Source organism: Chiloscyllium plagiosum, unplaced genomic scaffold, assembly GCF_037043375.1.
Source record: "Chiloscyllium plagiosum isolate Xiang-an unplaced genomic scaffold, Cpla_swu_hap1 HiC_scaffold_51, whole genome shotgun sequence".
NCBI classification, from domain to species: domain Eukaryota; kingdom Metazoa; phylum Chordata; class Chondrichthyes; order Orectolobiformes; family Hemiscylliidae; genus Chiloscyllium; species Chiloscyllium plagiosum.
The window spans coordinates 23,613,838-23,758,016 of NW_028270189.1; the positions used below are offsets into that span (position 1 = coordinate 23,613,838).

Here is a 144,179-nt window from a genome sequence, read left to right on the forward strand (position 1 = left end):
TACTTGATTATATGAAGTATCGTCAGTAAGTTTGTAGATAATACTAAATTTGTTGGTGTCGTCGACAGTGAAGAATGATCTCTCAGACTATAATGGGTCTTTGCTTAGGTGAACCGAGGAGTGGCAGATGGAGTTTATTTTAGTTAAATGTGAGGTATAGCATTTTGGAAAGACAAATCAAGGCAAGACATGTAGGTAGGGTCCCGTCGAAAGCTGCAAATCAAGGAGAACTTCATAGAAAGTATCAAATCCCTACAGTGAGGAAACAGCCTATTCAGCCCATCGAGGCCACACCGAACCTCTAAACAGTATCCCACTGGACAAACCCCGACCCTATCACTCTGAGCCTGCATTTCCCCTGGCTAATCCACCTCGCATCTACATCCCTGGGTACTTTACACAATTTAGCATGTCCAATCTACCCTTACCTGTATATCTTTATACTGTCGGAGGAAAAAACATAGCATCTGGAGGAGACTCATGCAGACACGGGGAGAATGTGCAAACACCACACATGCAGTCATTCAAGATGGAATTAAACCCAGATCGCTGCACTCTGAAGCAGCGATGCTATTCACTGAGCTACTGTGTCACCTTGTGGTGCAGGTTCTCCGTTCCTTGAAAGTGCCGTCACAGGTAGACAGCGCAGTGAAGAAGGCACTTGATGATCTTCCCTTTATTGGTGCGTGCTTTGAGTCTAAACATTTTCTCCACATGTTGCATCTGTACAGGACATTGATTTGGCCACTTTTGTAATTCTGCCTTTAAGTCTGGTCTCCCTGCTGTCGGAAAGACTTTGTCAAACTTGAAAGAGTACAGAAGAGATTTAAAAGAATGTTGCAGATGTTGGAGGGTTAGAGTTACAGGAAGAGTTTGATTAGGCTGGGACTATTTTCAAGTGTTGAGGCTGAGGGGTGACCTTAAAGAGGCATATAAAATCATGAGGGGAATAGATAAGGTAAGCAGTCAACGTCATTTCCCAAGATAGGCGAGTTCAAAATTAGAAGACAAAGGTTTAAGGTCAGAGGGGAATGACTTAAATAGGGACATGAGGGACAACATTTTCACTCAGAGACTGCTGTGCTTATGGATTGAACAGCTAAAAGAAGTGGTGGAGGCACTACAATTACACCATTTAAGAGGCATTTGGATGGATATATGCATGGGAGGTATTTAGAGGGAGATGGGCCAAGTGCTGGCAATGGGGATATTTGGACGGCATGGACGACCGGATTGAAGAGTCTTTTACTGTGCTGTACGTCTCTGAGACTCTTTTGCCACTTGAGTGTATAACACAGGAACAGGAGGAGGCTATTCAGCTTCTGAATTCTGTCAGTCAGCTTGTTTGCTCAATTACTGAGAGTAAAATACAAAACTACATCATTCAGGTTTTGTTGGTGATCTACAGAAGCAGGAGAATGGCTTTTACTCAAGAGAAGCTGTAAGGAATGTGAAAAGGCCATTCTGTCCATCAATTCCATTCCCCAGTCGCAGCGGGTAAGCACAGAGCTATTGGAGCCTTTTACACAGGAACAGGGGGAGGACGTCTATTTTCACAAACTTGGGATTAGGAGGCAGTCATTCAACTTCTTGAGACTTGGACACTGGAACAGGAGGCAGTCACTCAACTGCTTGAGACTGGGACAAAGAAACAGGAGAAAGTCATTAAACTGGTCGAGGCTGGGTCACTGGAACAGGAAGCAGTCTTTCAACTGCTCGAGTCTGGGACACTGGAACAGGATTCAGTCACTCAACCATTCGAAACTGGGCCACAGGAAATCTGTAGGCTAGTGAGGCCCCAGGGTCCTATTACGCAAGAACAGGAGGAGGTGCCTCATTTCCCACCAGTAGGGGACACTGGGAGAGAAGGGGAGTTTGCTTGGAACAACATAAATACATGAATAACTTGCATTCGTGGTCCATTCAATCCTAAATTCACTAAAAACCCCACCATTCACTAAAACCACGGCTGATCTGATTGTGATTTCCTCATTCCATTTTACGGATACTCCCCTCTCAGCAGCCTCTGCTCCATTTGTTGATCGTGTTGCAGACTCAGATGCTGTAACAACAGTCACTATGACTCATCCAGAGGGATGGATCTAAGGATGAGTCAGGATTTGAAGGGTCCAATAACAAGAATGAAAACAGAAAATAAAGGCATTGCCAGATGTTTAGTTCTCTCACAATCCCAATCAAACTCACATAAACAGCCCATCAATAATACATTCATGATGGAGCACTGTGCAGATATGGCTATCATACTGCTGAATGCAATATCCAGAATGGTACTCTGTGCAGCCCACACCAATGCTTGATCTGTAATCCTGGGATAAATGTCCAGTGTGGGGAGCTGTGCAGACCGCACTGGTTCATTCATATATAAACCCAGGGCTGTTACATTTTTCGGTAACACTGCATTAGATCACTGCCCAGTGTGGGGAAACTTGCAGCCCATGCCGGAAGTGACAGGATGTGCAGGTCCCATCCAGTTAGAGCTCCATATCTCCAATGTACCTTGACAAGAGGTGCTGCAGATGTGAAAATCATTGCAAGGGAGAGATGTAAATGGAAACAGTTGAAATACCAATAGTTCTGATTAAGTCGAGTATCACACAAATATTTAAAGATGAAATAACTGAGATAACATCCTTTGAGGTTTTGTGAATGGTGCAAGGAGGTCAGGAGGAATGTGATGTTATAGTGGTGGCACTATATGCCTCCAAATCATCAATGGGAATTGGAGGAAGAAATATGCAGGGAAACTGGTGAGAGTAGCAGGAGCAATAGGGTTGTCATAATAAGTGATTTAAATTTTCCTAACATAGACTGGGACTTCCAGAGGGTTAAGAACTTCAATGGAACGTAATTTCTTAAGCTTGTTAAGGAAAGATTCCCCAAGCAGTATATAAAGGGTCCTACAAGGGAGGAACAAACTCGACCTACTGTTGGGAAATAGGGATGGATAAGTGACGGAGGTAAAGCGGGGGAGTATTTTGGGAAAAGTGACTGGCGTTGTATTAATTTTAAAATAGTTATGGGGGGAACAAAATTGGTCCACAGATACAAGTTATAAATATGGGCAAGGTATATTTTGTTGGAATTAGAAAAGGGATTGCAGAGGTTAATTGGAGTAGTTTGTTTTCATGTAAAAAGATGTCGGGTACGAGGGAGGGCTATGAAAGTGAGTTAGCTCTAGTTCAAGGTTTCCATGTTCCTGTGAGGGTGAAGCGAAAGTGAGGCTGGATGAGTAAACCCCGGATGACAAGAGATATTGAGGCTCTGACCAGCAAAAATGAGGCGTGGCTCAGGTACAGGCAGCTGGAATCAAGGGATTCCCTGGAGGTACACAGGGGAAACAGGAGATTACCGAGGAAGGAAATCAGGAAGGCGAAAAGGGGGTATGAGGTAGCCTTGGCCGAGAAGATTAGGGTGAATCCAAATTCACTACAGTAAAGAAAAAACATCTAGAAAGAGAATAGGGCGTCTTAAAAACCAAAATGGGCGCGCAACTGTAAAACGTAAATAGATGGTTGAGATTCTCAATTTCCCCTTATGAAGAAAGACATGAAGACCTGTGACATTTGGTAGGTCAGTTGTGATATCTTGGTACAGTCCATATCACAGTAGAGGGGCTGTTGGACATATTAGAATGCATAAAGTCAGATAAATCTCTTGGACCTGACTAGATATACCCAAGAGCACTGCAAGAGGCGAGAGAAGACAGGGGCCAAGGACCCGGAAGTCGGGGCGGTAACAAATGGAGTGCCCTTCTGCAAGGAGGGTTGCAAAGAAATGCCTGGGAAAAATAGACCAGTAAGCTTCACACCTGTTTTCGGTAAACCACTTGAGAAGTTTCTGAGATATAAGATATGCATGCATTTGGAAAGACAGAGTTTGACTTGGAGCAGTCAGCATAGCTTTGTGCGTGGCAGATCATGCCGTACAAATTTTGTTCGAGGTATTTTGAGGAAGTGACCAGGAACGTTGACGAGGGCAGGACGGCGGATATAGTCTATATGGATTTCCGTAAGACCTTTGGTAAGATTCCACATAAAAGCCCGCTCTAGAAGGTTAGATCGCATGGATTACAACGTAAACTGTCAATTTGGCGACACAATTGTTTTGTCATTATGAAGCAAATGGCTATGGTGGAGGTATGCTTGGTAGACTGGAGGCCTGTGACGAGTGGAGTGCCTGTGGGTTCGATACTGTCTCCATTGCTGTTTGTTATCTATATCAATGATTTGGACGAGAGTGCACAATGCAAGGTTAGTAAGTTTGCAGATGACACTAAAATAGGAGGCATCGTTTACAGTGAGGAACGTTATCAGAAATTGCCTCAGTACTTTGATCCGCTGGGTAAGTGGGCTGAGAAATAGCAAACGGAGTTTAATACAAATAAGTGTGACGTCTTTTGGAAAGTCAAATTGAGGTGGGAGTTTAATGGTGAATGAGAGGGCCTTAAGGAGTATAGTGGAACAAAAGGATGTTGGAAATCAGGTGCACGGTTGTCTGAATTTGAGTCGCAGATATACAGGAAAGTGAAGAAGACTGTTGGCACACTGGTCTACATCAGGGCATTTTATATAGAAGTTGGAACGTTATGTTGCAGTTGTACAGGATGTTGGTAAGGCTACAGTTGGAGTATTGTGCTATTTTTTTTTTCACCTTGCCGTAGAAAGGATATTATTGAACTAGAAAGAGTGTAGAAGAAATTTACAAAGATTTTTCCTGGGCTAAAGGGTATGAGTTATTGGGAAAAGTTGGACAGGTTAGAACTTATTTCTTTACAGCGTAGAAAACTGAGGGGGTTTATGTAGAAGTGTAGCTCTTATCAAAACATGACAGCCATGCATAGGGGTGAATATTTCATTTTTTTTGCAAGTTTGTGGAACCAAGGACGAGAGGACATCTGTTAATGTTTGGAGAGGACAAAAATGAAAAGGAATCTGAGGGTCACCTTTTTTACAGAGTGTGTTTTGCATATGGACTGACCTGCCAGTGGAAGTGGTTGGGGTGGGTACAATAAAACCATTGAAAAGGTATTTGGATAAATACATGGATAGGAAAGGAGCAAGGGCAGGGAAATGGGGTAAGTGTGGATGTGCATTTTGTTAGGCAATGACCAGCTGGGTCGAAGGGTCTGTTTCCATGCAGTAGAAACGTATGACTGTAAATACGTGTGTTTCGGGATAGAGACAGAGGGACAGACTGAGAAAAAATGTCATTGAATGATATGTTTGCAGGTTTCAGAATGCTGAAATGAAGACATTTCGATAGTATCATGCAACAAGGTTCAGTATTATGAAGAATTATGAGTGAATGGAATATTGCTGTGAGTTCAGGCGATGGAGAGAGTTGACTGAGCATTTATTCTGCACCTTTGTAACTGGGAGTGAGGACAAGAGCGTCTTCGGCTCATTGAGCTGTTTAAAACAGTAATTTGTCACAGTGTCATTTTTATTGAGTGTGACAGAGGGATTGTCTGCACGAGGCTGAGCTCGTTTCTTATCGAACTCACCTCATTAAATACCCCTCCCACCCCACCCCATTCTCATTGAATGCCAGCCCGATTCTCCCACCAATCATGATTGGAGGTAATCACAGTCGCCCGGATGCCCTGAGATATTCCGTGTTCCCTGGCACTGGTGCAATCTTTCAAAGGCCAACTGGTACACAGCTGAGCTTTCTCAGTTTGGAGCTGCCCTGTACATTTTACCCAGAGCATAGTAGATAAGGGGAAATTCTACCACAGTTTGTTGGCGGTGCATGGTGTGCGTCGTGGATGGGCTAGTATAGATGGGGACCATTCCCTTCCCAGAGGGGACCATACCACAAGACACACTGAGCATGGTCTGTGCTCACCACCTAGCTCAGTACAGTATCTGCGGCCTGAAGAAATGTCCAACAATACAGGACAAGCATCAACAACCTTCCCCGCTTGTCAGGGTCAGAGTCACCATATTCTCTCTGCTCCCTCACACTCACTGTATATCTGTTATAGCAGGTACAAGGCTCATGCTCCACCACTTTCACTGCCGCATGCAGCAGCTTCGCTCTCTCTCTTTCTATCTCTCTCTCTGTCTCTCTCTCTCTCCCCCCATACAGTTAGAGAATATTCCAGAGAATACCAATTATGGAATGTTTCAGATAGTGTTCCAAATAATGCCCAGTTTCAGGAAACTGGCAGTTCCCCAGTGTGTAACACATAAGAGGAAGGAATAGAGAGAATGTTTTCCAAATCACTCACATTTCAAACTATGTTGAGGCCATTCAGCCCGTCAAACGTGCTGATCTGATGTTTTCCTCGGCTGATCTGATGCTTTTCTCAGCTCCGTGTTACAGGAACCTTCAGTCATTCTACCCCCTGGGTTTCTGTCACTGTCCAGATGGCAATCAGGTATATTTACCCCAGTTTTCTTCAAGCTCCTGTTTTAGGCCATTTCCCATAGAACACACTCTCCACACAGTACACTCCATCAATTATATACTTGCATGCAAGGGTCAGCATGCTTTACTTCGACCAAACAAAAATCTACGCATATTTTATGGTTATAGATCACACTTAGTAATTCTGATTATTTCACTTGACTCAAATTAATGATATTAAACCAAAAATAGCTTCTAAACACGTCTTGTTATAAAATACAATTTCGAGCAGAGAACGTTTTACCCTCAGCCATTATCCTGAATTGTACCACTTTCCTTGTTATGAATTGTTCTCTTATCCTTTGTCTGTGACTGTTTCTGTGTGTAACAGTTATACTGTCTCCCACTCAGTTGGGTGGACGGCAGGTTTGTGATGTAGAGGGAGGCCAACAGCGCAGGGTCAGTTCCTCACACTGACAGAGGTTACCAAGAAGGGGCCGCTCTCTCAACCTCACCCCATCACCCGAGGTGTGGTGATCTTCAGGATAAACCACCATGAGTGGTCTCTCGAATGAGAGTTCTTGTGGCATTTATTCTACCAATGTTAGCATTTTAATATTTTTAAAAATATCTTTATTGAAAAAAGATTTTTAATATTATAATTACACAACTCAAATAACTGATAAAAATTACACCCATGTGTATATACATACAAAACACGTTAAAAACACTAAACGGACAGAAGAAAAACAAAAATAAACAATAAATAAAGAATAAATAATGCAGTTCATCGTAACAAAATGATAGCTCACGTTCTTCAAGGGCATTAATTGATATCCATTTTTATGTTCATTATTCTTCCTCTCTGGATATAAGATTCATTACATAATATCGTCAAGGCTGTATAAACCCCTTCTGAGAGTGGCAGATAAGCCTGTATCACGGTAATCCAAAAAGGTCTGCCATATCTTATATAAATCTCTGTATTTTAGTGCACCATACTGGTGAGAAAATCCGACTGGGTGTTCTCCATGAAGAGCTTACATCGAACCAACAGACCCGGGGTGGGTGTTTGGGGTGGGGGTGGGGGTGGTGGTTTCAAACATCCAACACGACAGAATGTTTTTCCTAGCACAGAAAGTAAGGGCATTTTTTCACATGTGCATCTGTGTAAAGTACCTTGGGCAGGCTCAGGAAAAGCGAACCCAAGTCCATCTCCAATTCAGTCCCCTCGACCTACTCTATCACACCTGACACAGTGCTCCAATATATATGAAGCCTGCAGCAGGACCACAAGCAATGAGTAAGAGTGCCTGTCGTCGTTCTGCATTTCGGACATGATTAAAATAATCCCACTTTGAATTTTGGGAGATAATCTGGGTTCAGATAGACCCTATGAAGAATTTTCAACTGCATGGAATGGGTCCTATTACAGATCAAAATCCTTCAAGCATTTTCACAAATGTCCTCCCATCTCTCCGAGGTGTTCTGAACTCTCAACACTCTCTCGCAGACATCACAAAGCTGCACAGTCTCGTCTGAGGGGACACACTCCAACTAATGATAAAGGGTACTGACAGAGAGTGTATTCTAAGCAATAAGCATCCACTTCTCTCTATCGGATCTGTAAGAATCTGTGTTTTTTTTTAATCAAAGCTTTGATCGAAAAAAAAACAGAAGATTTCCCTACTAGGTAGTCCATACTTATGAGTCATTTGATCAAATGATGTCTTTCTTTCTCCCTCAAATAACACATGTTGGCTCAGTAGATAGCACTGCGGCCTCACAGCACCAGGATCCAAAGATGTGCAGGTTAGATGAATTGGCTATTGATAAATCACCCGTAGTGTTCAGGGATGTGTAAGTTGGAGCATTAGTCAGGGTAAATATAGGATGGTAGGGGAATGGGTCTGGATGGGTTACTCTTCAAAGGGTCGAAGCGGACTTGCTGGGCCCATGTGCTTGCATCCACACTGTAGGGATTCTACTAATTCTAAATCACTCAAGCAAGGCACGCCCCTGGCTACCCACAGTTTAAATCTGGAATCCATTATCCCTGGTTGACAACCCGGGATACAAATTACAGGGGTAAGAAACATGGTTTTGGTTGAATTGCCTCTATCTGACGCATTGTCATTCATGCTTTAACAGTATTGATAATTATTGGGTTATGGCAATACTCCAAAAATGTTGTTATTTTGTCTAAGACCAGCAGACTAGTCAGGGTTCACTTTGTCTGAGACTGTTCGATATTTAACTGTCTTGACACCGAGTCCTCAGTGGCCCAGACACTAACATAGGATAATAAAGAGCTTAATTGATAGCTTTTAATCTGGGAGATCTAGTCCCCACAATCTGTCGCTTACGATGCCAAAAAAGAGCTCAACCAGCCATTAAGTTCCCTAACTATCTGTCTGGGAAACATCAAAGGAAACATTCACACGGGGTATAGCAAATAAGGAAGGAAATTCATTTTAAGGACAGCTATCCGACCTAACCAGGATGTTGGAAGTGCCTCCCATCTTTGAAGGTCTTGTTTAATTTTGTCAAAAAAATGGACATAGTTCACGTTAAATAAATGATTTAAGACTGATGTACTGAACATACTGAAAGAGGGAAACCACCCCCGTGACCATCTGAAAGAAAACCAGTATTTGCCTTCAACATCAGGTATTTCCCTGAGACCTCCCATAGGCATGGCCACAAACTTTGTAAAATTAATCTTATAGCCAGAAAAGCGATAAGACAATTAATGCATTGCATCACGTGAGCTGCTGAAACTGTGGGATTTGAAAAAAATCATAAGACCCTCATCTGCATAGAACATAATCTCATGTTGCTTCTATCTTACTTCTGGGTCAGGTATGTTGGGGTAATATTCCCAATTGTGTTGGATGCCACCGTGTCTAAAATTGTTGCAGGGATGGGGAAGAGATCAACCCTCGTGTGGCATTTGCGCGGGTTAAAGAAGAAAATAAAATCCCTACTTGTGAGGTAGATCTGCCTCCAGACATCCACCAGCTCTAGTTCTGCACACAAACCCATTAATTGCTTACATTATAACAAGGGTATTGGGGGACATTTGGACATTCTGTCCACCGTGTGTCCATCAGACAGTTGAAATCTCCTTCTACAATCATGTGCCACGATGCAAGATAACTTAATTTGGAAAATGCATCTGCCAGGATTTTAATAGGGTGCGCCAGGGGGCAATAAGCATTCAAAATACTGTATTATTTCCCACAGTTCAAGTCTTTGGGGGATGATGATCCTTCCGTGAGTGTCTAATACAATCTAGTAATTTAAATGGAAGATTCTTCTTCACTAGTATGGCTTCTCCCCACTCCTTGTATTAAAAGACAAGAAATAAACCCTATCAAACCCGCCCTGCTATAACGTCAAATGTTTCTTGTCATCAAGGTGCATCTCCTGCAATAGGACAACATCCACCCTCCCTTTTTGAAGACTAGAAAGTACATTTTTCCTCTTTACTGGCAGATGGTTCCCCTTAATGTTGCAGGTACAATGTTTAAGCACATCATTATCCATAACGCACTGTAGCAACATTTCAACTCTAGAGTTTCACATTGAATTACACATCGCTGATCATTAATGAAAAAAAAAGACTCATTGAGCCTATAAAACAGTACAAACTAAAACTACTACAACTAACAAGCTCTCAAAACTTTCCAAAGCTAAACACATAAAAAACCAAAGAATGAAATATTCAAAACGCCAAAGACACTCGATTGGGGAATTCCCCCCCCCCCCCCCCCCCCCCCCACCTCCTACTGGGGAAGCTTACATATCTCAAAACGTTATCTTGTGCTTGCTAACAATATGGAATCCAGGGCAATTAACAACAAAAGTCGGACTTGAACTGCCCTTCGGTCGGCACTTAGCCATTGCAACTACCTTTGCAACTCCCTCCAGATTGAGCTGCACCCCAGATAAGAGCGAAGAAAGAGGAAACGAGTAGTAATACCAATGAAGAAATTAAAAATGAGTACTCTACCCATTCCTGACTATAATTTAATGCTGGTTAATACCAGAAAAATCCAACAACATTTCTTTAGGAGAAACATGATTATCTAAATATCCAGCTTACTTTAAGATGTCCACAAAGTTTTCGCTTTCTCTGGAGAGTCAGACGAGTTCGTGGATCCATTGAAAGCAATACAGAGCACCGCTGGCTACCGTAAGGAATACTGAATCCAGAGTTCCCTTCCCCTTCTTTTGATCTCATCAAAAGATTTTCTTTCTTGAATCACCGCCGCTGAAAAGTCCTGAAAGAACATAATCCTGGAGCCCTCGTGAATTAAACCCATCGGATCTTTCCACTGGGTTCTGAAAGCTTCCATAAGTCTTTGTTTGTCCCCTGAACTATGTAATCGCGTAAGGACGGGATGAAGGCGTTGGTCTGAGTCTGACTTCCGCGCCGTAACTGTCTCCCTCTTCACCCGTCCCTCCTCAGTTTCGAAGTGAAGGAATCGCTGCAGCCAGTTCTTGAAAAAACTCACCAGCTGACCACCTTCTGTCCGCTCCAGCAAAGCGATGATGTGAATATTCTTCATCTTACCCCTGTTCTCGCGCTCGTCATCTTGTTCAGTTAAGGTGCAGAACTGTTTTTCAAGGGTGAGGATCCTCTCCCAAGAGGAATCGATCACAGTCGCTGTCGCTGCAGTTCGCCGCTTAGCATCGTCTGTTCTGTTTCCAAGGCTGTCAAGTTGCTGCTCATGTTTTGGAGCACGGCTGAGAGCGGCTAGAGCCACGGCTGAACCCTTCTTCAATCATGCCTTCATTCGTTTCACGTAACTTGATGAACTCAGTGACCAAGGCCTGGTGAGTAACTTGGTCCATCGAACGAGCAGAGTGGGTTGCAGCTATGGCCTCAGGTATGCTCGATGCTTGTTGGGACTTACTCGATCCTTTCCTCATGTTTTGTCACTTCACTTTGACAAATCGGGATTAGTAAAGATGCTATCGCTCTTTTAGTGTTGAATTTTACGTAAATGGCTGGGATGGGGTGGGTTAGAGAATCACTTTGCCCGTGTGTTGATGTAGAGCCCAGCAAAGCAGACCTTCTGGATCACCGCCGTCTAGTATTGTCGTTTGTATAGTCCAAATTTATTGTCATTGTCATAGAACCTCGACAGTGTGGAGGCAGGACGTTCCGTCCATTAAGTCCACACTGACTCACCAAACAGCATCCCACCTGGACGTGCCCCACCAATCTTATCCATGTAACCCGGCATTTCCCATAACTAACCCCCCTAATCTATGCACCCTGGGCACTATGGGCAATCCACTTTAAACTGCACATATTTGGACTGTGGCAGGAAACTGGAGCACTGGGAGGAAACCCACACAGGCACGGGGAGAATGTTCAAACTCCACATAGAGGGTCGCCCGAGGTTAGAAATGAACCCAGCTCCTTGGTGATGTGAGGCAGCAATGCTACCCACAGATCCAACATACACCTCCGTTAGTTCTGTTAGTAACCTGTGGCTGAGTAATGAACTAAGCCTGACTTGTTCTTATCACTGGACCTGACCCAGTCTGAGACCTTTATTACCGGCCGTATCACCAACCTGTTTACATTTAAAATTTGTTGTTAGCAGTGGAAGAGTGGGACGAGAAAAGGAAAGAGTGACACCCTCCATCCTCTGTCACAACTGTAGTGAGAAAAAAATCACAAAGTGGGAATTCATTCAAGTGGGAATTCTCTTTCCCAGAAGTTTGGGATGGCTGAATCTTTACATTATATCAAGGTTGGCTTCGTCTGATTTTCCATAGACAGGTGAATCAGGGATAATGGTGCATGGAGAGAAAAGTACAGCTGGAACCACAATGAGATGAGCCATGACCTTATTTACTGGTGGAGTAGTGTCAAAGGGCCGAATGGCCCACTCGTGTCCCTCAGCTCTGTGTTCTGATGTTCCGTTCAGCCCTTTGGATCTGCTACATAGGGGCCGATCAAGGCCACTCCGATGGTTAGGTGCAGTTTTGGAAATGTACTGGGAAAATCCAGGCTGGGTGAGGAAGTGACAGTCACCCCCAATCTATGTTTCCAGGCTTCCCCTCTCCGCAACCTCTGCTCCAGATGTGAGTGGTGTCACAGACTCAGATTTACTGTGAATACAGCCCCCATACCCTACCCAGCGTTAACTCAAACAAATCCTCATTCACCGAGTGTAGCATTACATAACACAACTTCCCGGAAAATAACCAGTTACTTTGCAAAAGCATAACATGTGAAATTAATAAATAGTAAGAAGAATAGGGTATTCGGCCCCTCAAGCTTGCACTGTCTTTTAATACCACATGGCTGATCTACTCCAGGGCTCGACTCCAATTTCTTCCCGAAACCTTGTATCCGTCCACACCTCTCTGGGTTAGGGAATTCCAGACATTCACTACTTTCTGAGAGAAGACATCACTTTGCATTTCAGATAAATACCGAATATAGAATATCGATTTCTATGTCCTCGAGTTCGAGACTCCACTCAGGAATGGTAACAACCTTTCAACATCTACCTTCTCAAGTCCCTTCTACGTCTTGTATTTTGCAGCAGTATCACTCCTCATTCATTTAAACCCCAATGAATAATCGCGTCTCCATTTTACAGATTCTCAATAACACAACCCTTTCATCCCTGGAAGCCGGCTAATGAACCAACCTACTTATTTGCTGCCCCAACATGCTGACTTTATGTTTCATACACAGGAACACTCCAATCCCTTTGTACTGTTCTTTTTCTGGAAGTTCTCTCTATTAAATAACAGCCTGCCTTTTGATTCTCAGTGTCATCCTCAAACTCGAATGTATATTGCACTCAGCTCCCTCCTTCAGACTATCAGTATAGAGTGTAAATAATTGATGCCATCGGACTGATATACCTTTATCATGACGATCCATTAATCCTGACTGTCCGATTTCTATATGTTAAGCAATCATTATCCCATGTAACACATTTTCCGTAATCCTACGAGCTTCTGTCTTGTGTAAGCACTTTTATTTTGTAATACCTTGTGGAAAAACTCTGGAAAGCCTGGTGTCTAAAAGATCCCCTTTATCAAATCCGCTTGTTACTTTCCCAGGCATCTCCAGAAGTACTTTGCATGATTTTACAGGGCAAAATATAATTTATCTTTCACACAACCTCACTCAATCTGCGTGAAGCTTTTCTGAATGTCCATGCTGGCCAGGTTTTCCAAATTAAGCTAGTCCCATCTGCTTTCATTTGGCCCATATGCATCTAAATGTTTCCCATCCATATGTTTGTCCAAATGAGTTTTAAATGTTTTAGCTGTACATGGATTTACCACTCTTCCTCTGGCAGCTCATTCCATACCCACGCCACCCAATGTGTAAAAACACTGCCCCTGCATCCCTCTTAAATTTTCCCTCTTTCACCTTAAACCTGTGCCTTCTATCGCTGAACTCCCCCATCATGTGGAAAAGACCTTGGCTATTCACCCTATCCATACCTCTCATGATTTTAGAAACTTCTCTAATGTTATCCCTCAACCTTCTACACTCCATCCAATACTAACTTCAAGAACATCTATTTAAAGATAAATAGTGCAAATTTGAAACTATAGTAAACATGACAGGTAAACAATACTGAGCCCAAACTTCATACTGTGATTTGTTTTTTTTCCCCATTACGATACTAAGGCAGCATGAAACGCTTACTAGTGCCAATAAGAAGTCAAGCACCTGATATCCTTTGTCTAAAGGAGGTGATGATCTCGACAGTGAAAACGCATTTATGGCCAGATCTTTATAATGCCACATAGTCAACATTCTCCCTCCTGGCCTCCCTATGACCTTGTGTGCTTGTGTCTTCTTTATCTTGCACTCAATAGGGAGAACCTCCTACTCCTTAATTTAAACCCATTTTATATCAGCTTCTCGTTCACTACTGCTAAAAGCCGGTTTATCTTTGCCACTCCCTCTTTTCCCTGTCACCTCTGGCAAACTATTAAAAAGCCAAGTTTCCAATGCTTTTCAGTTGTGAAGAAGTGTCACATTGGGCTTGAAATGCGAACGCTGTTTCTCTGTCTCTGCAGATACTGACAGACCTGCTGAGTTTCTCCAGAAATGAATAGGCACAGAACAAATTTTCACAACACAAATAACTATGGATACTGGCAATAAAAATGCCAAAATTGCTTGAGAAACTGGGAGCTTTGTCGAGGGTCACTGGACCTGAAAGTTTAACACTGCATTCATTCCAGAAGATGCTGCAACATCTTCAGCAATTTCTGTTTTTGGATAATTTTCAATGTAGGATGTCAAAGATGCTCAAACATCCTGTCCAACATGGAGTGACGAATATTGGGAACTGAACAATAACGCATGGTGCGCAAGTTCCTTGACTCTTAAACAACATAAGTCTGGCATCACTGACACTACGGAGCTCTTAATCATGGTCAAGGAGAAAAACAGAGGGAAACACATTCAATTCCAATACAGAAGGTGACATTGTGGAAGAGAAACGATTTAGATCATTACTTTAAATGGATTGAGTTAAAGTAACAAATTAGAGGCGTGACACCAGGGAGAGGCCCTCAGCAGAATGACAATGTGACAATGCAAGTGTTACCGCATCAGAAACCAGGTTAGGTAGAGAATACAGGGCTGATGGGTGAATGGGTCTCGGTGTGAACTGGGGGAAAGTCAGTAGAATTGAATTGTAGATATTGCAACTCAAACTGGGTTATTATTTGATGCTGTAGACCACAGCAGCAGCAGAAACAAAATTGTATTCAATGACAATATGTAATATTTTCCCGACGATAATTCATCAGTCTACCATTAGCATCAGCCGATCCATGGTTCAGTGATGAGTGTGGCTGAACATGCCAGGGTCTAAATCACGTGGACCTAAACCTGGTGACAACCCAATAAAGCTACCACACTTAACTGGTTATATTCCGACCAGCGGAACTAATGTCTGATGGAGAGGGGAAATGATCCTAAGACTAACAGATCAGATCTAAGCTCTGTCGTCCTGCCAAATCCAAACATAAATGTCGATGAATGATTAAACAATTTGCAGGAGGAGAGGACTCCACAAATATCCTCATCCTAAATATCTGAACAGCCCTGTACGTCATTGAAAAAAGTCAATGATGCGGTGTCTGCACTATCCTCAGCCAGACTTGTTGAGTTGATGGTCCAACTCACACTCATCATGATTCCTGTAGAATCACAGACGCCAGCCTTCAATCAATTCGATTCGCTGTACGTTCATGAGGAAACAGCTGAACACGACAGATACGACAAAGGCAATGGACCCTTACTCCATTACTGCAATAGGACTGAAGACTTGTGCTGCACAACAAGCCGTGCCCATGTGGAAGACGTTTCATTCCATCTCTAACTCTGACATCTCCCTGGCAATGAGGAAAATTACTCAACTATGTCCAGTCCCTGAATAGGAGAATAATTACAATCTGACCAATTACCACACCCTCAGTCCCATCTCGACTGTCAAATTGTTGGGAAAGTAGCACCAAAATGATCAGGTCAGTGTGGTTTCTGATCGGTCCCCATGTGGACATGGTGCTGTAGTGGACATAACATTGGATTACGAATCCAGACCAGGCCAATGCTCTGGCAGCTGGTGGAAGTTAAGAATAATTAATAAAATATCGAGACCTAAAATCTGGTGTCAGTAATAGTGTCCAATGTTGATTGTAAACATCGATCTCCTTCCCCAATGTACTTTCAGGAAGTTAATCTCCCGTGCTTTCCTGGTCTGGCCGAAAAGTGACTCCAGACACACAGACATGGTCTCTGAATCGGCCAAGTGAGACACGCAATAGTATCAAACTTCCCTGATGTCTTAAAGGATAAAACCTGACAGATCATCCGGCATCAACCTCGTTATCAGAAAAGTGAATGGGAAACACAGTCCTGTTGACCCTGCATGGACATCCTTCCTAACATCTGAGAGCTTGTGACAACATTTACAGAGCTTTCCCACAGACTGCACAGACACATCGGGAGAGGAGGAGGTCATTCAGCACATTGAGCTTTCCCCATGCTAATTCATGGCGGAACATTTCCTCAATGCAGTTTTCCCCACACAATGTTCATATCCTAAAATATGTTTAAACATGATGGGCCTTCGGCTTGTTTATTAAGTATGATTTGACTGCAATGCGATTCCTGAACCATTTTCTATAAAGTGAAATATCATCTCTGCTTCAAATCCGTCACACTCTGTCAGAGTTTTATATATCACAGAGATCTCCACCCATTTTCCTAAAGCCCGTTGTTTACAGTCCGAGTCACCCCAAACTCTGCTCCCACAACTAACCTGTCATCCCAGAGATCAGTCTGGTCATCCTTCACTGCACACCCTCAATGTCATATTTGCCCTTTATTAGGTAAGGACACCAAAACTGCACACAACACTGCACAATGTTCGAGATGGGGTCCCACCCTTTTACAGTTGCAGTAAATGAGCCTTACTCCAGTATTCTAAATCCCCCTGGAATGAAGGTGAATACACCATTTATCTGCCTACCTGCTTTCTGCTCCTGCAATATTGCTTTCAGTGACTGGGAAACAAGGAGATCCAGATTCTTTTCACTGTTACAGCTCCCCACTTTCTGGGTCTATGTTCACTCTATACAGCGTGCCATTGCCATTCCCAGTATTGACTTCTGTGTTCAGAACTCACTGCCCTACATGGACTCGGAAGGTTGGGCAGAAGAAAACTAAAATGCAGCATAAGTTCATTTATTGCTCAAAATTTTCAACCAATCACTTTTCAAATGATGGGCTGCCATTCAATTGATCCCATCAAAGTACATAACCTGTCATCTCTGCCATTGCTCTCCATCTGCCAGGTATTTGCCCAGTCACTCCACTTGTCTCAATCACCTTGGAACCATTTTTACATCCTCCTCATCCACTCACAAGCTGACATCATTTAGTGCTGTCAGTGGTCTTGGGAATATTGCAATTGAGCCCCTCAACCAAAAAATATGATGTGTATTAGGAGTAGCTAGATGCCAAATCTCGATCCTTGTTATATCCTCCAAGCCTTCCATTCAAAAAACATTGTTTTGTTCCTACTCACTGTTTCCTGTCAGCTCTCTCATTCTAAAACCATGATCATATATTAGCCCCAGTCCCACAGAATTCGAATTTGCACAAAATGCTTGGGGATTTATCAAAAAAATCTTTCTGATTTTCCAATCGTATTGCGTTGATACCTTCTCTATAATTTTGCTCAAATATGATTCCTATTTCATAAACCTCTGTTGACTTTGTCTATGCCTATTAATTTAAGTCCAATATTTTCTCTAAAACGTTTTAGTTGCTAATTTCATTCTATTCACTTTTTCTCACCAGATTAAAGTTCAGCAGTATTGCGAGGAATCTTTGCTTTTTTAAACAGTGGGTGGGAACCATCCCACATCTTGCTAAAGGTTCGGTTCAGTCTGATACATAGAGCCAAAGGTCAAGCAAACATCACACTTTCCATTCACTTCTACAAAGGGCTGACATCACATTTCTTCAGGATTTAAAGTATTTTATAAATTACTTATAAAATCATTTGTCACGTTAAAGAACTGGACAATAAATGTCATTGTATACAATAAGAGTGAAGCCTGTGACAGCAGAGTTAGCTTTGGAGGACAGTGTGTGCACTTTCTAAATTCTGGGAGCACTTTGGGAGACTGCTCCCAGATGGTGATAGTGAGCATATCTGGAATGCACTGTTTAGATTTGGGAATCCATGGGAAACAATCTGTGGTTTCACTAATACTTGGCTTGCGTTGTTGGTGTACAGTAAGCAATTCATAAGTAGCTTTATGTATTGGTGTTGACTACCTGAATGGTATTCAAATCTGCCAGGTTGCCTTCAATAGTGTGAATGCATCTATTGTAAATATTTGGAATATTACAGAACTGCCCAGTGCTTGGCAAATTCAGGGGGGACAGAAAATCACTGAGTAATTTGAAATTAAGAATCCAAGAGGACGTAACCACTGAAGTATTCAATTCAAATAGTTAAATGAAATGCTCACATCTAAAATTCCTGTAATCCATAGGAATGGATGGACTGACAGAATTGGGATCAAATTCCTGGCTGGAGAGTGTGAAATGTGCTTTGATAAAGTCACCTGCATTTACCAACAATAATTTGGCAAGCTCAGAAATTTAAAAAACAATACAAGCTTCATTGCTGCTCCAGTCGGGTCCCAAACTCTGAAAAAAAACAATGTTCCGGTTTATTGCATACACTCTGAAACATGTGTTTCTTCTACAGATCTTGCAAGTTTCCCCAATGAGCATAGTCCATCTGAATGATGTTGCTAACTTTGGCCAACTCATTTCTTTCCGAGCCTCTATAACCTGAAGAGTGACCAGAAGCAATTACTCCACATAGGTGGGAACATTACCGACGAGGATTTTTTCCTTCAGAATTGACTTCCATATATTCAGTGCCCAGAACAGACAAAAAGCTTGTTACCTTATATAGAGCAATGATTCAGTGGGAGTAAAATGCTAACCTTTTCTTGCTTAACAATCACGCTGCCTAAATTTTAAACATGAACACTTCTGAATAGTTCACCACATCCTAATGAAATATTTTGTGCGAAACAAATCACATGATCCATAGTTATTCAGATAATAAAACAAGTTTGTTCATTGAAGAAACCAGAGGAAAAGGTCATGAAACAATGTGAGTTTGACATACCTCAATCATCATTGCAAGTGCATTCTCTGCGTAAATTCTCCTTTTCCTCATCGAAGTATTTAACTTCTTGAATAATTGAGAGAATGAAGTCACAGTTGTACAACACAAAATCAGACCCTTCAGTCCAACTTGCCCATGCTGACCAGATATCCAAAATTAATCTAGTCCCATTTGCCAGCATTTGTTCCATATCCATCTTAAACCCTTTCTACTGATTATCAGTTTATTTTACATATCAGACTTGAAATACTGAACTTTTGTTTCTCCCAACATTGGTGAAAGAAATCATAAGTTCATTCATCCAAATTAATTTTGTAATCTTTCACAAAGAAACAAGTGAGAACAACATATAGCTGAGTGCAAAACAAAATACTGCAGCTGCGTGATATCGAGAAAAACTCTAAAGCTGAGGCACTGATATTGCACAGGTTTGTCAGCACGGTTTCAATTATTAACAATAATTTAGTAATGTCGTAGCCTTCACATAGTAAAGGTAAATGTGAGATATATGAATTTCATGAATTGATTCCTATTGCACTTTGAGAAGATTTAACCAAGAATAATTTTTGTTGATAAAAGGAGAAAGTGACGACCAAAGAAGCTGGACATCAGAGTCGAAAAGTGTCATGCTGGAAAAGCACAGCAAGTCAGGCAGCATCCGAGAAGCAGGAGAGTTGATGTTTCGGGCATAAGCCCTTCATCAGGAATCACAGGCTTCAGAAAAATAACTGGCATAACTTATGCCAATCCATATGCAGAAGGGTCAGAGCATGTTACTATCAGATTAGAGACTAATTTCAGATTTGGTACCATTCATGCAACATTTCAGTATGATATTTACATATGTACCTAAAAGAGAAGTTGTCTAAAATTACAAGCTCTAGAATGATTATACGATTAAACCTGGAAATAAAGCTGGTGAACAAGAATGGCAAAGTGAAGTCCCATCAGTATCGTCTTGGGCAGTGTCAAGTAAGAATTTGACAACAGAGTTATCACTTTGGTGTAACCTGCAGTCTGGCCAAATTGCAGCAAAAATCTGTTCAATTTTATCTGCAAACTATAGAATGCAAAATCCTCCTTGCATAATAATGAGGCAGCATTTTGGGATGTCATTTTTAAAATATATTATTTTCAAAGTTACTCACAATTAACAGTGATCACTTGGTGCTGTCTGCATAACACAGTACGAAAAGGAATTAACAAAAAAAACATTATAACCCAAATTCAGAGTCACTAATTCATTGATATTGCATGGGTCCAGCATTTATAAGTAATCAATTTTTAAAAATAAATACAGATACATTTACTAACTATATTGGAGTACAGTCAAGTTTCTTACTGAACAGTGACAGGATTGGACAGAGTCCGCATGGATTTAAGAGAGGGGAATGATACTTAGCAAATCTACTGAAAGAATCTACAGAGTCGAGTCTTAAAGAAAAAATTGCAGGACATTTGGAAAAGCTTATCATTAAACATGGTAGACTGGGTTTTGTGAAAGAGAAACTATATTTGACAAATTTACGACAGTTCATTGAGGAGATAACAAGCAGGGCTGACAAAGGGCAATCCAATGATGTTCCGTATTTGGATTTTAAAAATGTAAATGATAAGGTGCTACATAAAAGTTAATTGCACAATTTAGGAGCTCATGGTATCGGGGTAATGTATTAGCATGGACTGAGGATTGGTTAACCACACTGGCTGTTGCTGAGTCCTCACTTGGAGTACTGTATACAATGTTAGCTCCCATATTTAATAAAGGATAAAGTAACATCGGAGACCATTCAAAAAAGATTCACTTAGCTGCTTTGAGGACAAAAGGGTTGACCTATCAAGAATAGATGAGCAGGGGTGATCTTATGGAAACAAGATTCTGAGGAGCTTGACAGGGTAGATGTTGACTAGATCTTCGAGCACCAGTGAAGTCTCAAACCAGGGGATATTACGAAGGGAACATACATTTTAGAAAAAGTAAAGAATTTTTTCTCTCAGTGAATGGGTAGAATTTTCTCGCCCAAACAATTGTGAAAGTTAAATGTGGGAGGGGAATGGTTGGGTTACTCTTCGGTGGGTTATTCTGGCTTGTTGGGCTGAAGGGCCTGTTTGTTTCCACACAGTAGGGAATCTATGATTCAATCACAAATTATTTTAAAAGAGGGCAGATAGATTTTTGAAATATTGAGCAGTTGAGGGCTATGCGGATCAAGCACAAAAGAGGTGTTGAGGTCTGGGTTGGCCCAGCCATGATCTGATAGAATGGGGGAACAAGCTGAAGGGGATGAATGTCCTACTCCTGCTCCGATTCCTTGAGTCTCCGTTTCATGTTTTTTTTGTTTCCAAAGAAGAGCGTGATACAATGTGCTAAAGATCTCAGATGTGAAAAAGTGGTGTTTATGTACTGATTCAGGTGGCATTGATTCATCAATCACAGCTATACAGTCATGAGTAGGAAGGCAATTCCCTCCATGAATAAAGGAAATCTACTGCAGAGCTCACACAAAGGGAATTCTTCCCCTCAGCAAACTCTCCCATCACATTACCCAACATATCAGCTAAAGCAGGACACACTGCGCATGCTCTAGCCAACAAAGGGACCCGGGTGATTGATGTCAGCACCGGACCAATGAAAGGACGGTGGGCGGAGCTGGGGGACCGAGCGGGATGTTAGTCCTCCAACCAATCAACGTGAATGAAGGGCGGAGCTAAACTAAACCATGTGATCACCCTCGCGCGCGGCGCAGAGTCGCTGTAATGAATGCTCGGGAAGTTGTGGAGAGAAAGGATACGGTAAGGAAAGAAATAAACAGGGAAGCGGAGAAAAACTGTGTTGATATGAGCGGAGAGGTTTTACAAACAAATTGTGCGCATCGGAAAATACAAATTTGAACGTCCCAGTCCCGTGTTTGCAGTAAATGGGGAATTGCCTCAGCGCGGCTGCGGGCCTGAGTGAGCGCCGCCATCTTTATTCGGGACAACGATTCACTGGACACGTGCGGAGCCGCCATCTTTGTAGGGGGCAAGGTGCAGCCAGGCGCATGTGCAGCCTTTCTCTGGTATAGAGTCATTGTGATCATAGCAGCCCATACTGCTCTGATTCACCTCTGGGCTCCCTCATCACCACTTTGTCAATATCTAGCTTCCTCAGTCTCGAACCATGGGTGTATTTTTGGTCTGTTTACTACTGTATTATTACTTTTATAGACCTTTGCAAATGAGTTTTTCACTGTGGCCCAGCCCCTGACCATGCGCTGCTCTATTATCAGATTACTTTTTTCTTGAATATTTTTGACAGTCAAGAATTCTTTTCTCCAATAAGCAAATGTATTTTCCTTCCATTTCTGATTATCAAATTCTGCACCATTTTCATTCCCTGTAAATCCATTTTGCACTCCATGAAACATCAACTGTGTTTCTCCTTCCACAGATACCAGTGATTAATGCCAAAACCCTGTTGCCTGTGGAGAGGGTGATGTTTGACTTTCTTGTACAGCTGCAGTTTGTGTGGTGAAGGTGCTCCGACAATGTGGTTGGGTAAGAGACATTACAGAGTATTCATTACAGCAACAGTGATGATTTGAAAATAATGTCAAATCAACAACAGTTTGTATTTTTATTATCATGCTTATAATTTCACAAAAATACTATTGAGAACTTTAGACATAAGGCCAGAGATGGAGATATTAGGTCAGGTGACTAAAAGCAGGTTTTGAGGGATGTCTTAAAGGTGGAAAGCAGACCTGTGAGATTTTGGCTGCGAATTTCAGACCATGCTGCTTCAGTAACTGTAGAAACAGCCACACAGATGAAGTAATGAATTAACAAATGGTTGGGAGTCTCAAAGAAAATGGGTTGTCGAGGTCTCAAAGGGTGTGTGGTGCAGGAGGCTAGGGATTATCACAGCCAGGAATTAAATCAAGTGTGAGAAATTTAAATTGAGGGATATTGGCCACATGCTGGCAGGTGAGACTAGATTGGGTTGGGATATCTGGTTGGCATGGACGGGTTGGACCGAAGGGTCTGTTTCCATGCTGTACATCTCTATGACTCTATGTTGTTGCTTATGAATAGGAGACTTTTGATGAATCAACAAGCAGATATTTAGATGTTCTTGAGATTAAAGGGAGGTTGAATGTGGGAAGCTGGCCAGGGAGTGAGTTTGGATAATGAAGTCTAGAGATAACACAATGTGGATGAAAGTATATGAGCTGAGACAAGGGTGAAATCAGCTAGAAATAGTGATCTTGGAGTGGGACTGAGCTATCACCCTCACCTCACCTCTGGGATTCAGCTGGTTGTCAGGTTGTGAATCAGGCGGTGACACAATCGGGAGCTGAGTGGCCCTGGTGGAGCCTAAAGTGAGTGTCGCTCAGCTGGCTGTTGTTGAGCAGCTGCTGCTTGGTAGCCCTGTTGATGACTACTTCCATCACTTTACTGCTGATCGAGTGTGGACTGATAGATGGAAATTGCCTGGGTTGGATTGCCCTGTGTTTTTGTGTTGAACATCCCTGGGCAATGTTTCGCATTTTTGGTAGATGCCAGTGCTGGAGCGGTACGTGGCTCGGTTGGTGGCAAGTTCTGGAGCACAAGCCATCAGTATTATTGCCAGAATATTGGCAGGGCCTGTAACCTTTGCACGACTTAACCATTTCTTGATGTTATTCAAACTGAATCGAACTGGCTTAAAACTCACATCTGTGATGTTGGAAACCACTGGAGAAGGCTGAGATGGATCATCCCACTTTGCACTTCTGGATGCAGATTGCTGCAAATGCTGTCATCTTATCTGGTGAATGGATGTGTGAGGCCCCTCCATCAGTAAAGGTGGGGATATCTGTGATGCTTCCATCAGTGAGTTGTTTAATTGTCCATCATCGTTCACAACTGGGTGTGGCAGAACTGCAGAGCTCCGATCTGTTCCATTGGATGTTGGATCACTTAGCTCTGTTGCTTGCTGCTGATGCTGTTTGATATGCAGGTAATTCTGTTTGATAGCTTCACCAGATTAGCACTTCATTTTTCGGTCTGCCTGGTGCTGCTCATGGCATGCCCTCCTTTACTGTCCATTGTGATGGGTGAGAGCAGGATTTACAACCCCATGAGATTACAGATTGTGCTGGAGTACAGTTCTGCTGCTGTTGATGTCCCACAGTGCCTCATAGATACCCTGTTTGAGATCCTACATCTCTTTGAAGTCTGTCTCATTTAGAACTGTGATGGTGCCACTCAACACAGTGGAGGTTTTCTCAACTTTAAGGCAAGGCATTGTCTCCAAAAGGAACATGTGATGGTCGTTCTTACCGATACTGTATGGCCAGGCGTATCTGCAGCTGGTCAATTCATAACAATGAGATCAAGTATGTTTTTTTCCCTCTTGTTGGTTCCCTCACCACCCGCTGCAGACTCAGTTGAGCAGCTATGTCCTTTAGGACCTGGCCAGCTCAGTCAGTAATTCTGTTGCAGAGCTAGTCTCGATTGTGGACATTGAAATCCTGTACCCAGAGTACGTTTGACACCATTTTATTGCCTCAGTGCTTCCTCCAAATGTTGTTCAACACGAAGGAGAACTGATTCATCAGCCAAGGGAGGACAGTACGTGGTAATCAGCAGGAGCCATGAGACTCCCAGGGCGAATCCTCCCTGTCTGTACACCACTGTGCCACCACCTCTGTCTGGTCTGTCCTGCCGGTGGGACAGGACATATCCAGAGATTTTAGGAGAAATTGAAGACTGCAGATGCGGAGGTCAGAGTCAAGAGTCTGGTGCTGGAAAAGCGCAGCAGGTCAGGCTGATGAAGGGCTGAGGCTCAAAACGTCGATTCTCCTGCTCCTCTGATGCTGCCTGACCTGTTGTGCTTTTTCAGCACCACACTCTCGATATCTCGGGATGGTGATGGTGGTGTCTGGTCATTGTCTGTAAGGGATGATTCCGTGAATATGACTATGTCAGGCTGCTTCTTGACTAGTCTGAGGTACAGCTCTCCACGTTTTGGCACCAAAAACTAGATGTTAGTGAGGAGGACGTTGCAGCATTGAGAGGGCTGATTCTGTGATTGCAATTTCTGGTGCCTTGTTAGATGCCACATGGTCCATTCAGTTTCATTCCTGTGTTGAGACTTGGCAGTGATTAGTACAATGAATAGCTGGATGGGCTGCTGTCAGGTTGGCAGGATTTTTTTCACCATTGACAATGATTCCATGGAGATCAGGAGATTCCTAATTCCAGTTATTTCTCGTGAATTCAGATTCTACCATCTGCCAAGACGGGATTCGAACCAGGACTTCAGTCGTTTGTTTTAATATTCTGGATAAAAGCTAAATACATCAGGTTTGTTCACTCATTTTAAATATCACTAACCCTGGTTTTGTTTCTTGTAAAACACTGTCCATCATCCTGTCTCCTCCATCCTCCCCTCCAACAACGAGTGAGGGGCACATGGAGTTTCTCTGTCACTAAGACTGAGATAATCCGATCTGCTGCTTCCCTCCCTCCCACTAGCCCACTGAGCCAAACTGCCTCACGTGGTGTTCCTGGTTTTTGTCCTAAACCTACATCTTTCTCCAGTCTCTTGTTAAGCCTTATCAGAGCTCATCTTAACAATTTACCCAACGCTCGCTAAATCACAGACTTTCCAACACTCTGTCTCCTCCTCCTCCTCACCGATTCACAGATCTTGTTCTGTCGGTCTGTCTTTTCTGGTTATGCCCTTCTCTCCCCTTCTTTGAAAAACCTCCTTTTGACCTCACGGTTTTTGGAAAATCCTGCTCCATTTCCACTCTCTCTTTCCTTTCTGAATTCCTTGCATTTGGTGTCCCTCCAGTATCTATCCTTGCTCTCTCCTCTATCTCACCTACATACTGCCAGGAGTTGACATTGTGAAAAAGCACCATGTTAGGTTTCACATGTACACTGACACTGCCCAGCTCTCCCTCCCCATCATCCCTCTCCATTACTCCACTGTTACTCAGTTACCAAACTGCTTATCACATTCCCACTACTCGATTAGCTGCAGTTTCCTCCAGTGAAACATTGTCACGGTTAAACCCATTGCCTTCAGTTGTTATTCCAAATTCCTTTCTCTTACTGCTGAGCCTCTCCCTCTCCCTGGTAACTGTCTGAGGCAGAAATATGTTCTTCACAATATTGCTGTTATATTTGACCCCAAGGTGACCTTCTGATCAGACATCTACACAATCCCAAACACCAGGGAATTCCAATCTCTTAAACATTGTTTGTCTCCACCTCACCCCAGCTCCATTGCGACTGAAACCCCTTACCCGCCTCTGTGTCGCCTTAAACTTGACGAATCTGAAGCAGAACCCTTGATTCCGCGACTGACCCAGAATCTGTTTCCAGACTCCCTTTTCAGTATTAACACTCGGAAACATCCACTCAGTATTTATCCTGTCAAACCCCTTAAGAATCCCATCTGTCTCAATGAGATCACCTCTCTTTCTCCAAAATCCAGTGAGTAGAGTCCCAACCTGTTCAGCCTTTATTTAAAAGATAATCCATCCAAACCAGGGATCATCCCAGTGAATCTTCCCTGCTGAAAAATGTGTTGCTGGAAAAGCACAGCAGGTCAGGCAGCATCCAAGGAGCAGGAGAATCAATGTTTCGGGCATAAGCCCTTCTTCAGCTTATGCCCAAAACGTTGATTCTCCTTCTGCTTGGATGCTGCCTGACCTGCTGCGCTTTTCCTGCAACACATTTTTCAGCTCTGATCTCCAGCATCTGCAGTCCGGACTTTCTACTCGTGAATCTTTCCTGAAATGCCTCCAATAAAGTGACACATTTCCGTATCTAAAGGGACCAAAACTGCTCACTTTACTCCAGATATGGTGGTCTCACCACCACTTCCTCATGTTACTCTCAGGTATATACTCCAAACTCTCATACTGAAAACCCTCTAAACAAAACATTCCATTCCCCTTCTTGATGACCTGTTGTAACTATGTACAGTAATCCTGCGCCAGGAGGAGGGGATGGTGTGGGTTTCTAACTTGAACTGAGAGTGACAGATTTTATAAACTTGTATTACAGGATATTACAGGTGGACATTCAGATGGTAATCTCAGTAAATGTTCTGCCAAACTCTGAATTACTCAGTACATCAGGACCTGGATATTCGCATTGTGAGTATTGCATTCCAGATCAATCCCTTTTGCTGCTTAAAAATTCTCCTTTGAATCATCACATTCTCTCAAAAGGTCTCCCCAAACCATCATGTGTTATGTAATCTTTTTATAATGATGTAATGAGTGTAAGGTTTATTATTCGAATGTGTAATTTTTGTATAAGAATGTCTCAGAGAGGGAGAGAATATTCTTCAAGGGGAGAGTAACCATTTTGAGGGGAGGCTGTTGTTTATTGGTATCAATGACATAGGAATAGAAGAGTTCACATTGTTGGATCATTCGAATCTCTTGTGGGGTAGAATTGACCTCCATCAGAAGGATGGATTGTACCTGCACTGAAAGGGAAGAGTTGCTAGTGCTATTCAGGAGGCATTAAACCAGTGAAGGAATGGAGGTAAACTCAAAAGAGTGAGGAAAGAGCCAAGTCTGAGGCTGGTATAGTTCAGGCGTCAAACAGTCAAGGCAGGCAAGGGCAAGGCACAGAATGAGGTAGGACTGAGCAGTTACACTGCATTTATTTCAATGCAGGAGGCCTGATAGGTCAGGCAGAGGAGTTCAGGGTATGGTTTTGAAAATGGCACTGGGATATTACAGCAATTACAGAGGTATGACTTAAGCTACTGGTCCTAACAATTCCTAATGTTCCAAGGTATAGATGCTATAGCAAGGATAGAAAGGGGGCAACAGAGCAGGGGGGTGAGGTGGTTTTGATGAGGGATAACATTATGGCTGGGCTTCAGGAGGATATTCCTGGAAGTACATCCAGGCAAGTTGTACAGGTGGAACTGAGAAATAAATAGTCAGCCGGGAATTGAGAAGCAAATTACCAACAGATCACTTATCTGTAAGAATAGTATGATTGTATACAAGACTTGACCTTTTTTAATTCATTCACAGGATGAGGGTGTCACTGGCTGGGCCTCAAGGGCAGTTAAGATTCAACCACGTTGCTGTGGGTCTGGAGTCACATGCAGGCCAGACCAGGTAAGGATGGCAGATTCCTTCCATGAAGGATATTAGTGAATCTCATGGTTTTTTTTTTTGCAACAATCAACAATGGATTCATGGTCTTTAATAGATTCTTACTTCCAAATTTTTATTGAATTCACATTCCACTGTCTGCTGTGACGGGATCCAAATTCTAGGCCCCAGAACGTTATCTGGGTGTCTGGATTATCCATCTAGCGATAGTATCACTAGACCATTGGGCAGGGTGAGTGACTGAGGTATCAGTGGGGCAGCACATCAGCACCAAATATCCCATGGTCTCTGTGGAAGGGCTGGGGAGGGAAATATATCCCTGGTGGTGGGGTCTGACTGTAGGTAGCGGAAATTTCAGAGGTTAATGCGCTGTATCTGGAGATTCGTGGGGTGGCAGGTGAGGACCGGTGGATTATATTCTTATTGTGGTTGGAGGGGTGAGGGGAAGGTGGAGGTACAGGAAGTGGAGGATATGCATTAGAGGGCATTGTTGATCACGTGGGAGGGAAATGCAGTCCTTGAAATAGGAATCCTTTCTGGGATGTCCTGGAGTAGAATTGCTTCTCCTGGAAGCGGATATGGCAGAGGCGGAGGAATTGGGAGTACAGGTTCATGTTTTTACAGGAATATACTCAAGGGAAATCAGATGAGCAAAAAGGGAACATGAAATATCTCTAGGAAATGGTTTAAGTAGAATCCAAAGCGATTCTACAAATATATCAAGGATAAAAGAAAAAACAGACAAAGAATACAACTTCTTAAAGATCAAGAAGGCCATCTGTAGAACAACAGGAGGTGGGAGAGATACTATGCTACTCTTTTCTGGAGAGTTTGGAGAACTTGATAGTTAACAACAGTGATAACTTGAAAAGTGTCCATGTTACAGAGGAGGTGGTACTGGATGTCTTAAATGGCATCAAGGTGGATAAATCTCTGGGTCCTGATCAGGCGTATCCCAGAAATTTGTGGAAAGCTAGGAAAGCAGTGCCCCTCCCTGAGGTATTTATATCATCGTTTGTGACAGGTGAGGTGCTGGAAGACAAGTGTTGTTATTTTAAAAAGGTGGTAAGGAAAGGCCAGGGAACAAGAGAACAGGCAGCCTGAAGTCAGTGGTAGGCAAATTGTTGGAAGGGATTCTGAGGGATAGGATTTATATGTATTTGGAAAGACCAGGAAAGATTAAGGATAGTCAACATGACTTTGTGTGAGTAATTCTCTCTTTCTAACTTGATTGAGTTTTTTTGAAGATGTGACAAAGATGATTGATGAAGGCAGACTGTGGACGTTGTCTATATGGTCACTGAACGATGTTCCACAAAGCAGACTGGTTAGCAAGGTTAGATAACATGGAATGTTGGGAGAACGAGCCATTTGGATACAAAACTGGCTTGAAGGTAGGAGGCAGAGGGTGGTGATGGAGGGTTGCTTTGCGGACTGGAGGCGTGTGAGCAGCAGTGTGCTGCAGGAATGGATATTCGGTCCTCAAATAAATGACTTGGATGTAAATATGAGATATAGTCAGTGGGTTTACAGAAGACACCAAAATTGGAGGTGTCGTGGACAGCGAAGAATGTTAGTTCAGAATACAACAGGATCTTGATCAGATGGGCCATTGGAGCAAAGAATGGCAGACGGTGTTCAATTTAGACAAATGCGAGGTGCTGCATTTTGGAAAGGCAAATCAGGGCAGGATTTATACACTTAATGGTAAAGTCCTTCGCAGTGTTGCTGAACAAAGAGACCATGGAGTTCAGATTCATTGTTCGTTGAAAGTAGAGTCGCAGATAGTCAGACTAGTGAAGGTGGTGTTTGGTATACTTATATTTATTGGTCGATGCATTGAATACAGAAGCTGGGACATCATATTGTGGCTGGACAGGACATTGATTAAGTCATTTCAGGAATTCTGTTTTAAGTTCAAAATCCCCTGTTCTGGGAAGGATGTTCTGAATCTTGAAAGAGTTCAGACAAGATTGACAAAGACTTTGCCAGGGTTGGAGGATTTGGGCTACAGGGAGAGGCTGGGGGTAATTTCCCTGGAGAGTCAAAGATTGAGAGGTGACTTCATGTAGATTTGTAAAATCATGAGGGGTATGGATAAGGTGAACAGCCAGGGTCTTTCCCCCCCCAGGTTAGGTGGTTCCAAAACAAGATCACATGGGCTTAAGTCAAGAGAGCAAAGATTTAAAAGGGATCTGAGGAGCAAAGTTTTCAAGCTGTGTGTGGTGTGTGTATTGGATGAGCTGCCAGATGAAGTAGTGGAGGCTGATACAATTACAACATTTGAAAGGCATCTGATTGGGTACATGAATAGGAAGGGTTTCGAGGGATACGGATCAATAGCTGGGAATAGGATTCCATTAGTTTAGGATTCCTAGTTGGCATGGACAAATTGGACCAAAGATCTGTTTCTGTGCTGTACATCTCTGTGATACGAATAAATGAAAATAAGATGTGTTCCTCTTTTGTAGAGAGCTAGCAGAAGCACAGATAATTGTATGTGGAGCTGAGAAGGTTAAGCAGTGAGTTTGACCAGCTGCAAATTTGTGTCTAGGATATTTAATTTGCAGAGAGAAGGGAATTGTGAACAATGTCACAATTTTAGTAACTATTTTCAGGTAATTGGCAAACAATATGTGAAGATGTGAACAATATTTTATTCAGTAAAGTCTGAGCATCTGGAACTGTCTGATTGGCAGCTGGACACAGACTCGGCAGTTATTCATAAAAAGATTTGGAATTTTACTTTTTAGGGGAAGATTTGGGGGGGCTATGGGCAAATGGGAAGGGAATTGGGACAGATGTGCAGCATCTCCAGAGGGAGAGAGTACAGTCCCAATGGGCTGAATAGCTCCCAGCCCCTGTGCTCTGTGATACTGCCCCATTCACTATGAATGATGAAGCTCATCCCAGGACAGAGAGAGGGAGGATCCCACCACTCACCTCACAATGGGTCTCGTGTGATTGATGTCAGCGCAGGCCAATGGGGGCAGAGGGCAGTACTAGAGGACCAGGTCGTACCAGTTTGTCTTCCAACCAATCAGAGTGAATGAGGGCATCCTCAAGGCTGGAACTAAAGAAAGGCACTTGTAGCAGAGATCTGAGAAACTGGAGGACATGAGATAGGGAGCGTTCTGTGGCTGGTGAGGAATTATATAAATAAGGAAGAGTTGTGAGGCTGGATGAGGTGACAGTGATCAGGAGAGTTGAGGATGGAGGGATTTAGAGTTAGTGAGGATTAGAGTCATAATGTTATACAGCAAGGAAACAGACCCTGTGGTCCAACCAGTCCATGCCAACCATAATTGCAAACTGAACTAAGTGTACGTGCCTCCGCTTGGTCCACATCCATCCAAATATTTCCTATTTATGTACTTATCTGAATGTATTTTAAATATTGTAATTGTATTCACAGCTACCACTTCCTCTGGAAATTCATTCCACACGTATATATATTTTTTAAAACCCTTATGTCTTTTCTCAAACCTTTCTCATTTCTTCTCAAAATGAATGCACCCGAGTTTTGAATCCCCCTCTCCCCTGGCTATTCACCTTATCTACACTCTTTCTAATTTTATAAACCTCTAATAAGGTCACCCCTCAACCTCGTGCACGCCAGTGGAAAAAATTCCCAGCCTATCCAGCCTCTCCTTAGAACACAATCCCTCCATTCATGGCAACATGCAGGTAAATCTCTCCTGAACCTGCTCCAATTTAATAATATCCTTCCTATAACAGCACAACCAGAACTGGACAGAGTATTCCAGAAGAAGCCTCCCCAACGTCCTGTACATTCTCAACATAACGTCCCAACTCCAGTACTCAAAGGTCTGAACAATGAAGGTAAGTGTGCTAAGCACCTTCTTAACCACCCTGTCTACATGTGACACAAACTTCCAAGAGTGAAGCCCTCGGTCTCTTCGTTCCCATATCACTACTCAAGGCCCTACTTTTATTGAGTGTAAGTCCTACCCTCGTTTGTTTTGTCAGAATGTAGTATTTTGCATTTATTCCAATCCAAAAGTCCTTCAAGTATAAAGGCAGTAAGAGTATAATTAAGAGGGAAATCAGGAGGCAAAAAGGGGACGTGAGATAGCTTTGGCGAATAGGGTTAAGGATAATCCAAAGGGCTTTTATAAATACATTAAGAACAAAAGGCTAACTAGGAGAAAATAGAGATCAGCAAGGCAGTCTTTGTGTGGGGCTTCAGGCGATGGGCGAGATAGGGAAACAATACTTTGCATCAGTGTTTACTGTGAAGAAGTACATGGGCGATATAGAATGTGGGGAAATAAATGGTGACGTCTTGAAAAATGTCCATATTACAGAGGAGGAGGTGCTGGATGAGTGGCTAAGGAGCTGGTGCAGGGGAAAATGATTCACATTTTTGCATCATTGTGATCTCCTCTGGAGTAGAGTTGACCTGATAAGAAGGATGGATAGTACCTGATTTGGAAGGTGTGTAATATCTGGGCAGGGAGATTTGTTAATGCTACTCAGGAGGCATTAAACCAGTGAGGGAGTGGGTGTGATTGCAAATAGATAGTGAGAAAAGAGGTATGTCTGAGGCTGGTGCAGTTCTGAGGTCAAATAGTCAAGGCAGACAAGGGCAAAGCAGAGAATGAGGTCAGACTGAGCAGTAACACTGCATTTATTTCAATGCAAGAGGCCTGACAGGGAAGGCAGATGGGCTTAGGGTATGGTTTTGAACATGGCACTGGGATATTATGAGTATTACAGAAACGTGGCTCAGGGATGGATAGGACTGGCAGCTTAATGTTTCAGAGTATAGATGCTATAGGAAGAATAGAAATGGGGTCAAGAGAGGGGGGGAGTAGCGTTTTTGATCAGGGATAGCATTATGTTTGTGCTTAGGGAGGATATTCATGGGAGTACGCCCAGTGAAGTTATTTGGGTGGAACTGGGAATTAAGAAAGGCTTGATCACCTTATTGCAGTTGTCTGCGTGGATTGCATCCGGGTTCTCTGGTTTCCTCCCACAGTCCAAAGATGTGCAGGGTAGATTGGATTATCCAGGCTGAATTGCCCGTAGTGTTCAGGGATGTGTAGGTTGGGTGGCCCTGGAAAATGCAACATTACAGGGGGAGGTTAGGAGGCTCTGAGCGTCAGTATCGATGTGATGGACCGAATGGTCTCATTCCACACTGTTGGGATTCTGGGATTCTCTGATAATTCTATTAATTTTAAAATAGTTACAGAAAATAATAGACCAGATTGTCCAATTTAGAAACTTAACTTTTCAAAGGTCAATTTTGATGGCACAAGGCAAAAACTTTCATCTGACCCCTCAAACCTGCTCTGCCATTCAATAAGATCAGGGTTGATCTTTTCATGGCCTCAGCTCCACATTCCTGCTCTCTCACCATAACCCTTAATTCCTTTCCTGTTCACAAATCTACCTTTTGCCTTAAAGGCAAATAAAGTTGATAGCTCAACTGCTTCACTCAGCAGGGAATTCCACAGATTCACAACCCTTTAGCTGAAGAAGTTACTCCTGAACTCAGTCCTAAATCTGCTCCACCTTATTTTGACGCTACGTTCTCTAGTTTCACCCACCCCTGGTGAAAATAAACTCCCTGCTTCTATCTTACTTACTCCCTTCATAATTTTGTTTTTTTACCCCATCCAATCTCCCATTCTTCTAAATTACAATGAGTTTTCTCAATCTCTCCACATACACCAACCCTCTCAACTCCAGGCCCAAATTAGTGACCCTCCTCTGCACCCCCTCCAGTGCCAGTACATCCTTGCTGAAGTAAGGAGATCAAACCTGTACACACCTGTACCAGGTGTGGCCTGTACAGCTGCAGCATAACCATCCCTCTAGCAAGGAAGCACAATATTCCGTTCACTGCCTTAATTACCTGCTGCACCTGCAAACCAACTTCCTGTGATTCATGCAGAAGGACACCCAGCTCCCTCTGCACAGCAGCATGCTGCAAGTTTTCACCATTTCATCATCCAGTTTGCTGTTAGTCCGACCAAAATGGATGACCTCTCATTTCCCAACATTGTCCTCCATCTGCCAGATCCTTACCCACTCACTCAACCGATCTGTATCCCTGTGCAGACTTACGGTGGCCTCTGCACACATTGCTCTACCTCATCTTTGTATCAAATCTGAACTCTGACACCGTACACTTGGTCCTCAACTCCAAAACATTTGTGTAAATTGTAAACAGTTGTAGTGCCAACACTAATCCAAACACCCGTTTATCCCCATTCTTTACTTTTTGTTGGTTAACCGATCCTGTATCCATGCTAATACATTACCCATAAAGCCGTGCAGCCTTTATCTTATACAGCAGCCTTTCATGTGGCAACTTGTCGATTACTTTCTGGAAATCCAGATACACCACATCCACCGGGTCCCCCTTGTCCAATGCATTTGTGATGTCCTCAAATAGTTCAAGTAAATGCGTTAAACATGAGCTGCCTTTCATGAATCCATGCTGTGTCTGCTCAATGGGGGATAGTTTCTGCCCAGATAACTCGCTACTACTTCCTTGAGAGGTTCAAGCATTTTCCCCACTACAGAAGTTAAACTAATGGGTGTTTTTTTTTAAAATAGTGGCATCACATTTGCAGCTTTCCAATCTGTCAGATACGTCCCAGAGTCCAGCAAATATTCGGGAATTATCATAAACACATTTGCTATTTTCCTGGCCATCTCTTTTCGCCCCTGGGATGCATTCCATCACGGCCAGGCACCCCTTTTACCTTTAGGCTGTTCCCATTCCCAGCACTTCCTCTTTACTGAGAATGATTGATTCTCTGTCCACATCTGCCATTGCCTCCGTAGGCCTGTAAAAATGAGACAATGAGAGTACACAGACAGTATGTTCCTGTTAAGGGCAAGGCTGGGAGGCGTAGAGAATGCTGCCTGTCAAGAGAAATTGAGGCTCTGGTCAAGAAAATGAAGGAGGGATATGACAGGTACAGACAGCTGGGTTTGAGTGGATCCCTGGAGGAGTATAGAGACAGTAGGAGAATACTTGAGGGAAACCAGGAGGGCAAAAAGGGGACAAGCGATGGCTTTGGGAAATAGGTTTAAGGAGAATCCAAAGAGATTCTAGAAATACACTAAGGACAAAGAGTGACCTGGCAGAGAATAGGGACCCTCAAAGATCAACAAGACTGACTATGGAACCGCAGGAGGTTGGAAAGATTCTATATGAATATTACACATTGGTTTTTACTGAAAAACGATATGGAAGCTAGAGAATTTGCACAAATAAATAGCGATAACTTGGCAAGTGTCCATGTTACAGAGGAGGATACCCTGAATGTTTTAAAATGGATAAAGGTGGATAAATCCCTGGGACCTGATCAGATGTATCCCAGAAATTTGTGGGAAGCTAGGGAAGTGATTGTTGGGCCCCTCCCTGAGATATTTGTGTCATCAATAACTACAGGTGAGGTGCTGGAAGATGTGTGCCATTATTTGAGAAAGGTGGTAAGGAAAAGCCAGAGAACTATAGACCGGTGAGCCTGAAGTCAGTGGCAGGCAAGTTGTTGGAAGGGATTCTAAGGGACAGGATTTGCATGTAATTGGAAAGGCAAATAATTGGGGAGAATCAGCATGGCTTTGTGCATGGACATCGTTAACATGGACTTCAGGAAGACACAATGTTCCACATAACAACAGACTGGTTAGCAAGTTCAACATCATAGAATACGGGGAGAACTAGCTATTTGGATTAAAAAAATGGCTGAAAGGTCATTCATCACAGAGATATACAGCACAGAAACAGTCCCTTCGGTCCAACCCATCCATGCCAACCAGATATTCCAGCCCAATCTATCCCACCTTCCAGCACCCGGCCCATATCCCTCCAAATCTTTCCTATTCATATACGTATCTAGATGCCTTTTAAATGTTGCAATTGTACTAGCCTCCACCACTTCGTCTGAAAACTCATTCCATACACGTACCATCCTCTGTGTGTAAACGTTGCCCCTCGGGTCTCTTTTATATCTTTCCCCTCCCACCCTAAACCTATGCCCTCTAGTTCTGGAAGCCTCCACTCCAGGGAGGAGACTTTGTCTATTTATCTTCTTTATCCTATCCATGCCGCTCATGATTTTATGTACCTCTGTGAGGTCACCCCTCAGCCTCCGACACTCCAGGGAAAACAGCCCCAGCCTATTCAACCTCCCCTTGTCGTGATTTCAACCAGGAGCAGATTTGTCTCCAGGATATTTAGTTGACAGAGAGGGAAAGTAGAAAGTTTGTCACAATTTTTAGTAACTGCATTCATGTAACTGGCAAATAATGCAAGTTAAAAATGAGAAGATTATTTTACTGAGTCAGTTCTGAGCATCTGGAACAGTTTGAACAACAGCTGAATGCAGATTCAACAGTTACTGTCAAAACAAATTTGGAATTCAACTTTTTAAGGAAAGATTTGGAGGGCTATGGACAAATGGGAGGGGAGTTGGGACAGATTTGCAGCATCTGCAGAGGGAGAAAGTACAGCTCAAATGGGCTGAATAGCCCCCAGCCCTTATACTCTGTGATAATGCCCCATTCACTGTGAATGATGAAGCTCATCCCACCGCAGAGCCATCGAGCCATAGAGATGTACTGCACAGAAACAGACCCTTCGGTCAAACTCGTCCATGCTGACCAGATGTCTTAACCTAATCAAGTCCTATTTGCCAGCACTTGGCATATATCCCTCTATACCCTTCCTATTCATATACCCATTCAGATGCGTTTCAGATGGTGTAATTGTACCAGGCTCCACCACTTGTCCTGACCGAAAATTCCATGCATGCAGCATCCTCTGATTGACAGAAGTTGCCCCTTAGGTCCCTTTTAAATATTTTCCCTGTCAACTTAAACCTATGCCCTCTCGTTCTGGACCTGTCTATTTATCCCATTCATGCCCCTCATGGTTTTATAAAACTCAATGAGGTCACCCTTCAGCCTCCAACACTTATGGGAGGATCCCACCAACATGACACAATGGGGCCCAGGTGATTGACAGCAGCTGCAGACCAATAGGAGAGTTGGCGTGATCCTCCAGCCAATATAAGTGAATGAGGGGTGTGGCCAGCAGGCCAACACGTGACCATGAGCTGTGCAGGCGCAGTGTCACTGTGAGGGGGGACTCAGTGAGTGTGATGGGAGTGGCATAGATTGGGAGAAAAATGGAGTTTGTGGGTACTGGGGCGGTTTATAAACACATGATGTAGGCTGCTTGACATGAATTACAAGCTCCCGCTAAATAAAAACCAGAAAAAACTGTGGATGATGGAAATGATAAACAACAACCAGAAAGTGCTGGAAAAGCTCAGCAGGTCTGGCAGCATCTGTGAAGACAAGTCATAGTTAACATTTCTGATCCTATGAACCTTCCTCAGAACTGATGTGACTGAGGAAAAAATGTTGGTTTATATGCAGAAGGTATAGGTTAAAGAGTAAATGATTGGGAATAGAGCCCAAAGAGAGAGAGAGGAGAAATTGGACAAAGGAGTGTATATCGATCTGGCTGGGGGAGAGTGAATAGCTGTTTATGGGGACTGTTAGTGGCTAATCACAGTGTGTAATAGCAGGCTATATAATAACAAGGCCTGGTGTGTGGGGTAGGGGGCTAGGATGCTAGGACATGGGAGAGTTCAGGATCTAAAATTATTGAATTTGATATTGAGGCCAAAGGGCTGAAGGGTCCCCGAGTGGGTGATGAGGTTTTCTTCTTCCAGCTTCGTTAACATGTGGCACTGGAAACACACAGCAGGTCAGGCAGCATCCAAGTAGCTGGAGAATCGACATTTTAGGTATATGCCCTTCATCAGGAATGTGCGGTGTGGGAAAGAGTGCTGAGAAATAAATAGGAGGGGGTGTGTAGGTTGGGGGGGAAGGGAGCTAGGAAGGCAATAGGTAGATGCAGATGAGAGGTAATGGTGAGAGGGTGGAGTGGATAATGGGGAAGGAAGATGGACAGGTGGGTCAGTTCAAGAGGCCAGTGCCGAGTTGGAGAGTTGGAGCTAGGATAAGGTGGGGTGAGGGGAGATGAGGAAACATTGATGCTGTGTGGTTGAAGGGTCCCAAGGCGGACGATGAGGTGTTATTCCTCCAGGCTTCGGATGGGTCGATTTGGCGATGGAGGCAGCCCAGAATCTGCATGTCCTTGGCGGAGTGGGAGGGGCTGTTGAAGTTGTCGGCCACAGGGCAGTGTGGTTGGTTGGTACGTGTCCCAGAAGTGTTCCCTGAAATATTCCGCAAGTTGTTGTCCTGTCTCCCCACTGTAGAGGAGACCACATCGAGAGCAAAGGACTCAATAGGTGAGATGTTTGAATGTAAGAACTATCTCTGCTGAATGTGGAAGGATCCTTTGGTGTTTTGGATGGAGGTGAGGGGAAGGTGTGGGCACAGGTTTTCCACCTCTTGCTATGGCGAGCGAAGGTGCCTGGGAGTGGAGGATGGGTTGGTGGGGAGCGTGGATCTAACAAGGAAGTCACAGAGAGAATGGTCACAGAGAGAATGGTCTCTGAGGAATGCTGAAAGGGCTGGGGAGGGAAATATATCTCTGATGGGGTCTGATTGTAGGTGGTGGAAATGGTGGAGGATGATGTGTTGTACCTGGGTGGAATGTGAGGACTTGGGGGATTCTATCCTTGTTGCAGTTGAAGGAGTTGGGATCAAGGACGGAGGTGTGGGAAGTAGAGGAGATACGGTGGAGGGTATTGTTGACCACATGGGAGGGGAAATTGCTGTAATTGAAATACGGATCCATTTGGTATGTTCTGGAGTGTTCTGCCAGTTTGTATCAAGCTTCACTGGAACATTGCAGTAAGCATGAGACAGGGATGTTGCCCAGGGAACAGGCTCGTGTGTTGAAGTGGCAGGCAACTGGAAGCTCAGGGTCTTATTTGCGGCAGAACGTACATCAGCCACCATTTCCATCACAACCACTGAGATGCTGCCAGACACCGGTTCCTGTTCCCTCCATTAACAGCTATGCACTCTCCCAGCCAGATCACTATCCAGTCCTTTTTCTTTCCAAATGTTCCTTTGGGCTCTGTCCCCACCTATTATTCACTCTTTAACCCCTATCTCCTTTGCCATTGCACTGGGAGCTAAATTGCCCCTAGTTTTCAGAGACGTGTAGGTTAGGTGCAAGATAAATATTTGTCTTTACTATTCATCCTGCACTGACTGTGAGTTTTGTTGTGTGAATTCATTTTATGGGATATTAATTGAGACTGGGATCTCAAAAACAGGTTTTTACAGTCAGCAGAGACATCAGGACCTGAATATAATTGGCATTTAACTGTGAAAACAGAAAGGTTTGTCTGTTCTGTCTATGAGAAAATATCATTTAGTGGGCGGCACGGTGGCACAGTGGTTAGCACTGCTGCCTCACCGTGCCTGAGACCTGGGTTCAATTCCTGCCTCAGGCGACTGACTGTGTGGAGTTTGCACGTTCTCCCCGTGTCTGCGTGGGTTTCCTCCGGGTGCTCCGGTTTCCTCCCACAGTCCAAAGATGTGCAGGGTCAGGTGAATTGGCCATACTAAATTGCCCGTAGTGTTCGGTAAGGGGTAAATGTAGGGGTATGGGTGGGTTTCACTTCGGCGGGTCGGTGTGGACTTGTTGGGCCGAAGGGCCTGTTTCCACACTGTAAAGTAATCTAAATCCAATCTTCAATACTTTTGTAAAGCAAAAATCAGAGAGATTGACAAATTTGTGGCTGGATCACCCTTTGGGTGTGTGCTCTGTTCTGGGCCCTGCAGCTGAGGAAGGAGATATTGCCCTGAAAGGGAGCACAGATTTATCCAAATTGCACCTCATCTCATTGCAGGAACTGTCAGATTTAGTCCCCAATCACCCACTTCGTAATGTTAACCTGTAAACTCTTTATTTTCAGTTCTCTGCAAGCTACCCATTAAAATTCCTATGGACTAAAATTCCAGCATCTTTTCAGGTGGAATGTTCCAGATTCTGACAACTGAAAATGACAGGGCTGTACTGAGAATGCTGCTTGGCTCAGTGAGTGTGTTTTGGAGTTGGGTGAAAACAATGAGGTGAGACAGGGAGAAGGTGAAGCTGAAACTCAGGTTTAGTTCAGGCCATTCAGAAATTCACATGGCCCCAATGGGAATAGCCAATTTTTATGAGATACCTGCTGAATATTTTGTAACAGATTTTAAAGTATAACATGTTAGCTTCAGTAAAGGTCAGGGCTTTAGATTATAATGGACATGCTTGAAGTGAAGAAAGGTTGCTAGCTCATTTAAGTTCTCACGATAGGAGAACTAGGTGAATCTAGAGAGACATTGTTACAGGAGACCTCAGATCCACGGTATTCTCCTCTTGTACAATGTGGGAAATAAGGGATGCTTCCAGTGTCCCTGGCGACAATATGTGCAGGAAGTGTGCCCATCTGCAGTTACTGGGAAACTGCTTTTCAGATCTGAAGCTGTGAATGGACTCACTGTAGCTCATCTGCAATTCTGAGGATGTTATGGACAGCACGTTCAATGAGTTAGGAAAGGGAATGGATGACTATCAGATCAAGTAAAAGGCTCAGGAAGGAAATGCAGGAGTTCCCAGTGATCATCCCGTTATCAAACAGATACTGTATCCCGCTATCAAACAGATACTGTATCCTGCTTCGGATTCTGCACAGAACAGGAGGAAAGAGAGTGACGGGGATTCAATAGTCAGGGGTACAGACAGGCACTTCTGTGGCCACAGGCATGAATCCAGGATAGTATGTTACCTCCCTGGTGCCAGGATCCGCGATAGCATGGATAGGTTATTGGACATTGTGGAGCTGGAGGGTAAACAGCCAGTGGTGGTGGAATCCCCTCACTATGCAGACTGTGTATCATTTACATTCTCCACTGCTTCTCACTCATGTCTGCTTCAAAAAGAGGGAATCACTGAGAAACACGGAATAAAATGGGGTCAGAGTCTCTGGTATTAAACTGTTGAACACAATGCCCCCATCTTCTCCATATTGGTCATCAAGCACACAGGCCCGCTGCGATCATCTCATACCTTTTTGATATTAGAATAGGTGATAGATGATTGGTTAATGTTTTGGGGAGGCAAATGAGCAGAGAGGTTTAGTAGGAAATTCTGGAGCTCAGGGTGCAGGAATCTGAGTTAAAAATGGGCTATCCTCAAGGCTGGAATTACAGAAAGGCACTTAGCAGAGAGATTTGTGGGGATCGAGATTACAGAGATAGGGAGGATTGTGTGATTGGAGGATGTTACAGAGATGCTTATGATAGCAGAGATAAGGAAGAGTTGTGAAGCTTCATGAGGTGACAGTGATAGGGAGAGTTGTGAACACGAAGACACCGAGAGTTAAGAGTTTCAAAGTTATGTATCATGGAAATGGATCCTGTGGTCTAACCAATCCATGTCGACTATACTTCCACCTAAACTAATCACACCTGCCTCTGCTTGGCCTATATCCCTCCAAATATCTCCTATTTATGTACTTATTCAAATATCTTTTAAGTATTGTAATTGTATTCACAGCTACCACTTCCTCTGGAAGTTCAACCCATAAGTGCAAAAATAGAAAAACTCATGTCTTTTTAAAATCTTTGTCATCTCTTCTCAAAGTGTATGCACCGGTGTCTTGAATCCCCCTCCCATGCAGCCATTCATCTTATCTGCATAGAACATAGAACACAGAAGAATACAGCGCAGTACAGGCCCTTCGGCCCTCGATGTTGCGCCGATCCAAGCCCACCTAACCTGCACTAGCCCACTATCCTCCATATGCCTATCCAATGCCCGCTTAAATGCCCATAATGAAGGAGAGTCCACCACTGCTACTGGCAGGGCATTCCATGAACTCACGACTCGCTGAGTAATGAACCTACCCCTAACATCTGTCCTATACCTACCCCCCCCCCTTAATTTAAAGCTATGCCCCTTTGTAATAGCTGACTCCATACGAGGAAAAAGATTCTCACTGTCGACCCTATCTAAACCCCTAATCATCTTATACACCTCTATCAAGTCACCCCTAAACCTTCTTTTCTCCAATGAAAACAACCCCAAGTGCCTCAGCCTTTCCTCATACGATCTTTCTACCATACCAGGCAACATCCTGGTAAACCTCCTCTGCACCCGTTCCAGTGCCTCCACATCCTTCCTATAGTATGGCGACCAAGACTGCACACAATACTCCAGATGTGGCCGCACCAGAGTCCTATACAACTGCAACATGACCTCAGTACTCCGGAACTCAATTCCTCTACGAATAAAAGCCAGTACGCCATATGCCTTCTTCACCGCACTATTTACCTGGGTGGTAACTTTCAAAGATTTGTGTACATGGACACCAAGATCCCTCTGCTCATCCACACTACCAAGTATCCGACCGTTAGCCCAGTACCCCATCTTTTTATTACTCTTACCAAAGTGAATCACCTCACACTTAGCTACATTGAACTCCATTTGCCACCTTTCTGCCCAGTTCTGCAGCTTATCTATATCCCGCTGTAACCTGCCACATCCTTCCTCACTGTCTACAACTCCTCCGACTTTCGTATCATCCGCAAACTTGCTCACCCAACCTTCTAACCCCTCCTCCAGGTCATTTATAAAAATGACAAACAGCAATGGTCCCAAAACAGATCCTTGCGGAACACCGCTAGTGACGGCACTCCAAGATGAACCTTTGCCATCAACTACTACCCTCTGTCTTCTTCCAGCCAGCCAACTCCTAATCCAAACCTCCAACTCACCCTCAATGCCATACCTCCGTATTGTTTGCAGTAGTCTACCATGGGGAACCTTATCAAACGCCTTACTAAAATCCATATACACCACATCTACTGCTTTCCCCTCGTCCACCTCCTTAGTCACCTTCTCAAAGAATTCAATAAGGTTTGTGAGGCACGACCTGCCCTTCACAAAACCATGCTGACTATCCTTGATCACATTATTCCTATCCAGATGTTCATAAATCCTATCCCTTACAATTCTCTCTAAGATTTTGCCCACAACAGAAGTGAGACTCACCGGCCTATAGTTACTAGGGTTATCCCTACTCCCCTTCTTGAACAAGGGAACCACATTTGCTAGCCTCCAATCTTCTGGCACTACTCCTGTAGACAAAGAGGACATAAAAATCAAGGCCAATGGCTCTGCAATCTCCTCCCTTGCTTCCCAGAGAATCCTAGGATAAATGCCATCAGGCCCAGGGGACTTATCTATTTTCACCCTTTCCAGAATTTCCAACACCTCTTCTCTACATACCTCAAAGCCATCCATTCTACTTAATTGTGACTCAGTACTCACATTGACAACAATGTCCTGTTCCTGATTGAATACTGACGAAAAGTATTCATTCAGTGTCTCCCCAATCTCTTCAGCCTCCACACGCAACTTCCCACTACTATTCTTGACTGGACCTATTCCTACCCTAGTCATTCTTTTATTCCTGACATACCTATAGAAAGCCTTAGGGTTTTCCCTAATCCTACCAACTAAGGACCTTTCATGTCCCCTCCTTGCTGCTCTTAGCTCTCTCTTCAGGTCCTTCCTGACTACCTTATAACTCTCAATCGTCCCAATTGAACCTTCACGCCTCATCTTTACATAGGCCGCCCTCTTCCATTTAACAAGGGATTCCAATTCCTTATTAAACCACGGCTCACTCACACGACCCTTTCCTCCCTGCCTGACAGGTACATACTTACCAAGGACACTCAATAGTTGCTCCTTGAACAAGCTCCACATATCAATTACACCCTTGCCTTGAAGCTTACTTTTCCAGGCCACACATCCTAAGTCATGCCTCACAGCATCATAATTTCCCTGCCCCCAGCTATAACTCTTGCCCTGTAGTGCACACTTATCCCTCTCCATCACTAGAGTAAAGGTCACCGAATTGTGGTCACTGTCCCCAAAGTGCTCACCTACCTCTAATTCTAACACCTGGCCTGGTTCATTACCCAGAACCAAATCCAGTATGGCCTCACCTCTTGTTGGCTTATCTACATATTGTGTCAGGAAGCCCTCCTGCACACATTGGACAAACACTGACCCATCTAACGAACTTGAGCTGTAGCTTTCCCAATTAATATCAGGAAAGTCCCCCATAACAACCACCCTATTACTTTCACTCTTCTCTTGAATCATCCTCGCAATCCTTTCTTCTACGTTTCTAGGACTATTAGGAGGCCTGTAAAAAAACTCCTAACAGGGTGAGCTCACCTTTCCTATTCCTAACCTCAGCCCAAACTACCTCTGATGGCGAGTCTTCATCCATCGTCCTTTCCACAGCTGTAATACTATCTTTGACAAGCAATGCCACACCTCCCCCTCTTTTACCCCCACCTCTGACCCTACTAAAACATTTAAACCCTGGAACCTGCAACAGCCAATCCTGTCCCTGTTCTACCCATGTCTCCGTAATAGCCACAACATCGAAGAACCAGGTACCAACCCACGCTGCAAGTTCACCTACCTTATTTCGTGTACGTCTTGCATTGAAGTATACACACTTCAAACCACTTTCCTGTTTACAGGCACCCTCCTTTGAAATTGATGCCATGTTCCTAACCTCCCTACACTCCAGGTCCTGCACCCTAAAGCTACAGTCTGGGTTGCCATGCCCCTGCAGAGTTAGTTTAAAGCCCCCCCCAAGAGCACTGGCAAACCTCCCACCAAGGATACTGGTGCCCCTCAGGTTCAGGTGTAGACCATCCTGTTTATAGAGGTCCCACCTTCCCCAGAAAGAACCCCAGTTATCCAAATACCGGAATCCCTCCCTCCTGCACCATCCCTGTAGCCACGCATTTAACTGTTCTCTCTCCCCATTCCTCGACTCTCTATCACGTGGCACGGGTAACAAACCAGAGACAACAACTCTGTTCGTTCTAACTCTGAGCTTCCAACCTAGCTCCCTGAAAGCCTGTCTAACATCCTCAGCGCTCCTCCTACCTATGTCATTGGTGCCAATGTGGCCCACGACTTCGGGCTGCTCCCCCTCCCCCTTAAGGACCCGGAAAACACGATCAGAGACATCACATACCCTTGCACCTGGGAGGCAACATACCAAACGTGAGTCTCTCTCGTTCCCACAAAACCTCCTATCTGTGCCCCGAACTAGCGAGTCCCCGATTACTACTGCTCTGCTCTTCTCCACCCTTCCCTTCTGAGTAATGGGGACAGGCTCCGTGCCAGAGACCTGAGCCCCGTTACTTGTCCCTGGTAAGTCCCCCCCCCCACAAGTATCCAAAACGGTATACTTGTTCTTGAGGGGAACGGCCGCAGGGGGTCCCTGCACTGGCTGCTTCCTCCCAGTCCCCCTCACTGTCACCCATCTATCTGCCATCTTTGGAGTTACTACTTCCCTAAAGCTCCGATCTATGACCCCCTCTGCCTCCCGAATGATCCTAAGTTCATCCAACTCCAGCTCCAGTTCTCTAACACGGTCTTGGAGGAGCTGGAGATGGGTGCACTTCCGGCAAGTGTTTTCAGCAGGGATGTCCATGGCATCCCTCACCTCAAACATGTTGCAAGAGGAACATTGCACTGCCTTCACTTCCGTCCCTCTGAAAGTAACCTTTTGTAAAAAAAAAACTAGGTCTAAAGAATAGAACAAGCAAAATGCAGCACTTACCTACTTACCACACCGGGTCTTATTATTTAGGTTAGAGGAGGAGGGCGGGTGGGAGACACTACCTCTGTAGTGCCTCGGGTTCTTCTCCTGCGCGCTTTTAAAGGGAAAAAAAACCTACCCGACTGCCCCTCCGGTCTTCGTCACTTTCCCTTGCTGCTCCCGCTCTTTCTGTAAAGAGAGAAAAAATCACCGCTGTCCGCTACCGGTAAGTAATTTTAAAACAAACTGTCTTACCTTAGCTGCTGCTCACACTCCATGATTTTATAAACCTCTAATAAGGCCACCCCTCAACCTCCTGCTCTCCAGTGACAGACATCCCAGCCTATCCATCCTCTCCTTCTAAAACAATCATTCCATTCATGGCAACATCCTGGGAAACATCTTCTGAACCTTCTCCAATTTAATAACATCCTTCCTCTAACGGGGACCAGAACTGAACACAGTGAAGAGGCCTCACCAACATCATGTATAACCTCATGACAGGGTCCCAACTCCTATACCTAAAGGTCTGAGCAATGAAGGTAAGCGTGCTAAACACCCACTTAACCACCCTGTCTACATGTGACACAAACTGCAAAGACCTGAACCCCTCGGTCTCTTTGTTCCACATCACTACTCAAGGCCTTACTTTTAATTAGTGTAATTAATTAATGAGGCTAAAGGAGATTTTGTTTTATTAAATATAATATCTTACATTTATTCAAATTAAATTCCATCTGCCACATTTCAGCCCATTCACCCAATTGATCAGGATCCCTCTGTATTCGTGGATAACCTTTTGTTACTGTCTACCTTAACAGTTTTTGATGTCACCCACAACAAACCATGCTTTGTATATTCTAATTCAAACCATCTACACACATGACAAACAAAAATGGACCCAGCACCGATTCCTGGAGAACACTGCTGGTCACGGGCCTCCAGTGTGAAAAACAACCCTCCACTATTACTGTCTCCTATTGTTAAGCTAATTTTGTATCCAGTTGGCAAGCTCTTGCTGAATCCCATGGGATCGAACTTTACAACTTCGTCTCCCCTGCACAACCTTTTTAAAGGCTTTACTAAAGTCCAAATAAACAATGTCTGCCACTCTGCCCTCATCGATCTTCTTGGTGACTACCTTAAAAATCTCAATCAAGTCTGTGAGACACCCTGTTAAGTAACCATGTTGAGTGTCCCTAATCATTCCTTAACTCTCCAAATACATGCAAATCCTATCCTTCTGAATCGCCTCCAACGGCTTACCCACCACTGAGGTCTACAGTTCCTGGGCTGCTCCTTATACCCCTTCATTAACAAAGATACAACATTAGCCACTCTCCAGTCATCAGGCAGCTCACCTGTAGTTATCGATTATACAACTATTTCTCCATGGTGCCCACAATTTCCTCTCACCCAAACTGTTCCCGTCCTATCACTTCAGTCACTTGCCCTGTCTGATCAGACAAGAAAAGGTCAGGTGTTGCTTGCTTCCTGATAGGAACATTTAAATATTGATAAAGAACATTTCTTGAACTCATTTAACACATTCTTTACCAACCAAACCTTTCACACTATCGTAATCACCTACTACTATAACCTTATTGTTGTGACTGTATATCGGAGATCTCTCTGTATATTTGTTCCTTATATTCTCCCTGATTATTGCAGCGTCTATAGTGCCATCTGACCAAGGTGATTTTTTTAAAGTTTGAAAACACCATTTTGTTTTTAAAAAATCTTTCCTCTGCGATTTAAATATAAATCTCTTTTTGTTTATTCACTCAGATGTGGATGTTTACCCTGAGGGCAGTTAGGAGTTAACCACATTGCTGTGGGTCTGGAGTCACATGTTGGCCAGACCGGGTGAGGAAGACAGTTTCCTTCCCTAAAGGGCATTAGTGAACCAGATGGGTTTTTTCCTAACAGTCGACAGTAGTTTCATGGTCATCATGAGCCTTTTCATTCGAGATTTTATTGATATCAGATGCCACCATCAGCCATGGTGCTACCATCTAACCGTAATCCTCGGAAGATTGCTCATTTTACTCGTCTAGCAAGAATATCATCTGGCCATTGCCTCCCTTTTTAGCAATGTATTATTTTTAAAAAAGCTCCATCATTCTCAGTGTACAATTTGAGGTAAAATTACACACATGCAATTTCTGAAGCTGGAGAGGGATTACAGAGACAGGGAGGGATGTGGGTCTAGTGGGGGATTGTTGTCCAAACATCACTGTGGTGTACATGGACTGCAGCATTTCAGGGCGGCCGTTCACCACCACTTTCTCCAAGACACATAAAGGTGGCCAATAAATACTGGTCTGGGCAGCAAAGGCAACCTCCAGTGAATAAAACCGAGCAGTGACCTCTCCCAGCTGACTGGTTGTGCAGGTATAAACCGCTCGGAAATGCAGCTTGGAGAAAAGAGAAACAAACAGTGACATTTCACAGCTGCCCTCAGAGAGACCTCTCTCTTTGAGCTGCTCACAGCCGAATCAGCTCAGTGGGTTTCAGTCTCTTGAAACATCAATTTTAGACAGTTTTATTATATTAATAGTGAGAAAGGGGAGGGTTTCTTTTTTATGTCTTTCGGTCTGCTGTTTAAATGTTTAAAATATAAAGCGTAAGCATTAAGTTATTCTCGGGCAGTATTTTTCGAGCAGTAAGACTGTGCCTTTGTCTTGGTCTGTAGATTGTTAAGGCGGAGAGATGGCCTGTTGTAGAGTGGCGTGCTGTTCCTGTCGGATGTTGGAGATTAGAGAGAGTTTCAATGATCCTGATGATTGTGTCTGCAGGAAGTGTGTTTGCAAATCCTATCAGATCACATGGATTGGTGGAGGAGTGATTAAAGGCAGTGAGGTATTGATAGGAGCCGGGGGGTGTGATAGGTGGCAGTCTCAGGATTACAGGACACTGCAGATACAGTCAGGTAGATGGGTTACCTCTAGGAAAACTAGGAGGGGTAGGCAAGTACTGCAGGAATATCCAGTGGTTATCCCCAGCTGAAACAAGTGTACTGTTTTGGAAAATGTAGGGGGTAATAGACTTTCAGGGGAATATAGCACTGACTGCCAAGTTACTGCAACTGAGACTGGCTCTAACATAATGTAAGGTATACCCAGTTCCACGCAAACGATGGTGTTAGGGGACACTCTAGTCAGGGGCACAGTCTGCCATTTCTGCAGCTGACAGTGAGACATCAGAATGGGGTGGTGCCTCCCTGATGCTAGGGTCAAGGATGTCTCACAGAGGGAGCAGAATATTCTCAAAGGGGAGAATAGCCAGTGGGAGGACATTGTACATTGGTACCAATGGCATAGGAAGGGGAAAGCATGGGGTCCTGATGAGCAGGGAGATTTGCGAGTTCCACTCGGGAGGCATTAAACCAGTGAGGGAGTTGGGGTAAACCTAAAGAGATAGTGAGAAAAGAGGGATGTCCGAGGCTGGTACTGTTCAGATTAGACTGTCAAGGCAGGCAAGAGCAAGCCACAGAATAAAGTGGGACGGACCAATTACACTGCATTTATTTCAGTGCAAGATGCCTGACAGGTCAGGCAGATGGGCTCAGGGAATGGTTTTGAACATGGCACTGGGATATTATAGCAATTACAGAGGCATCACTCAGGGATGGATAGGACTAGCAGCTTAATATTCCAGGGTGTAGATGCGATAGAAAGGGGGCAACTGTACAGGGGGAGTGGCGTCTTTGATTAGGGATAACATTACAGCTGGGCTTCGGGAGGATATTCCTGGGAGTACATCCAGGCAAGTTACTTGGGTGGTACTGAGAAATAAGAAAGGGATAACCGTCTTACTGGGATTGTATTATAGACTCTCTCCCAATAGTCAGCGGGGAATTGAGACACAATTTTACCAGGAGACCTCAGTTATCTGTAAGAATAATATGGATGCAATTTTAAGGGGTTTTAACTTTACCAACATAGCCTTGGAGTGCTGTAGTGTTAAGGGTTTGGATGGAAAGGTATTTGTTCAGTGTGTACGAGAACATTTCAGATTCAGTTTGTAGGATGTACCTACTAGAGAAGGAACAAAACCTGACCTGTTTTCTTTATTCATTCACAGGATGAGGCTGTCACTGGCTTGGCCAGCATTTATTGCTTTGTTTAACCGGAGGGCAGTTAAGAATCAACCACGTTGCTATAGGTCTGGAGTCACATGCAGACCAGAACAGGTAAGGATGGCATTTTCCTTCCCTACAGGTCATGAGTGAACCAGATGGGATTCCCAACAATTGACAATGGATTCATTGTCGTCACAAAATTAATTTTTCCAGATATTTATTGAATTCACGTTCCAAAATCTGCTGTGATAGGATTCAAACCCAGGTCCCCAGAACGTTATCTGGGTCTCTGGATTAATTGTCTAGCGATAATTTCACTCTGTCATCGCTGCCTCTTAGGAAATGAGGCAGGGTGAGTGACCGAGGTATCAGTGGGGCAGCACATCAGCACCAAAGATCCCACAGTATTGTGGCTTAGTGGTTAGCGCTGCTTCCTCAGCACCAGAGACCTGGGTTTAATTCCAGCCTCTGGCGACTCTGTGTTGGAGTTGGCACGTTCTCCCCAGTGTCTGAGGGTTTCCTTCGGGTGTTCCAGTTTGCTCCCACAGTCCAAAGATGTGTAGGTTAGTTGGATGAACCACGTTAAATTTCCCATATTGTCCAGATGCAGTAGATGAGGTTTTGGGATGTGCGGAGAAATCTCTGCCTGATGTGAAAAGATCCTTTTCGTGTCTTGGACAGAGGTCAGAGGGCGGTGTGGCCGCATGTTTTACATCTCCCGTGGCATCAAGGGAGGGTCGAGGGTGTGGAGCATGGGTTGGTGGGAGGGGGTGGGCCTAACAAGAGGGTTGCCAAGGGAATGGAGAGGGAAATATGTCTGTGGTGGTGGGATCCGACTTTAGGTAGCAGAAATAACAGAGGTTAATGCACTGTATCTGGAGATTAGTGGAGTGGAAGGTGAAGACTGCAAGGTTATAATCTTATTGTGGTTGAAGTGGTGGGATAAAGGTGGAGGTGTGGGAAGTGGAGGGTATGCATTGGAGGGCATTGTTGATCAAGTGAGAGGGAAATTGTGGTCCTTGAAGTAGGAGGCCTTTCTGGGATGTCCTGGGGTGGAATTGCTCCTCCTGGGAGCAGATATCGCAGAGGCAGAGGAATTGGGAGTACAGGATCACGCTTTCATACTTGAAGGAAATCAGGAGAGCAAAAAGAAGACATGAAATAGCTTCAGGCACTGGTTTAAGTAAAATCCAAAGAGATTAAACAAATATATCACAGACAAAAGATTAACTCGACCAGAGAATAGGCCCCCTTAAAGATCAACAAGGCTGTCTATGGAACCACAGGGAGTGGGAAAGATATGCAACTATTTCTTGCCATTTTTTACTGGAGAAGGATATGGAAGCTCAGGAGTTTGGAGAAATAAACAGAGATAACTTGAAAAGTGTCCATGTTACAGAGGAGGTGGTACTGGATGTCTTAAATCACATCAAGGTTGATAAAGCCCTGGAACCTGATCAGGTGTATCCCAGAACTTTCTGGAAATCTAGAAGTGATTGTTGGGCCTCTCCTGAGATATTTGTATCGTTGATAGCGACGGTGAGGTGCCCTTATTTTAAAAAGGTGGTAAGGAGAGGCCATGGAACAAGAGAACAGTGAGCCTGAAGTCAGTGGCAGGCAAGTTGTTGGAAGGGATTCTGAGGGACAGGATATCCATCTATTTGGAAAGGTAAGGAATGATTAGGGAGTGTCGATGTGGCTTTGTACGTGCACAATTGTGTCTCACTAACTTGACTGAGTGTTTTGAAGTGACAAAGAAAATTGATGAAGCCAGGCGGTGAATGTTGTTTATGTGGACATTCAACAAGGTTCCACAAAGCAGACTGGTTAGCAGGGTTAGGTAACATGGAATGCAGGGAGAGCAAGCCATTTGGATACAAAACTGGCTTGAAGGTAGGAGACAGAGGGTGGTGATGGACGGTTGCTTTGCGGACTGGAGGCCTGTGGTCAGCAGTGTGCTACAAGGATCGATATTGGGTCCTTAAATAATTGACTTGGATGTGAATGTGTAAGGTATGGTCAGTAGGTTTACAGAAGGCACAAAAATTGGAGGTGTAGTGGACAGTGAAGAAGGTTAGTTCAGAATGCAACAGGATCTTGATCAGATGGGCCAATGGCGCAAGGAATGGCAGATGGAGTTCAATTTAGACAAATGTGAGCTGTTGGATTTCGGAAAGGCAAATCAGGGCAGGACCTGTACACTTAATGGTAAAGTCCTGGGGAGTGTTGCTGAACAAAGAGACGTTGGAGTGCAGGTTCATAGTTCCTTGAAAGTAGAGTCACAGGTAGGCGGGGTAGTGAATGCAGTGTTTGGTACACTCCCCGTTATTGGTCAATGCATTGAATGCAGCTGTTGTAACGTCATATTGTGGTTGTACAGGACATTGATGAATGCTCTTCTGGGATTCTGTTTTCAGTTCCAATCTCCCTGTTTTCGGAATGATGTTGTGAAACTTCAAAGGTTTCAGGAAAGGTTTGCAAGGACTTTGCCAGGGTTGGACGGGTTGAGCTATTGGGAAATGCTGAATAGGCTGGGACTATTTTCCCTGGAGAGTTAGAGACTGAGAGGTGACCTTCTAAATGTTTATAAAATCATGATGGACCTGGATAAGGTGAGCAGTCAGGGACTTTTTCCCGGGTTCTGTGGGTTCAGAACTAGAGGACACAGGCTTAAGATGAGAGGGAAAAGATATAAAAGGGATCATTTTTCTCAATGAACAGAGTTATCAGAATCTGGAACATTCCACCTGAAAAGGTGCTAGGATTCGAGTCCATAAGGAGTTTACAGGTTAACATTATGAATTGGGTGATTGGGACTAAATCTTACAGTTCCTACAAAGAAATGAAGTGCAATTTGGATCAATCTATGCTCCCTCTCAGGCCAAAAAAGACCCTGAGCTCCTGGTTGCCTGCCACTTTAACACGCGAGCGTGTTCCCTGGCCAACATCTGTCTCATGCTTAGGTGCAGTGATCCAGTGAAGCTTGTTGCAAGCTGGCAGAACACTCCAGAACATACCAAATGGACCATATTTCAAGGACTGTAATTTCCCCTCTCATGTGGTCAACCCCAATGCCCTCCAGTGTATCTCCTCCACTTCCGACACCACTGCCCTTGAGCTCCACCCCTCCAACCCTTAACTCTCACACATTGTTATCACATTGCCTGCCATTACACACTACCCACGATTAACCACTAATTGTCTCCGTTGACAGCTATTCCCCACCTACATCACTCCACGATTGGAGCTGCCAAGGACACAAACCTCTAGAATATCCTCCCTAACCCCCTCTGTCCTCCATTAAGATTGTTGGGCCTCTCCTGAGATATTTGTATCATTGATAGCGACAGGTGAGGTGCCATTATTTTTAAAAAGGTGGGAAGGAGAAGCCATGGAACAAGAGAACAGTGAGCCTGAAGTCAGTGGCAGGCAAGTTGTTGGAAGGGATTCTAAAGGACAGGATAAACGTGTATTCGGAAATGATTAGGGAGAGTTAAAGTGGCTTTGTTTGTGCAAAATCGTGTCTCACTAACTTGAGTGTGTTTTTTTTCTTGAAGAAGTGACAAAGATGATTGATGGCAGCCTGTGAACGTTGTCTCCATGGGAATTGAACAAGGTTCCACAAAGCAGACTGGTTAGCAAGGTTAGATAACATGGAATGCTGGGAGAATGAGCTATTTAGATACAAAACTGGCTTGAAGGTAGGAGACAGAGAGTGGTGATGTAGGGTTGTTTTGTGGACTGGAGGCCTGTGAGCAGCAATGTGCTGCAGCAATGGATATTGGGGCCTTCAATAAATGACTTGGATGTGAATATATGAGATATGGTCAGAAGGCACTAAAATTGGTGGTGTAGTGGGCAGTGTAGAAAGTTAGTTCAGAATACAACAGGATCTTGTTCAGATGGGCCATTGGAACGAAAAATGGCAGACTGAGTTCAATTTAGATAAATGTGAGCTATTGTATTTTGGAAAGGCAAATCAGGGCAGGACTTCTACACTTAATGGTAAAGTCCTTCGCAGTGTTGCTGAACAAACAGACCATGGAGTTCAGATTCATTGTTCGTTGAAAGTGGAGTCGCAGATAGGCAGACTAGTGAAGGTGGTGTTTGGTATGCTTATATTTATTGGTCGATGCATTGAATACAGAAGCTGGGACATCATATTGTGGCTGGACAGGACATTGATTAAGCCATTTCAGGAATTCTGTTTTAAGTTCAAAATCCCCTGTTCTGGGAAGGATGTTCTGAATCTTGAAAGAATTCAGACAAGATTGACAAAGACTTTGCCAGGGTTGGAGGATTTGGGCTACAGGGAGAGGCTGGGGGTAATTTCCCTGGAGAGTCAAAGACAGAGGTGACTTTATGGAGATTTATAAATCATGAGGGGCATGGATACGGTGAACAGCCAGGGTCTTCCCCCCCCCCCCCCCCCCCCAGGTGAGGTGGGTCCAAAACAAGAGCACATGGGCTTAAGTTGAGAGGGCAAAGATTTAAAAGGGATCTAAGGGGCAACGTTTTCAAGCTGAGTGTGGTGTGTGTGTGGAATGAGCTGCCAGATGAAGTAGTGGAGACTGATACAATTACAACATTTGAAAGGCATCCATGAATGGGATGGGTTTTGAGGGATAGGGCCCAATAGCTGGCAAATGGGACTCCAGTAGTTTAGGATCCCGAGTTGGCATGAACGAATTGGACCGAAGGTCTGTTTCTGTGCTGTCCATCTCTATGACACTAATAAATTAAGATGTGTTCCTCTTTTGTGGAGAGCTAGCAGAAGCACAGATAATTAAGTTAAGCAGTGATTTGGACCAGGTGCAGATTTGTTTCCAAACAATTAATTTGCAGAGAGAGAGGAATTGTTAGCACGATCACAATTTTTCGTAACTACTTTCAGGTAACTGGCAAATAATGCAGAGTGAAAATGGGAACATTATTTCACTCAGTAAGTTCTGCGCACCTGGAATAGGCTGAACGGCAGCTGGACACAGATTCAGCAGATGTTCTCAAACAGATTTATAATTTTACTTTTTAAGGAAGGACTTAGTGGGCTTTGGGCAAGTGAGAGGGGAGTTGGGACAGATTTGCAGCATCTCCAGAGGGAGAGAGTACAGTCCCAATGGGCTGAATAGCCCCAGCCCCTGTGCTCTGTGATACTGCCCCATTCACTGTGAATGATGAAGCTCATCACTGGGCAGAGAGAGAGAGAGGATCCCACCACTCACCTCACAATGGGGCCCGGCTGATTGATCTCAAACAAGTACACTGTTTCGGAAAGCGTCGGAGGTCACCCTCTCAGGGGCATATCGCACTGACAAGCAAGGTACTGGTACAGAGACTGGCTCCAATGTAATGTGAGGTATATGAGGTGCCTGGTAATCGATGGTGATAGGAGATTCTCTGGTATAGGGCACAGACTGCCGTTTCTGCAGCTGACAGTGAGACATCAGAATGGGTGGTACCTCCCTGGTGCCAGGGACAAGGATGTCTCGGAGAGGGAGCAGAGTATTCTCAAAAGGGAGTATGATCAGTGGGAGCTCATTGTACATTAGTACCAATGACATCGGAAGAGGAAAGGATGAGGTCCTGACGAGAGAATATAGCAAATTATCCTGGAGGATTAAAAAGTAGGTCTTCGTGGGTAGTAATATCTGGATTACTCTTTGTGCCGCATGCTAGTGAGAGTAGGAACAGCAGGATAGAGCAGATGAATGTGTGGCTAAGGATCTGGTGCAGGGAGAAGGATTGCTATGTTTGGATCATTGGAATCTCTGCTGGGGTAGAATTGACCTGCATAAGAAGGATGGATTGTACCTGAATTGGAAGGTGTCTAATATCCAGGCAGGGAGATTTGCTAGTGCTACTCAGGAGGCATTAAACCAGTGAGGGAGTGGGGGGTAAACCTAAAGAGATAGTGAGAGAAGAGGTATGTCTGAGGCTGGTACAGTTGAGAAGTTAGACAGTCATTCCTGAAGAAGGGCATGTGCCCGAAACGTCGAATCTTCTGTTCCCTAGATGCTGCCTGACCTGCTGTGCTGTTCCAGCAATAAAGTTTCAGCTTTGATCTCCAGCGTCTGCAGACCTCACTTTCTCCTCCAAGTTAGACAGTCAAGGCAGGCAAGGGCAAGGCACAGAACGAGGAAGGACCGAGCAGTTTCACTGCATTTATTTCAGTGCAAGAGGCCCGACAGGGAAGGCAGATGAGCTGAGGATTTGGTTTTGAACATTGGACTGGGATATCATGAATATTACAGAAACGTGGCTCAGTGATGGATGGGTATAGATGCAATGGGAAGGATAGAAAGAGGGACGAGAGGAGGCAGAATGGCATTTTGGATTAGGGATACCTTTATGGTTGTGCTCAGGGAGGATATTATTGGGAGTATTTCCAGTGAAGTTATTTGGATGGACTGGGAAATAAGAAAGGGATGATCACCTTGTTGTGGTTGTCTGCTTGGGTTTCGTCTGGTTGCTCTGGTTTCCTCCCACAGTCCAAAGATGTGTAGGATGGGTGGGCTATCCAGGCTGAATTGCCCATAGTGTTCAGGGATGTGCTGGCCAGGTGGATTGCTCATTGGAATTGCAACGTTATAGGGGTAGGGTAGAAGGCTCTGATGTTCAGTGTGGATGTGATGGGCTGAATGGCCCGCTTCCACGCTGTCTGGATTCTCTGATAATTCTACTAGCTTTAAAATAGTTACAGAAAATAATAGACCAGATCTAATAGGTAGCCTTCTAAATTGGACAATTTCGATGGCACAAGGTAAGAACTTGCAAAATTTGTTTGCGGGAAGTTATTTCCAGGGAAAGGGATGGCTGGAAAGGGGGAACATAAGAACATAAGGAAGAGGAGCAGGAGTAAGCAATCTGGCCCCTCAAGCCTGCTCTGCCATTCAGTAAGACCAGGGCTGATCTTTTCATGGCCTCAGCTCCACTTTCCTGCTCTTACTTGTAACCCTTAATTGCTTTCCTGTTCAGAAATCTACCTTTTGCCTTAAACACATTCAAGATGAAAGCCTCAGCTGCTTTACTCAGCAGCAAATTCCACAGATTCACAACCCTTTAGCTGCAGAAGTTCCTCCTGAACTCAGTCCTAAATCTCTCCACATACACCAACCCTCTCAACTCCAGGCCCAAACTAGTGACCCTCATCTGCACTCCCTCCAGTGCCAGTACATCCTTGCAGAAGTAAGGAGACCAAACCTGTACACAGTACTCCAGGTGTGGCCTCACCAGCACCCTATGTATTTTTTTAGAATAAGTGGCATCACGTTTGCAGCTTGCCAATCTGTCGGAACTGTCCCAGAGTCAATCAAATTTTAGTGAATAATCACATGAGCATTTGCTATTTTCCCCCGCCATCTCTGGGCTGCATTCTATCAGGGCCAGGAGACCCATCTACCTTTGGGCTCTTAGCTTTTTCAACAGTACCTCTTTACTGAGAATGATTGATTGTTTTGATGTCCACATCTGCCAATGCCTCCATAGGCCTGTGATAATGTGAGTACAGACACAGTATTTTCCTGTTAAGGCCAAGGCTGGTAGGTGTAGAGAATGCTGCATGACTAGAGAAATTGAGGCTCTGGTCAAGAAAATGAAGGAGGGAAATGGCAGGTATTGAGAGCTGTGTTTGTGTGACTCCCTAGAGGAGGAAAACTCTCGGGAAACCAGGAGAGCAAAAAGAGGACGTGAGATAGCTTGGGAAATTGGTTTCAGGAGAATCCAAAGAGATTCGACAAATATACTATGGACAAAAGAGTAACCAGGCAGAGAATAGCAACCCTCAAAAATCAGTTAGGCTGTCTATGGAACCGCAGGCAGTGGGAGAGATTCTGTCAGTATTTCACATCAGTTTTTACTGAAAAATGATATGGAAGCTAGAGAGTTTGGAGAAATAAATAGTGATAACTTGGCAATTGTTCATATTACAGTAGAGGAGGTACTGGATGTCTTAAAAAGCAGAAAGGTGGATAAATCCCAGGAATCTGAGCAGGTGTATCCCAGAACTTTGTGGGAAGCCAGGGAAGTGATTGCTGGGCCCCTCGCTGAGATATTTGTATCATCGATTGCCACAGACAGGGTGCTGGAAGATGGGTGCCATTATTTGAGAAAGTTAAAAATCACACACCAGGTTATAGTCAAACAGGTTTAATTGGAAGTGTGCTTCCAATTAAACCGGTTGGACTATAACCTGGTGTTGTGTGATTTCTAACTTTGTACACCCCAGTCCAACACTGGCATCTCCAAATCATTATTTGAGAAAGATAGTAAGGAAAAGCCAGGGAACTATAGACCAGTGAGCCTGAAGTCAGTGGCAGGCAAGTTGTTGGAAGGGATTCTCAGGGACAGAATTTACATGTCATTGGAAAGGCAAGAAAAGATTAGGGATAGTCAGCATGGCTTTGTGCATGGAAGTCATTAACTTGGACTTGAGAAAGACACAAGGTTCCACATAACAGACTGGTTAGCAAGTTCAACACCATAGAATACAGGCGGAACTAGCTATTTGGATACAAAATTGACTGGAAGATCAAAGAGTCATAGATGTACAACACAGAAGCAGAGACCCTTCGGTCCAACCAGTACATGCTGACCAGATATCCCAACGCAATGTAGTCCCACCTGCTTGCACCCGGCTCATATCCTTCCTATTCTATACCCATCAAGATGCCTTATAAATGTTGCATTCGTCCAACCTCCACCACTTCCTCTGGCAGCTCATTCCATACACATACCACCCTCTGTGAAAACGTTGCCCTACAAGTCTCTTTAAAGTCTTTCCCCTCTCATCCTAAACCTATGCCCTCTAGTGCTGGGATCCACCACCCCAGGGAAGAGACTTTGTCTATTTATCCTATCCATACCCCTCATGATTTTATATACCTCTATAAGCTCACCTCTCAGCTTCGGACGCTCCAGGGAAAATAGCCCCAGTCTATTCAAAATCTATTCAACCCCCAGCTGAGCTCAAATCCTCCAATCCTGGTAACTTTCTTGTAAATCTTTTCTGAACCCTTTCAAGTTTCACAACATCCTTCCAATAGGAAGGAGACCAGGTTTGTACGCAATATTCCAATAGTGACCTCACCAATGCCCTGTACAGCCACAACATGACCTCCCAACTCCTGTACTTAATGTTCTAACCATATGCCGCCTTCACTATCCTATCTACCTGCGGCTCCACTTTCAAGGAGCTATGAACCTGCACTCCAAGGTCTCTTTGTTCAGTAACACTCCTCAGGACCTTACCATTAAGTGTATAAGTCCTGCTAAGATTTGATTTCCCCAAATGCCACTCCTCAGCCCATTCACTCATCTGATCAAGATCCCGTTGTACTCTGAGGTAATTGTTTTCACTGTCCACTACACCTCCAACTTTGGTGTCATCTCACTAACTATGCCTGCTATGTTCACATCCAAGTCATTCATATAAATGACGAAAAGTAGTGGACCCAGCACCGACCCTTGTGGCACTCCACTGGTCACAGGCCTCCAGTCTGAAAATCAACCCTCCACCACCACCCTCTGTCTTCTGCCTTTGAGCGAGTTCTGGATCCCAATTGGCTAGTTCTCCCTGTATTCCATGAGCTCTAACCTTGCTGAGCAGTCAGTGTCTTGGTGAAGGGTGCTTTTAGGACTGGAAGCCTGTGGTGAGCAAAATGCTGTCAGGCTGGGTGCTGGGTCCACTGCTTTTTGTCATTTATATCAATGATTTCCATGTGAATATAGGAGCTATGGTTAGTAGGTTTACAATAGACACCAAAATTTGACGTGCAGTGGACAGTAAAGTTACCTCAGAGTACAATGAGACTCCGATCAAATGGGCTGAGGAGTGGCAGATGAAGTTTAATTTTGATGAATGTGAGGTTCTGCATTTTGGAAAAGCAAATCAGGGCCGGACTTCTACTCTTAATGGGAAGGTCCTGGGCAGTGTTGCTGAACTAAGAGATCTTGGAGTGCAGGTTCATCGTTCCTTGAAAGTGGAATCATAGATAGGCAGGGTAGTGAAGAAGGTGTTTAGTATTCTTGCCTTTATCGGTCAGTGCATTGAGTACAGGAGTTGTGACGTCATTTTGCGGCTGTACAGGACATAGAATTCCAGAAGTGACTGAATCAGCTTTCAGTCCTGGTCTCCCCACTATCGGAACGATATTGTGAAACTTGAAAGGATTCAGAAAATATGTTTCCAGGGTTGAGGGATTGAGCTATAGGGAGAGGCTGAATAGGCTGAGGCTGTTTTCACTGGAGAATCGGATGCTGAGGGGTGACCATAGAGGTTGATAAAATCGTGAGGGGCATGGATAGGGTAAACAGCCAGGGTCTTATTCCTGTTTAGGTGAGTCCAAAACTAGAAAGCACAGGCGTGAGGGAAAAGATTGAAAAGGGATATTAGGGGCAAAGTTTCAAGCTGAACGTGATACGTGTGTGGAATAAGCTGCCAGAGAAAGTGTGGAGGTTGGTATAGTTACAACATTTAAAACACATCTCATTGGATATGTGATTGGGAAAGGTTTAGAAGGTTATGGGCCAAGTGCTGGCATATGGGACGAGATTAATTTAGGATATCTGGTTGGCCTGGACAAGTTGGACTGAAGGGTCTGTTTCTGTGCTGTACATCTCTATGGCACTAATAAATTAAAATTAAGATAGGTTTCTCTTTTATGGAGAGTTAGCAGAAGGTCAGACAATTCTCCTTGGAGCTGAGAAGGTGAAGCAGTGATTTCGACCAGGAGTTGATTTGTTTCCAGGGCATTTCATTTACAGAGAGACAGAGTGAGAAATTTTTAACGTCACAATTTTTAGTAACTACTTTCAGGTAACTGGCAAATAATGCAGATTAAAAATGTGAAGATTATTTTACTCACTAAATTCTGAGCATCTGGAACAGTTTGAAAGACAGCTGGATGCAGATTCAGTAGCTATTGTCAAAACAAATTTGAAATTTAACTTTTTTAAGGAAGGATTTGGAGGGCTATGTCCAAATGGAAGTTGAGTTGGGACTGACTGGCACTATCTCCAGAGGGAGAGAGTACAGCCCCAATGGGCGGAATAGCCTCCAGCCCCTGTGCTCTGTGATACTGCCCAATTCACTGTGAATGATGAAGCTCATCCCAGGGCAGAGCCGTAGAGATGTACAGCATGAAAATAAACCCTTTGGTTAAACCAGTCCATGCCAACCAGATATCCCAACCTAATCTAGACCCATTTGCCAACACTTGGCACATATCACTCTATACCTTTCCTATTCATATACCCATCCAGATGCCAAATTTGTATAATTGTAGCAACATCCTCCACTTCCCGACAGAAGATTCCATACACGCACCAACCTCAGTGGGAAAAACAATTGCCCCTCTGATCCATTTTAAATTCTTCCCCTCTCATGTTAAACCTATGCCCTCTCATTCTGGACTCCCCCACCCCAGGGAAACGACCTTGTCTATTTTTCCTATCCATGCCCCTCCTGATTTTATAAACCTCTATGAGGTCACCCCTCAGCCTCTGATGCACCTGGGAGGATCCCACCACTCAGGTCACAATGGGGCCTGGCTGATTGACACAGCTTCAGACCAATAGGAGAGTTGGCGTGATCCTCCAGCCAATGGGAGTGAATGAGGGGTGGGTCCAGCAGGCCAACACATGACCATCAGCTTTGCAGGCGCAGTGTCACTGTGAGGGGGGACTGAATGTGAAGGAGTGGGAGAGACAGCAGAGACAGGGAGAGAGATGGAGTTAGTGTGGACTGGGAGGGTTGATAAACACTGTTTCAGTCTGCTGGACCTGAATTAGATACTCCGGGGAAATTAGAACCAAAAGAACTGCGGAGGCTGTAAATCACACACAACAACTGAAAGTACTGGAAAAGCTCAGCAGATCTGGCAGCATCTGTGAAGAGAAATCGGTTCGCATTTTGGATTCGGTGACCCATCCTCAGGAGCTGGTGCTACTCGGAAAAAAATGTTGGTTTTTATGCAGAAGGTAGTGGTTAAGGAGTAAATGATAGGGGGGGATAGAGTCCAAAGAGAGAGATAGGAGCAGTTGGACAAAGGAGTGGATAACGATTTGGCTGGGGGGGGGGGGGGGGGGGGGTGAATAGCTGTTTATGGGGACTGTTAGTGGCTAAACATAGGTAGTGTGTAATGGCAGGCTATGTAATAACAAGGCCTGGTATGTGGGGTAGGGGGCAAAGACACTAGGACGTGGGAGAGTTCAGACCTAAAATTATTGAATTTGATGTTGAAGCCAGAGGATTGCAGGGTCCCCGACTGGGAGGTGAGGTGTTGTTCTTCCAGCTTGCGTTAAAGTGTGGCCTTTTTGCAGCCACAATGTAACTCATCAGTCACCATTTCCACCACTGCCACTCAGATGCTACCAGGTTCCTGTCTCCTCCACTAACAGCTTTCCACTGTCCCACCAGATCGTTATTCACTCCTTTGTCTTTACAAATGTTCCTGTCTCTCTTTGCACTCTGTCCCCACCTATTATTTACTCTTTACCCCTATCTCCTGTAGTCCAAAGATGTGCAGGTTCAGTGAATTGGCCCAGCTAAATTTCCCGTAGTGTTCGTGGATGTGCATTAGTCTGGGGAAATGGAGAGTAATAGGGAGGGGAATGGGTCTGGGTGAAATGAACTTCGGAGGGTGGATGTGTAATTGTTGGGCCGAAGAGCCTGTTTCCACGCTATAGGGATTCTACTTTTCCCAGCTGTTTTCGGTTCTGATGAAGGGTCACAGAACCCGTGATGACCCTTGGTGTTTGCAGGAGGTGGAAAGGGGAGAGTGGCAGCAGAAACCGGATGAGATGTATCAGTGTAGACTGGGAGGGTTTAGTCATACTCTGTGCAGGTTGTTAATCTGAATTAGAAAATCTTGGTCCCATGTTTGCAGCAAAGAGGAAAACAGCTGTGGGCCTCAGGCAGTGAGAGGTCCTGGGTTATGGCCGCCATCTTTATTTGGGGTAAGGTACAGCAAGGCGCAGGCACATGTCCTCTTTTTTGGGGGGGTGGGGTGATTTCAAGAGGAGTGTTTACACATCAAACACATACCAAGAGAAGTGTTCGCCTTCACTATTCATCTTGCACTGACTGTGAGCTTTGTTTTGCGAATTCATTTTATAGGATATTAATTGAGAATAATTGAGACTGGGATCTCAAAAACAAGTTTCTACAGTCCACGGAATAATCACGATCTGAATATCATTGGCATTTAACTGTGGAACGAGAAAGGTTTGTTCAGTCTGAGAAAATATCACCAATAGTTTTGTCAAGCAAAAAGCAGAAAGATGTTCAAGTTCATGGTCAGATCACCCTTTGGGTATGTGTTCAATTCTTGGCCCTGCAGCTGTGGAAGGAGGTATTGGGCTGAGAGAGAGCACAGATTTATCCAAATGCCAGATTTAGTCCCAGTCACCCACTTCATGATGTTAACCTGTAAACCCTCTACTTCCAATTTCCTGCAAGCTTCTCATTGAATTTCCTTGTGGACTCAAATTCCAGCACCATTTCAGGTGGAACATTCCAGATTCTGACAACTGTCTGTTCATCCAGAAACTGCTGAAGTCCATGTTGACTCTAGGGTTGCAAAGGGCTGAACTGAAAGATGAGATGCTGTTCCTGAGCTCCCATTGAGATGCATTAGAACAGTACAGGAGGCCGAGGGCAGTGTAGGTGTGAGCAGACATTGAAAATGACAAGGCTGCACTGAGAGTGCTGCTTGGCTCAATGAGAGTGTTTTGGAGTTGGGTGTAAACAGAGTGAGGTGAGACTGGGAGAAGGTGAAGCTGAAACTCAAGTTTAGTTCAGGCCATTCAGTAATTCACGTGGTCCCAATGGGAACAGCCAATTTCTCAGTGATACCTGCGGAGTATTTAAGTTTTTAAAGTATGGCATATCTGCTGAAGTAAAGTTTTTTTTTATTATAATGTACATGTTTGAAGTGAAGGAAGGTTGCGCACTCATTTAAATTTTCTTAATGGGAGTAACGAGATAAATGTAGAGAGATGTTGTGATATGGCACCTCAGACCCGTGGTGTGGTCCTCTTGTACAGTGTGGGAAATAAGGGACGCTTCCAGTGTGCCTGACGGCTATGTGTGCTGCAAGTGTGTTCATCTGCAGTTACTGGGAAACTGCTTTTCAGACCTGGAGCTGTGAGTGGACTCACTGTGGAGAATCTGAGAATGTTATGGACAGCATGTTTAGTGAGTTAGTCACACTGCAGGTGAGGGCTACACAGGCAGAAAGGGAATGGGTGACCATCAGATCAAGGAAAAGGCTCAGGAATGGGGTGCAGGAGTCCCCAGTGGTCATCCCCTTCTCATACAGATACTGTATCCCGCTTGGGATTCTGTAAGGGTGGGAATGGGTGGGGTGGCTTCTCGGGAAATCAGCACCAGTCAGGGTCATGCCACCACAGAGAGCTCCGCTGCAAAGAGCGGGAGGAAAGAGAGGAAACACGGCTATAGTGACAGGGGATTCAATGCTCAGGGTTAGGGCGGGCACTGCTGTGACCATAGACATGAATCCAGGATGGTATGTTACCTCCATAAAGCTAGGATCCGCAATATCATGGAGCGGCTGCAGGACTTTCTGGAGCTGGAAGTTAAACAGCCCATGGTGGTGGAACACACAGATACCAACAACATCGCTAAACAGAGGGATGAGGGCCTGAAAGCTAGATATAGGGAGAGCAGAGATGCATTAAAATGTAGATCCTGAAATGTAATAAGGTCAGACTTACTCCCAGTGCCATGTGCTAGTGAGAGCAGGAATAAGAGGGTAGATCAGCTGGATGTGTGGCTGGGGAAATGGTGTACCAGAGAAAGGTTCAGATTCTTCAGGCACTGGGACTGTTTCTGGGTGGGTCCTATACCAGCCTGACCGGTTACCCCTGGGCAGAGCTGAGACAAATCTGATGGGGGCTTTTGCAGTTCCTTTGGTGAGGTTTTAACTCGTCTGGCAGGGGGTTGGGAACTAAAGTGTCGGCTTAGATGGGTCAGATTCAGGTCAGGGAATGGGAGGTAGAATATTAGTGATGTAGTCAGCAGCTCAGAAAGCCAAAGAAAAGGAGGATTAAACAAGGATTGAGTCCCTCTTCAGCCATCAGTCCTGCCATCTCAGAAATGTGAGTCAACAAAATATGGAGCTGTATACATGTCTATGTGCTTCAGCAAAATGGTGGAAATCTGCAATAAGAACATAAATTGCTGGACATCCTCAGCAAGTCTGTCAGCATCTGAAATGGTGACAGATGCAGGAAACATTGCAGCCTGGAAGAAGTGTTTAGATGATCACACCAAGATGTTACATGGAGTGCCAGAACGTGGGACTAGAATAAATAGGCGTTTGATGACCAGCATGGATACGATGGGGCAGGAAAATTGATGTTTCGGGTCAGGACTATTCATTCGGACTGACAAACTGTCCTGACCCAAAACATCAACTTTCCTGCCCCTCTGATGCTGCCTGACCTGCTGCACTTCCCCAGATCAACATTGTATAAACTCTGACTTCCAGCATCTGCAGCCCTTAATTATCTACACATCCCAGGACCCAGGCTGGTGCCCCTCCTTTACTCTCTCTCAGTAACCAGGAGAGTCTTCCTTGGGAAAGGGGAACAAAGGTACACGCAGTACTCCAGGTGTGGTCTCGCCAAGGCCCTTCCAGAAAGGGATCCCTGCTCCGGTACTCGAATCCTCTCACTAGGAAGGTCACACATCATTTACATTCTCCACTGCTTCCCACTCCTGCCTGCTTCTGAAAAGAGGGAATCTCAGAGAAACACGGAATAAAATGGAGTCAGAGTCTCTGGTATAAAACTGTTGAACACAATGCCCCCATCTTCTCCATATTGGTCATCAAGCGCACGTTCCTGGTGTAATCATCTGAACACTTCTTCCAGGCTGCAATGTTTCCTGCATCTGTCACCATTTCAGATGCTGCCAGACCTGCTGAGTAGCTCCAGCACTTTGTTTTCTCTGTTGTAGAGTACTGAAAGGGGGAATTTGTAGTTGAGAAATTCACATTGAATTTCATGTTCAGTTTTGATAGTTACTTGATCCGTGCCGATCTGGATATCATTGGCCTTTTCATCTGGAACGAAAGATGTGCATTCTGCCTGTGGACGAATATCTCAAATGTCAGCGTGACTGGAAAAAGTACTGAGACAGCGAAGTCCATGTTAGCGTGGGGACTGTGGAGAGAGATTTCATTTGGTTTTTGAAAGTCTAAAATATCATGGCACATTTCCCAGGAACAGTTAAGCCCCAGATTGGTTTTGTATGAGGACAATTAACCATGAAACCAGAAAGACAAAAGGATTCTTGCATCATGGAAAAAGCTGTGAAAATGGAATTGTTGTAACGGAGTGAATTATCGATCATGGATTGTAATCCATTGGTGTTGTCACGTCGGTTCCAGCGCCGTGGGGAAACACTGGAAATGTGATGAGTGCAGTGTAGGTTTCAGTTATGAAACTGGAAAGGTGCAGAAGAAATTTACAAGGATGATGCCAGATCTCAGGGGTCTGAGTTACAGGGAGAGGTTAGACAAGCGAGGACTTTTTTGTTTATAGCAGAGGAAACCGAGGGGGAATATATTAAAGAAGTGTATAAGATCATGAGAGGCATGGGTAAGGTGAATGCACTCAGCCTTTTTCCCAGGGAATAAGGACTGGAGGGTATCAGTTTAAGGTTAGAGGAGAAAGACTAAAAGGGAACCCTGAGAGGCAACTGTTCTACACAGAGGGTGGTATGTATATGGAATGAACTGCCAGTGGAAGTGGTTGAGGCGGGTCTGTTAACAACATCTAAAGGGCATTTGGACAAATACATGGATAGGAACGTTTCAGAAGCAGATGAGCCAAGTGCATGGAAATAGGGTTAGCGTGGATGGACATTCTGATTGGCATGGGCCAGTTTGGGCCAAAGTGCCTGTCTCTGCTGTAGGATTCTATGACTTAAGTGCATTTGCTATTTCTCCCCCTAACTCTGTTGGTATCTTGGGATGTATTCCATCAGAGCAAAGAGACTTGTCTACCTTTAGCTCCATTAGGTTGCCCAGCTCTAACTCTTTCATGATAACGGTTATTTATAGGTCCTCACCTTCCTCAGTCTCCTTATCAATTCCTGGCATGTTCTTCATATCCTCCACTGTGAATTCTGACTGCTGTGTCCTCATATTCCTGAACCCTGCTGAGTAGGAATAAATAGGTACAGAACTCTGAGAGGTCTTCTTTGAGTCTTTATTGATGAGACATGGTAGTTACCTGGATATTTTACGTGCAAAATGCCTCCAGGCAGCATCAGGTAACTCCCCGCCTGTCCGGTGTACGGCTCCCATTCTTCTACCTTTGTGGTTTGTGACTTTGAATAGAGACTATCTCTCAGGATTATCTCAATGGCAACAGCAGTTAAAAAGTCTAGTTCTGTTCAGCACTTTGTGGTTAAACCACGCACCCCTTCCCCCACGCCCCTTTGGCTCCCTCAAGTGCCTGACAGGCGCTTCAGTTTCAGTGGGGCTGTCTATCAGGATTCTGATGTGGAGGAGCCGGGGTTGAGGTGGGATCAACAAAGTTAAAAACCACACATCACCAGGTTATAGTCCAACAGGTTTATTTGGACATACAAGTTTTTGGGGTGTGCTGTGAGTTTTAACGTGATCAGGATTATCTCTATGGTAACAGTTAAGTGCTTCAACAATTACAGAGGCCATATGTTCTCCAAACAATAGGTTCCCCTCCAATAGTGTAAACTGCTATTCTGTCCCTGCAGATAGCTACTCATTACATTTTATCCCGAATCCCATCAAGCTTTCTGTTGATCTTTGAAGTTTTTCTAATCTCCTGGTTTCTCCTTGGTTTTTACCAATTTGTATGCTTTCTATTTCAATTTGACAGACTCCATTATTTCCTTACCCACCCATGGCAGATTACTCCTTTTCCTACAGTCCTTCCTTTTCACTGATATATGTTTTTGCTGAGCAGTTTGAAAAATTCTTTGATATTCCTCCACTGTCTGTCAACTGTCCCACCCTAAAGTCTTTGCTTCCAGTCTATATTAGCCAACTCCTGCCTCATCCTATTGTCGTCTCCTTTGTTTAAGCACAGGATCTTGGGATTGGATTTAATCTTCCCGTTTTCCATCTGTGTTCTAAATTCAACCAGACTTCTCAAGTCTTTTATCAGATTACGTGGGGAGGCGGTGTTTTGGGTTTCATTGTCAGAGACCTTGGCTTTGTAGTAAAGTACAGGATAGATATTCCCAACAGAGTATTCTGGACGGTGTGAATGTCCTACACAGTCGAAAACCATAAATCACTGTGTCCCCTCAGTGTAAAATTGCAAAATCATTATCTCCTACTCGCTTCCTCACTATCTAAGTTTGGAATGCTAATCCATCTGAGTATCCTGCATTTTCTGAAGGTGGTGATTTTTGGATTCAGCTTTCCAATTATTACCGTAAGAAGATAAGCACTGAGCACAGGAGAGTCAATGCAGCCCTTCGAACCATCTCCACCATTTAATGCGCTGATGATTGAGCTCACCTTGCTCTCAGCTGGATTTTCCCGCCTGCTCTCTCTCACCCTTCAACTCATTGCAAATTAAACATCTGTATCTTTTCATTAAGGTTGCTCATTGCCCTGGCATCCACTGCATTTTGAATAGGGAATTCCACAAATTCAGAACACATTGAGATAGGTACATTCTTCCTCATGAGAATAGAATAGAGTCCCTATAGTGCAGAAACAGGGTATTCATCGATCGAGTCCACGCCAACCCTATGGTGAGCATCCCATTCGGACCCATCCATTCCCTGTAACCCTGCATTTCCTGTTGTTAATTGTCTAACTGGCACATCGTGGACCCTGTAGGCAATTTAGCATGGCCAATCCATCAAACTTGTGCATCTTTGGACTGTGGAAAGAAACCGGAACACCCAGCGGGAACCCACGCAGACATAGGGAGAATGTGTAAACTCCACACAGTCGCCTCAGGCTGGAATCAAACCCGGGTCTCTGACGCTGTGAGGCAGCAGTGCTAGCCACTGAGCCACCTCTCTTAAAATTTGCTGCCACTTATTAACCTCCCCACCCCACAATTGGCTGAATGTATATTCCTTACATCAGAAATCGAGTTTTCTAAGCGGATGTCTCAGTAAAACGCAGTGACAACCCACATGTCCTGTGTGTCTGAATGGGGATCGGATACACAACACCCTCCACCCCACACTTTTCATTCACTTTCCAGAAACAGGTCTCCAGAGGCTTCATGGGGACTATAACTCCCACAATCCCTGAGGCAGGGATCACATGTGTGCAGGGAAACCTGGTACTGTACATGTACAGAATGTGAATGGGTTTTGGAGCATGTGTTTTGGGTAACCAGCAGAAAGCATTCACACTGTGATTGGGTGGAGAAGGGGCACATCTGCTTATAGTATTGATCAGTTGGGGGGGGGGGGGGGGGTCAAAGTGCCATCACACTCACGTGGAACCAAGTTCCATTCCCAACTTGTTGTAATGCTGGGAATCGACCTCTGAGAAACAAAGAAGGATCTGACCCATTCTCCCAGCCTGAAGGTTCCTCTTCTGTCCAGGATCTGCCATCTCCCTGTCTGTTTCCTTTTGTTTCATTCTGCTGTTACATTACTGACTTGCAGCAACTGAAGGGAAAGGAAGTGAACCCAGAAAGGGTGCAGAGTCTAACCAGGGACGGAAAGTGGTAGCATGGATCTGTTTATCAGTTACTCCATGAGAATGGGGAGGGTGTACATTAGGGGACAGCAGAGTCAGAATGGTGGGAGAGAGTAAGTGGGCTGGACGGTTGCAGCTTTGGGGAAACAAAGGGGAAAAATATTCCAGAGAAATTAGAATTATCTGTTCTGAATTTCTAATCTGGACATATTCCTTTATACAGGGTGTGAGATGGTGAAGATTTGCAGACTGGTGATTAAGTTTAACAATATTTGAAGAGCCAAAGATAGAGAATCACTGGGCCAAAATCCTGCAACACTCTCCCTCCCAGCATTGTCGGTCTATCTGCACCAAATGGACTGCGAGTGGTTCAAGACAGCAGCTCACTACCGTGTTCTCAAGGGTAACTAGAGATGATGAATAAATGCTGGCTGAGTCAGTGATGCCCATATCCTGGAAATGGTATCTATCTCTAGTTGCTGAACCCCGGTTGATGTTACTGCAGGATGATGAGGGATGCTGAGTACATCCTCCAGTAGGCAGCACCATCACATTACCCCTGCCTACACCTACATAGTAACACCGCAACGCCACTGGAACAAAAGGCAGTGAAGCCAAAGGAGGACTTCGATATAGTTCTTCGAGGTAAAGTCATGAAAGGGGATTGGAACACAGCAGGGACAGGAGACTGAGCTGGATGGTCAGCTGTTTCCCATTGAATGGTGGAGCAGGATTGAAAGGCTGAATGGCCTCCTCCTGCTGCTATCTCCCAGGTATGTATATAGTCATGGAGCCCGGGTCGGAAGGAGTAGGCAGGGCAGGGATTCTCCAGGAGATTGCACTTGCACAACAGTTTTCAGTGAGGGATGGTTTGATGGATTTTATGTAACATTTATCTTTAACACAAGGTTTGTACATTTTGGCTTTAAAATGTTGTAAAAGTTTTTTGCACAGCAAATAAAATTAAAGAAAATTAATTGAACTGTCTGAATATAACAGTTTTAAAGCTTTCAACCTCCTGTAAAACAAAATCCTGTCTATTCCCGGACACCATCACTTTCCAGTTACTCAAACCTCAGGGAAATATTGCCTCCCTGTCTGAGGTTTGATTTAACAGCTTTTCAGTTCTCGTTCAATGAGCTGTGAAGCGTTCTTTTTCCCCATTTCTCCGACCCAGAAATGTTATCACAGCAACCTTTCCACCATCAAAATCATCATTACGCCATTTTGCTTTTGGCTAACATATAATCACCAGCAGTGCAAAAGTGAGGACTGCAGATGCTGGAAACCAGAGCCTAGATCAGAGTGGTGCTGGAAAAGGGCTTTTGCCAAGACATTGATTTTCTGGCTCCTCGGATCATGCCTGACCTGCTTTGGTTTTCCAGCACCACTCTAATCTAGACATATAATCACCAGCAGTAAACCATTTGTGTTACCAATTGAATATTTATAAACAAAGCCCATTACTGGCCAAGCAAACCATTACAAGTGACAGAATGAGAAGGGACAAAATCGAGGTAGAGTTGTGGGGAGGGGGGCAATGGTGGAGATAAAGCACTGTATCCCCTGAGATGCCCAACTCTATCTGAAGGCATCGAGAGCACTGATGCATACCACATGTTCCTTCTCCAAGGACACCCTGCTGTGTAGCCTTTATCCTCAATCATAGAATAGAATCACGACAGTGTGGAAGGAGAGCATTGGCCCATCAAACCCCACCGACCAACTGAAGAACATCACGCCGAGAGCACTCTTACTGTAACACTGCATTTCCCATGGCTGATCTACCTAGTCTGCACAATCCTGGATCCTGTGGTCAATTTAGGACTGATCCACCTGACCTGCACATCTTTGGACTGCGGGAGGAAACCAGAGCAGCTGGAGGGGACCCACACTATCATGGGGAGAATGTGGGAACTCCACACAGGCTGTTGGCCAAGGCTGGACTCCAAGGCTGTGAAGCAGCCGTGCTGCAATCACAATTTAAATCAAAACAGATGATCCCTGCTCCTTGTCACATTGCTGTTTGTGGACACTTACTGCCCAGAGAGGCATCCTGAGGTTCAGAAAGTGGCAATGTAAGTTCAGTCAACTCCAGCTCAGTTAATGTGGTTAACAACAACAACATCAATACTCCAACAGTGTCATCATGTACAAGGTCCACTCCTGACTCTGATGGATAGTAACATCAGAATGAGAATCCTGCAGTCCACACGGTGTAGGTGTATGACCACTTCCCTGTGAGCACTCACTGGTCTCTCAATCATGTTGAAGATGCAGCAAATCCCTTGTCACACAGAGGGGTGAACAGCTCCTACCCAGAGTAAACCCGCTGGAGTCTCTGGGGCAGGAATAATCACTGAATCCCTTCTCTCACACTAAGCATCTGAACGGTCTCTCCTCAGTGTGGGCTCCTTGGAGTCTCAGCAGGAGCGATGAATCACTGAATCCCTTCTCCCACACTGAGCATCTGAATGAGCTCTCCCGCGGTTTGGGCTCACTGGGTTCTCAGTGGGGCAGGATGAATTACTGAATCCCCTCTCACACACTGACCATCTGAATGGCCTCTCCCCGTGTGGGCTCACTGGAGACTCCGCAGGTGCTGCATTTGAGTGAATCTCCCCCCACACAGGGAACAAGTGAATGACATTTCCCCAGAGTGAGCTCACTGGTGTTTAAGCAGGTCAGAGGACTGAGTGAATGCTTTCCCACACACTGAGCAGGTGAATGGCCTCTCTCCAGTGGGAATGCACTAATGTCTCCGCTGGTGAGAGATTTGAATGAATCCTTTCTCACACATGGAGCAGGTGAAGGGTCGAAATCCACTGTGCCATCTCTGGTGCCTCAGCAGATTGTAAGATGGAGTAAATCCCTTCCCATACGTGGGGCAGGTGAACGGCCTCTCCGCAGTGTGACTTTGTCGGTGTGTGTCCCACTGGGAGGGGTAAGTGAATTCCTAATTCTGATTGAGTACATCCTCCTATTTTGTCAGTTGTTATTGACAATCTCATTCCCCCGCACCAGAACCTGTTCCAGTGTGACAGAAACAGCAGAATGGACAGCAGCAGCTGGTCACTGGACACGAACAGTTCACTCTCCACCGATGCTGCCAGAACTACTGAATTTTTCCAGCAATTTCTGATTTTGTTTCTGATGTCCCAGCATTTGCAGATGTTTAGTTTTACAATACTCATCTTGTGTGTTGCAGAGGAGTTTATTGATGAAATTAGAGGGTTTTGAAAGTTGTACGTTAGGTCACACATCAGCTATGATCATCATTAATGGCAGAGTAGGGTTGAGGGGCTGATGGCCTCCTCCTGTTCCAATGCAAGTTATCCATCGGCAGCTTGTGGTAACATTTCCCCTCACTGTTCACTTCACCTCCATGTCGAACACACTGTTACTGACTGAACAAACCTCCTGTGTTTGAACTCAACCTGCCCATGTTCAGTTGCTCCCTGCCTTGCCACCCGGGTTTAACTCATCATGGAATGCTGTCTTGTATTACTGCAGGAATTCCCACAAGGACTAATCCTGGAGTCTGTATCTCCTGGGATCCACAATCACCGTTTATTTTCTTCTTTCTATTTCATTCTGGCTATTGAACTCTCGGTTTCAATCCATTCTCCTGTCATGCTCTTCAACATGTCCATGTGGGAGGGCTAGAGGCAGCTGGGATTTAATGAAGGGAAGTCGGGGTTAGGCGGAAGCACGAGGAGTGGTGACAGCAAAAACAGTTCTCATTGTAACGGCAGAGTTTCCACATGACCCAGTGAGTGGTGAGGCACCTGAGTTTGGAGGGGGAGACATTCAATCAGGGATTTAGTAAGACACTCAGACATTGACCTGTCCATCTGATTGTTAACTCAGACAGATAGAAAGAAAGATGCACATTTAGATAGCACCTTTGATGATCTGGGGCAATGAAACATGCTTCCAACCCAATGATTTCAACCACAAATCTCTGAAAACACAGACACAAAGCTTTCTACTTGTACCAGGCTGTCTCTGAGCCTCCTCTTGAGAAAAGCGTTTTCAGCTGTTCAGCCTTTCCTGGTAATTATAACCGCTATGTTCCTGTAAGATTTGTGACTGAACCTTTATTTTCCTGTTCCTTGTGAGTGATGAAAGTAGCAGAAACATGTCCTGACCTGTGAGGGGTTTCGGTTGGAGTATTTATATTTACACACCCATTCCCACCTTCACATACAGTGTGAAACTGATGTAAAACTGAAGGGGAGGAGTGAGTGAGCACCCACAGAATCATATGTATCTGAGTTAAATGAACCTGGCATGAGGGAAATGTGACAACAATCACAACTAGTTAGAATCACAGAATCCAGTGGGTGCAGAAAGAGTCTATTTGGCTCATCGAGTCCACAATGAGCTGCTCACCCACCATATCCCCATAAACCCACATTACCCATGGCTAGCCCAACCCACCTGTATTGCACACTGCGGCCATGTTAGCATAGCCAATCCAGTAACGTTACACATCTGTGAGAGGGTCACAAATTACATCCAAATGCTGGGAATTGTGGATGAAGGCTCACAAAAACTTGACTCTGACACAAATGCTTTGCTTTTCAAAATAAAGTTTGGGGGAAACTGCAACCGGAAAGATTTCTGATTATCTCAGGAGGAAGAGAATTCAAAACTCGCGCCATTGACCCAGGGGGCGCAGTGATAGTTACAGAGGTCTGGGAACCATCAGAAATGTCACAAGTTGTGAGCAAGGTGGGAGTGAGACAAGGACAAAAAGGCAGTCTGTCACACGGGGGAATGCAGGAGAGATTAAACAGCAGAAATGGTCGTCCCGCAAGGCCAAGGGAATGGAGTGAGGGCTGGGAAAGAAACAAGGAAACAAGGTGTGCAGCTGTCAAAGAAATACATTTATAAAACAGATTATAAAAGCATATTTGGCAGAGTTCACAGTCTGAAATTGTTGCTTTCAATGGTGAGTACAAAAAGCTGTAAAGCCTAGGGAGTTCTATTACAGTCAACACATATGGGATGGGCCAAGTGGCCTCGATCTGTGCTTTAACTTCCTGATAATTTTTTTCTGACATTTGTAGTTCAAGTCTGATGACGCTAATAACTTTTCAAATTGTACTGGAGTTTAATATTCTGGAGAAATGTTAAATAAATCACACTGATCACATTCTGCCAATCTTAGTCCATAACCCTGCATGTCCCAGCATTTCAGTGACATCCATGTCCTGCCGGTGGGACAGGACATACAGGGATGGTGACGGTGGTGTCTAGGACATTGTAAGCTAAAATTCTGAGCGTATGACTGTGTCAGGTTGTTCCTTGACTAGTCTGCATTCCAGCTCACCCAATAAGATGTTGGTAGGATGAGACACTACAGTTGGAGCTCCTCTGCACGCCAGTTCCTTTCCTTTCTGCTTTTTTAAAATTTCTTTCTCTCTCACTCTCCCCTTTGCAGACTCTGACACAAGTGTCTCAACATTGAATCATGACAATTAAAAAAAACCATGTCTCTACAAGAAAACCAATGGAGGAAAATATATTATTCTTGCATCAACTGCATTTTTAAACAAAAACAATCCTTTTCAATAAACACTGTCTCATTTTTTCCCTCAATTCTATCAAGTGAGCTATTATATTTTGTCCCTCAGTTTACGGATCTTAATAAATATCCAATCAATTTCAGAGCAACAGGCTGACAAATTATTGAACCAATGTATCTGTTTAGGATTTAGCATTAGTTATTAAGTCATTACCATTACAATAATTTGCATAATAATTGGTCTGGGTAACAAGTATACTGAGATTCACAATTTAATTTATTGACTGTTTGAAAAATGGTGCAATATATCTTTTTTTCCAGAATTCTAACAGTAATTATTAAGGCATTTGCATGATAATAATTATTATATGCTTTAGTTTAGTCTTGCTAACACAGCAGTGAAGTTTATATCTGAATTTAATCCAATATTCCCTAGTACCTATACAGTAATATAAAAATCAATTTTATTTCCAATCAATGCACCTACAAAAGAATCCATTATTTCTGCTGCAACTCGCACTGTTATAAATATGACTTTTGCTCATTTGAATGATCTGTGTAATCCCAGCCTTATAAATTTAGAAAAGCCTAATTACTTTTCCCTACAATAATTTCTGGTCATTTTTGCAGATAGCACAGTCAAATAGCAAGATGAAATTTATCATTATTCTTAAGTATGCTAATAGAGTTTTGAAAATCTATATGTTGCTAATATGTAATAATTGTTCATTTCAGTCCATAGAATATAGAACAGTACAGCACAGTACAGGCCCTTTGGCCACGATGTTGTTCCGATCCTTTATCCTACTCTAAGATCAAACGAACCAACATGCCCTTCAGTTACTATCATCCATGTGCCTATCCAAGAGTCGCTTAGATGTCCCTGATGGATCTGAATCTACTACCACCACTGGCAGTGCATTCCACGCACCCACCACTATCTATAAAGAAACTATCTCTGACATCTCCACACAACTTTCCCAATTCACCTTAAAATTATGCCACTTTGTGGGGAAAAGTCTTTCATCATCCACTCTATCTATGCCTCTCATCATCTTACACAAAGCTATCAAGTAAGCTCTCACCCTCTTTCACTGCAATGAGCAAAGCCCCAGCTCCCTCAATATTTCTTCAGAAGACATGCCTTCCAGTCCAGGCAACATCTTGATAAATCTCATCTGCACCTTCTCTAAGGCTTCCGCATCCTATATATAATGAGGTGATCAGAACCGAACACAATATTCTAAGTGTAGTCTCACCACTGATCCATAGAGCTGCAGCATAAACATGTGGCTCTTAGACTCAATATCCCTGCTAATGAAAGCCAACACACCATACACTGTCTTAATAACCCTATCACCTCGGATGTCAGCTATGAGGGATATATGGACGTGCACCCCACAATCCCTCTTTTCCACCACATTGTCAAGAATCTTGCATTTAATCTGAAAATATGCACTCAAATTTGAAATTCCAAAATGAATAACTTCACATTTTCCCAGGTAGAATTCCATCTGCCACTTCTCAGCCCAGCTCTGCATTATGTCAATGTCCTCTAGCAGCCTACAAAGGCTCTCCACACTATCCACAACTCCACCAACTCTCGTGTCATTGGAAACTTCCTAACCCACCCTTCCACTTCCTCATCCAAGTCATTTATAAAAGATCACAAAGAGCAGAGGCCCCAGAACTAATCCCTTCAGAACACCATTGGTCACCGTGCTCCAAGCTGAAAACTATCCATTTAATCTCACCCTGTCTTCTATGGGCCAGCCAATTTATTATTTAACCAGGCAGGTTTCCCTGTATCCCAGACCTCATTACTTTCTAAATGAGTCTACCATGTGGAACCTAATCAAACACCTTGCTAAAGTCCAGACATACCACATCCACTACTCTGTCCTCACCAATGTGTTTGTCACATCCTCAAATAATTCAATAAGGTTTGTGAGACATAACCTGCCACTCACAAAGCCATGCTGACCATCTCTAATCAATCTATCCTTTTCCAAATAATCATAAATCCTGTCTCTCAGAATCCTCTCCAATAATTTGCCCACAACTGATGTAAGACTGACTCATCGATGATTCCCAGGAATATTTCAGTTGCCTTTCTTGAATAAGGGAATGACGTTTGCCACCCTCCAACCATCTGGTATGACTCCAGTGGACAGTGAGGATGCAAAGATCATCGCCAAAACACAGTAATCCCTTGACTCCCTTCCCATAACAACCTAAGTTATATCCTTTCTGGCCCAGGGGACTTATCTATCCCCATGATTTTTCAATATTCTCAGCACATTCTCCATCTTAATATCGACCTGTTCGACCATATCAGCCTGTTTCACATTGTTCTCACAAAGAACAAGGTCCCACTCACTCGTGAATACTTAAGCAAAGTACTCATTCAGGACCTCCCCTACCCCCTCTGACTCCTGGCACAAGTTTGCTTCACTCTAAGGGGTATAAATATGAATTAAAGATATTGCAGTGTACAATCACTCGATTACTTTGAATATTGAACTGTATTTTAACTGAGAAAACACAGTTAAATTGATTTGATTATATTTCACTTCATGCTCACATTTATTGTATTTCGAACCACAATAAGTTTCCTTTTTACGTATATAAAACTTACTTAAAATTAATCGCATGTTTATGTAAAGAAAATCGAATTACCATCTGCTTGTTCCTTCCTTTTTCAATGCCTGTTCAGTTTGAATTTGTGAAAGTTGTACGTTGTTGAAAGGAAGGTAAATTGTCTTCAGCTGAATATTCACATTGAGTGACTGATGCATATTAGAAATCAAAGTACAATGATCACACAGTTTTGTCAATTTGTCTTTCAAAGAATTGTCATGAGATTCCTGTTTATTTAAGTTTACCATTCCTTTATTCCATTGTTATTGTAAAATATTGTTTAATTTCCAGTCCATTACACACAGAAACTACCTGTTTAATTCCCATTCAAATTACTGCAATAAACAGCTGATGAGTTTTGATTTGAGTTACCACATTAAACATAATATTGCAGTCCTGCCGTCCTGAGTGGGAACATTATGAAAGGAGCTTGTGGAGCTGTGGCAGGGTCTCTATTACTAGACCCGAGTGAAGGTTTCAAATCACAACTTCAACAGAAATATATCAAGAGCTGCTCTGAATGGTGATTAGAGAGTACACAAGCACAGATTGAATTGCTTTTCAATCCAACATTAGATCTGCTTTTATCTATTATAAGAATAATCACAAAATGTGATACTTATTTGAGTCAGGTTACCAAGAAATATGTGTACACGTATCCCCTACTTTTGGAAAGTTTGCTTTAGCCACTTTGCTTTTACAAAAGACTTACATCTGTCCCTGCTTTCTCTAACTGGAAGAAATCTGAAGAGGATTTTCACTTTTACGAAAAAAAAAGGAAAAAGATTCAAGCTTCTTCGATTTACGCCTTTTCAGCTTATGTAAGGTTTCATAATAACGCTGTACTTTCAGATAGTGGGGATACCTGTATCTAATTCTATTGCTTATAAGTTCCTGGAGAATATTTGAAAATGTTGCAGAATTAAAGATTACGATGAGATTGATCCTTTATTTTGTTGCAAAGGGGCAAGTTCAAACAATTGATACACATTAAACATTATTCTGTCGTGCTATAAATTGGAAATAAAGTTGATATCTTCTTCAGGAAACTAACAAATGCTCCCACCTATTACTTGTCAGTCAGCTGGTTACCTACTATGTAACTAAATGTTGTGATTCATCTAAATATTCCTCTGTCCTTTGATCAAAGTGAATATGTAATTGTTGTTCAGTTTATGAATTGTCAGAAGCTTGTTTTTATTTTTCCATTCACCTGTTCATTTTGACCGTAAGATTGAAATGCTTTGTTAATTTAAAAATAAGGTTTGCACATCTCTCACATATCTCACTTCTTGTATTATGATTCAAGAATGTTTTCTGGTGGGATTCTAGTAAATACCAAACATTTGTTGGCTTCAAATAAGGTCTTTAACCCCCAGTTATCAATCTGTTGTTAATGTTTCAGCTTTTACATTGACATTGATTAGGTACTCATTCAGAGAGATCAACTGACAATTATAAACTACTTGCAGGATTATTGAATTGAGAAAACGATACAGACGTGGAAACATTTTTTTTAGAAGGAATTGCTTTTTCATTCATATGTGTAGGCTGTTCAAGAATTCTATATCGCCTTCCATTGGTTTTCTTGCCCAGAATGTAGATTTATAATTCATGTGAATTTTATTGTGTTCTGTATTTTGAAATTTGTATCAGATTTAAGAAGAAAAAGAGGAGCAATTAACATGAAAACTTCAGTGAATAGAAAGCGCAGTAAAGTAAATTGACAGAGGTAAATTTTAGTATTGTCTCTGAATGTTCAGTCAAATATTTCTAATAGCAAGAGCATTGTGCCTGTAAAGCACAGCAGGTCAGATAGCATTCAAGAGAAGCAGAATCAACGTTTTGGGCATAAGCCCTTCAGGAATCTTTTCGATACACCGGGTTTGGAGTAGTGAATCCTATATAAGATATGTATTTGCTAAACTCTGTGTGCCTTATTCCAGGCACCACGCTTGCAAGCGTCTAATAAACAAACTGATTGCTTCAGATCTTGTCTTGGGCTGAAATTATTGAAGTAAGTGAGCATTGTTTCTCACAGTCTGTAATTTAAATTTACTGTGCTTTCTATTCTCTCAACTTCTCATATTAATTGCTCCTCGTTTTCTTCTTAACTTTGAGACAAATCTCAAAATTCCGGGCACAATTAAAGCGATATCAATTATAAATTAGTATCTGGACAAGAGAACCAATGAACAGCTACATAGACCTCTTGAACATGGGGGCTGGGCATTGAGAACAGAGGATCAGTGGTTAACACTCCTGTCTTACAGTGTTATGCACTTGGGGTTGATTCCATCCTCGGCCATATGTTTGTGTGGAGTTTGCATGTTCTGGTTTTCTCCTACAATCCAAAGATATGCAGGTTAGGTACATTGGCCATGCTAAGCTGTACGTTCTGTTCAGGGATGTGTAGGTTATGTGCATTAGTCAGGGGTAAATGTCCAGTAATCTGAGAGCAGAATGGTGCCGAGTGGATTATTCTTTGGAACGTCAGTGTAGACTTGTTGGGCCAAATGGCCTGTTTCCACACAGTAGAGATTTCATAAACTTAGAATTGTGTTTCGCTAAACAAAACTGACAATTTTTTTAAATGTTGCCTTTAAAACTTATCTTTAACTGTCAATTGTCAATCTTGTAAAATATCTCAATGTTACTGAAATCAATGTTCAAACAAAACACTGCACATAAAGCCACACAAAGATCTTCATGACCATCTAATTACTGTTCAGTGGAATAATCACAGTAAATATCTTATTGTTCCTGAGATCAATTCCCACTATCACAGTAAGGATCTGGTTATCATTCCCTTCAATAAATGCAATCGTTATCCTCTGGTATTTCAGTTCAGTCGTTATACACCATACTGGTTGGTCAAAGCATGGTTATTCTTTATTATGAAGGGCCAAGGGTTCTAACGGCAAGAGATGTTGTTCGATCTGATTTGTTGTATGTTCTCAAACAAGTTTTCACTATAGATATTTCAAAAAATGTGTTTATTTGGTCTTGTTCAACTGCTGATGCTAACATTTTCATTTCATGTTCATTAAGCATATTTGGAGAAAGTGAGGAAGCTGTGGTGTTGGAAAAGTGCAGGCACATTCAAATTTGTCTGTCACATCTACCATTGTCTGGAGGCACGTTTCATTCTTGTAGGCACATTTTAGCTAATACAAAACAATTATATATTTCCTTCACATAGTTTTCATTCTTGATGAGTAGTGCTGGAAGAGCACAGCAGTTCAGGCAGCATCCAAGTAGCTTCGAAATCGACGTTTCGGGCATTTGCCCGAAACGTCGATTTCGAAGCTACTTGGATGCTGCCTGAAATGCTGTGCTCTTCCAGAACCACTAATCCAGAATCTGGTTTCCAGCATCTGCAGTCATTGTTTTTACATAGTTTTCATTCTTGTTGACTCAGCTCTTGGTTGAAACCATTATACACTGGTGTGAGTGCATAAACCTTGCATAAATAATTATGTTGCAGAAGTGACACTACTTTACCTATATCCCAAAATTTCCCCCTTTTTCTTTAATTACCATTTGTTATCTTCTGCATTTTTCTTTTAAGCATTGTCCCCAAAATTCAGAAGCATCATTCCGGAGATTTCATCCATCTTGGACTCACTCATCCCCTCATTATTTAATCGACAAAGTTCCTCTGCCTGATTCCATTTTAGGGGTATCTGTTTTATTAAGGCTGTCTGAATCAGTCTTTGGGTGAGTCCTCTTATACAGGGCATGATGCAACAGCCAATGGCTACCAATACCCCGGCTACTACTATCAGGGAAGTAAGGATGAAAACCACCACCCCCTTCCATTTTCCAAACCATGATTCACGCCATCCCGTGAGAGATGTGTCTACTCCTGAATTCTCAGCCAGTTCCTCTGCTAAGGTAGTCAATCCCCTTAGCACCCGAGTAATTGAACCATCAGGTGCAGTGTTATTAGGAATAAAGGTGCAACAGCTTCCTCCTAACATCACACATACACACCCTTTTTCTGCTAAAATCATATCGAGGGCCATTCTGTTTTCCCATGCCATACTATTTGTCACATCAAGCTGTTCTGATATTCCTTTAACCACATCTATTGTATAATTTATAAATCGCTGTTGATTATAGAAAATGTAATTTATCTAATCTACATTTTTATTAATTGTTACCCACCAAAAGAGAGCTGACTCATAGGCTGCTGCAATATGATTACGAGCCTTGAACTCATCAGGTACCCTCCTAGGGACTCCTACAGAATCGAGATAAATCCTGTCATCGAAAGAAGTGTCTAACAGTGATCTCTTACTCCTTCCCTTTTTCCCCACTATCTTTTCCTCCTCAAATGCCAGGATAAATGGAATTACCAATTGTACAATTGCACATATCCCTCTCCAATCCGGTGGTAGGGTGGGTCTCAATATTTTGCCTCCACAGTACCACCACAGATCCGCTCGGGGAGCCTTTGGTGCTGAGTAGTTCCCTCCCTTGTCCGTTTTGGTGACATTCTTAATCTCTGTACATACTTTCAGCTCCCCCAAATCTCTAGACCGATTTGTACCTCCTCTACCCACACACGACGTGTGATTTCCAACTGCGGTTGAAAACATAGCGGGGCTTTTGAATCTTTCTTCTCCAAGGGAGCGAAAATAAGAGATAGGGAGGTACAATTCCTATCATTCCATGCAGTTGCATCCTGATACAGGGCTATCATACATTTCATGTCCTTCCTGTCTCACTTCCACTCAAGCAGAAAGGGAACCACCTGGGCCACTGGACTACTGGAGGCACATGCATAGCAATTGCTCTTGTTCAGACTTTTTACACTATACTTTAACCATTCAACCCAGGCATTTGCATCCCCGTATCCAGTTTCTATTTTGATGGTCTGTTTCAAGTCCTTCATCTCTATAATTTTTACTACTTTAGGATCATCGGGAGGGGTGAAAGGTTGTACCTTATTATCCAATAGTTCTGCCCGTTTTCCCTGTCCTACGCTAATTTGAAAACAACAGCCCGAGAAATCCTTCCCGTTTGCTTACATTTCTATCCCAAATGTTTTATCTAATTGTATTTCATAGGTGCCCACACCCTCCCCCCACCTCCCAGAATTGCTTTGAGCCATGTGGTTTTCTTTATCATTAGGTATATTGGGTTAGACTTTTTATCGGGACAATCGCAAACTGGTCGGAAGGAGGGCCCAGTGTACTGTGACGAGACCATTATACCAAGTACCATCCCCAATGGACTTAAGATGTATCTCTGAGCTGCGGTACTGTCTCTGATTATCTACATCCCCACAATTTACTAAGTTACATGCATCAGATCTATTGCTTGCTGATTATCAGACTCAGGGACCGTTAATCACACATATGAAAATTATATTTGACAAAATCCCAATAATAAGAGAGCTAGCATCATAATTCTAAGCATCCCCAACATTCTAAAAATTGTGCTGAAGCACAAAAAACCTTAATACACAATCCTACATAAATAATCCCGCGCTCGTATCGCCACTGTATAATCAGTTACTCTAAGTCTCTTCAGCCTGAGTTTCAGCAGGTCTTGCGTTGTTTAGGCTGTCCAGACTTCTTCCTCAACTGGACATTTTACTAGCCCTTTGATCCGTGTGTAGTGAGTCCAGCCTTTCTCCGCTGTCCTTATTGCCGTTTCGGTCAAAGGATCCTGATATGGCCCTTCCCAGTCCGGCTGCAATTTAGTCTCTGTCCATGATTTTACTAAGCCCCAATCTCCTGGCCGGATGGGATGGGCGGTGAATTCAAGGGGCGGAGTCTGTGCCAATAAACCCTGTTTCCTGAGGAAAGACAAAGCGGCGGACAAGCCCAGTATATACTTCTTTAGAACAAGTCTTCAGTTTCGGGAATTGTCAATTCTCCGTTCTTTCCCAGATAAGGTAATGCAAATATGATTTCATCGGGGTTAGTCCCAAATCTTTCCTTGGGGCTGTTCGTACTTGCAAGAGAGCTATAGGTAAACATTTGTTCCAAGGGAGTCTGGTTTCTATTATCAATTTCGAGAGCTGTCGTTTGAGTGTTTGGTTCATTCTCTCAAGCCTTCCTGATGATGGTGGGTGCCATGGAGCATGGAACTCCCAGAAAATTCCCAAACCTTCCATTACCCCCTGTAACACTTCAGAGGTAAAATGAGTTCCTTGGTCGGAATCTATATGGTTCACGAGCCCATATCAGGGAATTATGTGCTCTAATATTGTTTTAGACATCACACTTGCAGTGGCAGTAGCTAGAGGGTATGCCTCAACCTAACCAGGTAGATGATCTACTATGACCAGCATATATTTTAGTCTTCCTACTCTGGGTAGTTCAGTATAATCTTCTTATACACTCTGAAAGGTCTCAATCCTGGGTCTCTTCCTCCCGGAGTCTGTTTTCTCAGGACTTTCTTATTTACCTTTGTGCATATTATACATCCTTCACATATTTATTTAGCAATTGTATATATTCCTTTACATCCATATTCCCTAAGAACTAAATCACACATTGCTTGTACTCCCCAATGGCTGCCTTGGTGTAGGACGGCCATAATCTCCCGCATCATCATTTTGTTTAACATTTCCCTTCCATCAGGTAACTTCCAATGCCCGTCAGCTGTCTTTGTAGCCCCTAAATCTCTCAATTCTCTTTCTTCTCTTTCAGTAAGTATAGAAGCTTCGAGGGATCAGGGACAGTAGGTATTAGGGAATGAATCAGCACTCCTTGTGGGTCCAGGCCTGCTTCCTTAGCCACTTCATCGGCTAATCTATTCCCCCTAACTTCTGGTCCATTTCCTTTCTGATGACCATTTACATGCACTACCACTATTTCTCAGGGGAGTAATAGGGACTCCAAGACCCATTTAATCAGCTCCTCATGTGCTAATTCCTTCCCCCGGCTATTGATCAGTCCTCTTTCCTGCCAATTCTTTCCAAAAGTGTGCACAATACCAAATGCATATTTGAGTCACTGTATGCTGCTCCCTCTTTATTTTCTAATGCCCTAAGGGCTCTTTCCAATGCATAGAGTTCGCAGGTCTGAGCTGACCACCTATTTGGCAACCTTCCTGTCTCTACCACACTACCTTTCGTCCCGTCTACGACTGCATACTCATTATTTCTTTTCCCTTCAGTCTCCCGGGATGATCCGTCTATAAAATGTCAGGCTCCTGCATAAAGTGGAACATCTCTCAGGTCCATGCGGACCTTAGTTTGTTATTCTATAACGTCAAGGCAGTTGTGTTCTGGATTCTGAGGAGATTCTCCTTCCCTTTCCAAAGAAAGGCAGCTGGATTTAAACAATTGTCCGTGACCAACACTAGATCATCCTTTTGTATTAATATTGCCTCATACTTCAGAATCCACGAGTCTGTCAACCATCGCCCAGCTTTTTGGTTTAGGATCATTCTCACTTGGTGTGGGGTACTTACTATTAGGGCTCCCCCAAATGTAAGCTTTCTGCTTTCCTCCACCAACAATGCAGTGGCAGCCAGGGCCTGCACACACTCAGGCCACCCCCAGGATACTGGATCCAAGAGCTTCGAAAGATATGCTACTGGCTGTTTCATTCCTCCCCACCTCTGGGTTAATACTCCCAAAGCCGCTCCCTTATCAACGGTAGCAAAGAGCTGGAAAGGTTTATCTAGAGAAGGTAAGGCTAACATGGGGGCATGGATCAGATCTGTTTTGAATTACTTAAATTGTTATTTTTCCTCTTCTTCCCAACTCAGACACTTTGGTTCCTCCTCTAATGGTTTGAGATCTAATTTATTCGTCTTTTGAGCATAAGAATCAATCCACAATCTGCAGTATCCAGTTAAACCCAAACAATTAAGATATTTCTGTTTATTCCTGGGCAACGGAATCCCCACTATTCCCTTTAACCGTTCCGGGCTTACCTTTCTCTTTCCCTCACTAACTAAATGTCCCAAGTATTTCACTTCTTGCTCCACATATTGTATTTTGTTTTTAGATACTCGCAGTCCCTGCTGACCAAGAAAATTCAACATTTTTTTTAGTGGCATCTACTACTCTTTCTCTTCTCTTTCCTGTTACTAAGAGGTCGTCTAAATACTGCAACAGGGTAGTTCCTTTGGGGCTGATAAATTTCTCCAATATTTGTTCTGACATCTGTCCAAATAAATTTGGGGATTGCGTAAACCCCTGGGGGAGCGCGGTCCACCGGTATTGCTGTTTCCGTCCTGTCTTGGGATCTTCCCATTCAAAGGTGAACAAATTCCTACTTTCCTCCGCCAAGGGACAAGCCTAAAAGGCATCCTTTAAATCTATCACACTAAATCATTTGTGGTCATGAGGGATCTTACTTTATAACGTAGAGGGATTTGGCACCACTGGGTGCCTGATCTGTACTATTCGATTCAATGTTGTCAAATCCTGCACCAATCGACAAGATTTCCGCACTGGTAGAATTAGGATATTATAAGGAGACATACATGGCTCCAACAGTCCATCTCTAGCCCCTCAATTACTGGCTGCAGTCCTCGTTTACCTTCTATGGAAATGGGATAATGTCGCTCATAAACAACGTCCCCTTTCCATTTTAAAGTTATTTCTAGGGGACGGATCTGTACTTTTCCACAATTCCCTTCTCTAGCCCATATAATAGGGTCTATCTCTCTCTCCACATCTTCTGTCAACATTGTCATTTGTACAACTAATTCTTTTTCCTGAATTCAAATCTCCAGTCCTAAGAGGATAATTAAATCTATCCCTAGTAAGTTACTTCCTATATCAGGGATATACAACAGTTCCCCTGTGACTGTATCCATCGGAACTTCTATCATCATAGGTTCAAATACTGGAACAGTAAATCTTTCCCCTTTTACCCCGAAAACAGTAATTGACCGTGTTGACATTCCTACTTTCTTTGGTTTAAAATTTAGTGATGACCGTGCTACCCCGGTATCTACTAGGAAGACTACCTCTTCCCCACAGGGTCCCACCTTCAAATTTATCCTGGTGGCTCCCCGGGGGCAGGCACCCCTAACACCTCTAATCTTCATCAAAATTCATGAGCGGAATTGCCCTTACTTCCCTTTGTAGATCAGTACACTCCCGCTTAAAATACCTGAGTTTCTGCAATAACAACATTCTGCCTGTGGAGACTTCCATCTCTGTCCCTGTCGCCAGAACCCTCTATCAAATGCTCCCCCTTGTCCTCTCCCTCTCCCTCTTCCTCTCTGTCCTACATGCTGCCACCCACCGCTCCGGTTGCTCATTATTGGTTCCATTCTTTTCTTAACTACTTCATCAATCGTAGCTACCATCATTTTTGCATTCTGGTTTTGTCTCGCAACGTCTCTCTTTGCAAACACTTTCTGTGCCTCTCTTAATAATTCATCTAATGGTTTTTCACTCCTCCCTTCTATCTTCTGTATCTTTCTCTGTATGTCTGGCCATGCCTTTGTCACAAAATATACTTTCAAAAGACCCTGTGCCACTGGGTCCTCAGGGTTCATTCCAGAATATTTCTGCATTGAGTCTCTTAATCAATGCAAGAAAGCTGAGGGTGTCTCATCTTTCTCCTCTTCAACTTCAAAGGCTTTAGTCAAATTCTGCGACTTCGGAACTGCCTCTCTTATTCCTTTTAGAATCAGGTCTTTCAATTCCATCATTTCTTCCCTATGCTCCGGGTTTTGATTTTACCACTGTGTGTCTCTGAGGGGAACCTCCGTCTCTCCCTGTCCAGTATCCCCATTCCCAATGGGAAGTTCCCTGTCCCATATTTTAATGGCTGCTCCTGACATAAGTCCCCTTTCTTCCCCAGTAAATAGTACATTCAAAATAGACATTAACTCAGCCCAAGTATACAGACTGGGCCCCAAGAATTGATCAATTTGATCAGACAGCCCTACCGGACCCTCAACCAGGACCTTCATCTCCTTTTTAAATGTTCTGACCTCCCCACTGGTGAGGGGGGCACTTACAAACCCAATCTCTTTGTCCCCTATTGGTACCTCGCGAAGGGGATAAGTCTTTATATTCTTCCCCTTTTTTGTTTTTGTTTTTCCCTCTTAGGCTTTCGTTTAGTTACTCCAGAGGCCTCCTCTACATCTACTTGATCTTCCCTTCCTTTTGTTGCGGATTGAGGGTCGGGAACAACAACATCCCTCTCCACCGCCCCTTCGTTCTCCTCTTGTGGGTCATCCGTTTCCTGTCCCTGTCTGTCTGTCTCTCCTCTCCCCCATTTTCACCTAATCTGATTTTATGGTACGGGGGGCGGGAGTGCAAACAGGAAAAACTATCCCAGGGACTGGGGGGGGCAGAGGGGGAATCCTTTGGCTTTACTACCATCATTCCCAAACTTCCCTTCCAACAGGATGCATAGTCCGCCACTTCTTGACTAAAAGTTTATTTTTTATTCACATACAAATCTAAATACTGACATACCCAATCCTCATCCGAATCATACTTTGGCCAGAAGACAGCTGGATGGAGGATTGGTTCTTTGGTCCATACTAAACAACAATATTCAATCATTTTCTTTTTATCTTTTTCCCTTGTACAAGTGTTACTTGTCCATTCCCTCAACATCCTCCCCAACGGACTTTCAGGAGGAAAGTTACCAGGGGCTTTTTCTTCCTTTACTCCGTGACAGTTCGACTTACTCTGCCTACCCCCCATTTCTCGGGCCTTTCACCAGTCCCTCAGCGATTAAATACCCCTTTTCCCGGCCACCAAGTTAATACTTAAAATTCAGTTTTCTGACGTTGGTCTGTGCACAGAGTTGCCTGGCCCCTTTTTTTCCATATTTTTTATCGACCTTCTTTCACTGTCTGATTCAGATGACTCTTTGTGGGATACGTACCAGCCGCCCAAGGGAGTGGACAAAACCGGGACAAGAAACCGCTCCTCAATTGTGAATGGGAGGCCTCTTCCCAGTGTCCAGGGCCAACCACTCCTCCCGGTGATGGAAGAATATCCCGGACAATCCCCCAATTGTTAGAAACTTCACCCACTCACTTCAATAATTTCATGCGAAACAAGATATGAAGCAATCAGTATGTTTATTATACACTTGCAAGCGTGGTCCCTGAAATAGACTCGCAGAGTTTAGCAAATACATAGGATTCACTACTCCAAACCTGGTGCCCATTACTATTGTTTCTCTCTTGCCTTATCTGGCCTTGTGCATAACAAAGTACAGGTTTTACTTGGCCTTTTCACCACATCCTGGCTGTGGTTAACTGTTAGGTATATCCTCCTTCACTGCGATCTATTTCCCCCACTTGTGACATTTCCTCCCTTACCCCAACCATATTGAACCTTAAAACCTTTCAATTGGGTTTCTTTTTTGTTTTGTTTTTTTGCAGAAACAAATGCTTATAACTGCTGCTTGTACAAGCATATCTGGCTTAACCTACACCCTCACAGCACCTTATCTATTTGTCTGTACGATCTACCATTGTTTGCAGTCACCTTTCATTCTTGTATGCACATTTTAGCTAATATGAAAACAATTATATATTTCCTTCACAAAGGTTTCATTCTTGTTGACTCAGCTCTTGGTTGAAACAATTGTACACTGGTGTGAGTTCATTTACCTTGCATAAGTAATTATGATTGCAGAAGTAACACTACTTCACCTGTAACCCACAGCTGGTAGTGTAGTGAACAAAGAAGAACAAAGAATACAGAAAATGTGCAGCCCAGGAACAGGCCCTTTGGACGGCCAAGCCTCAGCCGGTCCAAATCAACTATCTAAACATGTCGCCCAATTTCTAAGCATCCGTATCCCTCTGCTTCTCACTTACTCATGCATCTGTCCAGGCGCACCTGAAATGAATCTACCATGCCTGCCTCTACTACCTCTGCTGGCAACGCATTCCAGCACCTACCACCCTCTGTGTAAAATACTTTCCATGTCTATCTCCCTTAAACATTTCACCTCTCTCATTGAACGTGTGACCTCTCATTATTGAATTACTCATCTTGGAAAAAAGCTTATCTTTAGCCACCCTGTCTGTACCCTTCATGATATTGTAGACCTCAATCAGGTCCCAGCAATCTCGTTTATTCTAATGAAAGCAGAAGTAACCTACTCAACCTCTCTTCAGAGCTTGCATCTTCCATACCAGGCAACATCTGCGTAAGCCTTCTCCGCATTCTCTCCTAAACGTCCACATAATTTTGATAATTTGGATACCAGAACTGTGCAGAGTATTCTAAACGCGGCCGAATCAAACTCCTGTACAATTTTAGCAGGACTTGCCTGCTCTTATACTCAATGCCCTATCCGGTGAAGGCAAGCATGCCATATGCCTTCTTGACCACTCTATCCACCTGTGCAGTCACCTTCAGGGTACAAAGAACCTGAACTCCCAGATCTCTCTTCTCATCAAGTTTACCCAAGGCTGTTCCGTTTACTGTATACTTGGCTCTGGAATTAGACTTCCCTAAATCATCACTTCACATTTGCTTGAATGGAACACCATTTGCCAATTCTCCGCTCAACCCTTCTGTCTATCTATGTTCCCCTTCATTCTTTGACAGTAATCCTATGATTTCTGGCTTCTCCACCAATCTTTGTGTCATCTGCAAATGTAGTGGCGAGATACTGGGCTAGCAACCCTTGGAGATTGGAACATGGCAGTTGTTCATCCCATGCAGCAAGGAACCATGTTTGGAAGATTTTTCCCAGTGAAGTACCACTGTTTCCTGATGTAGATCAATAAATCAAACTTTTTTATTAGGAGTCATGATTTAGAAGTTTACTGACGATACATAGTTGACTATAATGAATATTGTCAGTGACCGCAGGGATGTATCCATCAGGTGGAAAGGAAAAATGGTGAATGGAATTGAATCCAGACCAATGAGTGGTAGTGAATTTGGGGAGTTGGAACAATAACAGTGAGCATTCTGAATGGTGTATAGGAACAAAGAGATCTTGGAGTGGACATTCACAGATCCCTGAAGATTGTTGGACAGGGAGATCAGTTGTTCGAGAGGTTTTTGGGTATTTTCTATTGTTGACCACAGACTGTGGATGATATTCGATCTTTAGCAACCGCCAGTTTAGGAAACAACGAAAGGAATGAGCACAAGTCTGGTCCATGCAATAATCTACATTTTTAAAAATTGAAAGATGAAAGATAGAGGGCTGACGTATAAATCTTTGCCCATCAACCTACTTCACCACTCAATGGATTTACCACTAATTCCTCTCCAGGTCATGCTGGTATGTGCCTCAGAGGGTAATTTGCAAATGGTGGAGGTTCAGTGCATCTTCGAACTTGTCCTTATAGTCAGTACAATTTTTGAGCTTTGAAGGTTCTGTCAACAAAGCCTGGATGACTTACTCCAGTGAATCTTCTAGGTGGTGCACTCTGCTGCAATTGTGCCTGAGAAGTTAAGGGAATAAAAGTTCAGGTGTTGAACAATATACAGATTGGTGACTGCATTGTGGTGGAGGATGCCCAGTTCCTTCAGTGGCATTGAAGCTGCACCCACCTCGGCAAATGGAGAGAGTTCTGTTGAACATCTAAATTGTGAGTTGCGGACGATGTAGGCTTCACGGAGACAAGAGTTGTGTTAATAATCAAACAAAGTCGACCCACGGACAGGTGTTTGTCGTCAACTTCTTTATATGGGCGGTCAGGTTCTATTTCTCCTAAATACTGGCTTCCAGGACGATTACACGGAGGAATTCAGTTACACTGAAGCCATTGAATGTCAATCGAATATGATTAGATTCTCATTTGTCAGAGTTATCTTCGCTGCATTTGGTCCTTCTGTGGGTCAATCCGATTCTAATCGCTTTCTGATTTCAATTCCAATTCCGGTCTGCGCCTGAAATTTCAACCCGTTTCCTCACCGAAATTTCTCCATCTGTCTTAATAATATATAAGGACGCTATAAGGGACAGCGCAGACTTACTAACATGTTGCTAACTCTGTATACAGTAGAACTTCGTGGAATGATTGGTTAGGCTGGGATTATTCTCCTTCAAACAAAGGAGGAGGAGGGGAACTTTATAATCACATAATAACGTTCAATATTCGTGGGATCTTGACAGGGTAGATACGGGCAGGTGGCTTTCCCTATGCTCTGAGGAGAGCACCAGAGGACATAATCTCAGAATTAGATATTGCCCATTTAATTCAGAAATGAGGAGTAATTTCTTTGCTCAGGGGTCAAAGAATCTGTGGCATTTTCCAGTAACCGCTGTTGAGACTGTGTGGTTGGGTATTTTCAAACAGTGCCAGATAGTTAATCAGAAAGATGATGAAACTTTGTCGAACTAAGTGAGCTGAAAGGAATTCAAGATTATCAGATCGACTATGTTAAAAATCACACAACACCAGGTTATAGACCAACAGGTTTAATTGGAAGCACACTAGCTTTCGGAGCATCACTCCTTCATCAGGTATTAGTCAGGTGACTATCAGGTGTTGTGTAATTTTTAACTTTGAACACCCCAGTCCAACACCGGCATCTCCAAAACAGATCAACCATGAGTTCGTTGAATGGTTGAGCAGACTCCTTGGGCTGAATAGCATACTTCCATTTGGTTTAACATTTCGTCTAACGCCTTATTTTATTCATGAGTTCAGAATTATGAGGGGATGTGATGAAGTGACAGAAAAGGTTTATTAAACAGATCAGACAGATCAGGAACAAGGCTCATAAACTCAGGAAGAAGAAATATGCTGTGACCTGGGGGCAACAAATGACACTGGGCTCAGCACAGGTGGCTGTGTACAGAAGCTGCGATTGCTGAAGGAAGTTGCTAGATCTTATACAGTTGGAAAGTCAGTGATCACGCTGGATGATGGATTGTTGTATGATTCACACACTGCAGAAATTTGTGAAACATAGAATTTTTTTCCATTGGAGAAATTTTCTGCGGTTCCAATTCCGAGTGACTGTTTGAAATAATGATAGATCTTTGTGAGAAGTGTTAGGTTAAAATACTCATGAACAACCCCAATGGATAAACTTGTGCTCCCAATCTCTTGTTTTTTTTTTCTCTTTCTTTCGATGTAAATTCATAGAAAGACAAGATGGAATGTCGGGCGGAAAGAAAAATGCGTTCCTTCTCATTCCACCAATTTCATCTCCAATTGAATAGAATGACTGCTCTCACTCTTCATTTCGACTTTAATGTGGTGTCGATTATTTGTGAGTCTCACGTGCAGTGAAGGGCAAGAACAAGATTCTCTATCCAGTGTATACCGGAGTGTGAGGTGCAAAGAAAAACTGCCAGAGCGGTGTGTAAAGTTAACAACCAGAGTGTGACTCGAACCAGTGAATGTGGAGCACAGCGATATAATAACTCACCACCATCATTTCTCGGTCTCCTCAGCACATTTTGTAGAGGGATGACATGTGACCTCATCAGGTTATATGTTGTGAACGTCATGGATGAGAAAGTTCCAGAGCGGAATCGAATCCACACCATTGTGTTTCTGCTTTCACTTGAATTATAATTAAAGGAAATTCCAATAAATAGCCATGCTGGTCAGAATGAATAGCTGTCAGTGATACATTCTGAGTCATAACTGAGTCAGAATGAAACAGGACAAAATTTACCGTCATATTTACACCTACATTTGACACATAATTTCTTCAGTCACTTTCTCTCTCACGTGAAGAAGCCATGGTGAGGGAAATAAAGGCGACGTTGTCGCTCAATGGCCTTTCTCATATGGCTAAACCTGAATTGGATTAAATCGCAAGACATGCTAATTTGTTCGTTTCATTTTAATGTTCCTGAAACCTCACAATGTTCATTGTAATAATCAGAAGTGAATTAGATATATCTCATTGGAACGATTAATGTTGTATTCAAATTTGCTCGGACTTTATTTCAGCTTAAGGAAAATACTGCTTAGAAAAACAGAGGGTTAAAGTGCAAAATAAAACCCACCAGTTTCGTTGCTCGTTGTTTTGGCAGATTTCACTGAGTATTAAATGGACCAAACATCATGGTGTTTGTTCTCACATCTTTAACGCATGTGATGAAAGCAGGAAGTCGATCTCCAAGCAATTGGTAACTTCCCATTCATTATGTAACATATTCTTCTTCACAATAAATAAAAATCCACTCAGTTCCATTTACAATGCTTTAGGTGGAATATTATGCCAAATCTTTCAAAATGCAGAGTTTTGGACCCGAATCTTATTCAGCTGCACACATTAAAGAAATGTCTTTACATTTAAAGTCAACCAACCGAGACATTGTTTCCCCGTAACTTCCGACCGACTACACGCCAGCCCTACACCTTTACCTAGCCACACGCTGTCTCTCTCCTTGTGAAATTTATTCCTTGTATGTCACCAAATGTCCAAATATTTTGAAAAAAAACAGATTCTCGGAGTGACAGCGATTCTGTTCTCATCATTGCTTTGTCCTTCAAAGGGTTTATCAAAGGTATTGAATGCCTGACATCTAGATGTTTACTTACTTGAAAGAGGGAATTTTCCACCTATTTACTCTGTCCAAACATTTCATCACCTGAAAACCCCCATTAAGTCTTCCTTGGATCAGGGATAACTGTTCTCAATTTTCAAAGAAGACAAGTGAATAAAATCTCATCCTCAGTACACCCCCATCAGCATCTTATCTAATGGCTTTACACCTCAGTAAACACCGTCATTAACAATTCATAGAATCACTAAATTCTACAGTGCAGAAAGAGCATTTCAGTAAATTTAGCCGGTGTTGACTCTCTGAAGAGCATCTCAACCAAACCTAGCTCCCCTCCCTATTTCCTTATATTTCACCTGAAGAAGGGGAATCCCTCCCTCTTATGATTTCAAATAAACCTGTTGGAGTATAACCTGACGTCCTGTGACTGCTGACCTTATCCCCGCGTTACCCATGGCTAATTCACCTAACTTACTTAATTCACTCCCTGGACACGAGAGGGCAATTTAACTTTGCCAATCAAAATAACCCTCCCTCTGAACAGCAGTGCGAATTACTGAGACAATGTTCCATCATACTGAGCAAATGCTGTATCATGTTTTAATGGTTTTATACCCTGGTAATAGCCTCATCGAAACAAATGAACCCGAATTCACTGTATCGAAACGCCACTCTGTCCTTTACAATTTAATTCGTGCTGCGGGAAATGTTTCTGCACTCATACTTGAATGTGTTTATGTTGTTTCTTCCTCACTTCCTGCTTCTTGTAAACACTTCAATCCGGAACAAGTCTGTCAAGTGCTTTTCATTCCAACACAGTCACAAGGTGAAGTTTGCAGAAGTCACGTGTTTGGCCGTTCACTGACACTCTGCCTCCCTGAGAGTTGCAGTCCTTCCCCACCTTTATTCAGGCAGCACTGTCCTTCGTGTGATATGCCTCATCGAGAATGGAAGGACAGGTATCAATACCCGCACTTGGGAATGGAGCGACAGTTTTAAAACGTTTACATTGTCCCCAGCGGAGAATTGAGCACTGTGACAGGCGGGGACACTAACCATTATACTACCGAGGGCAAAAGTGTCAAAGGAGGCCCTTCAACCAAATGTGGCCACACTTGTCAAAAACAACTGCCTAATGAACTGAATCCATTTCAGAATGCTTACCTCACAGCCTTATATGTCTTGGCATCAAAAGTTCACATCTGAATATTTATTCAGGTTATGAAGCTTTCTGCCGCTCTGAAAAATGTAGACAGTGTATTCCAAATTCCATACACCCACTAGCTGATAAAGCTTTTTCGCACATCTTCTCAAACGTTTCTGTCTTTCTCCTTAAGTCTCTGGCCCCTGCTGATCGATCCCTCCATCAATGGGAAACTCGTTTATTCAACCCTGTCCGTGCCCTAACTCAATCATATCGTGTACACATCTCCTTTGCACTGCAAGAAACACTCCACTCTGTCCTGTCTTTCTTCACAACTGAAACTCTTCAACCCAAACAGTATCCCGGTAAATATCTCCTGCAATTTTCTCAGTATGATCACATCCCTGCTATAATGTGACTTGCAAAACTGCAAACAACACTCTTGCTTGAGCCTACTGAGCATTTGTTTTAAAATTTCTGGATTTGTATGAGGGCGATTCTAGCTAAGCAGCATTTATTACCCATTCCTAATTGCCCAGAGGGCAGTTGAGACTCAACTATATTGCTATGGGTCTGAAGTCACATGCAGCCTAGGCCATGTAAGGATAGCAAATTCCATCCCGCAATGACATCAGTGAAACAGATTTTTTTTTCAACAATTGTCAATGGATCTATAGTAGTCATTAGATTCTTCCTTGCAGATATTTTTTTAATCCAAATTTGACAATTATGGCATGATGGGATTCAAGCCCGAGTACCCAGACTATTACCTCGGTCTCTGGATTATCAGTCCTATGAAATTATCACAAGACCAACGCAGAAAGCCATAAAAGCTGATCTTTAACAATAAAATGTATTTTCACCAAAACTGTCCTGGTGTTTTCCTTGAGCCTGACACTACAATTGTCTCTGGTCAGTAAAAGCTGCTACATGGGGATTGATTTCACAACCCCGGTATCCAAATGGATCGATTTGTTTGAAGGTCCCGATGGTGGTATTGGGGCACGTTCACCCAACAACAGTGACCGCAGCAGCAGCACAGACAGAACAGTATGAATGTGAAAGAGAGTGATAGATTGAGCATTGCCCCAGAGAAATGGGAGGAGGGACGGAAAGGAGGTTTAATGATCGTGGGAAGGAGAGAAATCTCCGACAACGGGTATGTTTGAATCCTGATCTATGAAACGCAGAGATGTAAGAGAGCGGAATTTGAAGGTAAAACAATTCATATCTTAGCATGTGTCACAAAAAGGACAACGGAGAGAACACTTAGTGCCGTGATTTGGTTTCAAATCGAGGTTGCTGTGGTCACAATGCAAAATACCGACAACCACGATCACAGTAACCACAGAACAGGATGCTTGCAAGCAGCAATAAGTATACTAGCAGAGGAAATGTTCGGAAGAACAGCAAATGTACAGTATCAGTACTCAGCGAACAGTGACAGTCATGTGGGAACTGAGAATGAGTTGAATCTTTCAGTTCGATGTCCTCAGAGGCTGTAGAGATCCCTTGAATGAGAATGTTGAAAACTGAGATTGATCGATTTCGACAAAACATCAAAGACTCGGGAGACAGTACAGGATATTGTTGAAATGTTTGCTTCAATAGCATTTTAGCTTAACATCGGCACAGCCGCCCAGATCCAACTGGAAATGGGGATGGAAATGAGTGCGCAGAGTTACTCACTGGCTCCAGTGATGCAATAGGTGAGCGCCTTGTCCTTCTGTGATGGTACAGAGACGCAAGAAATTCCTCGGTTAAGTGTGGTCCTGCTCAAGGGAATGGTTGTCCCCGTTTATACTACCATAGCGATTTCCGGTGCATCTTTCTAAGACAGCTGAGTGGCACAACTGGAGCGTGTTGAGCCCTTAACTTTGCAGTGGTGGGTTTAACAGATGATTTTGCTATTTGGATCTGTGTTTCCGACACTGGCGGTGGCAGTTACATTTGCTCGCATCTGCTCAGTATCAGTTTCTTCCACACAGTCAAGGCTTCAACCTGGAGAAGGTGGTGTTGGGGTGATATTTTAAACTAGTCATCCTTGGCGACTGGAACACGGAAAAGGTGATGTTTACGTTCGACGAATAAAACCTGAAATGCAAGCCTGACCTCAGGAACAGAGATCATGATTTAAATTTCCTGCAATCTCATTCATTCATGTCCCTTATGCAGTGGATTCAACCATCTTCACCCAGTCCGGCCTACGAGAGACTCCAGGACCAGAAAAAAAACATGAGCTGACCCTTAATTCAGGAATCCCCATCATGTGGGGAAGCAGGCTTGTCGGCCCTTCCAGTTCACAGGGTACATCGGAAGCGCATCCCACCAGACCCCAGGGTATTCCCTACCCCATAAGCCTGCATTTCCCATTGTTGATCCCTGTAACAGGCACACCTTTGGTCAGAGAGAGAAATAAAAACGCAAACACACAGAGAATGTGCAGACTGCCCACAGACAGACACCCGAGGCTGGGATCGCACCCAGGTTTGTGGTGTAGCCAGACAGCAACGAACGAGGGGCGAAAAATAAGTGTTGTCCTGACCAGTGATACTCACACCCTGTGGGTGAATAAGGAAGAATGAAAACACATTAACAACATGGAAAACGGGATTTGTACCTGTGTGGACACAATGTGAAAGGATCGTTCACCCTGTGTAGAAAAAAGGACACTGATACCGCAGAGAAAGCAGGGCAATGTGGGAACTGCTGGAAGGGATTCAATTAACCACAGAAATGGAAACTCATTTAATCAGTAACACTGGGGAGAGGCCGTTCACCAGTCCCGTGTGTGGGAAGGGATGACTGATCAAAACAACCTCCCAGCCTCCAGCAGGATTACATATCCCATCAGGTGTTCGATTATGTTGTCAGTGCTGCTGTTAATCCCAACCAGATATTTGCTCCATAGCGTCAATCATAGAGTCATACAGCATGAAGGCATACAGGCCCGTCAGTGCAACCAATCCATGCTGAACATACTGCCAAACTAATCTACTCCCAACTGCCTCCTCCTGTACCCGTTGAGTGGTTATAATGCCCTTGTAGTTTTATTACTGTGTTGTTAATCCAAAAACCAGGTAATATTTTGAGGACAAAGAGTTAAGGTCCTGGCATGACAGATGGTGGAGTTTGAATTCAATAAGCACCTGGAATTGAAGAATCTCGTGATGACCTAAATCAGTTGTATGGAAAATCCCATCTGATTCACTCATGCCAGTTCGGGAAGCAAATTGTCATATTCAGCTGCTCTTTCCCACAGGAGACTCCAGATGGATAATACCGCGGTTGACTCTAAAATGTCCTCTGGGAAATAACTGATGTACTAGGCATGAATAAATTTATTTTAAAAATCCCACTTTCCCATTCATATTTGGAATCAATTGTCCATTAAATGTTGCAAACACACCCTCATCCATCACTTCCTCAGCAAGTTAATTGCACACGTAAAACACCTTCCTTAAAAAAAGCCTCACATGACTTTTTTAAAAAAAAAACTCTGTCTTTTCATCTTAAACATATGCCCTCTCACCTTGAAATCCCCATCCTGAGAAAAGGCAGCTATCGCTAACTCTAACTTGCCTCTCAATAATTCACAAACTTCTGTCAGGTTGCTGTGGTTCTGTTCGCCGAGCTGGAAATTCTTGTTGCAAACGTTTCGTGCCCTGTCTAGGTGACATCCTCAGTGCTTCGGAGCCTCCTGTGAAGCGCTTATGTGGTGTTTCCTCCGGCATTTATAGTGGCCTGTCCCTGCCGCTTTTGGTTGTCAGTTTCAGTTGTCCGCTGTAGTGGCCGGTATATTGGGTCCAGGTCGATGTGTTTGTTGATGGAGTTTGTGGATGAGTGCCATGCTTCTAGGAATTTCCCTGGCTGTTCTTTGTTTGGCTTGCCCTATAATGGTAGTGTTATCCCAGTCGAATTCATGTTGCTTGTCGTCTGCGTGTGTGGCTACTAAGGATAGCTGGTCGTGGCGTTTCGTGGCTCTTTGATGTTCATGGATGCGGATCGTTAGCTGTCTTCCTGTTTGTCCTATATAGTGTTTTGTGCAGTCCTTGCATGGGATTTTGTACACTACATTAGTTTTGCTCATGCTGGGTATCGGGTCCTTCGTTCTGGTGAGTTGTTGTCTGAGGGTGGCTGTTGGTTTGTGTGCTGTTATAAGTCCTAGTGGTCGCAGTAGTCTGGCTGTCAGTTCTGAAATGCTCTTGATGTATGGTACTGTGGCTCGTCCTTTGGGTTGCGGCATGTCCTCGTTCCGTTGTCTTTCTCTTAGGCATCTGTTGATGAAATTGCGCGGGTATCCGTTTTTGGCGAATACCTTGTACATGTGTTCCTCTTCCACTTTTTGCAGTTCTGGTGTGCTGCAGTGTGCCGGACTGACAACCGGAAGCGGCAGGGACAGGCCACTATAAATGCCGGAGGAAACGCCACAGAAGCGCTTCACAGGGGGCTCCCAAGCACTGAGGATGTCACCTAGACAGGGGACGAAATGTCTGCAACAAAAATTTCCAGCTCGGCGAACAGAACCACAACAACAAGCACCCGAGCTACAAATCTTCTCCCAAATTCTGTTGGTCGCCGTTCAAACCCATAACCTAGAGTGAAAACAGTCTCAACTAGGAGACAGTGAGAACTGCAGATGAGAGATCAGAATCCACAGTGTTGTGCTGGGATGCACAACAGGTCATGCAGCATTTGAGGAGCGGGAGAATCGACATTTCGGGGAAGAGCCTGATGAAGAACACTTGCGCAAAAAAATTATTCTCCTGCTCCTGGGATATTGCCTTACCTGTTGTGGTTTTCCAGCACCCTGATCTCGAAGCTGAAAATAGTCTCAGCCTATCCAGCCTTTCATTGTAACTCAAACCTTCCACACACAGCAACATGCGTGCATACTATTTTGAACCTGCTCCAGCTGAAAAATATAATTCCTACAACTGGGCGACCGGAACTGGACATAATACTGCAGAAGAGGCCTCATCAATGTCCTGCAAAGCTTCAACATAACGTCCCGACTCCAATACACGAAGGACTGAACAATGAAGGGAAGTATGTTAAATGCCTTTCAACCACCTTATCTGTAGGTGATGAAAACTACAAGGAATTATGCACCTTCACCCCGAGCTTCTGTGTTCTCCAACACTACGCAACTTGTTGTTGTACCAAAATGCAATACCTTCCATTTATCCAGATTGAACTCCATGTTACATTTTTCAGTCCAACGACTCATTGGATGAAGATCCTTTTGAAACTTAGATAATCTTCCTCACTGTCTACAATTCTGGCGTCGCCTGCAAACCGACAAAGCATGCCTGCAGTGAGTTCCACTGTTTTCTCATATAGATCAATGATTCATATTCACTTGTAGTGGCCGTGATTTAGCAGTGTGCGGATCATACAACAGTTAGTCATGCAATTAACAATGTGGAAGAAAGCCACAGACTGCAGGGAGATATTAAACAATTGGAAATGAAAATGGTGAAGGAAATTCATTCCAGGCAAGTTGGTGATAGTGAAGCAAGTTCAAACTTCAAACCAGCCGCCCTCACTCCAATTGTGGCACTCAGCTCTCTCAGCAAGCTGCACTGTAGATTGCTATAAACGGGAAAATAATTTCCCTTCTGCCCCGCCTTTGGCCAGGGGCACTCCCAACCTCGGAATTACTTGCGCCTCTAAACCGTCATAGAAATGCCGTGCATTCACCGGTTGTGTCACTGGAGTCCTCGAGTATCTGTGCGACCTCATTCCCATCCCGACTTCCAGTTGGATCTTCGCGACTGCGCCACTCAATTCCTCAGATTCTGGGGCTAGGAATTGGGACTATCAGGCAGCAGTGGTTACTGCCTTGTGTGTGTGTGTCGGGGGGAACCTGGTAAAGTAGCCGATGTTAAACTGCATTACTATTGAAGCATACATTTCAACAACACCTGCACTGTCCCCGGAGTTTTTGATGTTTTCGAGAAATCTATTTATCTCAGCCTACAGCATATAAATAATGGAATCACCACAGCCACTAGGGGAACCGATATTAAACGGTCAGCCCATTCTGAGTTCCCAGGTATCTGCCACTGTTCGCTAATCATTGATATTGTGCATTTGGTGCGCTGCCTAACATTTCCTATGATACAGTACTTATTGCGCCCTGTCAGAGTGCGCGTCTGTGGGATGCCGTGATCGTATCGTGGTTAGTACTCTGCGTTGTGGCCGCAGCAACCTCGGTTCGAATCCGAGTCACGGCACTAATTGCTCTATCTGCCCCAGTTTTTGTGAAACACAAAGGAATCAGTTGCTTTAACATGGTAATTTTCTCCAAGGTGATGATCTTTTCCCTTCAAATTCTGCTTGCTCACATCTCTGTGTTTCATATGTCAGAATTCAAATCCACTCGTTCTCAGACATTTCTGTCCCTCCTTCGATCACTAACTAAACGTTCCGTACCACACCCCCATTTCATTAATTTAGCGATGCCGGTGTTGGACTATGGTGTACAAAGTTAAAAATCACACAACACTGCCTTGTATGTTAAGTATGTTAAGTATGGAAGTATGTTAAATGCCTTAGAACCATCTTGTCTGTAGGTGATTCAAACTACAAGGAATTATGCACCTGCACCCCGAGCTTCCGTGTTCTCCAACACTACGCAAAGCCCTACTCTTGTTGTTGTACCAAAATGCAATACCTTCCATTTATCCAGATTGAACTCCATGTTACATTTTTCAGTCCAACGACTCATTGGATGAAGATCCTTTTGAAACTTAGATAATCTTCCTCACTGTCTACAATTCTGGCGTCGCCTGCAAACCGACAAAGCATGCCTGCAGTGAGTTCCACTGTTTTCTCATATAGATCAATGATTCATATTTACTTGTAGTGGCCGTGATTTAGCGGTGTGCGGATCATACAACAGTTAGTCATGTAATTAACAATGAGGAAGAAAGCCGCAGACTGCAGGGAGATTTTGGAAATGAAAATGGCAAAAGCAATTCATTCCAGGCAAGTTGGTGATAGTGAAGCAAGTTCAAACTTCAAACCAGCCGCCCACGCTCCAGTTGTGGCACTCAGCTCTCTCAGCAAGCTGCACTGTAGATTGCTATTAACGGGAAAAAAAATTCCCGCCTTTGGCCAGGGGCACTCCCAACCTCGGAATTACTTGCGCCTCTAAACCGTCATAGATATACCCTGCATTCACCGGTTGTGTCACTGGAGTCCTCGAGTATCTCTGCGACCTCATTCCCATCCCGACTTCCAGTTGGATCTTCGCGACTGCGCCACTCAATTCCTCAGATTCTGGGGCTAGGAATTGGGACTATCAGGCAGCAGTGGTTACTGCCTTGTGTGTGTGTGTCGGGGGGAACCTGGTAAAGTAGCCGATGTTAAACTGCATTACTATTGAAGCATACATTTCAACAACACCTGCACTGTCCCCGGAGTTTTTGATGTTTTCGAGAAATCTATTTATCTCAGCCTACAGCATATAAATAATGGAATCACCACAGCCACTAGGGGAACCGATATTAAACGGTCAGCCCATTCTGAGTTCCCAGGTATCTGCCATTGTTCGCTCATCACTGATATTGTGCATTTGGTGCGCTGCCTAACATTTCCTACGATACAGTACTTATTGCGCCCTGTCAGAGTGCGCGTCTGTGGGACGCCGTGATCGTATAGTGGTTAGTACTCTGCGTTGTGGCCGCAGCAACCTCGGTTCGAATCCGAGTCACGGCACTAATTGCTCTATCTGCCCCGGTTTTTGTGAAACACAAAGGAATCAGTTGCTTTAACATGGTAATTTTCTCCAAGGTGATGATCTTTTCCCTTCAAATTCTGCTCGCTCACATCTCTGTGTTTCATATGTCAGAATTCAAATCCACCCATTCTCAGAGATTTCTCTCCCTCCTTCGATCACTAACCGAACTTTCCGTCCCACACCCCCATTTCATTAATTTCGAGATGCCAGTGTTCGACTATGGTGTACAAAGTTAAAAATCACACAACACCAGGTTAGAGTGTAACAGGTTTAACTGGGCACTAGTTTTGGGAGCGCTGCTCTTTCATCATGTGGTTGTGGAGTCATTTCCTATTTCATTAAGGCACTGCAGAATCTAACACTGACTCTCACATTGATACTCTTCACTCCGTGCTGCTGCGTCACTGTTGCTGGGTGAACGTGCCCCAACCCCACCATAGGGACCTGCAGACCAGTTGCTTCTTTTGGTTACCACTGTTGTGAGGCCAATCCTCAGGTAGCAGCTTTTACTGATATGGACTTGCGATTATTGGGAGTCAAGCTCAGGAAAATGACACAGGACAATATCGAGGAAAAGTGACTTCATTGAGAAAGATTAGTTTCACAGGTTTTCTGCAATGGCTGAGCACTATTACCACTGGACTGTTAATTTAGACAATAAGCAAACGAACCAGGGACCCGGGTTTGACTCCAACCATGCCAGGTGTTAGAATTGAGATTCAATAAATATCTGGAATTACGAATCTAATAACACCTACAATCCATGGTCAATTGTTGAAAAAACAAAACCATCGGGTTCACTGACGTCCTTTGAGGAAGGAACCTGCCGTTCTTACCTGGTCGGGCCTCAATGTGTCTCCAGACTCACTGCAATACAGTTGAGTGTCAACTGCCCGCTGTGCAATTAGGGATCGCAATCAATACTACCGAGCCAGCGACGCCCTCATACTGTAACAGAATAGAAAAAAAAAAGTTAATTCGGCTCTAGCTAGATTACTGTGTGCAGTTCTGCAATTCACAGTATAGCAATGGTGTGATCGCACTGGGAACGTTGCAGGAGAGATTCAATGGGATATTGTCTGGGCTGAAGAGTTTCAGTTATGAGGAGAGATTGGACAGACTGGGGTTGTTTGTCGCTCAGCAGAGGAGATTGGAGAAGACATGACTGAGATGTACAAAATAATGAGGGATATGGATAAGATAGACTGAAAAAAGCGTTTGTTATTGATGGGGGGATCGAACACTGGGGCCAAGAGATTTCGGGAAAAGGCAGAAAGTTTTGAGTAGATGTGCGGAAAGGGTCAGAGAGGTGGAAACCCTTCCAACCTGAAAAAAATTGAGATGTTAATTTGTGATGCCAAAACATATAAACAATGAAAAACTTGATTCAGGTCGTTAAGCAGTTGTGTTGGACAAGTGCAGCCACAACAGGCTGAAGGGCTTCCTTCGATGTTTTTGTCCTCCACAGTATCGTGGTTAGTGTCCCCTCCTGTCACAGGGCTCAATTCTCCGCTGGGGGCATCGTGAAAGTTTTAAACCTGTAGCTCTGTTCCCCAGTGAAGGTTATTAATGCTTGGCCTTCCATTCTCGATTGGATATGTCACAGGAAGGACAGTGCTGTCTGAATCAGCTGGGGAAGGACTGCAGCTCCTGGGGCAGAGAGCGTCAGTGAAAGTGCAAGCACATAATTCTGCAAACTGCACATTGTGTTTGTGTTGCAATGAAAACCATTATATAGAGTTGTTCCTGACTGATGTGTTTACTTAAAGCAGGAATCTGAGTAAGAAAAAAGAGTAAACTCACTCAGATCCGAGTGCAGAAACATTTCCGGCAGCACTAATGAGGGTGTACAGCGTAGAACCGCGTTTGAATGCATTGAATTCGGGTTGACGGGGGCAGCTTGCTTTCACTAGGCGGAGTTACCAGTGTGTAAAGCCATTACACATGATACAGATAGTGTTCAATGTGATGGCACATTTGCTCAGTGGGTCGCACTGCTGTTAAGTCTATAGGTTAGGTAGATTGGCAATGCTAAATTGCGCTGATGTGTCCAGGGAGTGACTTCAGTAAGTTAAGTGAATTAGCCATGGGGTAACGCAGTGATAAGGTCAGCAGTCACACGATGCCAGGTTTTATTGCAGCAGGTTTATTTAAAATCACAAGCCAGAGGCCTGCGGTGATAGAGAGGGGAGCTAGGTCTGGTTGAGATGCTGTTCAGAGTGTCCCTACAGACTCGATTGGCTGAATTGTACTTTCTGCCTTGTAGAGAATCTGTGATTCTATCAGAGAGGACACTGCCAGCTTTTACTGGGGAGCTAAGGCATTAGAGATGATGCTGACGGCGTTTAGTGGGGATGGCATTTTAGTTATTTGTGTTTTGGAAAACTTGAAACTGAGCCAAGGAAAACCGAATGGAAGTTTTCCAGGGTATTTGAGGTTTGGAGAGAGTAAATAGGTGGTAAATTCACTATTTCAAGTTCGTATATTTCTGAACGTCAGGCTTTCAAAACCATCGATGTAGGACAAAGAAATGATGGGAGCAGAATTTCTGTCACTCAGAGAATCCGTTTCCAAAATATTTGGAAAGGCACATTTAGAGACACACAAGCAGTGAGTTTTTCCAGGAGAGAGACAACCTGTGGCTGGCCAAAAGTGTAAAAGTGGGATGTGGGGGTGGAAGGTGCGAGGAAACAATGTCTAATTTGGACGACTTCAGATATAAAGAAATATCGCAAACGTATGCAGCTGAGATTCAGCAAAAAAAATACCTCAGAGTTTTGAAAGATTTCTATTAATATTTCACATGAAGCATTACAAATGGAACTGAGCAGATTTTGTATATTGTCAAGGAAAGAAATTCCATAATGAATAGGAAGTGACCCGTCTCTTAGAGATCGATTTCGTGCTTTAATCCCATGGTTTAAAGGTGGGACGACAATCGCCATGATGTTGGGTTCATTTGATACCCACTGAAATCTGCAAACGTAACTGAGCATCAAAACTGGCATCTTGTTTTGTAATTTAACCTTCTGTTTTCTCATCAGTATTTTCTTTAAGCTGGAATGAATTCGGAGCAAAATTCAATACAACATTAAACATTTCAATCATGTAAATGCAATTCACTTCCGATCATTGCAATGAACAAAGTGAAGTTGCAGCAAAATTAATAAAATGAAACGAACAACACCGCATTTCCGGGAATTTTACCCACTTGAGGTTCATCCATTTGAGAAAGTCCATCGATCTAAAACATCACCTTCACTTCTCTCTCCGTATATACTTCTTCAAGTGAGAGAGAAACTGTCTGAAGAAATTATGCGTCAAGACTAAATGTATGAATGTGACGGGAATTACATGTTTGCTGGTTCATTCTGAGACAGTACCGACTCGGAATAAATCAAGGACAGGGTATTCTTTCCAAGGACGAGGTCAATTCTTTGGATTTTGCTGATATTATTATTCCGCTGAAAGAAGAAACATAATGGTGTGAATTCGATTCTGCTCAGGGAATTTCTTCTCCCCGAGGTGCACCATATGTAATCTTGATGTGGTTATATGTGAGCCCCTTTTCCATGGACTTAAGTGGCCCAGAGTTTAACGCGTCAGGTTGCTCTTTCATTGTGCATGTGTGGATTTGAATCCTACTCTGGCTGTTACTTCTATCAAACGCAGCTGTGGTTTCCCTTTGTACCTCGCATCTTTAGGATACACTGGATGGAGAATCTTGCTCTTGTCCTTCATTGCATTGGAGATTTGTGATAAATTGATACCTCATCAAAGTCGAAATAAAGCAATTTGATTCTGTTGTAAGTTAAATTGAGATAATGAAAAGGAGTGCAAACGTTTCTTTCCTCCTTTCATTCCATCTTGACTTTCTATGAATTTACTTCGAATGAAAGTGAAACAAATAAGGAGAGATTGGATGCAATAGTTTATCCAGTGGGATTGTGAATTTTAATGCAACATTCCACACAACTTTCTGATCAGTATTTCAAACAGTCAATTGGAATTGGAACCACAGAAAACTTTTCCAATGAAACAAAACTTTCATTCTTTCACAACCTTTTGCTGTGTGAATCATACCGCGATCCATCATCCAGCATGATCACCAAGTTGGCAACAATATTAGATCCACCAATTTTCTTTAGCAAACACAACTTCTGCACATACCCATCTACGGTGTGCCCAGTGCCATTTGTTGTCTCCAGGCCACAGCACATTTCTTGTTCATGAGCTTATGAGCCTAGTTCCTGATCTGTCTGATCAGTTTGGAAACATTTTCTATCACTTCATCCCATCCCCTCAGAATTCTAAATTTATCAATAAAGTAAGGAGTTAGAGCAAATGATGTAAGATTGGAAGTAGGCCATTCAGCCCATCGAGTCAACTCCACCATTCAATGAACTCATGGCTGATCTGATAATCCTCAACTCCATTCTCCTGCATTACCTCGACAAAGCTTCATCGTCTTTCTCGTTAAATATCTGTCTGGCACAGTTTGAAAATACACAGCAACTCAGCCTCAACAACAGTTTTGGTAAGGAGTTCCACGGATTCACTGGCCCCTGAGCAAAGAAATTACTCCCCATTTCTGAATTAAATTGGCAATACCTAATTCTGAGTTTATGTCCTCTGGTGCTCTCCTCATACCAGAGTAAACCACCTGCCAGTAACTACCCTGTCAAGTTCCCATGAATATTGAACGTGTATAAATGTTATTACGTGATTATAGAGCTGCACTCAGCGTCCTTTGTTTCAAGGAGAATAATCCCAGCCTAACCAATCATCCCACGAAGCTCCATTTTCTCCTCTGTTGACAACATGTTCATTAATCTCTGCTGTCCCCTGCAGCGTCCTTACATATTATTACGGCACGTGGAGACACTTATGCAAAGAAACCATTGAAATTTCAAGCACAGACGGGAATTGAAACCTGAAATCAGACAGCGACTGGAATCAGATTGGTCCACATAAGGACGAAATAGAATAATGATAACTCTGACAAATGAGGATCTAATCATATCCCACTGACATTCAATGGCTTTACTGTAACCAAATTATCCAGTGTAATAGTCCACAGAGCTAGTATTTAGAAAAATAAACAGATAGAAACTGGCTATATAAACAATTGGACAACAAAAACATGTCCTTTGGTAGACATTTTTTGTTTATAAACTCAGCTTGTGTCTCCGTGAATCTTAAATCGTTTGCAAGGCACAAATGAGACGTGGAACATAACTCTCTCCATTTGCCTCGATAGGTGTAACTTCAGTAACACTTAAGGAACTGGACACGGTCCACGACAATGCAGTCACTTGATTGTACCCTCGTCAATACCTGCAATATTCATTCTCTTCACCACTTAGGCACAATTGCAACAGAGTGCACCAACTACAGGATGCACTGGGGTAAGTCATATGGGCATATTTGACAGAACCTTCAAAGCTCAATAGCTGTACTGACCAAAAGGACAAGATTGGAGGTTGCAACGAAACACCAGCATTTTCAAGTTCCCCTCCAAGGCCCATAGCACTCTGATCTGGAAAGGAATCAGTGATAAACTCATTGGTGAAACAGTATTGATGGGCAAAGTTGCATACTTCAGCCTTCCATGTTTTATCTTACAATTAAAAAAAAATGTTTATGTGGTGACTTGACTTGTGCTCAGTCCTTTAGCTGTTCCCTAAACTGGTAGTTGCTAAAGTGGTCAACAATAGAAAATATCCGAAAACGCTCCCAATCAACTGATTCCTCTCAAGATTAGAGTGGTGTTGGAGAAGCACAGCAGGTCTGGCAGCATCTGATGAGCACGAATAATGAACATTTCAGGCAAAAGCCCTTCATCAGGAATGGGACTGGGAGCATATTGGTTGGAGAGATAAATGGGAGTGGGGCGGGGCTGGGGAGAAGGTAGCTGCGAGTGCAGTAAGTGGATAGAGGTGGAGGGTGAACATGATATTTCAGGGAAGAAGGTGTAGTGAAAAAGTGGGAATGAAGATGCACAGGTGTGACAGGTCAGGAGGACGGTGATGAGCTGGAGGTTGGGAATTGGGGTAAGGTCGGGGGAGGGGAAATGAGGAAACTGGTGAAGTCCCAATTGATGCCCTGGGTTTGAAGGGTCCCGAGGCGGAGGATGAGGAGGCCCAATGGAGGAGGCCCAAGATCTGCATGTGCTCGGGAGAGTGGGAGGGGGAGTTGAAATGTTTGGCCATGAGGGCACTGGGATTGATTCTTGTGGGTGTCCTGGCGATATTGTCTGAAGTGCTCTATGAGAAGACATCAGGTCTCCCCAATTTAGAGTAGACCGCATCGGGAGCAACGGACACAAGAAATGACATGTGTGGAAGTGCAGGTGAAACTTTGATGGATTTGTAAGCCTCCATTGGAGCCTTGGACAGAGATGAAAGGGTAGATGTGCGCGCAGGTTTTGCAATTCCTGCGGTGGCAGAGGAAGGTGCTGGGAAGGAAGGGTTGGACATTGGAGGGCGTGGACTGGACTAGGTAGTCACAGAGCGAATGGTCTTGGTGGAAAGTGGATAGGGCTGGGGAGGAGAACCTATCCCTGGTGATGGGATCCGTTTTGAGTTGGCGAAACTGTCAGCGGATGATGTGATTTATGCTGAGGTTGGTGGGATAGAAGATGAGGACCTGGGGGTTCTGTCTTGTTGTGGTTGGAGGTTTGGGGTTCATGGGTGGAGTACGGAACATGGATGAGGTGCGTTGGAGGGCATCTTCAACCACATGGATTGGGAAGTTCCAGTCTTTAAAGAAGGAGGCCATCTGGTATGTTCTGTGGTGGAACTTGTCCTTTGGGAGCAGAGGGTAAAAACAATGATTGCAGATGCTGGAAAGCAGAGTTTAGATCAGAGCGGTGCTGGAAAAGCACAACAGTTCAAGCAGAATCCAAGGAGCAGAAAAATCGAAGTTTCGGGCAAACGCCCTTCATCAGGAATACAGGCAGAGAACCTGAAGGGTGGAGAGATAAATGAGAGTATGGTGGTGGTGGAGAGAAAGTAGCAAAGAGTACAGAACACACCAGATGGTCTCCTTCTTTAGAGACCGCAATTTCCCTTCGCATGTGGTTAAAGATGCCCTCCAATGCATCTTGTCCACATCCTGAACCTCCGCCCTCAGACCCAACCCCTCCAACAATAACAAGGACAGAACCACCATGGTGCTCACCTTCCACCCTACCAACCTTCGCAGAAACAAAATCATCCGCCGACATTTCCACCACCTCCAAACGGACCCCACCACCAGGGATATATTTCCCTCCCTATCCCATTTCACCTTCCACAAAGACCGTTCCCTCCGTGACTATCTGGTCAGGTCCACGCCCCCCAACAACCCATCCTCCCGTCCTGGCACCTTCCCCTGCCACCGCAATAATTGCAAAATCTGCATCCACACCTTCTCCCTCGCCTCCATCCATGGCCCCAAAGGAGCCATCCACAGGCATCAAAGTTTTACCTGCACATCCACCAATATAATTTATTGCATCCGTTGCTCCTGATGCGGTCTACTCTACATTAGGGAGACAGGACGCCTCCTAGCAGAGCGCTTTATGGAACATCTTTGGGCCACACGCACCAAGCAACCACACTGCCCAGTGGCCCAACAGTTCAACTCACCTTCTAACTGAGCTGAGGGCATGGAGCTCCTCGGCTTCCTACACCGCCACTCCCTCACAACCGACGCCTGGAGGAAGAACACCTCATCTTCTGCCTCAGAACACTGCAACCCCAGGGCATCAATGTAGACTTGACCAGTTTACTCATTTACCGTTCCCCCACCTCACCCCAGCTCCAAACTTCCAGCTCAGCAATGTCCCCATGACTTGTCTTACCTGCCTATCTTCCTTTCCACCAATCCACTCCACCTTCCTCCCTGACCCATCACCTTCATCACCTCTCCCCCTCACCTATTGTACTCTATGCTACTTTCTCCCCACCCCAAACCTCCTCTCATTTATCTCTCCAGCCTTCAGGCTCTCTGACTGTATTCCTGACGAAGGGCTTTAGCCCAAAACGTCGATTTTACTGCTCCTCGGATGCTGCCTGAAACGCTGTGCTTCTCCTTTGCGAGCAGATGCGATGGAGGTGGAAGAATTGGGAATATCGGATCACATTTGTGCAATAGACGGGGTGGGAGGAGGTATAATCCAGACAGCTGTGGGAGTCAGTGGGTTTGTAAAAAGTGTCAGTAACACTGAACTTGAGGGATCTATTTCCCTCGCCACCCCTACCCACTTTTCCCCCACTAAGACTGTTTCCTGCACGACTACCTAGTCAAGTCCACGCCCTCCAATGACCCACCCTCCCCTCCCGGCACCTTCCCTTGCCACCACAGGAATTGCAAAACCTGCACCCACATCTTCCCCATCACATCCTTCCAAGGCTCCAAGAGATCCTTCCACATCCATCAAATGTGAATCTGCACTGCTACACATGTCATTTATTGCATCGGTTGGTCTCCTCTACATTGGGGCCAACAGACACCTTCTCGCAGAGCACTTCAGCGAACATTTCCAGTACACCTGCAACATTCAACCCCAACTCCCCATGACCAAACGCATCAACTCCCTCCCTCCCCCCCCCCCCCACCCCACTCTCCCATGGATATGCAGTTCCTGCGCCTCCTCCACCGCCATTCCGTCAACACCTGACGCCTCATCTTCCACCTTGGGATGTTCAACCCCATGGCATCAATGTGGTCTTCACCAGCTTCCTTATCTCTCCACGCCCACCTTATCCGAGTTCCAACCTTCTAGATTGGCACCATCCTATTGACCTGTCCCATATGTCTATCTTACTTCCCACCTATCCGCTCCACCCTCTCCTCTGACCTATCACCTTTAACCACATCTCTATCCACCTATTGCACTCTCAGCTAAATTCTTCCCAGACCCAGTCCTCCCGTTTATCTCTGCACCCTCGAGGCTCGCAGCTTTATTCCTGATGAAGGGCTTTTGACCGAAACGTCATTTTTTTCTGCAACCCGGATGCTGCCTGACCTGCTGTGCTTCTTCAGCACCACTCTAATATTGATTCTGATTCCCAAAATCTGCAGAATGTACTTCCTTCCAAATGATTCCCCTGTCCATTGAACTTTAGCGATCGTGAATTCCCATTCCATGATCTCTTTGTCCGTCTACACCACACAGAATACTCACTGTTATTGTTTCTTCTCCCAACATTCATTAACTTTCATTGATCTGGATTCAAATCTATTGAGCATTTTACCTTTCTACCTGATTGATACATCCCTGCAGTCCCTGGCATTCTTCACCATAATCAATTATTGCATCATCAGCAAAGTTCTAAACCATAGCTCCTACAACTAAGTCTAAATCACTGGTCTACATCAGAAAACAGTGGAACTCCACTGGAAACACGCATGCGAACAGGTTTCATTGCTGGTTGGGATTAACGACTGCAATAACAGCAGAATCGAACTTCTGCTGTCATTTGTAAACTTGCTGGTGACTTTGCCAGTTGGTCTTCTGAGGGATCACTTCTCACATATGGGAGTGGTGAATGACTTATGCGCACTGTGACTGAGTAAGTGAGTTAACACCTCAGCGCGTAATTGAATCCCTTCCTGCCGTCACCCTATGGGCCTGACTTCTTGGCGCTGTGGGTATCCTTGTGTCTATTTAGTTTGATAATCAGTTGAATTCGAGTCCACACAAACACGATTCCCCCTTCGCCTGTTGTCCATGCATTTTTACTCTTCCTTAATCTCCCACGGAATATGGCTATCATTGGTCTGAAGAGCATTTATTGTTCATTCTAATTCACCTCGAACTGAGTCAGAGGGCATTCATGGCTGAACCACATTGTTGTGGGTCTGGAGTCACATGTTGACAGGACTGTTGACAGTCGGCAGATTTCCCTTTCGAAGGGACATGAATGAATAAGTTTTCAGCAATATAAAGTTGTTGTCTCTGTTCCTGAGATTGGGTTTATTTTCCAGATTTTATTCATCGAATTTAACGAACAGCAGCAGCCACGTTCCAGTCTCCAAAGATTACTAGCCCAATAGATCACCGCTGCACTAACAACTCCCTGCTGCATTTCTCCAATCAAAGAATGACATTGTCAATTCAGATTATCCCAGCTGGAGCGAGAATAGGACGCATTTCTGTGTGGAATGGAAGCAATGTACGCTGGATTGGAGTGTTTACTGGAGCAAGAGACTGATGTGGGGACGATGTGTGCAAAAGCAGTTCTTACTGTCAAAGTAACAAAATATTACTTGGTTAAGGAAAATCTCTTAGAACGCTTTTAACACATCGACCTCTCATTTGAAGCTCCAGCACGCTTCCTCTGAGTCAATTGACCAGAAGCACTCCCAGCCTCAGCATTTCACGCTCTTGGATAAGTCGACAAAGTCTTTTCCCTGGGGTCGCGAGTCCAGAATGTGAGGGCATAGATTTAGATTGAGAAGGAAAAGATATAAAAGAGACATCAGGGGTAACTTTTTCATACACAGGGTGGTGCATGTATGGAATAAGCTGCCATAGGAAGTGGTGGAGGCTGGCACAATTGCAAAACTTCAATAGCATTTGGATGGGTATATGAATAGGAAGGGTTTGAAGGGATATGGGCCGGGTGACAGGTGGGACTAGATTGGGTTGGGATATCTGGTCGGCATGGACCAAATAGTCTGCTTCCATACTGTATATCTCTATGACTCTATGACTCCATGAAGGCGCCTTTACCAATCATGTCACTGGTGCCACAGAATAGCTTCACATGCTCATTTCCACCCCCACTTACGGTTTGGTATTCGCGGCTGCGCCACGAAGTTTGCCTGATTCCGGTTCTAGGGACTAGGGTTATGTGACTGACTGCAGCAATGGGTGCTTCCTTGTGTGGGGAAGTTGGTGAAGAAACTGTTATTAACACAATGTTAATAACACATTGTTATTGAAACATAAATTACACCAATATCCCGCCCTATCCCCGAACCTTTTGTTTTCTAGAAATCTATCAAACTCAGTCTTCAACACGCAGTCCCCGATAGAACCACCACAGCGTCTGGGGATATCGAATTTAAAGATTCAGCTAATTCTGAATTCCCACATATCTGCTATTGCACACCGAATATTCCTGTTGTGCATCTGCTACTCTTCCTAACATCTCCTCTGTCACTCTAGGTTATTGCTGTTTTTAAACGCGTGTCTCTGCATGACTCAGTGATGGTTTGAATGTTAAAATATTCTGCATTGTGGCCGCAGGAAGCTCGTTCGAATCCGAGCCACTGCATTTTACTCCTTGTGACTCATGCTGAAGAAACACAGAAAGGAATTAGTTGATTTTACATGAAAGCATTCTCAGGGATTATGATTTTTCCCATCAAACCCCTCTCTCTCTCACATCTCTGCGAGTCATATATCAGGATTGAGACTCACCCATTCTCGGAGAATTCCCTCCCTCCCGCAATCACTTAACTCCTTTAAGTTCCCCCTCCCATTTCCCTTACAATCACTTTCACATTCACCTCCTTCAGTCTGTGCAGCTGCGCTCACTGTTGCTGTGCGACCATGCCCAAGTTTCACCATCGGGACCTTCAAACCAATTGATCCATTTTGATACCGCGGTTGTGAGATCAATCCTCATGTCGCAGCTTTTACTGACATGGATCAGCGATTATTGAAACATCAGGCTCAGGAAAAGGGCACAGGACAGCATTGGGGAAAAGAAACTTTATTCACAAAAACATCAGTTTCTATGGATTTTCGCATCATTTATTTTACTTGTTCATTCAGCTCTAGCGAGACTGCTGTGTGTAGTTATGCAATTCACATTATAGCAGGGATGTGACAGCGCTGGAAACGATGCAGGGGAGATTCGCCAGGATATTGTCTGGGCTGAAGAAGAGAGATTGGACAAGCGGAGTTGTTTTTCTTAGAGCAGAGGAGATGGGGGGGGGGGGGGGGGCAGCATGATTAAGATGTACAAAGCACTGAGAGATATGAATAGCATAGATTGAAATAAATGTTTACTTTGATGGAGCTTTCGATCACGGGGGGGGGGGGGGGGGGGCACCGATTTAAGGTCAGAGGCGGAAAGATTATAGTGGAAAAACGTTTTCAAACAGTAGGTGGTTGAAATCTGGAACACAGTGTATGCAAGACTCGAAGAGGCAAAAATCCACATAACTTTCCAAAGTATTCAGATGTGAATTTGTGATGTCAAGACATACAAGGCTATGGGTCAAGTGACATTAAAAAGGAGTTAGGGTAGTTGCGCGATTCTTATTGAGCAATACAGATACTCCGTTCTAAGTACAGGTTATTAATAGCTGTCCTTCCATTCTCGAAGGGATATGTCACAGGAAGAACTGTGCTGTCTGAATCAGCGTGGGGGACTACTACTGCTCCCGGGGAGACAGACTCACAGTGACAGTGTAAGCACGTGACTTCTGTCAGCTGTACCTAGTGTCGGTGTTGGCATGAAAATCATTAAGTAATTTTGCTCCGTAATTAGGTATTTGCTTATAGCAGGAGGCTCAGGAAGATATGCATTCTACTGCCCTTTCCCCACTAGCCCATACAACTGAATACTGGCACAATGCAGGACAATTTCTCTCTGTACATCCTCGTGCAATCCTCCTTGACCTCCAACACTTTCCCATATGGCACCATTCCACGAAATCTCAGAAGGTGAAATGATGCACGGTTATGATGTCCCTCCTCATTGTGAGGTTCCAGTGATTTATCTGCCCATCACTCAATTTAGCAAACTGCATTTTCTGCTCACAATGTGTTCTCGTCTGGATTGGGGAGAGAAAAACAGGGTGGGTGACAAACGTGTGTACACCTACGTTCTGTCTGCAAGCAAAGACCCTGAGCTTCCAGGTTCCTGTCACTGCAACAGCCCACTGTGTTCCCATGCCTCCATTTCAGTTTGGTCTGCTGCAGAGCTCCCGCATAGCACAGCGCGAGTTGGAAGAGCGGCACGTCATTTCCTGCTGACAGACCGTACAATCTTCAATACCCAACATCGAGTTCCATCATTTTAGACCCTGTCCACCTTCTTTCACGTTCCTACCCCACCTACACACACCATTCGTTCCAAAGGCGGATCGTTTGGCTCGAAAATCTCTCCTAGTTGCAATAAACCTGCTGATTTTGTTCAGGTATTTCTGCTTTTCTTCGGATAATTTTGTTCTGTTCTGATTGCCAGCCTTAAGGAAACGTGTGTTTACACGGGAGCGTGGTCAGAGTAGATTTACCAAGGTGGTGCCTGAGCTAGGCCATTCCCTCTGCGAAGATAAGCGAAAGTGAGGGCTGCAGGTGCTGGAGCTCAGAGTCGAGAGTGTAGTGCTGCAAAAGCACAGCACGTCAGACAGCATCTGAGGAGAAGAGAATCGATGTTTCGGGCACAAGTCACCGCCGTTCCATTACCAGCCGATGCCTGGAGGAAGAACGTCTCATATTCCAACTTCGGACCCTGAAAACACTCGGGATAAATGTGTATTTCAACAGCTTCCTCATTTCGCCTCCCCCCACATTATCCCAGTCCCAACTAGGCTCTGCTCTCCGGGCCCGTCCATCAATCCTCCTTCTGAACTATCACATTCTCCCTCACCTTCATCCACTTTCTCATCACCTGACCACGAACCCCATTCCTCTCCCTCAACCCCGACTCAAAATCCTCATTCCTGATGAATGGCTTATGATCGCTTCTCCTGCTCCTCGGAGGCTGCCTGACCGGCTGTGCTTTTAAAGCACTACACACACGCCACTGCAAAGATGGATGAGCTCGTCTTGGCCTCTTTATCTGAGAGCGGAGAAAGCTGAGAGAGAAATTGATTAATGTGCACAGAAAGGGATTAGGTATGTGTGACAGTAATAAACTTCTTATGGAAAGGGTTAATAACCAGGGATATCGATGAAAAGCTAGAGAGAGAATGTTCAGAGAAGATTTAGGAAGAATGTTTACATCCTGAGAGTGTTGTTTGTTTAGAACTCACTGTTTGAACGTGTGGTAAAGCTTAGAGTCATCAAAACACTTCAGGAGTATTTAGCTGAACACTTGAGGAGCTAGAGCATGCACGGATAAGGCCCAGGTACTGGGAAGTAGGGCGAGGATAAACCGAAGTTAGATGAAAGACTTGAACACCGTAACTTTGGGTGCAGTAAAATACAGGTTAGCGCAGCTCTGTAGCCCAATGAAAGACGTGTTGGACCTCTACTGCATTGTTAAGATTGCGATTCAAAGTTTGTGGGTTTGAGTCCCAGCAGAATCGGAGTGTAGTTCAGATTTCAGCTGAATCAATGATTGTTCTGCTGACTCATCATCATTTCCCATCGTCTGGAGTTCTCGTCCCTGCTACTGACCAGAGAGGACTCCTCACCTTCTTAGTGGTGAGTTTTGATGGAATCGTATCATTTAAAACATGATCAGCCAAGAATCCCATTGCATAAGCTCACTGTCTCTAAACACATTTTGCTCCCACAGTTGCACAGAATTTTTCGGTTTATTCAGTGTCTTTTTCACTTTGGGCGATAGGTTGGTGTGGATGGGCTGGGAAAAGACTTTGACTTGTTCGGTCAGCCATAATTATATAAATGGCGGGGTAGTGCTGGTGGGGGAAATGGCCCCCTCCTATTCCTCCCTGTCTGTGCTGTTTCTGACAGAGGGTTTTAAACAATAACATGATGAGAACACTGTGAACCTACACCACGGAAAAGCAAGGACCTCCCCTTTATCCCATTGCTCTCACAGCTGGAATACGCAGCTCCTGTTGCAGCTTTAGATCAGACAGTGGAGGGTTCTTCCAGGCGCTCTGTCAGACTACATGCTCCTTCACACAGGCTTCCCACTGGACACATGGAGCAAGCAAGCGTGTGGATATTGGGGATTCAGCGACAGATTTTCCCTTTTCCTGGCTAGAGTTCTGGCCACGGGAATAAACATGAATTTCGGGCATTATCTATCTCACTGTGGATTCTTATCACTTTACAATTTAAACTGAAAATCAATTTACTCTTGCATGATATTCTTATATCTTCAATATTCCTGAAAACTGTGCAACATGTCCTTGGATGTAGCCATGGTGAAGATTGATGATGAGTGCAGTATGTTTCATGTTGTCTGTAAGAACTTGCGAAAGGACGTTAGTGAAGTGTCGTTGAATCGAATTCTGTGCCAAATTGAAGCAGACCGAATGAGAAGCCCTGTGACAGCGAAAATATAACATTTCCTGTAAACTTCGCAGCGACCCACAGAAACCCAGTTTTCAATCAAGTCTACTTTGTACATCAGTTTTCTATGTCCCATTTCCTGAACCTGATGCTCGAATAGTCACAGGTCCATATGAGTTCTCCTCCTCTGCCTTAGCTTTAATTTCAGAACCACAGCAAAAGTAGAACAGGCGGGTCGGCGGTCCCAGAGGTACGAGTAGGGCACTTTGTCGGATTGCTGCCGGCGGCTCCAGTGGAGCAACCGATCAGCGCTTGGCACTGAACAGTGTGTTAAAATGCCGCGGTTGTAATTTCAATCCTTATCTAAAGCTGGATTTACTGACGTTGATCAGGAATAATTGGAGCACCAGACTAAGGCGTAGTTGAAGAATAATGTCGAATAAAGCAGCATCTATTCTAAAACTCCAGTTTCTGATTTGTGGGATTGCTCTGTCTTTGGGAAAGGTAGTAATTATTAACCGTAAAACTGCACGTATTCCCCAGGTAATTATCCATCTGTGGATCGAGAAACAGAGGTGATATTTTAGCTTGATGACCTTTTCCAAATCTCTGACACTGCACTGGATTACATTCTTGGAAAGGCTGTCAAACTCGTTTCAGGTAATCCTGGTTTGCTGCAAACTCACACAGCTCATTAAACCGTTCGAAATGAATTAGATTTATCTCTTTCGGTAGACTGAATGTCGTCAGTGAATGTGGTAGTCATGACAAATAGTTTTGCTGCTGTGCAGAACAGAGAGTTCCAACAGGAATAAGGACGAATCTTGTCGCTGGATTTTTCGGGAGGAGATCAGTGAGTATTAAATGGACTCAGTTCCTTTCCTGGTCATTGTGACCAAATGTTCAAGGCACAGATGGCAATGATAATTGTGCTTGACATTGACCGGTCCATTCCTACTCACTAGAGTCACAATCGCATTACAGATCGCATGAGCGGTGGAGATGATGATCCTTATGGCAACCTGAGAGAGTGCGACAATTAATCCCACGTTGTTAGTCTCACTCTATACCATAAACCAGTTAGCCAGCGGACTGAGCTAACCCGCTTCCATTTAATGCAAAGCTAAAACGAACAGCTCAGTACATTAACAATTTGTAGTAGTTCACGTCGAATCAGCTGCTACACCTTTCAACACCACCAGCTCTTCTTACACTTAACATGTTCAGTTGCAGATATTATCCAATTTCTTTCAGATGAACGCTAAACAATTTGTGAGTGTGTCACTTTTGTCTCCCCATCCAGGTAGCCCAGAATCCCTGCCCCTGTTAAATTCGCTCCTTGTGTGTCTGCAACTGGCCTTTGAAATATGCTGGAATCATCTTCTAATTTTTTTTCTGTCTGAAAAGTAATCTCCAATATCAAAAACTCAGAAAAAAAAGTACCTGCTGCAAACATCGTTGTCGTTCCTCGCTGGTTTTAAAGCACTAACCTCTAGTTATACACTCACCTGAACGAGGTAATTTCCCTCTTATTTACCCTTACCAACCTCACATCCGCTGGAAAACCTCCATTAGGACACAACTCAGTCATTCCTGATTTATGTCGCGTGAATCTTCATCTATTCCACCATCCCATTAAATCCCTTCTTTTCCTTTCTCGTGGCTATACCTCCCAGTAAATCTCATTTCCACCGTCTCTAACGATTTTGTATCAAGGGAACTCTGACCATATCCTTCCTAACCAAATTGAACCCCCAAACGCCCGTGTATTTCATCAGTAAATTTCGCCCCGAGAAATGATGCTGGGTCTAATTCAACTCATGAAAACTTACCACAATGCTATGCAATCTCATTACTGGTACAGGAAAGCTGAAGGCTATTTCAATTAAAGCTGAATCTGTTGGCTGCAGCAACATTAGGTCAAATCGCAGTCACATAGGTGACTGTTGTTCTCATTTTTATTTCTTCTCAACGTGTGCTGAACTAACACAGTGCGGAATAAATTAATATTGTTAGACATAAGTAAGGGGCATGTTAAATCTGAGGCTCTGAGAATAGGGCAGTTTTGATTAACATTGACCAGAGATTGTTCAAATCTCAGGCACATGAGATTGATAGAGAGCGATGTTGAGAGAAATAAACTGTCTTGGCAAATGCCAGTGTTATGAAGTTGTGGATGTTACGTACTTTTAATGGTGCTGAAATGTCTGGCTAGCACAAGGAGTCCAGAACAAGGCAACAACATCACATTTGATGAAAACACTAAGAACTGTGTTACATGGATACAAAAATCAAATTTGACTTCGGTCAATCTGTTTAAATTATGTCCCAATCAAGTTTGAATTTGGTATTTTTACAATGTTAAAACGAATGAAACGGTCCGACGTTTTGTGGGACAAATATCGGACATTTGGAACAGTTACCCAGAGCGACAAAGAACAGCAAAGAGGGCAGTTAAAACACCAACAGATGTAGGATGGCAGTAAAATCTCCAAGAGGTGTCTATCTGGAGAAATAGATTGCACAGAAAAAAAGCATCAACACCGACCTGGAGAAAAAAATCTCCAGAGGAAGATACAAAGAGAACATTCGACAACGATCTGGTTTTTAAATTTGAACTTTTTTGTAAAAAATATTGGGATCGGAGTGAGGGAAGGTATTTCAGAGCAGAAGGTTTAGAGAAAGGAGTTGTAGGTTGATTATTCTCTGTCAATAAAAAACAATAAAGTTGTTATTTTTAACTTTAAGCAGTGATTTTTGGGTTGGTTCTTTGCCTCTGGAATTTTAACAGAATACAGCACGTTGTGAATCCTTTCTGTTTTGCTGGTTTACATTAGCAGAGGGGGTTTACCCCCTCACGTAACACCAGATTCTGTGGTTGCTTTGTTGTTTTGCTCATTTGTGCATTTTGCCTCAGTAACGATTTTGAAATTGTCCCTACACAAAACGTCCGTGCGTTTGCACCATTGTACAAAAGGTGCAGTGTGTCGAAGTGACAGGGATCCCTACAGTAACATTCGACGCTGATTCAATCTATCTGTCGTGTTATTGACCCATGGAACAGCACTGCGCACTCTCGTCGAGTCTGGAAAACGATCTCTACACAGATAATGTTACATCCCGCTCTCAAGGGGCTTTTCATTCCATCACTTTCAATTCATCACAGAATCCGATTCAACAGATTTTGTCACTGAGTTATTTTTTTGTTTGTGTTCAAATCCGGTGAGCAGAGGGTCCCAGTTGGAGCGTGCTGAGCCCATAACCCAGGGGTTAGACCAGACTCTTTGAACTGTACTATGCTTTTCATCATTTCACTAACAGCATGTAGATGTATCTATGTTCTGCAAATTTTCACGCCTGTTTTAAGGAGCAAGATAAACAGTTCCTGGTTCCTGCTTTTGTTGTCACACGGACCAAGATTGTAAATGCTGGGAACATGCACTGGTCGTGACTGTTTGCTCTCCCACATCGGTTTTCTCCCCAGCAGGTGGTAAGATGATGGTCTGAATCGCTTTCTTCTGTTCCGTGTCATTCCGAGATGATGTGAGCTTTGAAATCTGTTCTCTGAGCTGGCGGTGACGGGATAAAACTTATACAGATCAGGTGCAACGTGCCTGAGGGTCAGGACTCGCTGCAGTAACATCCCATGCTGATTCACACAGTAAAGCCCTCGCTGTAACTTCGAGAAGGACACAGACACAGATGACTGGGAGAGATTCTCTCTTTCCCTGCAGTTCTTCACATTTCTATCTGTCTCAGATGGCGTTATTTGCACAAGGTTCCCTCGAGAATATTAAGTCCTGTGCATGCACGATCTCTCTTTTGTACAGCTTTCCAGAACTTCCATAACTCCCACTACCTCTAACCCCCTCCCGCGCTCCACAACCCCGTGTTTGATAGTGGGCTGAAAAGCGTGTTCATGTTTCTCTCCCACAACACTAATTGGCAATTCAAGATGAGTTCGTCCAGCTGCCAATGATGGGAGCCCGCTCGCAAAAAAAGTGGCTCGCACAGCCTCCGGGGAACCGGAAGTCAGAATGGCAAGGAGCTGTTATTAAAACTCAGTGCGGCCTTCCTTCCGAAACATTAGAAAAACCCTATTTTTTAAACAAGGAAACTCACCTGATTTATGGATTATGCTTCTGTTGCGGTTCTGGTTTGTTGGTCTTGGGTGTGATATCGCCTCGGGTGGGTGATGTACGTGTGAGAAGTCACACTTGAGCACTGGGGTTTTGAATTTGGTTCTATTTTTGACGCAGAATGTATAATTTTGATGAGATCGATTTCAGATCAAGGTACCGAAGCTTAAAGACACACAACAGCAACTTCTTGGAGGTCGTTACAAGACTGAGAAATGATTCCCTAACTTCAAATGATGCTGATCCTGTTAATGTGGATTTTGCCGAGTGCACGTCCTGTGCGGAGTAACATGAAAGCCTTAATCTGTCCAATTTTTTGTTTTACTTATGCTGTGATCTGCATGTCCTTGATTAGTATGATCTGCCTTTACCAATCGCAAACAAAAGTTTTCACTTTACTGAGGTTCATGTGACAATCAATCAATCAAATAAAGACAATCAATCGACCGCCATAGACATTTCCTTATTGTTTGGGGGCTGCATAGCCTCACTTTGCACTGTGACATTTTTTGTGATTCTGAGTGAAATCACAGTGAAACCAACAGAATGTGGCAAGTTAGGCACAGGTTATATTGACACAGCCGGGACACATCTGCACCACAGAGTGTCACACAATAATAGTGAAGACCTTTTGAAATCATTTTCTGAGGTACATGCCACACGCCAGACGAAATGCGGAAGACTGTGTGAAACTGCTCTGGTCAGCGCGAACAGAGCGGCCCAGTGGGAGCGTATTGGGCTCATGACCATGAAATTAATGGATTGAAAACATCCTCTACTCGTTGACAATTCCATGTTTCAGTGTGTGTACTGCCCCCTTCAGTTCTTCTCTATAATAGATCTCCATTCTACGCATTACCTGTTGTTTCACTTTCCACTTCCTTTCATTCAATGTATCTGAAATGAATATTTCATACTGATACACACGGGAAATTTACACAAGTGAGGAAACACACTTGTGAAGTTCTGGAAGCTCTTTACCTGTTCTCTGTCGGTGTGCTCTGATCTGATTCGCAAAATCTCTTGCCAGAGCTGGGAATAAACTGATGAAGGTGAGATACATCAGTTGTAGAGTGCTCTATGCGCATGACGCCCTGCAGTTATTCCCCACTCCGTTTCACACAGCAGTGTTCTTCCTGTGAAATGAAAACGTGTGAATTACAATTCGATCAATTTGTTGGAGTCAGAATTGCGATACAGGGACAGCTCCGCATTATTAGGACATAAATAACCACAGGGATATACAAGCGGCAGAGAGTCGCTATGGACTCGATGGGCTGAACAGCTTCTGTCGGCGCGTGAGTGACGCTACACTTTGATGCTGTCCCTCTTCCTGTCTCTGGGACAGAGTGGCTGATGGTGAAACAAGTCTCAGTGTTCACCCTATCTTCTGCGTTAAACTGTCTGCAACCCGCAGGTCAGGGGCGTGGGGATAGCTCTCAGTGAGTGAGACTTTCACTTGGATTGTCTTTATCTGGGAAAGTTGGGGCTCAGATGTTAACTGCTGCCCGATTGCAGCAAAGAAGCCGATGTTAGTGTTCCAAAAGCCTTTCTGCTGGATTGCTGTGTGAAGATGGATTTTAAACAGCAAACGGGCTGCACAAAAATGCCCTCACATGAATTTACCTGAGGGTAGAGAGTCCGGAGTACACTTGTGTCTTACCCATAAGCTCAACATCTTTATCGCTTCTCAGATAAATGATATTTGCAGGAAGCTCCCAATCAAACTTGCTGATTCTCAGCACTTGAGGGAACTGGCTGTGCCAATGAGAGCGAGGTTTCGAGTGTGTCCGCGCTTGCCTCCCCGGTGGAGGGAAATAGCTGAATACTCTGCCAATGGAGACAACTCAGTGCAAACGGAAGGGATAAATAGCACTGTCCCGTGAACAAGGAGATGGAATGAGAAGGCGACATTCTGAAAACACTTTGATGCTTAGAAATCTGAGGACAAATTAGGATGTAGTTGGACCTGACCGAATCTCAGCTGGTTTGGTGTTGGCAATGTAAGAGTGTCTAGGGCACGATCTTCGCTTAGTAGCTTGTGTTCATACTGGCATGGGAGAATTTTTGACTTCAAATCGCCATCGAGCCTTGGTTGCTTGATTTCACTTTTGCCCGGTCGTCCTATCAACTGCTTGATAAAAGGATGTAAATCATTAAGTTGCACACTTTGAAATTCCTTTGAGTTTTGGGTCAGAAGAGTCATTGTAGTGAGCATGGCACAGTACCACATGTGGTGAAAGTGAAACAAGTGTTAGAGGCTGTTCACCCACAGAGTCCCACTCTGAGTAAATCCACCATCTGGATATTCGCACAGTTCTGGTGTGAAACTTTAGGAAGTGGGAACGTGAAATGATTGGAAACAGCGCTGAACACGTTGATGAGAATAGTGTGGTATATGAGGAATGTCAACAATAAAGGTCATTTGGAAAGTTGGGACAGGTCTCCTTGGAGAGCAGAAGGCCGAAAGCTGGCCTTGTTAAACCTTTCCAAGACATGAGTGGGTTAGACAGAGGGAATAAGGAAGGGGGAATGCTCCCTACGCCTGAAAGGATCGAGAACGATTTGGCAGAGTTTTAAAGACATTAGTAAAAGAAGAAAAATGTACATGATGAGAAATGTTTTCGCATAGGGAATGGTTAGGGTCTGACATTGACAAAGACGCAGTTTCAATCGAGTTGTTGAAAAACTAATTCAATGTTCATGTTGAAAGCAAAAATGTGTAGAGTTACAGGGAGAAGGCAAGAGAATGATACGAATAGAGAAGCACGTTTATCTCTATAGAGAGGCAGCACAGCTAAGGTGTTTTGTTACACATTTGTGATTCTGACTGGAATCACAGTTCAACCAACAAGATGTAGGGATTTAAACAACGGTGATATTGGCAAATCCGGGACACATCTACATCGCAGAATATTATCAAACACGGACATGTCATAGTAGGGATGGCGCTGTCTGAAAATCCTGCAGGGTGTCCTGCGGATCAGACGCAGGAAATTTCACTATACGAACCGAATCAGTCCTATGAAGGGTAACCAAGGAGCCGGAGGCGCCTGCTTCAGAACTCAATTACTAAAGAGGCTTAGGCTCGAGTCCCCCCACAGCAATTTCTGTGGCTGCGGTGTGTTCAAATAAAAAGCAGGACAGGGAATTTGCTTTATGGAGACGGGGGTTAGTGTCCATCTTGTCATGATCAGGATGTTGCCTGGTATGGTAGAAAGATCGTAAGAGGAAAGGCTGAGGCACTTGGGGTTGTTTTCATTGGAGAAAAGAAGATTTGGGGGGACTTGATAGAGGTGTACAAGATGATTAGGGGTTTAGATAGGGTCGACAGTGAGAATCTTTTTCCACGTATGGAGTCAGCTATTACAAGGGGGCATAGCTTTAAATTAAGGGGGGGGGGGTAGGTATAGGACAGATGTTAGGGGTAGGTTCTTTACTCAGCGAGTCGTGAGTTCATGGAATGCCCTGCCAGTAGCAGTGGTGGACTCTCCCTCATTATGGGCATTTAAGCGGGCATTGGATAGGCATATGGAGGATAGTGGGCTAGTGTAGGTTAGGTGGGCTTGGATCGGCGCAACATCGAGGGCAGAAGGGCCTGTACTGCGCTGTATTCTTCTATGTTCTATGTTCTATGATCGTGTTCGCCTCCCACACGGTAAATCGCGGGCTCAAGCTGCTTTACGTTCCAGGCAAGTTGAGGTTTTAACAAATTGGGTACGATTCCTGGAGAGTTAACTGTGGTGTGGGAGAGTACAGATTGTCTCAAAGTGTCTGTGCTGTCATGGTAGTGCTCGCCTCCCGCACGGAAAACCACAAGCAGCTCTACTGCTGCGTTATGTTCCAGGCAAGTTGAGTTATTACTGGAACCGAATGGAGACTGTTATTTCATCGCTGTTGTGAGACAAACTCCTGCGGTGACTCGACTCGTCATTATTTGGTTTTCTGGCGAATGGGAAAATCGTTCCAATGAATTTCGGTCTCATATATTATTGAATTTCTCCTATTTCCTTCATTTCCATCCTGGAGAAATCGGAAGGGAAAGGTAGTCTAATCGAGACTGTGATTGGTGAAATTCACTTTTTATGGCCAATTCTTATTATGTTCTTTCTTTCTCTCTTTTCAGCATTGTCTGGGAAGTGGTGGTGCATTAAGGCTGCAGTATGTTTGAAAGAGGAGTTTGGAATTGCCCTGTTGTTAGTTGTGAGATTACTTTATGACTCATGCCCTTGGACTGTCTCACATTTAGTATTCATGCATCCCTGTGTCTGAAAATGCATTTGGTTTGCCAGTTTTGTTTGTGTTCCGTGTTAAATGCTTTCTGTTTTGCGATTCGCTCAATACATTTCGAGTTAAAAGGGTTTCTGAGGTAACTTCCAGCAGCAAAAATCCAAAAACTGAGGATGTGGGGAAATTTCACAGATTATGGTCAGTCGGAGCTAAAGTAAGGAAGTCGTTCGTTTCTGTAGTGTTTCACAATACTACCTTTCCCGTGAACAGTCGAACAGACTAAATGATTGTGCCACAGACTGCGACGGCAAACTCCGCTAAAAAGTGATCCTTTAAAGCCGGTGTAAGCAACACGACGTTATTGGGGTACACAGCGTGGAAACAGATACTTCGGTGTATCTCGTCCATGCTCACCACATAGCCAAAATTAAACAAGTCCCGTTCCCCAGCATTTGGCCCCAATCCCTCTAAACCCATCCTATCCAGAAATCATCCGATTACCTTTGCAATTTTCTGAGTGTAATAGCCTCCTCCACTTCCTCTGGTAACTCATTCCAAACACACACAACCTTCTGTGTGGGAAATGTGCCTCAGGTCCTTTGTCAATTTCAGCCCACTCACCTTAAACCTATGCTCTCGAGTTTTCAACTCACACCAACTTGGGTAAAACACGTAAATACTCAGTTTACCACCCTTCCATAAGGTCATGTCGCAGCCGTTACGCTGCAGGGAAAGTCGTCCCAGCCTATTCCACCTCGCCCTACGGATCCAAACATTGACGACATCCTTGTCTATATTTTGTCATCAATTTCACGTGTCTTTTTTTAATGTTTTCAAGATGTCAGTTACGCTGGACAACAACGAGCTCTGGGAAACAGAAAGGTGAAACGAGGAATGGCTTCAACTTTCAGTGCTGGATGCCACTGAGCCGCAGCACGGGCACCAGCGGCTTGTTTCTGTAGTGTAGTGGTCATCACGTTCGCCTCACACGCGAAAGGTCCCCAGTTCGAAACTGGGCAGAAACTGCTTTGTTCTTCAACTGCTGCCTTTTCCATGGACAAGAACGGAGCTTCCTTGCTTGTTTTCCCATCTGCAAACCTGCCTTCGAATTTGCTGGAACAAATCTGTTCTCGTAGTGAAATGTAATGCAATTCCATTTCATGACTGTGCAGAGCATTGTAAAGCTTTTCTGCAACCTGGTTCTGATCATATGCCATTCTGTTTGAGAGTGTAGTTACCGCTTTCTGATCCTTCCACGAAAAGCAGTACCGCATTTGCATTCCTTACGCATGCGGCTCGGTTCAAAGACAGGGAAGAAACTGATGCTCTGGTGTCACAGCGCACCACGAATTCCTGAACTTGTCTGCCTGTCAAATATACCCCAAGGTCGTCTCTGAAAGACCTCATTTGGAAGCTGTCTGTCCTTATTCAACGTGCGAGAATTGGCACCAGAGGTCCTGAATCATGTTTTGGAGCAGTTCGCACGTTAGTGGCTCATTCAATTAGCAACAGCAATGAAAGAAATTACACTCTCAGAGGAACCTTTGGACCTGTGCTTTCATAGCGTCGCTAGTATTAAGGTCCGCCCCGAGATCTAAGTCATGTTGGAACTGAAACCGAGGAATCGACAGAGAGGCTACAAAATGACATCGCATCCATTTGGTTTTCTTTAAATCACTGACGAGCAGGAAAATGTACACGGGGAGGGCGAGTGGGGAAGTGAGGCAGTTGCAGCTCTGGTGAAATTCCTTCTTTGTGATTCACTCAGCAACCAGAGACGTGAAGGTGACTCAGGCGTGAGAGCTCTTCACATCGAGAACAAAAAGCACTCAAGTGCAGTGAGCACCTCTTCTGGAGTGGGGGTGGGGTGAGGTAATTACCTTTTGACTTCTGTGACTATGTTCAGAAACTGCATTTTAGATTGAGGTGAACAGAAAAAAAACATTTCTAAAAAGCACCATGGAATTTAGCAAAATTTATTGAGTCGCTTCTCGTCGATTCCCACACAGGTTTCCAACTCAGTTGGTATCCATGTGGCTCATGTCCAGGAGTGAACATCTCTGCAGCAAATTGCACGGTTAAGGTAAAAGGCAAGGAAAGTGGCATCTCGAACTGGCTCCGAGGTCAGAGTATCCTCACAATGTGATCTGTCGTTCTCGGATTGTAATGCTACCGCCGGTTTAAGGGTGGAGAACATTCTTTGGGACACTTATTCTGAAAAACAGACACAGTGACTGAAACTATGCTGCACGGTATGATGTAGAACACGGCCTGTTCAGCTTTGTGCATTTTCCCTGTAGTCCGGTGTGTTTCATGTTCCGTGTAAACGTGAAAGTCGCCCTGTTTCGAGCAATGGGTGAAATCATTGAGCAAAGCAAGAGTCGAAATTGCAGTAAGGTCAAGCATATCATGTTTACTTGACCAAATCATAAGCGAATATATATTCTCACGCACTCACAGATACATTTGTAGCTGAAAAGAGTCTGAGAAGATAGACTCAGCTTACCATTGATTTTTGCCTGGATTGATGGGCTATCATTATCTGCTGCGAAAATGACATTGCAGCCGGGCACATCCCAGCAGCTAATTCTTTCAAAAGTGAATCCGTTAGTTGTCGCATTATGTATCAATCCCTGACTGGGAAGTGACCGTTTTTCCTCACTTGTCTCTCCTTTCTGAACATTTGCTAAAGCAACACAGTAAGGGAACATAGAATGCCTAAAGTTCAGAAACTGACTATTCGCTGCAAGAAATGCACACCAATCCTCCAGGGATTAACCCTCACAGAGCAATACTTTACCCTTTTTCTCTTCATTTGCTCCTGAATAAGGCACCTTACTGACAGTCGACCCAGTTGTAGGCAAATCATATCTCTGGCGCAGTGAGGCAGCAGTGATAACCAGTGAGCCAACTTGCGGCCCTGTACAATATTGCAAGGCACATGCGGACGCGTTTGAAATGCGATTCCTGTCAAAGATGCTCTACTTTCGTTGTTGCCCTTATTAGGAACAATAAATCCAGATTCCCTGACCAAGAAATGAACCCAAACCACAGCGGTGAAAGCGCTACATCGTAACCATTAGCCGACCGGTAAGGACAGCATGTGCAGTTGTATCTTCTCTCAGCAGCACAGCTTTCTTTTCCAGCGATGAGAAATTTCTATCAAAAAAGAATGTTCGTGACACCGTTCTTTTACAGCACAGAATAATACATTATGTCAGTGCCAGTCATTAAACATCCATCCATTCTCGTTTCCAGATACCAATACTTGGCCCACAGCCTGACGTCTGAAGTGTTCATTTCAATGAGACTTTCCATGCAAAGTTTTAATCTCAAATGAACCAGCGATAGAGACTGAAGTCAGATACCGTCACATTTGTTCCTGACCTGCGGGAGAACTGAACCTCATTTTGACCCATAGAGGGAACTATACAGACACATCTTTTGATAGCGACGAAGGACTCAGGAGAGCCCAATTTCCATAAAATGAAGAATTGAACAGTCTGGCCTCTTCTTTGTTCACTATTAGCTTTAAAACCCGTTTCTGTTTACATAGGCAAACTGGCAGGAGGCTGTCCTTCTAAGACTGCCCCAATCGTGAATATTTGGAACCTGCTAAACGTTAATTTCTCCACCTCTGTGGCAGCCTGGCTAGCTATGCTCTTCCAGCCTCCTATCTGTTTAATTTGGATTCCAGCACATTCCTGTTTCTACATAAGGAACGGAAGCACACAGCCGCATCCCTGTTCGTATTCGTCCTGCACTGTTTCACCATTACTTTACTGCTTCTACTGAGTCACGTTGGTCTTCCTGCCAAACAAAGGCATTCTTCGCATCAGAAGCTTGTCATTCTCATATTCCTAGAAAGAAAAACACGGATGTGGACTTCCAAACTGAAACAGATGAGGCCTGGTCTGCATAAAAAAATGACTTCCAGCTGTTCCTTCAAAAATATTTCCTAACAACATATAGCACGCACCTTCGGATGCTTGCTGCAATAGTTGTAAGAAAATTCAGCAAGACTGCCGTGAGAATGGAGACTACAACTCCTGGTTTACAAAACCAGGGCTCGAACCACTGAGTTAAGGAAGCACTAACGTCTTGAGACTGACAAAAGATGATGACCTTGAGCAGAACAAATTCTGTCAAATCAGTTTTGTGATACAAGCTTCGTTTTGTGTGACAAAATACGACTTGAAACCCACTTCTTTGATCACTTGTTTGTTATAACACTTTGTCAACTTCCCAATATCTCATAATGTGACAGGGATCAACATTTGTTTAAACTCATACAGAGGAAAAGTTTTGAAGTTTCTATTATGAAAAAGGCACGTTGTAGTGTTAATACCAATTAATTGTCCTTAATTTCAGCATGTGTTACAGTTTTTCTTCATCACTTGGTGAGCAATTCCTTTCCTCTCGCCCTGTGCGATTTACATAGCGATGGGATTTCATAATTTATGGTTTTGGCAGATGACGTTTAGGCACCAAACATGAAAGAGTTCAAATCGAACATGCTATGGAGGTTGGAATTCGAGGGAATGCACATATCTGAAAGAGCACTTTAAAACATAATCTCGGGTGTCGTGTCCGCTGGCTGGGTTGGCATGCTATTGACCAGCTCTGTTTGCTCTTGAGTGGGCTGGACGACATGACAGTGATACATAGAGGGAAGACAGTCAAGAGGTATATAGAAAATGATGAAACCTTTGAAAATTAGCTGCCCAGTGATGGCTGAGCAACCTTTGTTGTGAGTACACCCACATGCAGAGGAGGTATTGGAAGACATCAGGATTACATCATTGGGTGAATAACCTGCAACTCCTTCCCTTCCACCATGAGGGAGCCCGTGTGGAAAGATAAAACTGCGAAGGCCGCATTGCACGTTTGGGAAAATGGGCGTTGGTAAAAATGTCATTCAGATAATGCACAATGAAACAGTGAACAGAACGCAAGTACACCCTTGAACAGAAGCTGAGGGAGTTAGACCATAGAACATAGAACATTACAGCGCAGTACCGTCCCTTCAGCCCTCGATGTTGCGCCGACCTGTGTCCCAATCTGAAGCCCACCTTACCTACATTATTCCATGTACGTCCATATGCTTGTCCAATGACAACTTAAATGTATTTAAAGTTCGGGAATCAACTACCACTGCAGGCAAAGCGTTCCATACCCTTACTACTCTCTGAGTAAATAAACTACCTCTGACACCTGTCCTCTATCTATCATTGCTCACTTTAAAGCTATGCCCCCTCGTGCTGGTTGTCGCCATTCTTGGAAGGAGGCTCTCCCTATCCACCCTGCCTCACCCTCTGAATATAATATATGTCTCTGTTAAGTCACTTTTCAACCTTCTTCTCTCTATCGAGAAAATTACAAGTCCCGCAGCCTTTCCTCGTAAGACCTTCCCTCCATACCAGGCTACATCCGAGTAAATCTCCTCTGCACCCTTTCCAAAGCTTCCATATCCTTCTTATAATGCGGTGACCAGAACTGTACACAATACTCCAAGTGTGGCCGCACGAGAATTTTGTGCATCTGTAGCATAACCTCATGGTTCCAGAACACGATCCCTCTATTAATGAAAGCTAAAACACTGTGTGCCTTCTTAACAACTCTGTCAATCTAGCTGGCAACTTTCAAGGATCTGTGTACCTGGACACCGAGATCTTTCTGCTCATCTACACTACCAGGAATCTTACCATTAATCTAGTAATTTGCATTCCTCTTACACTGACCAAAGTGAATCACCTCACACTTGTCCGCATTAAATTCCATTTGCCACCTCTCAGCCCAGCTCGCAGCTTATCTATATCTCGCTGCAACCTTCTACGTAATTCGTCACTATCCACGACTCCACCAACCTCAGCGTCGTCTGCAAATGTACTAACACACCCTTCTACGCCCACATCAACGTCGTTTATAAAAAGAACAGCAGTGGACCCAACAGCGATCCTTGCGGCTCAGCACTGTTAAGTGGACTCCAGGAGCAACATTTCCCAACAACGACCACCCTGTGTCTTCTTTCAGCAAGCCAATTACTGACACAAACTGCTTTATCTCCAACAATCCCATTCCTCCGGATTTTTTACAATAGCCTACTGTTGGGAACCTTATCGAACGCCTTGCTGAAATCCATATACACAACATCATCTCATCTACCTGCTTGGTCACCTTCTCAAAGAACTCCATAAGGTTTTTGTGGCACGACGTAATCTTCACAAAACTATGCTGACTACCCCTAATCAAATTATTCATTTCTAGATTATTATAAATCCTATGTCTTATAACCTTTTCCAACACTTTACCAACAACTGAAGTGAAGCTCACTGGTCTATACTAAACAGAATTGTCTCTACTCCCATTGTTGAACATGGGAACCACATTTGCTATCCTCCAGTCTTCTGGCACTATTCGTGGAGAAAATGACGATTTAAAGATCAATGCCAAAGGCTCGGCAATCACCCCAATGGCTTCCCAAAAGATCCTAGGATAAATTCAATCCGGCCCAGGGGACATATCTACTTTCACACTCTTCAGGATTTCTAATACCTCCTCCTTGTGAACCTCAATCACACCTCGTCCAGTTGCCTGTATCTAAGTATTCTCCTCGACAACATTGCCGTTTTCTAGACTGAATACTGTTGAAAAGTATTCAGTTGGTGCTTCCCCTATCTCCACTGACCCTGCACACAACTTCCCACTAATGTCCCTGATTGGCCCTAATCTTACTCTCGTCATTCTTTTATTCCTGAAATACATTTCGAAAGCCTTCGGTTTAACCCTAATCCTATCGGCCAACAACTTCTCACGTCGCCTCCTGGCTCATCTGAGCTCTCTCTTTAGATCTTTCCTGCCTACCTTGTAACCATTAAGCGCCCTAAATGAGCCTTTGCATCTCATCCTAACATCAGCCTTCTTCTTCCTCTTGACCAGAGAATCTACTTCCTTCGTAAACCACGGCTCCCGCGCTCTACAGCTTTCTCCCTGCCTGACAGATTCATACTTATCATGTACACACAGTAGCATTTCCTTGAATTAGCTCCACATTTCTAATGTGCCTACACTGCAGTTTCCTTCTCCATCCTATGCTTCCTAAATCCTGCCTAATCGCATCATAAATGACGTTCCCCCAGCTGTAACTCTTGCCCAGTGGTATACACGTATCTATATCTATCACAATAGTAAACTCAACAGAACGGTGATCTCTATCACCAAAGTGCTGACCTACGTCCCAGTCTAACACTTGGCCGGGCTCATTACCCATTACCGAATCTAATGTGACCACGCCCCTTGTTGGCCTGTCTACATAATGTGTCAGGAATCCCTCCTGCACAAAGGGGACAAAAACTGACCCATCTATAGTAATTCTACTGTCGTGTTTTCTGCCAATATTTGGAAAGTTGTAGTCCCACATGACAACTATCCTCTCACCCTCATTCCTATCGAAAATCATATTTGCTATCCTTTCGTCTACATTTCTGGAACTATTCGGAGGCCTGTAGAAAACTCCAAAAAGCGTGACCTCTCCTTTCCTGTTTCTAACTTCAGCCCATATTACGTCAGTTGACGAGACCCAAACATCCTTTCTGCAACTGTAATACTGCCCTTGACCAACACAGCCACACGTCTCCCTCTTTTACCTTCTTCTCTGTTCTTATTGTAATCCTGGAATCTGCAACAACCATTCCTGTCCCTGCTCTGTTCATGTCTACGAAATGGCCACAACATCGAATTCCCAGGTGCCAATGCAAGCTGCAAGTTCATCCACCTTATTCTGGATGCTCCTTGCATTGAAGCAGACACACTCCAAACCAAATTCTTGCTTGTTGGTGCCATCTTGCGCCCCTGAAGCTTGATTCTGGACCTCCATACTCACAAAAATTTCTATACTTGAACTGCAATTTTGTTTCACATACCCCTGCTGGATTAGTTTAAACCCACCCCAATAGCCTTAGCGAATCTCCCGCCCCCACCCAAAGATATTGGTACCCCTCTGGTTCAGATGAAGATCATCCTGCTTGTACAGGTCCCACCGACCCCAGAAAAAGCCCCAATTATCCAAGAATCCAAAACCCTCACTCCTGTACCATCCGTGTAGCCACGTGCTCAACTCTTCTCTCTATATATCCATTGCTCCACTAGCACCAGAGCGGGGAGGAAATTTGAAAGAACGGATCGAAGTGTATTATGACCGTGTCGTCCAAACGAATGGTTTAGCGTTTGAGCTGCAGAAGGGCAGAGACGTGGAAGAGTTAATGATGTTAATGAGGTGCAAGTCGGCTGACATGGTGATGATGGCGATATGTGGTTAAAAACACATCACGAGTTGAAGGATGTCACCATGGTAATGACGTATCTGTTCAGACTCAAACCAGTGCCAGGGAGAAATTTGAATCAGTGGCGAGGCATTTTCTCTTGTCACGTCGTCGATGATGCCTTCCAGCTCATCTCATCCACTTCCCTCAACCCCACTCCCAAAACCCATCCCTCCAAATATGACGAGGACAGAACTTCCTTCTTCAATACTTGAAAATCTAGCAGCCTCTGAAGACATCATGTCATCCTCCGGTATTTCCGTCAGCTGCAAATGAACCCCAACAATTAAGATGTGCTTCCCTCCCCACCCCTATCCATTTTCTATAAAGATCATTCCCTCTTCCACCCCTTACAAAGTGCACGCTTCCACAAAACCACCCTCCCCTCCCAGCACCTTCTCATTCCTACACGGGGTTTGGAAAACATCCAACCACACATCCGTCCTCAACTCTGTCAAAGGCCCAAAAGACACTTGCATGTCCATCAGAGTTTTACCTGCATTTCCACGCATGTCATTTACTGTAACAATTGCTCCCTTTACTGTCTCGTCGACATTGAAGAAATTGGATGCCTTATTACAGACCGCTTCGGAAAACACCTCCGGGACACCCGCAACAAATAACACCACTCGCCTCTGGCTGAACAGTCAACTCTCCCTCCCACACAGCCAAATTCATTCAGGTCCAGGGCCTCCGCCGCTCTCATGAACTGTCCTGTCTGTACATCTTCCATCCCACCTGTCTGCTCCAGCCTGCGCTGCGACCTTTCATCATTGTCCCCACCTCCATCAATCTATCACACTCTCTGCTACCTTGTCCCACCCCACCCGCTTCCATTTGTTTCTGTACCCCCTCGGTTCACAAGCCTCTTTCCTGATGAAGTCTCGTGTCCAAAATATCTATTCTCCAGCTCATTCGTTGCTGCCTGCCCTGCTGCGCTTTTCCAGCATCACACTTTCGACTCAGTGGCGAGGCAGTGAATTTTGATTTTGGGACTGAAGTCAGAGGCCTCAATTTTGCAATGATTGAATTGTAAGAAATGTCTGCTCCAACAGTACTGTATGTCAGACATGTCAGGACAGTGTTTGACCTGGAGGGAACATGGAGGCGATCGTGTTCATATCCACCTGCTGACCTGCTCGTTCTCTGTGGTGGAAGTTGTGTGCATGAAAGATTCTGACAAAATTCTGGTCAAATTCTTAGTGTCGAAAATCCTTTGCCTTCAGACCATATCTTCAGACAGATTCTGGAGTCTTTTGAAAGATGGTTTCACACTTTCATTTTGGGATCACATCAATTTCGCAGGATATTAGAAGGGGAAGATTTTGAAGTCAACCTCTCCACCATAATCTGATGAAGCCACGAATTTTATCCCAAATACAACTTGATCAGATTTCGAACATGAAAGGAAAAAGCTCTGGTAATAGTGTGAGATAAGTCGTTCACTTATTGTGCGTGTGGACCAGGTTTTTTCCTGTCATCAGACTTACACACCTCAATTGCAGTCATAGTGAGGAATGACTGTGGAAATGTAGGGATTCATTTCCCTGTCTGAGCTGAATTCCCATGGACGCAATGATACCAGGAACAAGCCATTCACCTGCTCAGAGAGTGGGAAGGGATTCACTCTGTCTCTGACCTGCTGCGACACCTGCTTGTTCAAAATGATGAGAAACGATTTCAGTGTATGAACTGCGGAAAATGCTTTAAAACGTCCAGCGATTGGAGAACCGAACACGACGCTCATACTAATGAGAAACCTTTTCTCTCTCCGAACTTTGGAAAATGTTATCAAACCTCTATGTGTTTCATCTCTGAGAAATATGTCCACATAAATAAGAGTCCGTTAAGATATATAGAGACCTGACGTCTGACCCACGTGCTCACCCGGAATAGAGACCTTTCCAATTCCAAATCTGTGGGACCGTGCTGCAAAGTCCGAGCGACCGGATGGCTCATCACCTTTCTCGCCATATTAACAGGTCTTTCTAAATGCCATGAATGCGGGAAGTGCGGTAGAAGGTGCTGAATACTTGCGTGTGTTCAACGTGTTCACACTGAATAAAGACATTAATCATTATAAACGTTCCTGGGGACAGTTCATCATGAACGTCATCACATTGTGGAGAGACCTATCAAATATGTAGCATGTGGGATGTGCTCTCCGGTCTCTGTAGAACTGATTTCACATCGATATTTTCGAATTGTGAGAGACGTTTCAAGGAACCTATTCCAGGAATAGGTTTAAGCGATCAGCTCAACTCTCAGTACACCATCTGGTTTGCATTTGGCCGCAAGCATTTACCTGCTCCATGTGAGCAAAACAGTTAGGTCACTCATCGACCCTGTTGAGAGAATAGAGGATCCCATTGAGGGAAGGAATTCACTCACTCATCGACCCTACTAAGGCAGCGTAGTGTTTACATATCGCAACAGCAATTGAACACTGTTGTTCTTCACATTCAGGCCTGGAATCAAAGTTGGAATATTCTAGATAACAATCAAATAAATCAGTTTTGTGTTAAATGCTTTGTGTAGGTAATGAGCAAGTTAGACGAAGTCAAGCCGGTGGAGGTGACCAGCTTGAATTTCCCCAGGCATAAGTCAAGGTGCAGTACGGCAAACTGCTAAAGAAGAGGACATGGATTGAGGCTTGGCTGATTGGCAGAAGGCAGACAGTTGGGTCTTCTCCAGGATGGCAGCCCGTGACTAGTGGAGTTCAGCAGGAGTCAGTGTTGGCAACACATCTATTCACATTATGTATGAAGGATCCATTCAAAGGAATTGAGGGTGTTGTTGCTCCATTTGAAGAAGACACAATTATCGGCGTAAGGGCAGATCTTATTGTTGAAGCGGGCATGCGGCAGAATGACTTGAACAAACTGAGTGCTTTGAAAATATAGTTGCAGTTGCGGTCCTTTGTGGAAAAGTGTGCGGTCATATGTTTGGTGGTAAGAGTAGAGGCACAAACAATTTTATGAAAGCAGAAAGAATTCAAAGTTCAATTTTCTCTTATGTTTCACATGCAGTTTGAGTTGATGTTTAGGAAGGCAAATACAATGCAGGCGTTCAGTTCAAGCAAATAGGAAAGCACGGGCAGAGGTTTAGGCCTCAGTCAATAGGAGGCTCTGGGCAGATGCATTTGGAACATTAAGAGTAGGTATTGGTGATGATATGTTTTGAGTGGTGGATCGGAGGTTTATAATGGCTGCCTCACTGGCGATTACCCATGTCTTGCGGACTCAGCGATGTTGGTTCAATATCTACTTTGGATGACTGTGTATTTGGAGTTTGCACATTCCTCCCCAGACGAAAGATGTGCGGCTGACGTTCTTTGGTCATGGGAAATGCAGAGTTTCAGGAATTGAGTAGAGGTGTGAGTTTGGGTGTGATTCCCTTCGCAGGATTAGTGGGGGCTTCTTGGTCCGAATGGCCGGGTTCCACATTGTAGGTATTCCGTTAGAACAATGTTGATTTCTGAGATTTACGCCTTGTCATAAGACTTTTTTTTTAAAAAGGGGACAACTTCCATATAAACACATGGTTTCAAGTGAATCTCTTGAACGATATAAAGAGTGGAGGGGGATTCTTAAGGAGGATATTATAAAGGTCAATCGAGGATATGAGATGTCATCAGAACATAAAGCTAAGTATAGTCGAAAGAGAATCTACAATAATTAAGAACTTGAGACCAAATAGGACTTTAAGATGAAAGAGCTCACATTTGTCTTGAATCTCAGCAGATGGAGAGACATATAATGTTCACTTCGCGTCAGTTTACACCATGGAGAACGACATAACGGGTACAATTAAATATTGATGTTTTGAAAGTCGTTCACATTGAAAAGGGGAAGGACTGGAGGACCTGGAAAATATAAAGTTGGATATTTCTCTGGGATCTGATCTCCTGTATCCCGGAAACTTGTGGGAAGTTCGGGAAAGAAACCTTTGAAACTTTCGTAGAAATATTTTTATCATCTATTATGACGAGTGGGGCGCCGAATGAACAGGGGATGGCTATTGTGCCTTTGTTTAGAAAGAACTTCACGCAGAAGCCTGGGAGCGATAGATGATTGTGTCTGGTTATGGTCGTGGGTAAGTTGTTTGGTGCAATTCTAAACGATAGGATTTATATGAATGTTTAGATACAAGGAATGAATCGGGATAATCAGCATGGTTTTGCACAGAATTGATTGAGTTTTTTGAGGGCGTAACCAAGAAGATCAATGAGGACAAAGTAACAGACTTTGCTCACTTGGACTTTAATAAAATATTTTACACGGTTCCACATGGTTGACTAATTCATAAAGTTAGATCGCATGGAGTTAAATGTAAGTTTTCCATTTAGATATAAAATGAGTTTAACAGCAGTATGCTGAGAATGGTGGTGCAGGGTCGTTTCAGGCTGAAGGACTGTAACCAAAGGCGTCCCATTGGCTGAGCGCACATTCATTTTCTTTACATTTAATTAAAGGTTTTAGGTGGCAAGATAGAAATAAATTTGCAAAATTGGTAGTAGAAGGTTGTGAAGCGATTTTGTCGTCAGGTCAGTTTCTCTCTGACCTCGAGTTTAAAAAGCGTGTGGGAGAGGAGTGGAGAAGGGTCATTCGTCCATCGTGAAGCTCACTCTCTCCCTTACCCTGACTCTCTCTCTCTCCCTCTCCATCTCTATGACGCACTCTCTCTCTCCCTCTATACTGTCTAACTCGGTTTCTTTCTCACTTCCGGAATTCTCCCTCTCTCTCTGGCTCTCCCTCTTTGCGACTCTTTCTGTCTCTCTCCCTTTCTACTCTCTTTCCCTCTCCTCCATCTGACTCTCTATATCCCTCTCCCTCTGACTCTTTCTGTCTCCATGACGTTCTCTTCCCTCTCTATGTCTGTATCAATCCAACATCACTCCCTCTCCCTAACTCACTCTCTCTCGCTCTCCCTCCACCTCATTCTCTCTGTCAATATCCTGTTGTCTGGCGCTCGCTCTCCCTCTTCCTCTGCCTGACTCTTTCTCTATCTCTCTTCTCTACTTCTGCCTGACTTTGTCTCTTTCTCACTATTCCCTACATCCCTTTACATGTAACACTTTCTCTTCCACTAGTGGAAGTGTGGAGGAGGAAGAAAATGGGGACAGAGTGAAAGGCGGGAGTGAGACATAGACAGCAGGAGGGTGACGGACAAGGTGAGGGAGAGAGTAATGAGTGGAGAGGGTGTAGCAACTTGGGAAGTGTGAGACAGAGAGAGAAGAGAAAGTGAGTGGGACGGAGTGAGAAATGACACAGTGTGCGGAGAGAGAGGGAGAGAAATGAGGAAAAGAGAGTGAGAGAGAAAATAGGTAGAGAGTTCATGCCCGCGGTTGACGGGGCAGAGGGATTGCAAGGGTTGGAGTGCTCGTGTGTGTGTCTGTGTAAGACAGAGAGACAGTTGCGGCTGAGTGGAGATTGGTGTAGAGAGTCGAATTTTGCTGAAGGTCAGTTTGTGTGCGGGACCAGATGTGAAAGCAAGGACAGAGTAACATAAACTCCTGAGCTCAGACCCCGGTCCACGCACCTTTCCTGAGGTGCAGGACTTGGGAATTTTTCTGTCTCTCTCCAGCTCAGCTTCTTCAGCACAAACACAAACAACAATACCTTTCACTCTGCTGCTTGGCACATTGCAGTAAATATTTTTATTACTTAAAAACTGAAGTGACAGTCAGTGGAAAGGTGGATTTTCTCACTGGCTTCTGAATTGAGAGAAACATTGAAAGATATCCCTGTAACCCTCTGTTGGAAAAAGTTCGACAAACCAGCACTACCCTCAGTCTGTTACCATAGCGACAGACTGAATCATTGCTGAAACACTGAACTGAATTGAGTAATTCACGGATGGATTGTTTAATGAGTGAATTTGATTGATTGATGAATTCGGCTATACGGGTATTTCAGCATATTCTTCAACTGCTGTCTGAACTTTGTCTGGGTCACGGCATAAAGCGCTGTGTTTGTGCAGCAACTGAGGAGCTGCAGCATGAAGCCCAATTCCCGCACAAAGTAATCAAGATACATAGGGCTATTCAAAATCTGCCCCATCCGGTACCATATTGAATACATCATTAACGTTGACCATAAGAGGATGAAATTGGCTGAGATCATAAACAGTAAAATGATGTACTTTTTTCGATTTTTCATTTCTGTGTCTGACTGAACGTCCCATTTTGTGTGAGTCTGGAATCTCCTGCGGGCTCTACTGCTCATTAAAATGTGTCTAACGGTGAAAACATTGAACACCAGAATTAAAAGAAACGGGAGAGCCGGGGTTAGAATGTGGTGGAGGAGCTCGATTATCATCCAGACACGGGAGATTCGAACAGTCGTTTTTATATGACAAAACCAGGGGAGGTTCGCCAGCCGATACCAAGATTTGAACATAAAATACCAGAAAATGTTCTTTAAAAAGCTCAGCACCATCACTATTCCCAGAACTACAGCAACAGTTTTCTCGTTGCAGTATTGATGTTTCAGATTCTGGCAACAAATGGCCACAAAACGATCAAAGGTGAAAGTAACAGTGAACCAGACCGAACAGTCAGCGGCTGCATAAAGCAGCACGGCGTGGATATTGCACACGGGGACGAAGCGCCTCAGGAAATAAAACTGATCCTGAAAAACAATAGGAATGTGTCTCAATATCAGGTCGAGGATAATGACCAGCAGATCCGCCACAGCCATGGCCCCGAGGTAACGTCTGACACATGGAGACAATCCACAATCTTTATAAAGGAAGACGTAAATCGTAAGTACGTTAACTGTGAGGAAGGAAAACAAATATATTATATATCTGCCTGGAGGTTAATGGACCTGCTTGATTAAGGTACCAGAGATATTTTCAAATGAGTCACTGTAGTCAGAGATTTTATGAAATAATTGGAACTGAAATAACAAATGGGAAGGACTGAATTACCGACAAAACTGTGTTTAAACCAGAAGAAACTCTTCCTCCCCAACTACACTCAGACACATCCATAAGAACAGATGGTTTCCAGCATATTACCATATGTTCGATAACTTGAGAGCAAATACAGGTCATTTCCTTCTAGTTCCTAAATACTGAGGGTGAAAACGTTGCTGTCCTGAAGCATTCTCTCCCAGTTCCTTGAAGACAAGCGGAGTTTGGAAATCTCTGTCTTTTATTTGGAATTGTGGTGGACCCTCTGACGTAAAGAAATGTAAACACAGGGAAAACATTTTCAAACCTTTAACTGAATGAGGGGATCTCGGAACAGTATCTCCATTTCCTTGGAACGGGATCTCTTCCCTCGAAAACTTCTATTTCATTCAATTCACTGAAGTTTGGGCGTTCACAAATAATGTCATGATAGAAAGTTCCGGAGAATGTCAGATACAGAGTGTTCTGAGGAATGTCGGGTATGGAATGTTCCGTAGAATATCAGGTACAGAATGTGATGAAATCACAAAGACCCACATCACAAAGGCCCTTCTGCCCATTAGGGCTGGTGAGACCGACTCGGCCTCACGGTGGAAATATTTCCCCAATCTGAACTTAACTGATACTTTGTACACAAAATGAATAACAGAAAGAAAATAGCTGAAAACTGTTATGCACAATCATCTTTATTGAAAAGGCAGATGCCATCACCTATTCAGCTGTATCTTCCAAGCTAATGTTTAGTTCTGTCTAACACTCCCAGGTGTAAAAATGTTCTGGATATTCAGTTACGAATATCGATCACCCTGTAGTCATGTCTCAATAATGTCATTAAATCATGCCCATTTCACTCAATGTATTTATTGATTCCCTCAGTCTGTTTTGAGAATACAACATACGTTAGATAAAGTTCCTTTCAATTAGCTTTTTAACCCATTATTGTAAGCTGTATTTTTCAATTGACAGGTCAGACAAAATGTCTGAAATCGTCATTCTCACAGAATAAGACTGATGTGTAACGTTTCATGACTCCTCCACCTCCCCCCTCGCCCACCCCCCACCCCCCACCCCCACCCCCCCTCCCCCCCCACAAGCCCTGGGTATATCCTGTCCCACCAGCAAGACAGACCCACCAGTGGTGGGGACACCGCGTTATGCTGGCAGGAAATGAGTTACCTTGGAAATCCCCAACATTGATTTCAGAACCCGTGAAGCGTCATGGCAGCAGATCACAGATTGTCAAGGGAATCGCCTAAATATTAACATCTACTGTCCTCCACACCACCCCGAGGTGATAACTCATTTTCCCTCGATGATGAAAATGACATCGAGGCAGCAATGATGGTGACAAGGACATAGAACGTATTCTGCATGCGGGACTTCAATGTCCATCACCAAGCGTGTCTCCACAGGCCAGCGACTGACTGAGTAGGGCGAGGCCTCAAAATACAGCACCTAGCCTGTAGGAAGTGATGGGGGAACCAACAAGAGGGTTTCATTCTCAGCAAACTAAATTTCACAGATGAATTTCTCCCAAACAGTATCTGTGGTAGCAGCCAAGACACCGTCCTGGCAGAGGGAAAATCTTAGCCTCATATTGAAAATGCTGCCCACTGTGTTATGCAATATTACCTCATGAGAAGCAGGACATACGTCAAAAAGACCATGCAAATAGAAACTTGGCATCTATGAATCACTGTGGTCTATCAGCAGCTGCAGCATCAGTGCCATCATAAAGTCAGTGGGCTGTTCAGATATGGTTCCAATACGTTCAGCAGCATTTACAACTGCACTTATACTTTATCAGGTCATTCAGCCCATCAAGTGTTTTACACGAGAACCGAATGAGACCATTCAGACATTCAAGCCTGTTACTCAGAAATTGGAGCAGGTCTTTTAAACGCTCATACATGTTACACAAGGAATTGAAGGGAGCATTCAGCCTTCTAAAGCTGCTACATAGAAATATGGGGAGGACTGAGCCGGGAACAGCGATAAATTAGGGATAAATCAGTCTTTAACACAAATTAACGATTGAAACGACACAGTAACCAGTGCTGGGGCATCAAATATTTGCAAACAATGTTAACGTTTTCGATGAATGGAACCAATGTATTCTAACCAAGAGAGGTAGGAAATTAAGTTATGAAGAGGAGGTAGGGAATCTCCACTTGGATAAGCAATGGACAACAACTTGGCCAGTGGAATTTAATGTGGGTAACTGCGAACCTGTGAATTTTTCAGGAAGAATAAAATGCTCTATGTTACACAAACGGACGGACATTACAGGACTTAGTGATGCCGAATGTACTGGAGGATTCACTCTGACCCGTTCAGACTTGGGAAGTGTTGTTCC

At 43.9% G+C, this 144,179-nt stretch overlaps 1 long non-coding RNA gene and 2 other non-coding genes across 10 annotated transcripts; all 3 read left to right on the forward strand.

The window, feature by feature from the left end:
- Window positions 1-21,833: 21,833 nt before the first annotated feature.
- Window positions 21,834-92,966, forward strand: LOC148135062 (uncharacterized). 8 transcript variants are annotated; one of them, XR_015755416.1, is made up of 9 exons: window positions 21,834-21,896; window positions 22,534-22,640; window positions 25,351-25,433; window positions 27,150-27,241; window positions 28,142-28,228; window positions 31,964-32,068; window positions 47,617-47,694; window positions 49,915-50,023; window positions 69,821-70,579. It is a non-coding gene; the product is annotated as an uncharacterized LOC148135062 (long non-coding RNA). The 8 variants fall into 8 exon arrangements; XR_015755410.1 differs by lacking the exon at window positions 47,617-47,694; XR_015755411.1 differs by lacking the exons at window positions 31,964-32,068; window positions 47,617-47,694 and adding an exon at window positions 63,027-63,134.
- A 9,998-nt stretch (window positions 92,967-102,964) lies between these two features.
- On the forward strand, window positions 102,965-103,036 carry trnah-gug (transfer RNA histidin (anticodon GUG)). The gene has a single exon. It is a non-coding gene; the product is annotated as a tRNA-His (tRNA).
- A 24,500-nt stretch (window positions 103,037-127,536) lies between these two features.
- trnav-cac (transfer RNA valine (anticodon CAC)) lies at window positions 127,537-127,609 on the forward strand. The gene has a single exon. It is a non-coding gene; the product is annotated as a tRNA-Val (tRNA).
- Window positions 127,610-144,179: the final 16,570 nt, after the last annotated feature.